The following is a 123,546-nucleotide window of genomic DNA, read 5'->3' as shown; positions in this document are numbered from 1 at the left end:
ACAGCAAACTCAGGAATGTCCCTTTAATAGTTTTGATATAAAAAATAATACACAGCAAGTTTGTGTAATTGAAATCGATTCGATTAACCTTCCCCAAAGCACAATGCACTTTTAGTCGATTGTGTATCGATCACAGATCGATTGGTACAAAGTGGTAATCGATCCAACACTAAAGATATTATTTTCTAGTGCATTTGCCTTTCGGGTTTTATTTTTAATTTTTTGTTTTTTTGTAAAGATAAAATTGGCAGGCGAGGCATTTTGTAAGTCACTTCAAGTTAAACCTATTCCTTTATCAGAAGCATTGTTGTTGCGTTTAGTATAATGTGTAATCATGATGGAAAGTGGGTTTGAAAACTGTCGAAATTCTCGAGAAAGCTAAACAAAATAATTATTTATTGAATCGTAAAGATTTTCGGCGACCGATTCTCAAGTTGACAAGGAAACAAAAAGCAAGAAGACCTCGCTCCCACCCCTCCTCTAGAGGCTGTGAACCTATCAATCGAGATTGTACCCTACTCCCCTTCCAGAAATCGTTCCTACGGGCATGCTACGTTGTCAATACCATATACGGGTTTTTCATTGTAAGTATCCATAAATGCAGCCATATAATTATTATTAATGAAATGGTTCTCAGTAAAGTATTAAGTATTAATTAGGAGAGGGTCTCGTAAGTTAGTGAACTTGTGCCGAATTCTTTGTCTTTTGTGCAGTGAAATATATTTTCAATTAACTGATATACATACCCATTAAAACAATTAGTAAACTAGTTGCAACAATATTAGAATCAAATAATTTTCAATTTAATGGTGAAAACTTTATCTAAATACAAGGCACTGCAATGGGTACAAGAATGGCCCCTAGTTATGCTAATTTATTTATGGGTTGTTTTGAAAACGTTCTGCTGAGCAAATGTGTTAGATCGCCGCTACTTTGGCTTAGATATATAGATGACATATTTTTTATTTGGGACCATTCTGAACAAGATCTTAATAAATTCATTGAATCTGCCAATCAACAGCACCCTACCATTCAATTTACATACACATATTCAAGGAATAAAGTTACATTTTTAGATGTCGATGTCATTAAAACAGATAGTGGGTCTTTTTCATCAACTGTTCACACTAAAGTAACAAACACACACCAATATTTACATTTCAAATCAGCTCACCCCAAGGCATGTAAAAAAGGAATTCCTTTCAGTCAAGCTAAAAGGTACACCAGAATAATTTCAAACAGTGACACGTTACAAACTGAACTAAATAGTTTGAAAAAAAACACTTCTTGAATAGACTTTACCCTCCTGCCATTGTAAATAATGCTATAGAAAAAACATTAATTGGACCCAAAGAAAAACATATCGAATCTCCTGCATCTACGTCTGAACAAGAAACAATGATACCTTTTGTCGTAACATACAACCCATGCCTACCAAATATTGGCCATATATTACACAGATATTGGGGAATTCTCGAACAGTCAAGTAAACTCAACATACTAGCACAAAGTAAACCACTTGTTGCTTTTAAAAGACCACATAATCTTAAAGACATGCTTGTTCATTCTAAACTACAATCTAATGATGATAATAAAAAGCACTCTGCATTAAAGGGACACACCCTAGTTACGGCTAGTTGTTAACCATTACAGCGTTGTTTTTCGCTATTAAACCCATTTTTTTCACAAATAAAATTGCACTTTACTTATCGTTTATTATTTAGAATATACATTTCCATTCACCTGAAGTGTTTTTTGGTAATCCTGGTTTTTGTAATACCACAAAATGCATTTTTCGTATTTCATAAATCGCACGCACGTCTGAGAAAAAACCGTTGAGCAGACAAGGTCTAATCTATTTTTAGAGGGGATATTTCCATTTCAATGTCACAGACGTTGGTATATCACGTGGTCGTTATCATGTTGGTTCGGTTTGTTTTCTCGTGCACGGTTCGCGCAATCAACATCCGATTTGTTGTTGTTCATTTGTGAGATTTTCCTTCACAGTTCGTGAACATTTTCAGTAACAATAAAGTTCAGACAAGTAAGTGTCTCAATACAAAACGTTACAAACCCTTAAAACCAATAATTTTGCTAAGTCTTACGATATCTGGAGAGGGGATACAACCAGGACAGAACAGTTGGAACATGTCCAGGAGAGGTGAAAGAAACGCACCCCAAGTCTGTGAAATTTGTCGTGACGTAGGCATTGTTGTGCTTCGAGCGACATCTACCGGTGACATCAGAATACTAACTTTCAAAATTATTTCAAGCAATTGGGACATGGGGATTCCCATGGTATTTATCGATATAAAACCTGCTTTTTCACTCCATTTGATAAAAACGTGATCTAAGTGTGTTACAGGTTTGTAGATTAACCAAATTATAATTTATTTTCGCTGGATGGAACTAGGGTGTGCGGTTTTAAAATGTGGTAAAAGTAAATGTAAAAATGACAAATTCCTTGAAGAAAAAACGCACTTTGAAAGCAGTCAAATTGGACGCGTTTATCCCATAAAACATACTATGACAAGATGTTCTTCAAACGTTATTTATCTTATCACTTGCACAAAATGTAGTATGCAATATGTAGCTGTCTTTACGTATGAATGGACATCGTAGCGACATCAATTTATATCCTAGAAAATCTACGTTGGTTAATACCCACTTTAATACGAATTATCATTCCATATCTAACTTTTCTTTTATGCCTATTGAACAAGTATTTAGCAATGATGAACATCATCAACTAGTTAGAGAAACGTTTTGGATACACGAACTGAGAACCAAAACGCCACATGAACTTAATGATAACGTTATATTTCATGTAAACACATCTTAGGCATTCAGTAACGTTATAAATATCCAATGCAGTACAGTGACATTACTTTGTGTTTCCATGTTCCATAATTAATTAAATAATCTTGTCTTTATAGTAATTTAACAAAATTGCTATAAAATGCATTTATACACTTATTATTACCTTTTTCTATTTAAAATGTGACATTGTTCTTTAAAATTTCAATATGTTCAGTTAGTGGTCTAATGTCTGTCTAATGCTACTTTTCAATGCATGAACCTGCTGATTTTAGACTACTGTTGTATCTACGCAGATCCTGTACAAATTGATAAAACAATGAAATGAGAGTGTATAAAAAAAATAAAAAAATAATCTGTTTGTCTCAATGACGTCATGATGAGAATGACGTCAGGATGACGTTACGTCATCTTATTGTTAATTTGAAAAAGGCAATATGCCGAAACATGTCATTATTAAATAACTGAACTGTTGGTAGTAGTTTTATTATTTTTTGTTTTTTTAAATGTAATTTTGTAATTTAAATCATATTATAATTTGTTAAAAACTATTTTAAAGGATAATAGGAAACAAACAACCCCTACCCCAACCCCAAACAAAAAATAAAATAAATAAAACAAAACAAAAACGCCCCCCCCCCCCCCCCCCAAAAAAAAAAAAAAAAAAAACAACAACACTAAAAGAAACGAACAAAAACAATCCAAACAAAAACCCCAAAACAACAACAAACAACACACGAAAACAAAAACAACAACAAAACTAGTAAAACAGTGGATATATAGTGTGATGTGTAAATGTGGCAATTCTTGACATAAATGATTAAAACGAATAGTAGCTGCTGCTTGAGTCACGCGTATTCCATTGCGTCTTCCTCGCTATCAGTTGCCTATGTTCAAGGTCTTTGCAAATATAGCAGCGAAATGTCTAACTTGGTCACTGTTCCAGACAGAGGCCATTTTGCGTCAACCCCGTTAAGGTTTCCATAGGAACATCCAGTATTATACCACCAGCCTCCCCCGCTGGCTGCAGCACATCCGTTAATGTCATGATCATACGTGTAGAAGGGTTGATCTTTCACAACTCGGTTCGCTGTTGGTCCAACCAAACCGTTGGAGTTGGGGACGGCGCTGGATTCAGCGATCCATCCGTAAGACAGACGGTAGCCATTAGCAGGGCTTGCCATTTGGAAGGCGTTATACGTTATCACCAGCTCTGTTGTTTGTGAGTTCACCAGAGTTTCTGCAGAAAGGACACAAAAAGCAACACCACTACGATCAGTTAACTACATCTTATAGCTATAATGATTAAGATATTTTTAGAATGTAAAAGAAGAGTAAAATTTTATTTTATTTAAATTACACAACAAAGTATATTGATTTATTATTCATCGGCTGTTTAATTTATAATTCTGACACATGATTTCAGAAGAAACCTAGTACATTTTCCTATAACATTTAGCAGCAAGGGATTGTTTAAATGCACTGTCCCCAGACATTGAAAACGCATGTCACCTCCTGCTTAAGTGCCCACTACATGCTGACATAACGTTGGAGTTACTCACACACTGTAGAACTTTACTTTTTAATTATGATGACTGCACCGACATGCAGGAATTGTGTTTTATCTTGTCCTGTCCCGATATTTGTATCTTAGATGCCAAAATCTGTCATAGCATTCTCAAATATCGAAACATCGTTTTATATATGCTATGAGATGAGATATGTATACTATTTTAACTGTATATATCTTATTGTTTAATTGTGCTGCCATTGTTTTAACTCTACTATATGGGGATTGTTTACTTTATTTGTCTTTTAAATACTTTTAGCGAATAGTCTCTCATAACGAATTACGAATGCCTTATTTAGGCCAGTAGAACTAATTTTAATCAGATTGCTAACAACACTGCGTAGTCTCCAATGTCCAAGTAACATTTCGTCTGTAAATAATAATTCAAATATTGACCAATCACACTTCGCCTTTTAGAACGTTATTTGAGAGCATACAAATTCTGAAAATATCGGGCGAGTCTATTTTAGTGGCCACAGTACAGCGAACCATACCGATACGTACGGGATGGGTTATCAGTCTTCAATTTTACATTACAAATTATTTATTTATTAAAAAAACTAAAAACTAAATCATCCTTCAGTTTTACAATACAAATTATTTATTTTATAAAATCAAACATGTTTTAAGGCATTCGTAATTCACACGAAACATGTCGTATACCCTCAGGCTAATTCGGAATGTTTTCAAATTATTTTTAAATCACTGGCATGATTCTGCAAGTAAGGTTTTGATTGGTGGACATGTGCTCCAACTGGCTGCTGTTAGATCCTCATGTAATAGTGGAGCTAATTTTAATTGGATTGAGTCATTTGAGCAACCGGGATAAGAACACTGTTAAACGCATATGGGTTTGGATTGTCTGGGCAAGTCAAGATGTTAGTGATGTACCCCAGTTTGTATTTATGTTTAGACTGAGATTAGAAGATTGTCGCAAACAAAGAAGTTTAGGAAAACTTAATGTTTCAGCTAGATTGTTGTTCTATAAACAGATGAAGTCTTTATTAGATGTTGAATATTATATAACACACATCAATGCAAGAGAAAATAAGACGTATACTGTGCCTATTGATAATTCATGAATTACCTTTACATTGTAATATCAGAAAACCCCCGAATCTTCATGGGAAAGCGAAATATGTCAAATGTGTAGTAGCAATTGTATTGATGTTGAGTTGCATTTTATGTTTGTTTGTAAAGCGTATACTGACCTGCGAAATATATACATTTCTAAGTATCAGAATCTTGCAAATATTGTAAAATTTTGTAAATCATTGAACTGTAATGATACACACATTTTTATGAATTGCATTATGTAACAATATGCTACTTGCTAGCTGTTAGTTAATACATTTTATTTTATGGTAGCAAGTTCTTGTATGTTGTAAACTATTACGTAAACTTTTGTATATGGGCCGATGGCCTACGCACAGAAATGAATAAACTATAATCAGCCTAAGGACACAACTCAAGGCTCGACATACGATACATCATACTGAAAAGCGTTCCCTCGTGACACGTTATCACCTAAGATCTGTCCTATAATTGGTCAAATCAAAACATCATAGTTGGGTACATTTTATTCAATCTATCATTAATGACATGTTTCATGCTGGTAGCAGGGGGAAGAGGGGAGTTATAACTCAGTTGGTTGAGTGCTTGCTCGAGGGGCATGTATCAAAGGATCGAATCACCTCTGTGGATGCATTCAACTGATTGGATTTCTTTTCGTCCCAACCAGTGCACCACAACTGGTCAAAGGCCGTAGTATGTTTTTTTTCCTGTCTGTGGGGAAAGTACATATAAAAGATCCCTTGCTGCATTGGGGAAAATGTAGCGGGTTTCCTCTGATGACTACTTGCCAGAATGACCAAATGTGTGACATCCAATAGCCGATGATTAATTAATCAATGTGCTCTAGTGGTGTCGTTAAACAAACACGAACTTTAACTCATGCTGGTAGCAAAGACACTATAGCAAACATTATCCTAAGTGAGTAGACGCACGTTGGGATGTTATTTAACAAAATACTATTCTTTCCTATAAAATGTATTTGCAAGTTAGTTTTCAATAGACCCATTGAATTTTTCAAGTTTGTTTACAATTGCAAGAGGAGAATGAGCGTGTGAGACTGTGACGGTACATGCTCTTAATTTCTTTTCGCCTGTGGCAATATTAATTGTTTTAGAGGACCGTGTGCAGTTCCAAATGCACTTAGCCCAGATGGGCAACTTGTTACGTAATACCTTCGCGCGACCGTGCATTCCAATATGCACTTAGTCCAGCTGTGGAGGCCATGTGGCCAGTAGTTACGTAATACCTCCGCGAGTGCCGTTTTTACAACCGTGATTTTGGCGACAGAATGTCTGGTCATCTAAGGAAAGATACCGACTCTGGGAGAGGTGGAAATATCAGATGATACGTGAGGTACCGCCTTGTACCCCCAGGCGATGTTCGCTGTCTCTGAGAGTTTTGAATAAATAGCTAGGATTTTAGAGATATGAGGGAGAAACATAGGAAGGCTCCAGGGGATCGCTGTCCGTCCGGACTGGTAAATAATTTTATTTCTGCTCTGTGTATAACCTTGATGTGATTGATGTGACTTTAAATATTTTAATACTGTATTATACCAATATTATTTAGACGGTGCTGCCGGTCATCTGACGCAGTAATCTGTAGGCTCACTGTCCTAAATAATTATAAAAAGCTTAACCAGTCATCCTAGAGGACCTAGGTAAACTGTAGGTTATTGTCTTTATTGTGATAGGTACCAGTATTAATTCTGTGTTACAAGGTTACTTGTGACGGTACATGCTCTTAATTTCTTTTCGCCTGTGGCGATATTAATTGTTTTAGAAGGCCGTGTGCAGTTCCAAATGCACTTAGCCCAGGCGGGCAACTTATTACGTGATACCTTTGCGCGACGGTCGTCTAATACACACCCAGCGCAGGTGTGGAGGCCATGTGACTAGTAGTTACGTAATATCTCCGGTAGTGCTGTTTATGGCCAGGGGATTGCTCGCGGTTGGCGACAGCCAGTCTGACGATCAGAGAAAAATATGCCGGCATGGTGGCTGTGGAAAATCCACATGATACGTTCGGTGCCGCGATGTACCCCCAGGCGATATTCGCTGTCTCTGAGAGTTTTGAATAAATAGCTAGGGTTTTAGAGATATGGAGGAGAACGATAGGAAGGCTCCAGGGGATCGCTGCAGTAGGGGATCCACTGAACGATCTATATTAGTTCAGACGGGACTTTGGTAAATACATATTTCTGCTCTGTGTATAACCTTGATGTGATTGATGTGACTTTAAACATTTTAATACTGTATTATACCAATATTATATAGACGGTGCTGCCGGTCATCTGACGCAGTAATCTGTAGGCTCACCGTTCTGATATAGCTATATATATATAAAGCTTAGCCAGTCATCCTAGAGGACCTAGGTAAACTGTAGGTTATTGTCTTTATTGTGATAGGTACCAGTATTAATTCTGTATTACAAGGTTATTGAATGAGTAGTTAGGGTTAATTAAAAATTAACCAGTTAGGAATAGTGTTGTAATTCCTTTATTAATTAAGTTCCCCTGGAAGCGTTTCTCCATTATCGCACGTGTGTGTGTTAGCGTTTCTCAATTATCACACGTGTGGGTGTTGTGTCACGGTGAAGTGATTAGCATATTGTGTAAACTAGACACCTAGAGATTAACTAATTAAGTGATCAGTTCTGGGTTGTTATTATTGTTGTTATTAATTAACTACTGCGGCAGTACATTTGTCAGCGTTGGTTAATACAGATTCCAAAGTGTATTGTGTTTTTGTTGTGTTTTCTAGTGAACTAAACGTGCTATAATAATATATACTTTATATAAGATCTTATCTCTGATCATACCTAGACGAGCCACGTTAGGGTATAACCGCCCGTTACAGAGAGATCTAATAGATATAGAGTTAGGAGAGATATGTGGACAATCGTGTTTTATTCAGTTACGGGTATTATAGGATCCCCGTGACATTACTGAATGAGTAGTTAAGGGTTAATTAAAAATTAACCAGTTAGGAATCGAGTTGTAATTCCTTTATTAATTAAGTTCTCCTGGCAGCGTTTCTCAATCATCACTCGTGTGGGTGTTGTGTCACGGTGAGGTGATTAGCATATTGTGTAAACTAGACACCTAGAGATTAACTAATTAAGTGATCAGTTCTGGGTTGTTATTATTTGTTGTTGTTAATTAACTACTGCGGCAGTACATTTGTCAGCGTAGGTTAATACAGATTCCAAAGTGTATTGTGTTTTTGTTGTGTTTTCTAGTGAACTAAACGTGCTATAATAATATATACTTTATATAAGATCTTATCTCTGATCATACCTAGACGAGCCACTCGGATAAATACTGCTCGATACAGAGAGATCTAATAGATATACAGTTAGAAGAGATATTCGGATAATCGTGTTTCATCCAGTTACGGGTATTGTAGGATCCCCGTGACAGGAGTGAAAATTGGGGCGCTCGTCCCGGATCTGAAACGGGACATGCATATTTAAAAAAAAGTATTGTTTGTAAATGGGGGCTTTATACATTATTTTTACAAATTACCAGAAGTAGCAACGTTGTTCACTAGAAAATTAATTAATAATAAGTGCGTCATATCTAAACATGGATAAGAATTTGCTGGATAGGCCTACGCTCAGTGTAGTGGAGATTAAGCGAGCACGTAAGGCCGAGTTAGTTGAAATCGCGGGTGAGCGAGAAATTGATTTAACATCAGCTAAAACCTTAGGAGATATAAGGACAATTATTATCCAGGAAGTTTTTGGTGATAGTCCTGTTATGGAAGACAGTGAGATTGTTCCAGAGATAGAGATAAATGAGTTAAGTGTGGAACAACAATTAGCTTTTAAAAAGCTTGAGTACGAAAGAGAAGAACGTGCATTAGATAGAGAGAGATAAGAGAGAGATAGAGAGAGAGAGAGAAGAGAGAAGAGAGAAGAGAGAGAGAGAGAGAGAGAGAGAGAGAGAGAGAGAGAGAGAGAGAGAGAGAGACTGAGACAGAGAGACAGAGACAGAGAGAAAAAAGAAGAAGATAGATTTAGAGAGAGAGATAGAGAAAGAGAAGGAAGGGATAGAGAAGACAGAGATAGAGATAGAGAGAGTGAGAGAGAGAAGACAGAGATAGGGATAGAGAATTCCAGTTAGCAAAATTAAAAGTGGAACATGAGTTAAAGTTGAATACTGAAGAAGTTAGACGGGAAGCCGGAAATGGTTTTAACATGTCGGAGGCTTATAGATCAGTGCCTGTATTTGATGACCAGGAGGTAGATATGTTCTTCCAACTTTTTGAACGGGCCGCTAAGCAGCTAAATTGGCCGCAGTCTAAGTGGACATTGTTAGCCGTGTCTAAGTTTAAGGGGAAGGCTAGTGTAGCTTATAATTCAATGAGTGATGAGCGAGGAAGGCAGTACGACCTAGTTAAGGCTGCAGTGTTGAGGGCTTATGAATTACGACCTGAGGATTATCGTTTACGGTATAGCGAGTTGAGAAAAACGCAGGGTCAGTCTTATAGTGAGTTTGTGGCTAAGAAGGCAGGGATGTTTGATAAATGGGTGGTGTCTCATCAGGTAGAGTCATATACCGAGTTACGGGAGTTGTTGATCTTACAGGACATTAAAAATGGATTACCAGTTAGCTTACGTATTCATTTAGAGGATCGTGATGTCAAAAGGATAGAGGAGGCAGGCATAGTGGCAGATGATTACGTGTTAATACACAAAGCTCAGGCAGTACAGGGTAGCTCTATACAACAGGGTTATAAGAAGAAATTTCAGCCAGGTTTTTCCCGGGAAAGTAACTATCGGGGAGAGTCATCTAGTTGGTCAGCTAGTCAGGCAAGGAATGCACCTGGTGGGCAAAGTAAGGATAAACCTGCATTATCAGCCAATGCACGAACTTTTCGTCCACAGTACAGTTACTGTAAAAAGGATAACCATGTTGTCGGGGACTGTTTTAAAAGGAAACGCGATAATGCGCAAGTGGTCGGTTTAGTGAGGTCAGCTCCGTTAGCGAGAGAGTTAATGGTTAGTCCCATGGCAGAGAAAGTAAACCCGTATGTGTCCACTGGTATGGTTTGTGATGTGAAACAAGAATTGAGTCCTAAGGCAATATCAATCTATCGAGATACCGGGTGTAATCTGTCGCTTATAACGTCAAAGTGTTTAGCTGGTATTGAGAATTCAGATACAGGACGTAGTTTGGCTTTAACCTCGGTTACTGTAGAAAAAATGGTTGTCCGGTTACATAACGTTTTCTTGTGTTCGAAGTTTGTGACGGGACCAGTCATTATGGGTGTTGTGAAGGACTTGCCTGTTGAAAACATAGGAGTTTTGTTGGGTAATGATTTGACTAGTCAGTGTTGTCAGCCGAAATGTGACCAATTGTTAATTAAAGACAGCCCTTTACCAATAGAAGAGAGTGAGGTGGATGAGATTAGATATTCTGCGTGTGTAATGACTAGGGCTATGGCCAGTAGGTTAGCACGAGACCCAGAGGATATTTGTGATTTGTCTGATACGTGTGTGAGCCATGGAATTGGAGTGGATGAGGTTATCAGTAAAATGGTAGATAAGTAAACTGAGGAATTAAATGTGGTGGAACCTGTTGATCTCCCGCAGAGGGGAATTGAACCAGTTGTCTTTGATAGAGGGGATTTACCTTGTAATAGATAAGAGTTAATTCTAGAGCAGGGGGCTGATCCAAAATTGTTGGCAGCTCGCACTACATTGTTAACAGAGGGTGAGATGGAGGATCAGATGTCAGGTTATGATATGGACAAGGGATTATTGATGAATAAGAGAGTTAGAGATAGGAAGGCTAGGAAGCAACTGAGCCATGCTCAGAGGAAAATAAAATCAGTGTTTGATAGGAAGGCTAGGAAGCAACTGAGCCATGCTCAGAGAAAAATAAAATCAGTGTTTGATAGGAAGACTAGGAGTCGGGAATTTAAACCAGGGGATAAGGTGCTGCTGTACCTTCCCATTAAACGGGGTTCTGTGCAGAACAGGTATTTCGGGCCCTATGTTGTGCACAAACGGGTTAATGAGACAGCGTATGTGATAAACACTCCTGATAGGGTTAGGAAAAGTAGGTATTGTCACATCAATTTGCTAAAAGGTTATTTTGACAGACTGCCGATAGTTCCAGTACTACCGGTCCAAATTGAGAGTCACTCAATTTCCTGTGATGACGTCATGACTGCAGAGATTAAATTAACCAACAGCCAGATTCTAGCAGACTTGAACCCCCAGCGAGAAAAGTTGACTACGTTGAAACAAGACAATGTTTCCATTTGTGAGAACCTTCCAACGATTACCAACACCTTAAGCCAGGATGTATGCTTGGAACGCAACACTACACCGATTCGACAGCATGCCTATCGGAGAAAACCTGGAAAACGTGCGACACTGAAAAAGAAAGAAACGAAGTTCCAGTGGTCAGGTGAATGCGAGAAGTCATTAAACCGTCTCAAGCAGATGCGCTACTCGTCTCCCGTGATGACAGCACCAGACTACCGAATGTCGTTCAAGCTAGCTATGGATGCCAGTGACGTGGGAGCTGGGGCTGTGCTATTCCAGGAAGACGGAAATGGACTGGACCATCCTGTAAGTTTCTTCTCCAAAAAGTTTGACAAACACCAGGTGAACTATTCTACTATAGAGAAGGAAGCTTTGGCCATGGTACAAGCTCTGAAGCATTTTCAGATCTACGTGAAATCGGCAGTGCATCAAGTGGTGGTCTTTACTGATCATAATCCGCTTACCTTCATTCACAGAATGAAAGCCACTAACCAGAGAGTTTTGAGGTGGAGTCTTCTTCTGCAAGAATACCCAGTTACCATTGAACATATCAAGGGCACATCCAATTTAATCGCTGATTCCCTGTCTCGAAGTTGAACGTTATGATAATGTGTTGACATTCTTGATTTCTGTTTTGTTTTTATATATTTTATTTGTATACCAGGGACTCAGAGACTCAGTGTGATTACTGGTAGTCACCTTATTATTACATGTGTTATAAATGCCCGGATGCGTCGGTTAACACACTTTTTGTTTTAATGTAGTATATTTCCCTATTCCTAGAGTAGAGGAAATATCCTTTTTGAGGTGGGGGTGTGTGACGGTACATGCTCCTAATTTCCTTTCGCCTGTGGCGATATTAATTGTTTTAGAAGACCGTGTGCAGTTCCAAACGCGCGACCGTGCATTCCAATATGCACTTAGTCCAGCTGTGGAGGTCATGTGGCCAGTAGTTACGTAATACCTCCACGAGTGCGGTTTTTACAACCGTGATTTTGGCGACTGGCGACAGAATGTCTGGTCATCTAAGGAAAGATACCGACTCTGGGAGAGGTGGAAATATCAGATGATACGTGAGGTACCGCCTTGTACCCCCAGGCGATGTTCGCTGTCTCTGAGAGTTTTGAATAAATAGCTAGGATTTTAGAGATATGAGGGAGAAACATAGGAAGGCTCCAGGGGATCGCTGTCCGTCCGGACTGGTAAATAATTTTATTTCTGCTCTGTGTATAACCTTGATGTGATTGATGTGACTTTAAATATTTTAATACTGTATTATACCAATATTATTTAGACGGTGCTGCCGGTCATCTGACGCAGTAATCTGTAGGCTCACTGTCCTAAATAATTATAAAAAGCTTAACCAGTCATCCTAGAGGACCTAGGTAAACTGTAGGTTATTGTCTTTATTGTGATAGGTACCAGTATTAATTCTGTGTTACAAGGTTACTGAATGAGTAGTTAAGGGTTAATTAAAAATTAACCAGTTAGGAATAGAGTTGTAATTCCTTTATTAATTAAGTTCCCCTGGAAGCGTTTCTCAATTATCACACGATATTGAACGAGTAGTAAGGGTTAATTAAAAATTAACCAGTTAGGAATAGAGTTGTAATTCCTTTATTAATTAAGTTCTCCTGGCAGCGTTTCTCAATCATCACACGTGTGGGTGTTGTGTCACGGTGAAGTGATTAGCATATTGTGTAAACTAGACACCTAGAGATTAACTAATTAAGTTATCAGTTCTGGGTTGTTATTATTTGTTATTGTTAATTAAGTACTGCGGCAGTACATTTGTCAGCGTAGCTTAATACAGATTCCAAAGTGTATTGTGTTTTTGTTGTGTTTTCTAGTGAACTAAACGTGCTATAATAATATATACTTTATATAAGATCTTATCTCTGATCATACCTAGATGAGCCACTCGGGTAAATACTGCTCGATACAGAGAGATCTAATAGATATACAGTTAGGAGAGATATTTGGATAATCGTGTTTCATCCAGTTACGGGTATTGTAGGATCCCCGTGACAGAAACAGTTGCATCCTATGTTTAAAATATTATAGCTATTCATGGTTATAACATCCGTCAGTAGGATAGTAACCACAAGAGCTGATGTATACAGTATCTGGTTTGCATGGTTGTTTTTGAGATGTTAGTGTAGCAGCTACAAAAACAGGAACCTATCCCTTTAAACATATGCACTGTATAAAGAGAGAACACCAAGCATCTAAACGTTTATTTTGTTTAACGACACCACTAGAGCACATTAATTTATTAATCATCGGCTGTTGGATGTCAAAAGTTAGGTATTTTGAGATATAGTCTTAAGAGGAAACCAGCTACATTTTCCCATTAGCAGCAGGGGATCTTTTATATGCACCATTCTCCATACAGGATAGCGCATACCACGGCCTTTGATATACCAGTCGTAGTGCACTGGCTGGAACGAGAAATAGCTTAATGGGCCTACTGACGGGGATCGATCCTAGATCGACCGCGCAACAGGCGAGCGCTTTACTCAGTGGGCTACGTCGCGCCCCACCAATCTTCTAATAAATAGCACCTGTAATAAAACTATTGTTCTGACTCACAAACTGGCTGACTGGTCTTGAGATATTAGTATAACTTGTACCTTTAAATATTGTAAGAACAGAACGTACCAAACATCAAAGCGTACGCCCGTCCTAGAGTCAGCGTTGTTATCTTGTCATTGCCCAGCCAGAAACAACCATTCTGGAGGTCGCCGAACCCATCTCTGTATTCTGACCAGGATCGGTTGAAGGAAAAACTGTGACAAGACGGGACGTTGTCTCGCATCTGAATCATGGTGTAGCCTTTGTAACAGCGAACAGGGAAGGCGTTAAGGGATGAGGTAAGTGGCTTGATGTACACTACCCCGTCCAGAATACCATGTGTATTTTTGTAATCTACGCAATCTGTAAAACAAAGAACATATTTTGATCTGTAATAATCATGATTATTGTACAAAAAGATAATTAATGTGATGTAAGATCATGTTGAAAGAACACCGATACACTAGTTTGTATCTACAGAAAAATCATAACAAACGATCATGGCATTGATCTATGATAGTCGAAACCAAAAAAAACACCACCATAAAACATGATGCTTTTCAACTGTAACGAAAACACTTGATAGTTCGGAATTATTCTAATGTATCTAGTCCAACTTTGCTCTGCGGCGTTTAATATTATTTGCATATATTGCAACCTATTCGATTGATAAAAAAAAGAAGCCACGTCCTAATCTACAAACAAAGACAAAAAACAAACAACAGTTTTCAATGTATTTGGAGGGGTAAGCCAGGATGCTTCCGTTATATTTGCTCTTCTTTTTCTGTTGGTTGTGGTTAGGCATCGGTCTACAGGCTGGTAGGTACTGGGTTCGGATCCCAGTCGAGGCCTGGGTTTTTTAAATCCAGATACCGACTCCAAACCCCGAGTGAGTGCTCCGCAAGGCTCAATGGGTAGGTGTAAACCACTTGCACCAGCCAGTGATCCATAACTGATTCAACAAAGGCCATGGTTTGTGCTATCCTGCCTGTGGAGAGCGCAACTAAAAGATCCCTTGCTGCCTGTCGTAAAAGAGTAGCTATGTGGCGACAGCGGGTTTCCTCTAAAAAACAGTGTCAGAATGACTATATTTTTGACGTCCAATAGCCGATGATAAGATAAACAATAAATGTGCTCTAGTGGCGTCGTTAAATAAAACAAACTTTACTTTTTTTTCTGTTAGTGTTTGTTTTGTTTTGTTTCGTTCTATGGTTCCGTGGTTTTGCTTTGCTGGGATCTATGTTTTGTCGAGGCCTTTTTGTAGGGGATTCAGACAATACCACTTCTTCACAATTTTTAACATTATCCTTATTTGCCGGTTTAAGAATTCGCGGGGTCTGTAACACAAATAACAGCGGGGCACCCTTCCAGGATATATAGTTTGTACCCTCGGGTAGAGGGGAAAAATTACCGGGAAAAATAAATGGACACATCACCGCGGGGCTGGTAGCACGTGCTACATGTTCTACTAGGATAAACCGGCTTTGTGTATCAGAGGAAACCCGCTACATTTTTCCATCTTTTATATGCACTTTCCCACAGACAGAAAGCACGTACAATGGCCTCTGACCAGTTGTGTTTCACTAGTTGGAAAGAGAAAAAAACAACCTCCAATTATTTGAATGGATTCCACGGCGGTGGTTCGATCCTGCGACGAAGCACCTCAGACGAGCACTCAACCGAATGGACTAAATCCCGCCCCTTGTATACCTGATGAATACGGCCTTTGACCAATTGTGGTGCACTGGTTGGAACGAGAAAAGAAAACATTATTTGAATGGATCCACCGCGGTGGTTCGATCCTGCGACGAAGTACCTTAGGCAAGCACACAACTGACTGAGCTAAATCCCGCTCTTTGTATACCTGACAAATATTGCGTACAACCGACATCCGTTGCTCCACTGGGACAAGTACACCCGCCCCCGTCCAAGTTGACGCATGTTGTGTTAGTAGTAGTGCTAGACGTCGTGGTGGTGTCACTAGGTATTGTACTAGCACTGTGTGTCGTGGCTGTAGTGCTGGCTGCTGTAGTTGTATCAATGGGCGTCGTGGCTGCACTGCTGGCCGTCGTAATTGTAGTGCTGGGTGACGTAGTTGTTGACATATCAGTAGTGATTTCAGTTGATAAGACTGTCTGCGAATTACATGGAGAATATAAATTTTGTTAAATGATGCATGTGGTTTTATCGGTGTTTGCAAGCAATTAAAGGCGCTCAATTACGGATTTAGTGGGCCTTATTTCTCCGAATATGGATTATAAATGGAAATTACATTCATTTGGACTACGAAACCTAGTTATTGTATGATCCAAAACATTTTTACTTGAACTACGATCGAGGGAATTCCATGACACTCTTCATTTTTTAAAATTTGGAAGTCTTCTTGTGAAAAGTCATAAAAATACTGCAAAACAGACTCGTAGTGATGAGGCTGTATATACGACAACCGTATAATATATTTTAGAATTTTATATAAACGACCGCTGTGTATAGAGACTTGACAAATGAGGGCCGGCTATATAATAAAAAAAAGAAAAAAAAAATATATATTATTTCATGACGAAAATAGCTGCGAATAAGCTGAAATAAAATAATAAACAGTCGGAACATGAACTCACCATTTATTATTATTATTATTATTATTATTATTATTATAATGTTGGTAAAATCACGTCGCGGTGGGGTGGGTGGCGGTGGTTGTTATAGAAACATTACATAAATTTAGAGAGGGACCCGGAAATTTGTCCGCGCAAGTAGTCTGCTGTTTGACTGATTATTTCATGACAGACAGCTATGAAGTGGTAACTATTTGACTGAAGTGACAGAGGAGATCATGTAGATTCTAAACATGTGTAACTTGTTGACATTGAAGACTTATTTGTGGTAATTCCGGCCCATGCAAAAGCAGTGCTTTTTGTGTAAAATGGGTGTACACTCCGGCCAGGTTTAGAGGGTGTGTTTGTTTAAACCAATATGCTGAGAGAAAGAGCTGGACAACAGGGGTTGTCCTTTTCAGGGTATGTGTCCCCCAGGCAGGCAAAGGTACATACCAAAACCCATGGGCCTGCTGATATTAATAAAAAGGTTAATTGTGGTCTGTGGTCTGTGGCCAGACTCGTAGTGATGAGGCTGTATATACGACAACCATATAATGTATTTTAGAATTTTATATAAAGGACCGCCGTGTATAGAGACTTGGCAAATGAGGGCCGGCTATATAATAAAATAATAATAAAAAATATATATATTATTTCATGACGAAAATAACTGCGAATACGCTGAAGTAAAATAATAAACAGTTGGAACATGAACTCACCATTTATTATTTATTATTATTATTATCAGGCGCGTGTGCATGGAATTTAGCAGGGGAGAGAGTCTAGACGGTTACAACGCTATATAGTGCTTGGTTCGAAAACGGATAACATATTTTCCAGCGTCACAAATGTGGCATACGACCAGCCAGTCGTTTTTCGTTAAAACGTTTGCAAATTATTTTGACTGATTCGCAAAGTGGTCATTCGGTTTAATGTACATCGTAAACACACACACACACACACACACACACACACACACACACACACAAAAACAAAAACAGTATAGGAGCCTATTGTCGCATGTTGGCTTAATTATTACTTAACCCAGTTGAATCCAGTTCTACGTGCAGGGACAAGTTCAGCCTGCCGTTTGTGCATGCACGTTAATCGTGCATTTTTATAGACACCCCCCCCCCCCCCCCGCGATAAAACACCGCCCCCTCCACCCCAAAAAGGTAGTAGTAGGCTAATAATAATAATAATAATAATAATAATAATAATTAATATTAATAATACACTATTAAATATAAAATATCAGTAATAAGTGGAATATACTGGTTATGTAGATGGTTCAATAAAGTACTTTTAGGTACAAATCAAATGTATATATTGTCATATAATACTTTGTTGGGTTAATAATTAGGTCAACCATCCGTGATTGAACGCTTTTAAACGTTTACATGTATAGCTTAAAATAACTTATGCTAGGGTCTACTCGAGCGAGACAAGAAGGTTACTTTTAATTTTAAAAAAGGGATGCAACTACCCCTCTTTGTCACCTCGCTAGGTGCACCTTTTCTTGTCTGTATATTTGTAGCAGATGAAATGTAAACGGTTTTAAAAATGTATTATCCTTTGTATATTACAATATTTTCCAAATTAAAACACTATATAATGTTTGTTTATTTTGGTAAATATTAAATGCGTGGCAAATGTTTTTTATTTTTCACCTGTCACTTTTATTAGTTTCGCAATCAAATAATGTGAAAACTGTTGTATATCTCGTGTATCATCTTCATAATGTTGCTTATTCTCGATCTATCAGTCAGAAGATGCCAATTCCATTTTGTTCTCAAAATTGGATTAAGTGTACTTCAGATGACTTTTAGTTATATTAAATTATTTAAACGTATTGTGAATATACATGTATCGTGTTTGACTATATATACTAGAGGGGGGAGGGGGCGTAGCCCAGTGGTAAAGCGCTCGCTTGACGCGCTGTCGGTCTAGGATCGATCCCCGTCGGTGGGCTCACTGGGCTATTTCTCGTTCCAGCCAGTGCACCACGACTGGTATATCAAATGCCGTGGTATGTGCTATCCTTTCTATGGGATAGTGCATAAAAAAGCTCCCTTGCTACTAATGGAAAATGTAGCGGGTTTCCTCTCTAAGACTATATGTCAAAATGACCACGTTTGACATCAAATAGCCGATGATTAATAAATCAATGTGCTCTAGTGGTGTTTATTTATTTATTTATTTTTATTTATTTATATATGCTGTGGTAATAAGATTGTGGGGGTAAAGCAATAAAAGAATTGAATATAATTGAATACTCTGTATGTATTGCATTTTGAAGAAAAAAGAAAAGTATCATGTCACCTATCTGGTTAATATATGAATATTTAGTGAAAGACTGACGGATTGAGTGCATTCAGTTGAAGCGAACTTTCTGTATCGTTATGTAGACCTAGGCTGCCGGCAAGTTCGCTATCTTTGTGCAAAACATCTGTCCTTGATGGCCCTATCTAGCTGCCGACAGTCAACTTGCTACATATTGTGGATTCGTCGATCTCCGTTGGGGGACAGGGGGGCAGTTGCCCCTTTAAGAATCGCATTTTTTTCTTTACTCCAGAAAATAGCCTACACATCTGAGGGTTCAATTGTTATAGGGTACGGCCCTGATTTCATAAGATTTGTTACAAGGCGTGTAGTTGTACTGAACGCGAATCTGTGTTCCCCGAGTTATTTATGCAAAGATTTTGTGTGGTGTCGATTAATATGTAAATGTTTATAACAAATAAATGTAAAAGTAGCGAAATGTGGCACTTTTAACTATGATGTATAGCACTTTTAATGTATGTTAGCATTAAGTACCCGAAAGCTGTGATAAAAATAATTTGCGTTCAGATTAATTTAGTGTTCCTCACATTCACTGCTCAAACAAACAAAAAAAGAGGAAAAAAAAAGAAAAAAAAGAAGAAGAAGAACATGAAGAAAGAAGATGAAGAAAGAATAAGAACATATATTACGGGGTGGGGGAGGGGACAAATACAATTTCTTCAACATCCACCACACTCGGAATATAATTTTCTGTCGTTGACAAAATGATTTAAAGTGTTAACAGTTTAAAACAATTGGCCCCATGTTGAACACAACATAGGCCCTACTTTAAAAAAAATTCCAGCGGACAATTTTTAACAACAACAACATCAAGATCAATAATAACAACAGCATAGGTCTACATACTTAATATTTAGTCTTACCTGCTTCGCTTTTGACACATAGAATGAACACGCCGAATACTCAGAAAGGTTTGCAGAAGCCACACCATCGCTGTAAGTGAATAGGAAACAGTTTGTGTTTGCAGATGCTCGTGGGATTGGTGTCGTCGGACAGAAGGCGAACACATCACAGTGTACGTTCAGACAGAACACCGAACATTCGCGTGCGCTCGTTACGTTGATGTCGTCTGCTAGCACGACATCGAGGTGGTCGTGGACGTGTTCTTGGTACAGTGCTGTTCGCACGGTATCGAAAACGGTTTGACAATTAATATACTTTACAAGAACGCTTAGAAAAATTAAAGATATCACTCTATAAAAATTAATTTTTGCCATCTTGCAGAAGACGTCTGTTTTGCTTTACCTTCTCGTAGCTGCTGGCTCCTCTGAACTTAACCTGGTATGATTTATTACCTCTATTTGTATTCCGTTTCTTTTACTATTTATTTTTTTCTTAACAAAAGATTAAAGAAAAAAACTCCAAGAGATAGACTAATTCAAACAATGTTGCATTCACAATGAAACACTGTATGCGGTTAGCACATATATTTTAGGAGTATCATCCAATAATCAACGGTGGTCCGTTACATCAATGATAGCGTGTTTTTATTTTATCGATGTTACGAAAATACGAGCGTAAAAGACTGTATTAAAACAATAAAGTGCCAATTCTCATTGTTCATATGGCATGAAAAGTATTGAGATTAAACAGTCAATACGTTTTAAATAATTTATTTAGTCACACAAGACAACTATAGTCCTTACCACAGGGAACACCTTTTTTTTTCTCATACTATGGAATGTACTACAAGATATTTATTTCTTCGCCGATTGTTCTAAATTTCACCAAAACATTGTTGGGTTTTGTTTTTGTCATTTCCATAATACTTTTAGTTTTCTTCTTCCGTAAAACCAAACTGAAATTATTTACAAAGGGCATTTTTCTAGGAGGATGGGACAGACTATATAAGACGGTTATCCACACCTAATGGTATGTTCTCACTGGGTAACTTGCAATAAGGTTTTTCCGATTGCAATTTTTTTTCTTGCGAATGTTTTTCTTCACAGTAGTGGTGCAGGGGTGGCAACATTATCGTAGAGATTTTACATGATAGTGGAGAATACATGAGCGGACAAACTCATGAAAACGACAACAAAAACATTTTTAAAAAAACACAGAAAAAAGGTACTTGAATATATATGGAAGACGGTCCCCCAATTTCACAAAACATCGTAAGTGTACGTATGCAAACTACCAGTTATATTTGTTGTACTTTATATTTCATGCAAACAAAATTACATCATTACGGAACATGGCGCACTATAAGGACAAAAGGAAGTAAATAGGCCTATATAAGATGTACCGTTAGTAGTAAAACAAACTGGGGCGGGGTGTAGCCCAGTGGTAAAGCGCTCGCTTGATGCACGGTCGGTCTAGTTTCGATTCCCGTCTGTGGACCTATTGGGCTATTTCTCGTTCCAGCCAGTGCACCACGATTGGTATATCAAAGGCCATGGTATGTGCTATCCTGTCTGTGGGATGGTTTATATAAAAGTTCACTTGCTACTAATGGGAAATTTTTTTTTCTCTATAAGACTGTATGTCAGAATTACTAAATGTTTGACATCCAGTAGTCGATGATTAATAAAGCAATGTTCTCTTGTGGTGTCGTTAAACAAAACAAACTTGAACTTTAATACGAACTGTTGTTTACTCGTAAATTTATGTTTTCGAGAAAAAAATAGATTTTAAAAATTGTTTATGTCATGTAATACGAACTGTGGTTTGGTCGTTAATTTAAGTTCACGTGCAAAATTAGGTTTTCGATATTTCGAGAAATTGGTCCCAGAATTAATATAACTTTGATGTACTGTTAAAACTATTGCTACAGTACTAGAACTTTGCATTCAAAGACCGCAGCTTAATTGTTTGTGTCATGTAATACGAAATGAGGTTTGGTCGTTCATTTAAGATCACATGCAAAATTAGAATTTACAATGTTTCGTTAAATAGATCCCAGAATTAATACAACTCTTATGTATGCTAAAATTATTGTTACAATGAAGTTGCATTCAATTGCCGCACCTTTATTGTTTGTGTCACGTTGGGAATTGGATGGAAATTAGTGATCCGTTATCGGTTTGTACAAAGCAGTCAAAATCAATTTAAAGTACATTGTTTCAAAACCAACCATTTGGCTACCTGACACCATTGTTCTTTTTAACGGTATTCTTTTCCGTTCTGATACGATTGAAATTTATCATAATGTGTTGTCTTAGTTCAGACTGCAATAATTATATCGCATGTTTGTTGCTGTTATATTTCAACATTATATTGATCCAGTGATATTATATTTACATATTTTTCCAGATATTTTATTTATAACGTTGTAAGATAGATTGAAAATACGTTTTCGTTTGTTTTTATAATTGGCTTGCTTTTGTTATTGTCGTAACATATCAGCTATGATGGCGTCATGGTTAAGCCATGGGTTTGCAACCCGGTACCGGATCCTACCCAGAGCGAGTTCTAACGACTCAATAAGACCACTACACCCTCTTCTCTCTCACTAACCACTAACCCGTGTTTGAACCTTAATTGGATATTAGCACGAAAATGAGATGAAATGAATGAAATTAAGTTTCCGATCGTTCTGATCGCTTATCCTCTTTTGATTTTAACTGCCGACAGCTTTCTTTGTACTTACCCTTTGTCGCATTTCGCATCGTGCTAAATATTGCGTACATAGATACAGCGGCATGGGATTCCGCCATCTTTGTCATCCATTCGTTCATAGCTATCTTCTTGCTGATATCAAATTAAGGTTCAAGTACGCTGTTCTGGACACACACCTCAGCTATCTGGACTGTCTGTCCAGGACAACGGGTTGGTGGTTAATGAGAGAGAAGTTGAGGTAATGGCCTTACACCTACCCACTGAGTCGTTAAACCCACTCTAGGTGGGAGCCTGTGCCGGGAGGCGAACCCAATACCTACCAACCGTATACCTGACGGATTAACGGCAACACCACCGTTTGCGAGTTGCGGACACTATAATTAATATGCCACATATATCGACACCAATGTATGGATTGTTATAAATCATCAAACGCTAAAGATAACTAAATAATATTTGTTAACTGCTTCCTTACTACGTGTCTTTTGTCTCCTTTCATTTGTTTACAGCTATTACTTATTCATAAACACCTGCAATAGTTCCATCATCGTACTACATGTAGTTACGTGTATTTGTGCGCTGAATATATTTATTTACCATTGCTATGGAAACAAAACACACGAACCAGACACATGGTAAATAGACAGGTTATATTACTTTTACATGATAATTACTTCAAGCTCCCCCCGCGCATCAGGCAAGCACATTACGACTGTGCTACGTCCCGTTCCCTTCGTATATTATTGATTATAAACGAATATTAGATTCATTTGAGATACCACACAGTTAAACCGTTGAAAACAGTTTCATTGATATACGATATGCTCGTGATAATGATGCGGGATCTAACTCAGTAACGCGCTCCCCTGAGGTGCTTGAGGTTTTGGGGTTTTCCCGTTCCAATCTGTGTCATATGACTGGTATATAATGTATGTATATACAGACGTTTGTTTTGTTTAACGACACCACTAGAGCACATTGATTTATTAATCACCGGCTATTGGTGTCAAATATTTGGTCATTTTGACATATAATCTCAGAGGAAACCCGCTACATTTTGTTTCCATTTGTATTTTTATATGTACCATTTCACAGACAGGATAGCACATACCACGGCCTTTGATATTCCAGTCGTGGTGCACTGGCTGGAACGACAATAAGCCCAATGGACCCACCAACAGGGATCGATCCCAAACAGCTTGTATATGATGCGTATGATGTTGTTCACAGTAGCTGAATAAAGTATCCGATACGTGTTGTTGTTTCATTTCATTTCAACTTACTTTCGTGCTTATATCCAATTAATGTTCAAGCATGCTGTCCTGGGCACCTACTTCCGCTATCTGGGCTGTCTGGTTAGTTGTCAGTGAGAGAGAAGAGGGTGTAGTGGTCTTACACCTTACCCACGGAGTCGTTAAAAGTCGCTCGGGTGAGAGCCGGTACCGGGCTGCGAACCGTGTACCTGCCAGCCTTATGTCCGATGGCTTATCCAAGACACCACCGAGGCCGGTTTGTATTGTTGTAATGGCTATACAACTATTGGCGACAGTGAATGATGGCATACATGGTTTCCCACTTGACGAGATTCCTGAGTTGTGTCCATTGGTAATAAATCATGTTGTCAGTCAAATGGTATGCTACTGTCCTGAGGGTAAAGTAACAAGTATTTGTTATCTTTAATTGTCGGAATAGGATTTAGGCTTAACGGTGGAGCGATTTAGGTTTAGTGGTGGAGCGATTTAGGTTTAGTGGGAGCGATTTAGGTTTAGTGGTGGAACGATTTAGGTTTAGTGGGAGCGATTTAGGTTTAGTGGTGGAGCGATTTAGGTTTAATGGTGGAGCGATTTAGGCTTAACAGTGGAGCGATTTAGGTTTAGTGGTGGAGCGATTTAGGTTTAGTGGGAGCGATTTAGGTTTAGTGGGAGCGATTTAGGTTTAGTGGTGGAGCGATTTAGATTTAGTAGTGGAGCGATTTAGGTTTAGTGGTGGAGCGATTTAGGTTTAGTGGTGGAGCGATTTAGGCTTAATGGTGGAGCGATTTAGGCTTAACGGTGGAGCGATTTAGGTTTAGTGGTGGAGCGATTTAGGTTTAGTGGTGGAACAATTTAGGTTTAGTGGTGGAGCGATTTAGGTTTTGTGGTTAAGCGATTTAGGTTTAGTGGTCTTTAAGGATACGATCAATCACCTTGCGTGAACTCTTGGCTTTCTGGTACATCAAATGCGATGTTCTGTACTATGTGCAGTCTGGACCGGAACTTTTAAATGACGAATATCCTTTTTCTGTTTACTGCAGTTTTATTTAATTACGTCATATATGATTTACAGATGTCGTGACATCGTATTTGAAACATTACACAAGGCTGCCGCAGAGTATGATTCTTAACGTTAAATGAATCCAAGAAAGGAGTTTTGATCATAGATTTAACAAAGTGTTGTTATGACGTTAAATTAAAAACCGATTTTATAAAACATAAAAGAAGGTATGTAATAAATACAGAACTTCACATACTTTGTTTTCGCTTCCTATTTATTGCATTCGTTTATTTTGCGAAAGAACATACCACTACGCGGTCTCGTGGTATATATTCATGCGAAAAATAAACTCGTGCAATAAATAGGAAGTGAATACAACGTATGTGAAGTTCTGTATATGTATTGTATATAGTAGGCGTCTAATATCGCTTGTATAGAGGGTCCTAGTCAGTAGGAAAACTTGTTTTTGCACAATAAAATATGTTTCAGCAATCTATAATTTTTAATTTTGAAACGTTTGCGTTCGACTCTTTGTTATTTATTTAACCAGATGAATGGTTTATCATGTTTTGCTGCTGCAACACGCATTTTACAATATAGATTGACTGTTTCTTAAAAGGCTGAACTAGTATAAATTGATTACGTGTTTCGCCAGACGCTTTTAATTTTGTTTTGAAACTTCCCTTGACAAATAACACCGGCGGTGAATATCGATAAGAAATTATGTATTATCCACATCATGCAATCATAAAGAAAAGTAAATAATATTTCTAATAATTGCTTCCTTCTTTGTCATTATTTTTTTCTCTGTTTTTGTTATACGGACGATTACGGATAACAACTCAATAAAAAAATATCGATATCCCTTCCATATCAATATGATATACACCTTAACAAAAGTTAAGCACCACTTATTTGGTCAAATCACTTATTTGGTCAAATTACTGATCAGAAACGTATTCAGAAATGTGTTAAGCTACAAAAGCTACAAACAACACGTTTAAAAGATTACTTTATTCAAAGGTTTTGAAGAGGTTTTAAATTATTCAATTTTACAACAAAGATTAAGTATGCCTATGAACTAAGAACTACGGTGTAGAAAGACACATATTGTTGAAAACAACAGAACTGTAATCGGCCTGCACGTGCAGACACCAGTTACTCTATGAACAAGGTCATTATGTCATTGGTGTTACCGGACAAGTGGGATAGTTCAGCAGTGTGATCCAATTGGTTTTTTAGTGACCAAGAGCACATGGATGTTTTATTTGGGTGTCCCTAATAACATAATTATATGGAATAACTTTAGCATTAAAAACTATCCAAGGGTATAATTTTCATTTCCACACAGATATTCTATATGTGACTTAAATTATACACTGTAGCAGTTTTAATTATTTAAAATATGAAGTCCTTCAAAATAAATTTATTCAAAGTCATAAAGGTAGACGGTATGATTTCCTAAATAAACAATTTAAATTTCAAAAATAACATTTCTGGAGAAATGACAGTTAAAATATGTTTGCGTAACACCAATGACAAAACAAGTAACACCAATGACAACGTACCGGCCTCGGTGGCGTCGTGGTTAGGCCATCGGTCTACAGGCTGGTAGGTACTGGGTTCGGATCCCAGTCGAGGCATGGGATTTTTAATCCAGATACCGACTCCAAACCCTGAGTGAGTGCTCCGCAAGGCTCAATGGGTAGGTGTAAACCACTTGCACCGACCAGTGATCCATAACTGGTTCAACAAATTCCATGGTTTGTGCTATCCTGCCTGTGGGAAGCGCAAATAAAATATCCCTTGCTGCCTGTCGTAAAAGAGTAGCCTATGTGGCAACAGCGGGTTTCCTAAAAAAAAACCAGTGTCAGAATGACCATATGTTTGACGTCCAATAGCCGATGATAAGATAAAAAATCAATGTGCTCTAGTGGCGTCATTAAATAAAAACAAACTTTACTATTCAAGAAATAAATCATACGAACTACGTCATTATTCTAAAGAGTTAACTCTTTGTCCTTTTTCCTTTTAACTAAAATGCTATTTTAATGCAGGATTTTCAATATTTAAAAAAATAAAATTTAAATAGCTTTATTGGAAATGAAAACATACGTAATGCAATTTTCTAATATTTGACTACAACTTGGTACTACATTTTCGGTATGATTTTAACTTTTCTTTTTGATAAAGTTAACCTTTAACACACATGCATGCATTTGGAAAAATAACATTTCCGCGCATGCCCGGTTCGACATTTTCAATTTTCCAAACTACATGATAAAATATATGTATCTCGTCTATGCACAGTGGACGAACACTTTGTTTAATAATTTTTTTTAAAAGGAGAAAAATCAGTTTGTCCAGCGATCCGGTCCGCGTTTTACCAACACCCATCGCTAAAACTTGATTTCATACCAGTGAATAGATTGTAAAATATAAATTTTTTAATAAATTAATTCTTAATTAACAGAATTTATACAATTTATACAATTAATTACAAATGTTACGAATGGATTATTTGTCTATTATTTACTACAGTCGAGGCATAAAAAATGTAGCATACCTTTTGCAGATTGAATATATAATAATTAAAAACAAATTCTAACAATATGTGGCTTAAAAGTCGTAAAAAATAAATTATTTGGCCTTGTTGATCTGGTACGTGTGAGGTCTTGTAACACGCACCGAGTGTTAATCATCTTCCTCTACTTTAAGTTAATTTCTACGAGTTAAGTGGGCCCGATATCGGTAATTTTAAGGAATAAACAAAAACGACTCGTAGTCGGTCCCACAGGGAACGCCTTTTTTATACTTTGAAATTTATTACGTTATTTATTTCTGAGCCGATTATTTTGTAAGCTGGACACAAAATAATATTAAAGGGACATTCCTGAGTTTGCTGCATTGTAAGATGTTTCCGACAAATAAAATATTTGTACGATTAAACTTACATATTAAATATATTTTCTTCTTTAGAATATCAGTGTCTGTATATTCAATATGTTTCTGGTCGTCTTAATATTTGCAAGAAGCCCAAACTGGATTTTGTCTTCAAATAATTTCGTACGTATTTTAGGAAATAAAATGAAATTTAACGTAGTACAAATATTAGAAGGATCAGAAACACGTTTATATACGGCCACTAATATTTTATGCAGAAAAATATGTTTGATATGTAATTACAATCATTAAAAAGTCTCTATTAGTCGATAATATCTTAAAAATTGCAGCAAACTCAGGAATGTCCCTTTAAATAATATTTATCTTTTATTTTCAAAACTTTTACTAGTCTTCTGTCGTCAAACCAAACTGAAATTATTAACAAAAACACATTTGTAGAAGGATGGGACGGACTATAGTAAACTCAATGGTTTTAGGGTTTTGTAAAGTTTTGTATTTAGATACTTACTTGTGTGAACTTTATTGTTAATGGAAATGTTCACAAACTGTGAAGAAAACCCCACAACACAAACGTACGACAAGCAGACGACAACAAATCGGATGTTAATTGCGCGAACCAACGGAGCTGGAAGCATAACGCATTTAGGGACGTTGACGATATACTCTTTATATTCCAACAAAACATCTATCTTACCCAAAGCGTCATTATGCAATTATAATGCTGCACAAGTCCCTTTAATTTTCAAATCATCTTCAAAAATAGGCAAAGCGAGGAAAACGGCATCTTATTAAAACGCATTGTCATTGGTGTTACTAATGGTCACTGGTGTTAAGCATTACCTGGTAGCACCAAATGACAGCTAACACCGATGACAAAATAAGTAAATAAGTAATTCATGCTCTCTAAAGAAACAGTTGAAAACACGGAAAAAGTACATGTTGTAGCATGCCTATAATAACATACAAAATGTTTTGTAAAATTATTAACCTTTACATAAATACGATTGTAACACCAATGGTTGTCAATAAACACACTTTTATATTTTGATAACACATTTATGACATTCAAAGAAAACTATTCACAATTGTTTATATGTCCGCTGTTTTTGACAAATATGTTTGATGGCCGATATCTACCGATGGAATGTTTCATCCGAAGAGCATTTAGTTTCTTTTCTTTTCTCATAAATATATATAGTAACACCACTGACATACAAATTCAGGGACAAGCATATACTGCCCACCATGTTTTGAATACGGAACATATTTACAAGATTCCTTCTTTAGTGTGTAAGTCAGCCATCGGTACGTATTAAAGTTATTCAGTGTTATGCATTCTGTTATATATTTTAACAGTGAATGTTATGTATAATGTTATGCTAGGGACAGGTAATACCAATGACATTTCCCACCCATCCTGAATAAAATCTCTGTCAAAGCTGATTAACAGAGAGAAACAAAAATGCTATGACAGGATGATATTATTAAGGTATCGTTTAACTTAGTTTTCTATATATAAATTAAAAAGAAATGGTGCAGGGACATAAAAGTGACACTTTCTGTAGAATGGCCAGTCTATAAAATCTTTTGGGGTGGATTTCAATGGTTTTGATTAATAGTATGTTGGTGGGGAGATACGGATTGAAATGTGGATATCAATATAATTAACGTTTGTTGTGTTACTTCTTCTAGACAGAGGGGCGGGATGTAGCTCAAGTGGTAGCGTGTCCGCCTGTGAAGCGGTCAGTCATCGGATCGATCCTTCTCAGTAGACCCATTTGCAGTTTGGGCTATTTTCCGTTCCAACCAGTGGTCCACAACTGGTTCATCAAAGAACGTGGTGTGCTCTGTCCTATCTGTGGGAAAGTGCATATAAAAGACCCCTTGCTGCTTATCGGAAAGAGTAGCCTATGTGGCGGTAGCGGGTTTCCTCTAAAGAAATATGTCAGAATGACCATATGTTTGACGTCCAATAGCCGATGATAAGATAAAAATCAATGTGCTCTAGAGGCGTCGTTAAATAAAACAAACTTCTGTTTTTTTCTTCAAGACAGCTATGATTACCCTTTTAACTTTTAACCTTTTACTTGGACTGTTTTCATCTCGTTTCTAAATACTGCAATACTTGCTTTTTATGTTCAGTCTTCTCCTGAGTATGTTAATAGTACATTAACGAAACGCAGATAAAATTCAATGGTTGAGACAGAGACCTTGTGTTTAGCAGAGCCGGTTTATACTAGTAGTACATGTATCACGTGCTACGGGTTCCGCGCTTCAGAGGGCCCCGCGGTGATGAGTACATTTATTTCCCCCAGATCATCCCCCCCCCTTCCCTCTCCCCGAGGGGGTTGCAAAATATATATTCTGGGAAGGGGGACCCGCTGTTATTTGTCCTACAGGCTCCGCGGATCCTTAAAACAACCCAGTGTTTTTACTAGTATAATACTTAGAAAGACCAACTGTCAATTGGCAGGTTTCGTACCTACTGCATCGATTCGCATGGGACTTCTACTGGGTAGAACATCCTATAGATAGTGGCTCAAAAAGACGTAACATTTGGCAGCATTTCCTGTTGCAGCATGCGATGCATTAAAGGGACATTCCTGAGTGTCCTGCAATTTTTAAGATATTATCGACTAACCGATACTTTTTAACGATTGTAATTACATATCAAATATATTTTTCTGCATAAAATATTAGTAGCTGTATATTAAACGTGTTTCTGATCGTTCTAATATTTGTACTAGGTTAAATTTCATTTTATTTCCTAAAATATTGTTTTTTCGTACGTACAAAATTATTTGAAGACAAAATCCAGTTTGGGCTTCTTATCAATATTAAGACGATCAGAAACACACTGAATATACACACACTGATATTTTAAACAAGAAAATATATTTAATAGGTAAGTTTAATCGTAGAAATATTTTATTAGTCGGAAACATCATACAATGCAGCAAACTCAGGTATGTCCGTTTAAGTGCTAATTTGTAAATAGAATATCGATAGGTCTAAAATATATAATACACTTGTTCCAACCGATAACATCCAATCTCAATAGGACAGTAATAGACTGTACCCGTTAAATATTTGGTAATTATTAAAAAGCTGACTTTTGTGTACACCTGGTTTCCATCATTGGTATATCATATCGGCGAATTCATCACAGAGGTGAGTCCCTTTTTTAATGGTTACAATTGTTACGGTCCCGGTAAAGAAATTAGGGGAAACGTCATAATATGTATAAACTGAAACCAAACAGATTATTTTGTAATTTGTGGTGGCTTTTCAAAAATTGGTTAACTTCAAACAAAACGTTTCAGAACGAACGGGTCTGTCATTTATAACAAACAAATGTTTCACAAGTCTCATTTCTGTGCCATTTTCATACTCTCAAATAAGTTATTTTGTTGAAATCATTCTCTGTAAGCAAACCACCGACGGTTTTAAAACATACATGCTTCCATATAGAGGCCATTCTAGCCAGTTTCCGTTGAGGTTTCCATAGGAACATCCAGTATTATACCACCAGCCTCCCCCGTCCGCAGCAGCACATCCGTTGATGTCTTGATCATACGTGTAGAACTGGTGACCTTTGACAATCGTGTCAGACGATGCACCACCAAAACCGTCGCAGTTATCGAAATCGTTGCACAAGGTTTCTGTATAGTGCAGTCGATATTTGTCAGTAGCGGTTTCCATTACGAAATCATGATAAACGGTTAACCAATTCATTTGGTCACCCATCATGGATTCTGGAATAAAGTAATTTAAGATCTATTTAAAAAAAAAAAATCACAATAGTTTTTAAAACGAAGAGACAATAAAGTATACAAATTAACTGGTGTGCCTTCTGATGCTACCTGCATCATAGGTCTGACATACCAAGCTCACGCCAAATACTATTCTTCATTATATCAACGTATGTCATGTTCATGTCAATTAAGACACCAAGGGGAACTGGGGGTGGGGTGTGGGGGTGGGGGGGGGGGGTGGGGGTGGGGGTGGGGGGGGCATGCCCACGGCAGACGTACTTAAACCTTCAATGTTTGTAAGCACGTAACAAATGGTTGATTGTTTAAATTGACAATTGATCGGTCTGATTCTAACACAGTATATACTGTATATTAACTATAATCATGCATACAGTTTACATTATGACACATGTTATGTGAACTTGAATCTGCAAGGGACTAAGATTTTTCCCATCCCAACCAGTGGTCCATGACTTAAATTTAAAAAAAACCCACCCTCGTGATATGTAGGTCTGACCGTAGGACATGGGGGAGCATATGTAGCCCCCCCCCCCCCCCCCCCCCCCCCCCCCCCCCGCCCCTACTTGAGTCCCACAAAACATTAACCTTTTATCCTACTGTAAACTTCAGGTCTGTTAACATTAAATTGGGGACGTTTGGGGATGGGCTGAACAAAAGTGCCATCTTTTCACCAGAGACCCCACATTGGTGTGTAAATTACAAAAATTCTCAAGAACCTCGGTGGTGTAGTGGTTATGCCATCGCACTTCTGGCTGGTAGGTACTGGGTTTGTATCCCACCTGAGGCAATGGGGGATTGTTCATGCCAGTACCGGCTCCAACCCAGAGTGAGTGCACCGCTAGGCTCAATGGGTAGGTGTAAGGCCACATACACCGAGTTTCACCCACATCACGGCTGCGATTATGGGTGTGTCTCACGAGTGAATGACCCTACATGGGGGATGATTACCCGGCATGCACTACAGGTTCCGTGTACCCCGGGCTCGGGTGATACCGAGATAGCTCAACTGACAGCAAGCGTGGAGCTCGGACCTGTCAAGTAGTCCCATACCGAAATGGAAATACTGCGGCTTCACCATTCATCCCATCATCATCCATGTTTGTAATGTCCAAAAATACAAAAAATGTCTTTGTCTCTGTGTTAAATGTTTGTGGCGGGGTTTTTTTAAAAATAGAGAAAAAAGGAGAAGATTTTCAACCAATAGGAGACCATTATGACGTCATTTTCTAAAAATAGCTGCCAGTATTAAAATAGCTCTATTCATGTAGCATTAATAAGTTTTTTTTTTTACTAATTTGTGTTTGTAATGTAATTATTATATCGTGAACTACATGCTCATAAGAATTACAATTACGTGTCGTGACTTATCGTGTATATGTTTTGTATATAAATTTGGTCATAATTCTTTGACAAGAACGAAATGGGTGAGGTTTTAATGGACACATCCTGTGGATATTTCTGATTTAGTTTACTTTAAATTTGTACTAGGAATTATTTAGAAAACAACTCTTTACGTTTGCCTCACATTACAATTCTGATGCACTTGACTGAACTGTGCAAAAATGGTGCGTGCAATCGATTGACTGGTATTTATTTATCATAAAACAATTTACCAGCCCCCCATGTCATGGAATACTGCAGTATAATCAATATATCAATCTACAGTCATAATCTGCATATTTTTTTTTTACTAATTTGTGTTTGTAATGTAATTATTATATCGTGAACTACATGCTCATAAGAATTACAATTACGTGTCGTGACTTATCGTGTATATGTTTTGTATATAAATTTGGTCATAATTCTTTGACAAGAACGAAATGGGTGAGGTTTTAATGGACACATCCTGTGGATATTTCTGATTTAGTTTACTTTAAATTTGTACTAGGAATTATTTAGAAAACAACTCTTTACGTTTGCCTCACATTACAATTCTGATGCACTTGACTGAACTGTGCAAAAATGGTGCGTGCAATCGATTGACTGGTATTTATTTATCATAAAAAAATTTACCCGCCCCCCCATGTCATGGAATACTGCAGTATAATCAATATATCAATCTACAGTCATAATCTGCATATTCTTGTTTTAACATCAAATGAGTAACATTTCGAGTAACAATTATCCCTGATGTTATGTAGACCTGTTTTCAGGAGTATCTTGCTTAGCTAATATCTTAGAAAGCAAATATCTCTTATTTATCTAACTAATCTTGAAGAAAGTAATTGCATAATGTGACATGGTTAGCATCTTAATACATGTATGTGGAACGACGTTATGATATACTCAACTATACTGCAAATATCTCTTATTTATCTAACTAATCATGAAAAAAGTAATTGCATAATTTGACATGGTTAGCATCTTAATACATGTATGTGGAACGACGTTGTAATATACTCCAATGCAAATAGCAGTCCACAATCTGACCGATTCTATATACCATTCTCTTCAATCCGTGTGAAAGAAATGGTAGAACCATCTTGTTAACAGACAAATATTTTAATGTTCAAACTGTTGCTATGTAGTACCTGAATGAGTGCTCAATCATTAAAGAAAGAAAATGTTTTATTTAACGACGTACTCAACACATTTTATTTACGGTTATATGGCGTCAGACATATGGTTAAGGACCACACAGATTTTGAGAGGAAACCCGCTGTCGCCACTACATGGGCTACTCTTCCAATTAGCAGCAAGGGGTCTTTTATTTGCGCTTCCCACAGGCAGGATAGCACAAACCATGGCCTTTGTTGAACCAGTTATGGATCACTGGTCGGTGCAAGTGGTTTACACCTACCCACTGGGCCTTGTGGAGCACTCACTCAGGGTTTGGAGTCGATATCTGGATTAAAAATCCCATGCCTCGACTGGGATCCGAACCCAGTACCTACCAGCCTGTAGACCGATGGCCTGCCACGACGCCACCGAGGCCGGTTAATCAGATGGAGACATTCCATAAACAACAGTACATTTCTTTAACTCGTCTTGGTGGAACATAAAACATATGTGATTAGGGTTGTTTTTATTATTATTCCTATATCAATTTGAAAAACACCGGTTTTTCATATTAGTGACAGTAAGTGTGTTACCTATTTAAAATATCAATAGCAAACAACAACACTTTATACAACAAAGAATTAAAAGCTTAAGTAAATTGGACACCCATCAATACCACACTTTTTATTCGGTCCTTTGGTTGTCCGGTTTAATGGGTTTGACTGTAATTTATAATTTCATTTCATTTCAACTTATTTTCGTGCTTATATCCAATTAAGGTTCAAGCACGCTGTCCTAGACTCACAATTCAGCTATCAGCGCTGTCTGTCCAGGACAGTGGGTTAGGTGTTCGTTAGTTAGAGAGAAAAGGGTGTAGTGGTTTTACACCTACCTACTGAGTTGTTAAAGCTCGCTCTGGGTGGGAGCCGGTATCGGGCTGTGGACCCAGTACCTATCAGCCTTATGTCCGATGGCTTAACCACGACACCACCGAGGCCGGTTGTAATTTATAATGAAACACTTCTTAATTCGTTAGTTAGAGAGAAAAGGGTGTAGTGGTTTTACACCTACCTACTGAGTTGTTAAAGCTCGCTCTGGGTGGGAGCCGGTACCGGGCTGTGGACTCAGTACCTATCAGCCTTATGTCCGATGGCTTAACCGCGACGCCACCGAGGCCGGTACTCAATCATTAAAGTTCTGAGGATGTTTTCCGTGTGTAGATTGTTAGCATCTGGTAAAAGTGGGTATACTTTAATTTTATTATATAAGAATACAGAGGATCCTATGGGACTGGCTGTACTGGCCTATATAGGGCAAGTGCATGTAAAACATTCTTGCCTTCATTATCAGTAGGAGTAACTTATGTGGCAGCAGCAAGTTTCTTTTTTTTCTGTATCGGACAAATGTCGAAATAACCATACGTTAGACACAGAATAACCGTACTATTAAATGTGCTCTGGTGTTAAGCCAACATTTCTTTTCTTTAAGTTGTTTGTTATGGCGTTCACCTAGCCCTACTACGAACGGTGTCTTTTACCGCTGAACCGGCCTCGGTGGCGCAGTGGTTAAGCCGTTGGACTACAGGCTGGTGGGTACAGGGTTCACAGTCTGGTACCGGCTCCAACCCAGAGCGAGTTCTTACTGGCTCAATGGGTAGATGTAAGGCCACTACAACCCTCTTCGCTCTTAATAACCACTAACCAACTAACAACTAACCCACTGTCCTGGGCAGACAGCCCAGATAGCTGAGGTGTGTGCCCAGGACAGCGTACGTAAACCTTAATTGGATATAAGCACACAAATAAGTTTAAATGAAATGAAAACATTTACCGCTGACTAGCTCGAGTCACCTCCAGCCCTACGCCTTATTGATATTGATATGTGGGCTAAGGGTAGAGGAAACTCTATGTAATGCTTTGGCAATCGTCGACAACCAAATGGTTGCAAGCTACTGTGTCTAAAATACTTTTTTTTCCCCCCTAAATCTGATGCCACAGAGCTTTAGTTTGATTATTCTCGAGTCCAGTCATGACATTAAACTTACATGTTGTTAACCAGTACCAACATACTTATTAACCAGTACCATCATTACATAGACTTTCCTCTAGCCTTACCCCCTCTCCCCCCCCCCCCCCCCACACACACAGACACATCAATATCAATAAGGGGTTGGGTTAGAGGTGACTCGAGCTAACCGCTGACATTTCAAATATTTTATTGTGACACTGGTCATTTACGTTTCGGTTTTGTACAAAAGGCCTAAAGACCTGGATCCATATTCACAAAATATCGTAAGCCTAGTTTTACACGTAAACGTAAATCTACGACTGAAGAGCTATTCACGAAACAACGAAAACGTAAGTTACGTGTAAAGTTGGACGTAAATATAAGAGTGCCTCAGGTTGCAACTAACGCTGCACGTAAGTTGTGTACATATAATAAATCAAGTACGATCGCCGTTATTTACTATTATTTACGGAAACTAGCAGCATTTCCAATAAATGAAGCAGTTTGCGATGGCGAACGCCCACGGATTGAACATATTTTTGTTCATGATCGAACGGATGTTTTCGACTCGGCCAATTTCTCCCGAGTTATCTTTTCCTTTTTAAGAAATGTCCTCAAGTTCGTACCAAAACGCGGATCCCCACCAATACCAAAATGCCATGGTTCACTGTTCGCAATGTTATTGTTAGCAAACGACAAACAAAATTGCGTTTTGCGCATTTGTTATTTACCCGGTAGCCATCGTTTCTAATGTGTTTTTATTAATTACTCCAGTGAGAGTGTTAAATCGTAGATTTACATCCAACTAAGTTACGTTTACATTTACGACCATCTTTGAGAATAAGGTGCTTCTTGCACGTAAACGTAAATCTACGGCAGACGTAAGTGCTAGTCGTAGACGTAAATTTACACCTTTTTGTGAATATGGGTCCTGGACCCATATTCACAAAATATCGTAAGCCTAGTTTTACACGTAAACGTAAATCTACGACTGAAGAGCTATTCACGAAACAACGAAAACGTAAGTTACGTGTAAAGTTGGACGTAAATATAAGAGTGCCTCAGGTTGCAACTAACGCTGCACGTAAGTTGTGTACACATAATAAATCAAGCACGATCGCCGTTATTTACTATTATTTACGGAAACTAGCAGTATTTCCAATAAATGAAGCAGTTTGCGATGGCGAACGCGATATTTTTGTTCGTGATCGAACGGATGTTTTTGACTCGGCCAAATTCTCCTGAGTTATCTTTTCCTTTTTAAGAAATGTCCTCAAGTTCGTACCAAAACGCGGATCCCCACCAATACCAAACTGCCATGGTTCACTGTTCGCAATGTTATTGTTAGCAGACGACAAACAAAATTGCGTTTTGCGCATTTGTTATTTACCCGGTAGCCATCGTTTCTAATGTGTTTTTATTAATTACTCCAGTGAGAGTGTTAAATCATAGATTTACATCCAACTAAGTTACGTTTACATTTACGACCATGTTTGAGAATAAGGTGCTTCTTGCACGTAAACGTAAATCTACGGCAGACGTAAGTGCTAGTCGTAGACGTAAATTTACACTTTTTTGTGAATATGGGTCCAGTATTCTGCTGAATGAACTGAACCAATCGACATACCTATAGACATCATGTAGGGTCTCGATCTGGTCAGCGCCGATATCTTGTCATTTCCCAGCCAGAAACAGCCATTCTGGATGTCGCCGAACCCATCTCTGTATTCTGACCAGGAGCGGTTGAAGGAAAAACTGTGACAAGACGGGACGTCGTCTCGCATATGCATTAGGGTTACACCTCTGTAGCAGCGCACCAGAAAAGGGGCACCAGTCCAAGCCGATGGTTTAATATGCAGCAGTCCTTCCGCTGTACCATCATAGTTACGGTACTCAGTGCAGTCTGTAAAAGGAAAACACCAGTTTACCACCGAAATAAAATAGTGACGTAATGACGTACTCGAACAAAGTAAATGTTTATGTTCATGATCAGTCAAAATATTTTCAATTGCCACAAATTAAATCCTGAGATGTGTATAGTCGAGCTCGCAGTTACCGCGGGCTCGCAGACTCCGCGGGCTTGGCTATTTTTGAAATAAACATTTGGAAACGCCATCTAGCGTTTGTTGACATATGCAATCAGACAGAAGGAAGTATGCTTTTAACAAATGCGAACAAATCGGTGTGAAATGTTCCGTTCTCTTATAAGTTAAAAAACAAATATAAATCATGCGCCATTTTCACAAACCTTGAAATAGCAATTGATCCCACCTCTTGCAAAAGTGTTTATTATTTCCTTCCAATTCACTCTCCGACTTTCCACGTGTTTCAGACCGGTCGTCTGCTATTTGCGTTTGTCAGCTGACCAACCGAATTTTTTTTAATGACGTGTTACGGCTTGTATGGAGGCGCATAAAGGCCATTTAATATTAACATAAATTAGTAACGTTACAGTGTGTTGCTTGATTGAATCATTTACAGAATGAGCGATATCATCAAAATATTTGTTACTTTAAACATATTATTTTGTAAAATTATAAACTGAACACAAATATAAATAATAAGGGGTACTGATAATATTTAAAAAAAAAAAAAAAAAAAAAAAAAAAATACATTAAATTAAATTAAACAAAGCAATGAAACGATGATAATTGGAAAGAACACACAAACTTACCTTCATGACCTCAGCCTGGACCATTCACCTCACTGAAAGCAATTCAATTTCCCATGAGGAAAGTGAAGGGTCTGATTTAGAGGAATCGAAATGCTGTGTAATTTGTAAACAGTTTTCTCTACCAGCACACAAAGAATGTGTCAATCCTGTGAGTGTCAAGTGGGTACAAAGAAAGAAAGAAAGAAATGTTTTATTTAACGACGCACTCAACACATTTTATTTACGTTTATATGGCATGGCGTCAGACATATGGTTAAGGACCACACAGATTTTAAGAGGAAACCCGCTGTCGCCACTACATGGGCTACTCTTTCCGATTAGCAGCAAGGGATCTTTTATTTGCGCTTCCCACAGGCAGGATAGCACAAACCATGGCCTTTGTTCAACCAGTTATGGATCACTGGTCGGTGCAAGTGGTTTACACATACCTATTGAGCCTTGCGGAACACTCACTCAGGGTTTAGAGTCGGTATCTGGATTAAAAATCCCATGCCTCGACTGGGATCCGAACCCATTACCTACCAGCCTGTAGACCGATCACCTAACCACGACGCCACCGAGGCCGGTCAAGTGGGTACAGTGTCATAAAAGTGATCACTACAAACGTCTTATAATATTCTCCAGTGATACTATGATTGTAAGGACAGACAAGACGTTGCTATGCCTTCACTGCATGCAGAATATACTCAGCTAATTTCTAGTGTTACTGTTCTGTATATTGAAGTTTATGATTTGTTCCAGTTTAAAATATCTTACATTCCAGGATTTGTTCAGATTATTTGTAACAAATATTTTTAAGATATTGGTTTTAGGTACCTTTAACCATGATAACAGGACGTTAAAAAGACGAATTCTGGTGATATTCACACCAGGACTTGCTTGATGTTCACGCTCAATAATAAGGTAACATGTATTAACATTTTGTCCATAACGGGCCTCCATACTAAACAATCATAAAACCCGCGGTAACTGCAAGTTCCTTCTCTTTGTGTATGTACGTCACTGCATCAAAACTGGTACGTGTTTCCTACTGGAAATTAATAACTTGGGTGGCAATTCTTTATTTCACTATATGCATTAAAGAATGAATAACAAAACAGCAAAAAAAATTCGTTAGGTTAGAGAACTGTTTTTATTCAGAATCCCAATAGGGCGTGGTATGCTGTGCTATTTTCTGGAGTAAAAAAAACAGAAAAAAAAAAGTGAGATTCTGATGTTGGCAACTGCCATCGGTTGCATCGTCGATGGTCTACCATTATAATTTATTATTGTCGGACAGCCCACACTGGATAACTGTTGTCTAATCGCCGGTAGTCAATCAACATTGGTGCGACAGTGTAGTCCAGGGGCGTCGGAAGCAAATTAATATTGGGGAGGCGGATGTCGACCGAGCGAAGCGAGGGAGTGCTAGAGGGGTCCGGGGTCATGCTCCCCCGAAAATATTTTGAATTCTAGATGTCATTTCCTGCATTCTGCTGCATTTAACAGGGCCGTAGCTAGGAGTTTTTGTTTGGGGGGGGGGGGGGGGGGGGGGGGCAACTGAGTAGTTAATAGTCTAAAACTCCTTAAACGGTTAAGATGAGAATTTTCTTTAAGTTTCTATAATGCTTTCCGGATATTTTTCGGGGGGGGGGGGGGGGGGGCTAATTTTATCTAGTAGGCCTACAGTCAGTTGCTGCTTTTATATGAAGCCAGGGTGTTGAATCACCTTATAAAGTGATGAAAACATGGGCCAAGTGACCTAACTCAATTTAGCTTTTAAATTATAACTGTCTTCCTACACATCAATACAAGTTATTAAATGATAGCCTATATAGTAGCTTGGCCTGGCGTTTGACTCAAATTACATCATCTAATTAAAATGTTATTAACAAGATAATCACTACATTGCACAGGGTGCTTGTAATGTTTACCCAAATTATGTCCTGATCCCGACCTCACACCCAAAAATTAAAGGGTTGTTTTTTTTGTTTGTTTTTTTTGTTCAAATATTGGGGCGGCGGCCGCCCCAGTTCCGACGCCACTGACTAGTAGAACATGCTGATGAAAATAAGCGTTGAACCAACGTCCTCAGGTTAGACAAGGGCTGTGATAATCTGCAGGTTTTACGGCAGATCTATATAGATCATCGGTAACCGAAACACCAGTGTCTCTACCCTCCTCTTTCCAACAACAACACCTTCACTTTATTTTCGAACCCCAATACTCGCACAAACTCAAGAGTGAAACCACAACCCTGTCGGAAAGCGTGATGCCATTTCCTTGACATCGCAAACTCTAACTATCCATTAACTTCTTTTCTGAATAGGAAGTTCAGACGATTAAGATATTATATACTGGTGGAAAGCAACAAGGGATCGCACGAACACAAACAGGAAAGAATGACTGCGACCAGAAGCCTCATTTATACAGTCTGGAAGTTAACCTCGTTACTGATCTGGAAGTTAAACTCGTAACTGATATTGAATCTCACCTTAATGACAATGAATCCCATATTACATCTTTGTACTCTATTCAGACATTACAACGTCATTGGTGACTGACATTTGGTCTAAAATACAAAGACTTCCCTTATTTTTTTCTCTCAGTATACGTATTTTATGTATCTATGTACGTATGTATAGATATCAATATATTGTAGACATGTTGAGTACGTACATAGGTATTAACGGGAATAAAATACATTTTGGCCTCACAAATTGTATCTCATGCCGTTGTTGAGACTCGAACTTTAGGCACGGAGTCGTCCGCATTTCCCAAGCCACCACGGTAACCACTCGGCCACTGAGGCATTCTTATAATATACTCTTCAAAAGAAGAAACGCAAAACCACATTGTCGTAACATTTGGAGAATTGATTTAATTATTGAATGGTGAGTCCGATAATTACCAAATGTTGCAGGATTGTTCACAATTCACTCTAGTCCATTGTGAGTAAGTGATAGGACACACCACCAAGGTCAAGGTCATCTGGAGTCAATACCGGGTGTGGCCTCCGCGTGTGTTGACAACTGCCTGGCACCGCCTGCCCATTGAAGCAACCAGAGTACGGATGACGTCCCGAGGCATGGTGGCCCACTCGGCCTGCAAGGCTGCTGCCAGCTCGGGCAGGGTCTGGGGCTGTGGGTGTCGCTGTCGGAGGCGTCGGTCCAACTCGTCCCATAGATGCTCAATTGGGTTCAAATCCGGTGATATCGATGGCCAAGGAAGGACATTAATGTTGTTGTTCTGTAGGAAAGCCGTTGTGAGACGTGCTGTGTGAGGCCTGGCGTTGTCATGTTGGAACACTGCGTTGGCGTCGGCCATAACTGGAACGATGTGTGGCCGGAGGATCTGGTCAATGTAGCCCTGTGCATTCAGGTTGCCCTGCACGTGGACCAGATCAGTTCTGCCAGTGTGTGAGATGGCTGCCCACACCATGACACTACCCCCGCCGAATCTGTCCACTTCCTGCACGCAGTTTGCCGCATAACGTTCACCACGACGCCTATACACGCGACATCTTCCATCATGACGTCGGAGCAGAAATCGGGACTCGTCACTGATCCACACCTGTCTCCATCGCAGCTGAGGCCATTGTCGATGAATCTGGCACCACTGCAGTCGAAGTCGACGGTGTTGTGGTGTTAAGATGACACCTCGAACTGGACGTCTGGCACGAATTCCTACCTCACGTAGGCGGTTCCGTACGGTCTGGTCGGATATCCTGCGCAAACCTGGTATTGCTGCGGCGGTGGAGGCAGTAGTCAATCGTTCCCGAAGGTGGCGTACCCGGATGTAGCGGTCCTGCCCGGGGGTAGTGACCCGTGGTCGACCGGATCTAGGGAGGTCACGTGTTGATCCATGTTGCTGGTAACGGTCCCACAGTCTGGAGATGGTGCTTGGGGACACATGGAATGCCCTGGCAACGGCCGTTCTGGATTCGCCTGCGTCTAGTCGGCCGATGGCATTGTTTCTTTGCGGTTCACTGAGACGTGGCATGTCCTGGATTGTCAACTGTCGGCCAGATACAGAGGCCAGGCAAGCGAACACCCTGCACTTTTATACTGTCGGTGTTCATGTTGCACGTGCAGACAACGCACGTGCAGTGGTGACATGGTTTGCACGTGGCTGCGTTTTTGCGAATATTCACATTTTGGAACTTTATTGTACAGTAGCTGCGTTTTATCGAATGTAACCGTGGGAATGTGTTTGGGACATGCAATGATCTTATATTCACAAAGCATGAACCGGTAGGAAACATAAAATCGGAGTTATAACCCATTTGTACCCTTTTGCGTTTCTTTTTTTGAAGAGTATATATGTATATATGACATTGTATGTATTTATGTATGTATATATGTATGTATGTATGTATGTATGTATGTATGTATTGATGTATAAATATCTATATATTGTATGTTTGTCGAGGTTGACGATTACATACATAGATACCAGTGCAGGGGATAATTAAATCCTTTCTGGCCTCATAAATTGTCCCATGCCGTTGCTGGGACTTGAAACGAATTTCAATCCCATATTACATGTTTGTAGTTTATACAGACATAACTACGCTAGTACTAAACTAACTTTTATCTAAAATGTCATGTGTTCCATCAATATTCCATCATATTCTTTCCATCAATATATTAGTATATGTATACATATTTATTAATTGTAAGTTTATCATTCGGGGTCCCATCCTTATAGCAATCACATTTATTAAGACGAAAATGCTGCACCGGCACACCACACGCCGTGTTAAGTGTCATAAGTTAAAGTTTGCTTTCTTTAACGACACCACAAGAGTACATTGACTTGTTAACCACCGGCTATTGGATGTCAAATATTTGGTAATTTTGATATAAGAGAGGAAACCCGCTACATTACTATCATGGGATCGTTTATATATCGTAGATATGCACCATCCCACAGAAATGACAGGCTTTTGATATACCAGTCGTGGTGCACTGGCTGGAACGAGAAATAACTAAATGGGCCTACTGAGGAGAATCGATCCTAGACCGATCGCGCATCAAACGAGCGTTTTACCACTGGGTTATGTCCCGCTCCTTACCTGCCATGTACTGAGTACAGTCAGCGTTGGTTGCTCCAGTAGGGCACATGCATCCTCCACCTGTGAGGTTGATGCATGTAGCATCTGTCGTAGTTGACATGCTGGTGGATGAAGTCACGGGAGTACTTTCAAATGACACGGTGGTCTGAAAATCACAAAATTGGGATCCTGTTTTTATTTATTACAACTTGTACATATTAAATATGCCATATACGGTGGGTAAAACACTGACATGAAAGTGAAAGTTTGTTTTGTTAAACGACACCTCTAGAGCAGATTTATTTATTAATCGTCGCCTATTCATTTGAAATTCAGACATTTGGTATTTTTTATAAGAGAGAGAGAGAGAGAGAGAGAGAGAGAGAGAGAGAGAGAGAGAGAGAGAGAGAGAGAGAGAGAGAGAGAGAGAGAGAGAGAGAGAGAGAGAGAGAGAGAAGGGTGGGGGTGGGTTTGAGCGGCAATAGTTATCAAAACGTTTGCTTGCAATTATAAACTGTTGAACCATTTTAGACATGTTGATATTTTTGTGATTATCACAATTTTAAATTCCAATGTGCTTTCTGAAGGAGGATCGAACCCAGACCGACCGCGTATCAAAAGGTTACGTTTTCCCTATAATCGAGTTAGGTAATAACCCCTCTCCCTCCCCCTCCCTCCGAGCTAGATACGGCAATTGTGATATTATTCTGTTCTGCCCTGTTCTCGTCTACTCTTAGTTTGATGTAACTTTTCAAGAGATTATAATATCGTATTACTTGTTTCTGGTTTGAAATGTAGAACGAGCACGTCGAGAAGTCGGTAAGGTTTGCTGCAGCGACGGCGTCAGCGTAAGTGAACGGAACACACTTGGATGGAGTTGATGTTGCAGACGGACAGAAGGCGAAACCATCATAGTCGGCGTTTAGACAGAACACAGAGCATTCGAGTGCGCTCTCCACGTTGATGTCGTCTGCTAGCTCCACGTCGAGGTGGTCGTGGACGTGGTTTTGAAATATCGCTGATCGTACAGTCGGGTTACTGACCGCAGCAAGACCTCCAGTACCATTTAAAAGTGTATTGACAGAGGTTTGACCGCTTGCACCATCTATAAGTGCACTTAGAAATATTGCACAACTGATTACGCAAACGTTTATTTCCATGCTGTCCTCTTCTCTCATTACTTAAATCTGATGAACTACGGATTGGAATAATCAGTTATTTATATACTCCCTTTATCAAAAAAACAAAACAAAAATGTAATTCAATTCCTATATAAACAATTGGCCAATTTCATGTAATCAATATTGTTAAATTATCATCCATTAATCAAAGGTTTACTTCCAGAGCAAACACACCTTTTATATATATATACATATTTTATATGTTTGTAAATATAGCTCCCTTCTTAAGGACAGACATCGATAGCAAAATATGGATAAATAATAATTTTTAAATTAAAAAAAAATAACACTACTATCTTATTACGAATTGAACGTGCTATTCACAGACGGTATCTTAGAGTGAGCGGGACGTAGCCCATTGGTAAGGCGCTCGCTCGATGCGCGGTCGATGAGGGATCGATCAAAGGTCGTGGCATGTACTGTCCTGTCTATGGTATGGCGCATATAAAAGATCCCTTGATGCTAATCGAAAAGAGTAGCCCATAAAGTGGTGACAGCGGGTTTCCTCTCTCAATATCTGTGTTGTCCTTCACCATATGTCTGACGCCATATAACTGTAAATAAAATGTGTTGAGTGCGTCGTTAAATAAAACATTTTTTTTTTTTTTTTTTTGTTGTTAAGTGAATAGTACTTTATTATGATCACCAGTCTCCCTGACTCTAATCAAGTCAAATGGTTTTACTGAACAATATCCCATACGAAACACGAATCAGTTAGCTACATCCCACCACAGATCCATTGGAACAAAATGTGCACACAAAGGGTCCAGTCAACCCAAAAGATTATGTCCATTATGTTTCTCTAAAATGTGTCTTATTTTTTCCCCCTTTTCTTTTGTTTTTAATCACACTGCCACCCTCTCTACATTGCATTCCGTCTCATTTCATCCCAATATGGCAGATCCTCTTATCTTTCAAGTTCTTCCGCTTACCACATCCACATGCCAGTCCTTGTCTTTACAACCGCGACACGTGCATGTCTCTTGTGGCCACCCCTGCCACACACCTGTCATTTCCCATCATCTTTTATTTGTGGGCTTAGCCAGACCACTTCAGAGAGTGTTAACGGGTGTTAAGAGGCACTTTTGTCCACCTACTATACTCCCCTACGACCGTCGGTCGTTAGTTAGTGCCGTGGGTCAGAGCAGTTTGTACTTAAACATTAAAATATATTTTTACGCTCATTTATTTTAGGAGTACAGATGGAAAATATCAGATATTAAAAATGTTCAGTGCTACAAATGTTCAGGTGTGTTGTCAAGAGATTTAGATGACCTTTTTTAACATAACAGTCAGCGACAACTGTCTGCCAAATAAGTTCAAGTTTGTTTCATTTCATGACACCACTAGGAAACACTGATTTATTCATCATCGGCTATTGTAGTCAAACATATGGTAAGTTGTGAGATCTTTCATATCCACCATCCCACAGACAGGATAACACATACCACTGCCTTTGATATACCAGTCGCGTTGCACTGGCTGGAACAACAAATAGCCCAATGGGTCCACCGACGAGGATCGACCAGGAACGACCAGGAACGACCACGTCTGAGGCGAGCGCTTTACCAATGGGTTACTCCCCGCTCCCATAGAAGCAATGTCAGTAGAATTAAATATATTTTGACTTTATACATAGAGACATTTCAGCTTTGCATCACAACAGATCAAAAGGAATGCCACACTTGCCTTACGAAAGTGTAATAACTGTTGGTGCAGATCGGGGGGGGGGGGGGGGGGGGGGGGGGGGGGTCAGGGGTCCAATGAATCCTCCTTTGGAAAAAGTTACGAGTCACAAGCTTGTTTTGACCCTTAAATATTTTTTATTCATGTTGCGCAGTAGCTACATAATAGTATGTTGCATTAAAACAAATGCTTTATGTTAATCAAAGTTCAACAAACTGAACAAACACCTAACTTAGGAAACTCCTTAAAATTATGTATTTTCTTGTATATTTCATAACAAATCAAAGGCAATAGCCGATGTAGACGAAAAGCATGGTCTGTTTTGAATCTTTAACTAATACATAATAATAATATAAAACCCGAAATTGCAGTTTTAAGACACATTCACTTAGAGCTTATAATGACCAAAATATAAAAATGTCTTAGGTCAGGTCAGGTCATAGGGCTTTACGTGCACATTCAGAACAAGCTGTTGTAGCGTACGCCTGTCCTGGGCGAAAGAGCCGGCCTCGGCCGGCTCCTCCGACCAGGACAGGAAAGGGGAGGGGGGTGGGAGGGGGAGAGGAGGGACCGCCTGCACTGGCAGGTGCAAGAGAGCAACAGCAGCCCGACCAAGGTCGGTAGCAGGCGGGGGTGGGGGTGATGGTGCTATGGAATTTTGAATGGTGCAAAGTATTATGCCAAAGAGAAAAAGTGCGCAGATTTGGTTGAGGAAATTGGGCGCAATTTTGAACGGTCGGTCAAAAAGAAAATTCCAGAGCTAGTATAGGTTTTGACATTAGTGAATCGAGAGTAGCGCGTTAATTAGACCTCTATGGTGCTGTGGTGTCTCCCTAGATTCCCCATAGGACCCTTAAAAGGGCCCGACCACTTCTGGTCGTGGCACGAGAACCCAGGTGAGACCCGTGCAATTGTGTAGATTGGGGGTGGGATAGGGTAGGCTGGTATTCTTTTGTTCAGCTTCCCCTGGGTGCAGTGCAATTGTGTACTCGGAGCCGGTATTCTTTTACCCAGCTCCTTATTAGAGTACGTGCTGGGCCATTAAATGGGGGCGGATGTATTGTTATCATTAGTCAATACATCCTATGTACTGTTGCGGTTGTGCATGCTATCTGTATGTGAACCCTACTTTGGTGTTACGGTTGTTCTTATTGTCCTATTCTAATAAAATACAAGGATGGGGGGGGGGGGGGGGGGAGAGTTATACTAGCCTAGCTATCTAATTTGAAGGGTTTTTACCCTTGTAGTGTGAGTATTGGTTAAAAAAATCCTAGTGCTCTAGCATGTTTAATTTTGCTTCCAATAAACTTGTCATTATAGGTAGGGAATCGACTAAGACAGACAGACAGACAGACTAATTGGTAGCAATCGTATACATGTCAGGTAGGTTGATGTACACCAGGAACACGTGTGGTTGATAACTTGTTTAATTTTGATTCCCGCCCCCGAAAGGTTATAGCTATTACTTAATAAGATAAATGATGTCTAATTAATGTACCTTTCTTGTCTTCTATCTGGTTATTTGTGAAGCTGGTACTGGAAATCTGGTTTCTTGTCTGTTTCTCCATCTGGGAACCTAAGTGACTCACCTTGTATGGCTATAATAAACTGGTTTATTGGCAATACATTGTGCAAGTGCAAGCATAATTCGTTCAGGACATAATGCACAGGTGATGCTCCTTGTCCGTGATTGGCTGGATTGGCCCAGTGAGGGCGCTGTAAAAGAAGGCTGATAATTAGTAATGTCCTATCGTGGTTGATTGCCCAACGGTGGTGATTGGCTGGTAGACAGGCCACTAAAACACTGGGGAGTGTTATCTACCAATTGCCAATCACGATTCATATTTACAAATAAACATTTTATGTATAATAATTATCATGGTTAGGAATTCTTGTTGGTACCCCTCACCGTTGACCCCCCAGCTGGGAATGCATGTTCAGGTCGAGTGCTTTAGGGTCGCTGTTCCATCCGGGGGGGGGGGGGGGGGGGCACAGGTGTAGGGTGTTGTTCCAACTAAGTATAAGACCCGTTTTAATCATTGCACCGTTCTCTCCCCGGGTTGGAGTGCATAGTCTGGTCGAATGCGTAAGGTCGCAAACGTTTCTTGTGAAATGTACGATTTTATACTTTGAATTAAATACCCCTATCCCACCCAAACATAAAAATACATCCAAATAATGTTATTTACTACTATTTTTTTATTATTAAAAAATCCAATAAGGATGACCGACAGGCTAAGACTTGACATTACATTCTGAATTTGACAAAGAACTGGATCATATTTTAGTGCACATTGTGTATGTAGGCTACTTAACATTTGTTTTGCATCATGAATCCTGCCGGTGACGGACAATTAATTATAGTTATTACTGTACATAGTTCTGCGCTACTTTTATTCCCTGTCCATGGTAAGGGTATGGAGGTGCGCATTCCAATATGGTATTTCGACATTTGCCCTTAATAACTTAACAAGTTACGAAAATTGCCGAGAACGTTACCATGAATACGTCAACAATCTTTTTATTGTGACGTCAACAATACTTTGACGCAATAGGCTTCTTGGTGCCAAAGCGATTCTTCGTACTTTCCTCTTGATGAATATAGTTTAACTTCAGAAATGTGCAAGCAGAATCGATGTTTGACTTTTGTAAGCATATTTATTTTTTACATGTATACAAATGTAAAATATCTTTGCATGGATCTAATACTACCTAATGACATCTAAGTACTGTGCTATTCTGTTGCACTCTTTTCTTCAAATGTTGAGTGGATATATCAAGAGGTAAGTGTTTGTTTTGTTTGTTAGTTTGTTTATTGTTGTTTTGTTTTGCTTGTGTTTGTTGATTTTTTTTTTGATTTTTTTTTTTGGTGGGGGTATCAGGACCGATGAAGTAGGAGTTTGTGTCGTAGGCGTTGGGGGAAGGCATCCATGAGTCGCGTTAAGAGGTGACAGGCACACATTAAAGATGTTGGTGGGGGGGGGGGGGGGGGGGGGGGGGGTGTGATTGGGGGCATGGTTCCTATACATATTAATAAAGACTACACGAAATGTACGCGAGGTTAATTCAGTTAAGTTCATTAACTGAGGGTGGGACATAGCCCTGTGGTGATGTGCGGTCAGTTTGGGACTGATCCCCGTAGGTGGGCCCATTGGGTTATTTCTCGTTCCAGCCAGTGCACCATGACTGGTATATCAAAGGCCGTGGTATGTGCTAGTCTGTCTCTGGGACGGTATATAAAAGATCCCTTGCTGCTAATGGAAAAATGGAGCGGGTTTCCTCTCTAGTACTACATGTCAAAATGACCAAACGTTTGACATCCAATAGCAGACGATCAATAAATTAATGTGCTCTAGTGGTGTAGTTAAACAAAATAAACTTTAAAACTAACTTTAGTTCACCAATTGTGTCAATTCAATTGAATTTCAACAATTTTACCACAACAAATACTCCCAAAGGACTGCAAGCGTGGATACAAGAGGGGGGTGTTGGAGGTGCACCCACTCCCCTCCGAAATTCGAAGTTCTCTGAAAAATCAAATGATTAAAGCAGATTAATGCATTTATTGGTTTTAGCGGGGAACATGTTTACAATGGTCAGCTTGATATTTCTGTAAAAAATTTAGCCATATATTTAATACACGTTAGTGTACATTTGAATGCGTTTCACTCCTGCCTTGAACCCCCCCCCCCCCCTTCTATTTGCCCCCACCAGTGATAATATAAAACAATTACAAAATTACCACCACACGACACACCCTTCTCAATCGTCAGCCTGACAGTCTTGTTGCGACCTTTGCTCGATTTGACGCTGGATTCGCCACTGCTATGTATTTCAAAATCTTACAGCCTCGTGATCGCGAAATACATATTTGGTATTAGAATAATTTGTACTCAAATTAAAGATAGAACATCATCAACATTATGTTAACCAACTTGGTTCTACAAAGGAAACTATTTTTGTAAACCACACCCCACGATACGTTAATGTTACATTACCAGAGCTGTACCCCCCCCCCCCCCCCCCCCCGAGAATCTTACTTTTTTCTTCTATATTTTTTTTACTCCAAAAAATAGCATAACCCTAGTCCTAACCCTAACCCTCAGGGTTTAATTTGTATAGTGTTTCATTTGTTTATAAAAAGTACTGCCCCTCCCCCCCCCCCCCTAGAATTTTGATCAGGGTACGGCCCTGATTACAAGTATTAACACTTGCACATTTCGCGAGATTTATGCAGATCAATATTTTCTCGAAGCAACGCTGTACGTCTAGAATAGCTGGGGCGGAATGTAGCTCATATTAGGGGTAGTGCGCTCGCCCGAGGTGCGATATATCGTAAGAACGGTCGCCCTCGATAGAATCGCACCCCCCTCTCCTACTAGCCAGTACCCTTCGCGAATGGTGCATCCAACGCTGTATCTCGCTCCAACCAGTGCACCACGACTGGTACGTCAAAGGCCGTGGTATGCAAAATATTGATAAATAATACTTTTTAAAAATAACACTACTATCTTATTACGAATTGAACGTGCTATTCACAGACGGTAACTTAGAGTGAGCGGGACGTAGCCCATTGGTAAGGCGCTCGCTCGATGCGCGGTCAATGTGAGATCGGTCAAAGGCCGTGGCATGTACTGTCCTGTCTATGGGATGGTGCATGACGGTTCTCGTTGGAAGATTTATTTATTTAATAATGAAAAGATACTTCAATCGGGATTTAGTGAATACGGTAGGTTATACAGTTTTGGTTTGTGTGTCCATTTGTTGCACTATTTCGGTTGAGGATCGTTTGAAAATTGGTGCCACAAGTTTTTAATACCAGCTACATATAGACTATGTAACAAGATTCGGACGTAGAAGAACCACACATTCTACGTCCCTTCGGACAATAGTATGTACTGGCAGTTTGTTTTTGTTTAACGACATCACTAGAGCACATTGATTTGTTAATCATCGGCTGTTGGATGTCAAACATTTAGTAATTTTGACATACAGTCTTAAAGAGGAAAACTGCTAAAACAAAATGTCCATTGGTAGCAAGGGATCTTTTATATGCACCATCTCACAAACAGGATAGCACATACCACGGCATTTGATATACCAGTCGTGGTGCACTGGATGGAACTGGAAATAGCCAAATGTGCCCACAAACGGGATCGATCCCATGTGCGCATATTGACAGGAGTTTCCATGAGGGATTTACAGCACGATATGAGCGGTCGTCACCCTTTTGTGATATTCTGCATCCTGCCGATAGTCCGGAGGAACGTAGTAAGTATTTTTTTTTACTACGCCCGGATCTCCTTAAATACCTTTAATATAGCTGGTAATCAAAACGTGTGGCACCATGTTTCAACCGTTTCTCCACCCAAATACTGCAACAAATGTACACGCAAACCACAAATGTATAAACTACCGTACTCGCTAAATAAAACGTTTTCCGCTCCATTTTAAATTCGGTACATAGAGGGAAGTAACTCGCCGTGCATGTTAAGAAAAGTATTTTGCCTTAACGTGCCCCGTGCACTATCATGCCGATTATTGTCGGGTGTAGCTGCATTAACACGAGCCTCGCTTTTGCTTCAGAACAGATATTTCTGCTCCAGTTTCGTTTGTTTTGTATGGGGTGGGGTTTTTTTTTTTTTCTTTTCTTTTCTAGTCTCACCTTTCTACTCTGCCTATCATAGCGTCCTCCCCCATAAACAAACACCACTACGCCCTTGACGTGCGCTTTACAGGACAGGGCGACATAACAAGTCGGTTAATGGAGCATTGACTATTAACACAAGGCGATTTCAAAAGGGACTGTAAACATTCAAAAATGGTAAATGTTTTGGGTTTTTTACTCCCAACTGGTGTGTATGCTACTAAATTATGCTTATAATATACATGACAGACTTTTAGTGGTACGTGTAAACAACGTAGAATGTTGGACTATATCATATATATACTCACGAAACAAAATTAAGCAATATATGATCGACATGGTATATTTTTAATTGCCATGACAGAGATAACGTTTCTTCAGTTTATGGTACTTATATTTTGGGATATTTTATATGATATAATACTGTTACGGTTAAAATAAGGCCGTGAGGAAGATGAAAAAAAAAAAAACTTTTAAGTTGCATAATGTTTCGGTGAGGAGTATACTTGACATATTTACATCGACACAACAGTCACTAAGGCCTGTTCAGGAAAACAGCACATATCAGTGGCGGATCCAGAAAATCCATGTAGCGAGGGGATAATGACATGAAGCGGAATGCCAATGGAACTTTGGAGGAGGTTTGGAGGGGATCGTAAAAAAATGAAAATTAATATAAAATTATAAATGTCGCAAAATTTAAGGGGCGGGTCCATGGTCCCCCCCCCTCCTCTACATCCGCCCCTGCATACAGTGTTAGGAAAAGGAGTGGGGAACACTTTTATCTAATACACACGATCAATATCTATCAAACATTTTAACCATTTTATTTAAAATAGCATCTGTGTGTATATCTCTCTATTTCTTTGTCTGTCTTCCTGTCTCTTACCTGTCTGTCCATCTCCCCCACCCCTCTCTCTCCCCTTTCCAGCTCTGTGTGTCTTTCACGCTCTCGATCTTAAAGGGAAATTCCTGAGTTTACTGCAATTTTTAAGATGTTATCGACTAACAGACACTGTTTTACGATTGTAATTACGTATTAAATATATTTTTCTGCATAAAATATTAGTGGCTGTATATTAAACGTGTTTCTGATTGTTCTAATATTTGCATTAGGTTAAATTTGATTTTATTTCATAAAATATAGTTTTTTCGTACGTACGAAATTATTTGAAGACAAATTCCAGTTTGGGCTTCTTACAAATATTAAGACGACCAGAAACACATTGATTGTACAGACACTGATATTCTACAAAAGATATGTAAGTTTAATCGAAGAAATATTTTATTAGTCGGAAACATCTGACAATGCAGCAAACTCAGGAATGTCCTACCTAGACCACTCCAGTTTTATTTGTTGGTTTACGGGCGAAATTTTTCAAAAAAGCAGAACTGAGGATGGAATAAAAATTAAAATGCCGAAAGAAAAAGGATTTTCAGTCAGTGACCCAGGGGTCTAGTGAATCTGCAAAACTATGACCCCGCCACAAAAGTTATTGGCTCCATATTTAAACAGAGATAAAATGCTAATTTTCGGCAATTTTTGAACAGCAATTTTAAATCGGTAACAAATAATAATTTAAATCAGTAACTTTAGTAACAAATACTAAAGAGAAAATTAAAAACCAAAAATTATTTCTTCAACAATTTCAATATTTTTTTTTATCTAACGGCAAAACCCCAACTGTCATGGATAATCTAAAGCCACTGACCTAAGACAATTCATAGAGTACCTACGGGCAATTGTCGAAGATGTCGCATTTAACTTTGAGACCTGCAGTCTAAAGTGTCGACATAATCACATTAAACATCAAATCGCTTTCCTCACCATGATGAAATTTGATGTCTGGTTTAGCAATTATTACTCGTCTCTATAACCTACAGACCGGCCTCGGTGGCGTCGTGGTTAGGCCATCGGTCTACAGGCTGGTAGGTACTGGGTTCGGATCCCAGTCGAGGCATGGGATTTTTAATCAAGATACCGACTCCAAACCCAGAGTGAGTGCTCCGCAAGGCTCATTGGGTAGGTGTAAGCCACTTGCACCGACCAGTGATCCATAACTGGTTCAACAAAGGCCATGGTTTGTGCTATCCTGCCTGTGGGAAGCGCAAATAAAAGATCCCTTGCTGCTAATCGGAAAGAGTAGCCCATGTAGTGGCGACAGCGGGTTTCCTCTCAAAATCTGTGTGGTCCTTAACCATATGTCTGACGCCATATAACCGTAAATAAAATGTGTTGAGTGCGTCGTTAAATAAAACATTTCTCTTTTTTTTTCTATAACCTACATGGGCGAGACGTAGCCCAGTAGTAAAGCGTATGTTTTATGCGCGATCGGTCTAGGATCGATCCCCGTCGGTGGACCTATTGGGGGTATTTCTCGTTCCAGCCAGTGGTATGTACTGTCCTGTCTGTGAAATGGTGCATATAAAAGATCCCTTGCTGCTAATCGAAAAGAGTAGCCCATGAAATGGCGACAGCGGGTTTCCTCTCTCAATATCTGTGTGGTCCTGAACCAAATGTCAGACGCTATATAACTGTAAACAAAATGTGTTGAGTGCGTCGTTAAATAAAACATGTCTTTCCTTCCTCTCTATATCCTACAGGGGCGAGACGTAGCCCAGTGGTAAAGCGCTCACTTGATGAGAGGTCGGTTTGGGGTCGATCCCCGTCAGTGGGCCCATTGGGCTATTTCTCGTTTCAGCCATTGCACCACGACTGGTACACCAAAGGCCGTGGTATGTGCTATCATGTCTATGATATGGTGCATATAAAAGATCCCGTGCTGCTAATCGAAAAGAGTAGCCCATGAAGTGGCGACAGCGGGTTTCCTCCCTCTATATCTGTGTGGTCCTTAACCATATGTCCGACGCCATATAACCGTAAATAAAATGTATTGAATGCGTCGTTAAACAAAACATTTCCTTTCCTTTCCATATAACCGTAAATAAAATGTGTTGAGTGCGTCGTTAAATAAACCATTTCCTTCCTTCCTATAGCCTACAGTAATGCATTAAACTATGTTTTGTCTGTTTTCGTTCATTGCAGTCTCACCAAGCGTCCAGTAGTGCTGTTGTTAAATTAGATACTAAGCAACAAAAGGTGCTACTTGACTTTTTGAAACAGGACTTGCCAAACACAATCTCGGTATGTTGCCACAGTGGTCGTCGTTTGGTTTTTGTTTCTTTGTCTGTTTATGCGATTTCGGGTCCATTTTTATTAGTCAGTTATTAAGAATAGACCGTTCACATATATTAAATTAGTTTATAATAATCACAACCATTTATTGGCGTCCTTTTGCTGTAATTTAGGTTATAGAAAACGTTATTATTATATTATCCTTTTACGATTACCGTTAGTTCAGCTATTTAAAGGCGCAGACCCTAGTTTCAGCCTGTGAAAACGAACAGTAAGTTTAGTTAATCTACACACCTGCAAAACATTTGGATACGGTTATAACAGAAAAAAGCTAAAGTTTTTGATGTTTATACCTGAAAATATCATCTAAAAACAGACTAGATCCTGTCTCGGTAAACTTTATTACTTAGACGAACGTGCGTTTTTAGAATTATGAGAAATGCATTATGGGTTATTACAAAAACCTGGATGACCAGAACACTTCAGGTGTACGAAAATGAATATTCTAAATAATAAAATGTAAGTACTCCTAATTTAAATATTAAATATTAATAGTGAAAAATATGTTGTAGTGTTTAAAAACTAGGGTCTGTCCCTTTAACTTGTTTCTATACGCAAAACTAAGGGAAAGGTTTTAACAAAATTTGAAGCAACCGATATTTCAATGTATTCAATGATTCCAAAATGTTAGATTGTATTATTGATTTGTCATTTAAAAAAACAAACAACCCCATAATATTTGGAATAGTTATATTATAGACCTCTAATATCCATTTCGCCTTTGATGGTGCAGTGTGTGTATGCCTAGTGGCACTAATTTTAGTAATGACGGTTTGATTTTCATTACTTGTCAGGGGGCGGATGCATGATTTTTGTTTTGATACGACGTTAAAAGGGAACACCTACAGTATTGCAGTGGTAAAGCGCTCGCTTGATGCGCGGTCGGTTTGGGATCAATCCCCGTCGGACGGCCCATTGGGCTATTTCTCGCTCCAGCCAGTGCACCACGACTGGTACATCAAACGCCGTGGTATATGCTATCCTGTCTAATGGATGGTGGATATAAAAAAATCTTTTGCTGCTAATTGAAAAGAATAGCCCATGAAATGGCGATAGCGGGTTTCCTCCCTCAATATCTGTGTGGTCCATAACCATATGTCCAACGCCATATAACCGTAAATAAAATGTGCTGACTGGGTAGTCAAGGCAGGGTAGTCGGGACTGGGTCACGGGCACTGTAACGGAAAGTAGACTGTGGTATGATATAGACCCTTCCCTTGCTGCATTAAGAAAATGTAGCGGGTTTCCTCAGGCTCCGTATTCATAAACGTACTTAAGTCAAAGTATGGTACTTACATACATACATTAAGTATGTCGATAAATATCATACATTGACTTAAGTACGTTTATGAATACGGAGTCTGATGACTACGAGTTTGATATCCAATAGCCGATGATAAATTAATTAATGTGTTCTAGTTGTGTCGTTAAACAAAACAAACTTTAAACATACAGGCCCTCTTACCACTGTCACCATTTGCTGTTTGGGCTATTTACTACCAAATCAAATCCCATAGACGACAATAGTAATATATGTGGCTAAATCTACTACCTAAGGCGTATCAATCGACATAAACACCACGGATATAAATACTACCACCCCTCACCCTTAAAGTGAATCAGAAAACAAATTGGGGTGAAGCTGTTCATTTCAGAGATAACGTGTAGTGTCTATGACAGTAGTAGCAAGCCTTATGACTACCCTAGTTCCACACAAAATTTGAATACGTCTTTTTCAAGGTACCCCTTGTGTGTTTCAAGTACAAGGTTAATTGACACAGTGGTTCTCGATGAAATACAATTGCATACATGTTTTGCCCAGATGAAACTAGTTTTTTTTACACCCAACACTCACATTTATCAGCAATCACAGGACTTGTGGTGTTAACTTCTCAATCAAAAGTTCGGTGCACCTCAAACTTTGACCCAGCCGGACGTAATTTGGTTTAGTACTACCAGGACTATTCCCTTGCATCCGCGCCTGCGTAGGTATTTTATTTTATAAAACATCTACATTTATTTGCATATTTGCAGATCTACGGAAGAGTGAAACTTATTGCTAATCAGAAATGGTCATATTCTGAAATTGTTGCTGACCAGTGGCCAAATTATAGAGCAATTCTAATTCGAGAAAATCCAGATATTTGTGTAAGTAAAGAGAATGTGCGCATGTGCCCGGATGGAGAGACACAGAGAGACGAACGGACGGATGGATGGGTGGATTTGTGTGGGTGAATAGATGGATTGACGTGTACTTTGCTCGAGTCGACGAGTGTCCTCTATCCCTGCCCCGAGCCGGGACGTAGCTCAGTGGTACAACGCTCGACTGATGCGCGATCAATCTAGGATCGATTCCGGTCGGTGGACCCATAGGGCTTTTTTTCGTTCCAAAGGCCGTGGTATGTACTATCCTTTACGTGGGATGGTGAATATAAAAGATCCCTTGCTGCTAATCGAAAAGAGTAGCTCATGAAGTGGCGACATCGGGTTTCCGCTCTCAATATGTGTGTGGTCCTTAGCCATATATCCGACGTCATATATAACCGTAAATAAGATGTGTTGAGTGCGTCGTTAAATAAAACATTTCCTTCTACCCCTGCCCTGTTTACACCTACATATAAACAGGGCTATTTTTCGTTCCAGCCAGTGCACCACGACTGGTATATCAAAGGCCGTGGTATGTGATATCCCCTCTGTGGGATGGTGCATAAACAAAACAAAACTTGCTGCTAATGGGGGAAAATGTAGCTGGTTTCCTCTCTAAGACTATATGTCAAAAATACCAAATGTTTGACATCCAATAGCCGATGATTAATAAATCAATGTGCTCTAGTGGTTTCGTTAAACAAAACAAACTTTTCTCATAATCTGCACGTGTACGATGTTGACCCCATATTGGACAGACATCAAATACAGTTTATACATAGTATTTCAGGATTAATTATATGTACATATATAATGCTTCTTATATTAGTTGTTTGTATGCATTTTTTTGAAAGTTACTCTTCACTATTATATATGTTGATGTTTTTCATTGCTATAATGCTGATAAGTTGTAAAACCTTAACGCAATAAAAGAATTAGATCTATAATTTTTGTTTTTTTTACACAACATATTCATCGAAAATATAAAACTCGATACGGTTATGATTTTTCTGTCCATCCGATGTAGCGACGAAGGCATATGTTTTACTACTAGAGCCGTTTATGATAACTGAAATCATACTTTACTTACATTTTATTGTTCAGATTATCCATTTCCGTACATTCAAAGTGTTTTTGGTCATCCTGATGTTTTTAATATCACAAAATGCATTTTCCATATTTTTAAAAACGCCCATGCGTCTGAGAAATAACAGTTATGGAGTCGAGTTTTAGTCTATTTTTAGAGGTTATTTCACCATTTCAAAGTCACAGACTCATGTTTCACTCAATTGTAATTTTATCGAAATGCGTTACAGGTTTATAGATTAACTAAACTTCGTGTTAATTTTCACGGGTTGAAACTAGGGTCTGTCCCTTTAAAAACAACTGTCTACAACACGTAACACAAAAAATATAGTTATTATCAAACCGTATATATAGGCTATTTGTCCAATTAGAACCAAAAAATAAAGCGAACATCAATTTTTTTAAAAATGAACAAGAAAAGGTTTATTGATTTCAATACATTGGATTGCCCGCTCTGAATACTGAGATATGGTCGTGTACAGTGTTTACATATGGAGTTTTCGTCCATTCCATTCATACAACGTATGTATTGCTGTATGTATTACTGTATTACTGTATGTATGTGTGTATGTATGTATGTACGTATGTATGTATGTATGTACGTATGTGTGTATGTATTGATGTATGTATATATGTATTGATATATTATGCATTGATGTATGTATATCTGTATGTTGTATGTATGTATATAATGCATATCCCAGTGTAACCGTACTTAATATTATTACTAATGCAATTGTTGCAATGCGTCGTTAAACATTTGTAAAAACAAATAGTAGATGTGTGAGGACTATTAGCATATAAACGTTCTGTTCGTTTCAGGATGGTTTCTTTGGGAGATTTGTCGTGGTCTATGGAAATGACAATGAGGCCATGACCAAAGTCTTATTCCATCCTGGGATTATTGATTGGACAAAGGAGTATATGTTTGGTATAAATTCGTGCTTCCTTCGTATAGGGCTTATTGGACGTTTTGGGACATCTTCTTATAAATGTATATGTATATGTATATGTATATGTGTATGTATTATGTATATGTATTATGTATATGTATGTATGCATGTATGCATGCATGTATGCATGTATGTATATATATATATATATATATATATGTATATATATATATGTATATATATATATATATATATATATATATATATATATATGTGTGTGTGTGTGTGTGTGTGTATGTGTGTGTGTGTGTGTTTGTGTGTGTGTGTTTAGTTTGGTAACACGTACAATTTGCTCCACTCACCTTTACCTTTTAAAAAATTTACTTATTTATTTAAATTTATTATATTATATATTTTTTATTTTTTATTTATGTTTCTTTTTATTTGATTTGATTTTCCTTAATTTGATTTTTTAATTTATTATTTATTTATTTATTTATTTATCTTTTGTTATATTACTAAATATTATTACAATTTCTACCCACTTCAAATTTACCCCTACCCTTCGTCCCAGACAAAGTCACTGGTGATGTCAGTGACTGCGACAAAGGACAAACTTGATCCTTGAGTGAACAGGCACAGTAGTTAAACGAGCATCCTAAAGTTTCATTCGTATTTAAAGTAGATCTACTTCACATCCATCAACACGATTCCTGAACACTGGATATGGATTTTATACTCATTCCTAATGATACTAATTGCAACTGTATTTCTCATTTATCAGATATACCTCCACATTTTCAAGATGTCCTCTCCTCGCTGTTGCCTGCTGGGTCACAGTTAAAAGCAGGCCTATTGAGTGGTCATACGTTTGTTGCCAGCCCGAAAACTATGCAGTTTAGGCAAGTACTTCAAGAACTGCCTTAAACTTCGTGTGTGTTAATGCAAGGAATGTGTATTTGTGCGAGTGTGTCTGCGAGAGTATGTGTCTGCAAGCGTGTGTGCGCCTCAATAATCAACCATAAACTAAGCTACGCAGATAAAATCCACAACATCCGACCCACCATAAACCATAGACAGTTTAGTGGTGTTCTGTGATTCTCTTTTTAAGTTGATATACGTATTATTCAGTTAAAGTAATATCGTCCCAAAGTGGGATTTTGTTTTCCATAACTAGCACGCTGTAGGGGTGTGAGGGTAAAACGATGGGATGGACAGTAGCTATAACGGCGACATAATTAAACATGTACAGATTAATTGTCCATTTCTCAAGAAGATTGCCTACATTATGTCGTTATAACAAGCTACAAGTGAATGATATTGTGATATTTTCTCGGTTATTTGTTTGATTTCCATGGTATAATTATATGTTTCAAAACACAGTACAATTTCAAAAACTAATAACTTATTAAAAGATGCAACTTTAAATTCTTCTTAAACCTCTTTCAGTCTGAACATGCCAACAGCAGACATTTCCGTCTCCGAAGTTCGGCAAGAGGATGTATCTTTAATTGTCCCAAACTGGATTGAACATCCCGAAACACCTGTGTTTCTAAGACGACTGATTAACGCCAATCTTCCAACAGTGTGTCTCAGACTTCAAACAGGCCAACCTGTAGCCTATTGTCTTACCCATTTGCACAACCTCATTGGTATGCTACACGTTATGCCAAATCACCGAAAACAAGGTTTAGCCAAGGTCTGTGTAAGCTACATGGCCCAAAACAAATTTAAAGAAGAAGAATTTGTTGGTGCTAGAGTCAGGTATTATAATGGGCCATCACAAAAGGTATTTCTCAGTTGTGGATTTGTCCGCCTTCCTGAAGCAAATGACTATTCTGTCATGGAATATTATCCTCCCAAATAAGCTAGGTGTATCATTTATAATTACTCGGACATTTAATGTGTACGCAACATAATATATATACATGTACACACACACACACACACACACACACACACACACACACACACACACACACACACACCACTATAATGGCGTACAGCAAAGAAACAGTTTTAATGTATAGTCTATACTCCAAATGACAAGTGAAGATAACATTGATATTTTGTAACAGTTTGCAATTTTGTGACAATATTAATCAAAGACATACGAAAATACAACTAATTATGTACTGCAACATTTGTATAATTTTAAATCACTACAATTTTATGCTCGTGAAAATATAAATTTGGCCAATAATTTTTAACATTTTTGCTGTGTTTTTGTTTTTATTTTGTCATTTCTTTTTGGTTGCTTTTATGGATTACAATGAAAGTAAGGAAATGTGATTAAATATGTCATATACGGGTACATTCTTCATAGCTGATATGCAATATGTAATGGTACCACTTATCTTAAAATATAAACTGTTTTTCATTTTTAAAATACATAGCTCAGGTGTTATTGCGGGCAGGCATAGTGTTTGTATTTAGCAACTCAATATGATGTATAAAAATAATTTAAATAAAATATTTCTTAGAAAAATAATATTTTTCATCTCTGTGCTATACATCGCAACAAAGAAAAAAACAACAACTGTATAGCACCCAAGGAATAAAACGTATGTCCATGTGTTAATACAGGGACATGTACAATGTTCATTATTATGTGTGATGATACACCTCATTATGATGTATTTAACTATGTAAAAATAAGGTAGACAAATTTTGAAAAATAGTTTTTATCTACAAGAATTTAGTTTTTCTCAAGGAAGTACAATCATTTATATACATGTAGTCAGTAAAATAATAGTATTTCTTACAGGGTGTTATTACTTAGCAACAAAAAACCCACAAAAAAACAAACAAAACAACAAACAACAACAACAACAACCTCCCAACAGAAAAAAAGAGACCCTTGAATATATATACTGGACGACAAAAGAAACGATTCACAAAATATTACACAGCGGTGAAAACAAACCCCTCTGTAATATCTTTTCTTACACACCCATTGGTGAGAACATCATTCGTTATTTTTATATCACATATCTGTTTACACATGCCTGTACGTATGTTAACAATTTCAAGACACACGACTGGCTGCTTCTAGGTGATGACCATACATTCAATGAAAAAACAGTCGATCAAAATCGATTACACTGTGACGTATAGTTAACCTGACACTCTGTGTTGCGTAAGGGCAAGGACTGTAAATAACTTTTAGTCGAAAAAGATGTTAAAGTTTACTTAAAACCTGGTGTTTGAGGATATGTAAGAAAGAGAAATACATTCGTGTCCGTTAGATACCATTTATCTCATAACTCGTTATTTAAAAAACATTTTAAAACTCGTTGTGAGATAAATGGTATCTAACGGCCACTCACGTATTATTATCTGTTTCTCAAAATATGGACACTGAAAAAGATAATGAAATTCATCACCAAGATTTGTATTACATAGGACATAGTCTGTCTCTTACAAAACACAAACCATTAAGAGAGCTATTGGAGCCAGCGAAAATGTGAGGAGTGTCACGGTGTGGGTGAGGAAGGATCCAGTTACCCCAAGTTATTATAATGCCCTTTACGTTTCAACAAAAAATACTGTTTACAAAAAAAAAAAAAATCGATTTAGGGTTCCCGTCTATATGAAAATCTATATATTAAAACTGGCCATCGTTACAAATGTTCAGTTGGGTGATATATATCCAAGGACATCTTATGTTCTGTCCTGTCTGTGGGACACTGCATATAAAAGATACCCTGCTGCTAACGGAACAACGTAGCGGGTTTCCTCTATGACTACGTGTGAAATATTACCAAATATTTGACAATCAATAGCCGATGATTAATAAATCAATGTGCTCCAGTGGTGTTGTTAAACCAAAAAACATTAACATGTAGACCTCCTATCCCTACCTAAGAAAAATCTCTGTATTAAAACTGGCCAGTGAAATAAATCTTCAGTTCAGTGAGACTTTTTTTTGTGTTTTTGTTTTGTTTTGTTTGGGATTTTGTTACAGTCGGCGACAATAATATAACGCAAACATTAAAACCATTTGAAGTTTAATACACTCACATCAATTATATTCATCATAGAGCAAACATGTGTAACGTTTGCATAATAATACGGAAATCATAATTTCTTAAAGTCACTATATGTAGCCCGATCGATCTAGGATCGATTCCCGTCGGTGGACCCAATGGGTTATTTCTCATTCCAGCCAGTGCTCCACAACTGGTGTAACAAAGGCCGTAGTATGTATTATGCTGTCTGTGGGATGGTACATATAAAAGATCCCTTGCTGAGAAATAGAAAAGAGTAGCCCATGAAGTGACGACAGCGGGTTTCCTTACTCAATATCTGTTTGGTCCGTAACCATATTTCCGACGCCATATAACCATAAATAAAATGTGTTGAGTGCGTTGTTAAATAAAACATTGCCTTTCCTTTCACTATATGTATAAATGTAAATATTGTAATTGTTTGGTTCAAATAGTCACTAAAGACCCAAGGACTGCGAATATTAAAACAAATTTGAAACGCATAGTGTGTAAACGTATTTATAATATGAAATGATACGTCTTTATTTAAGAAAACCGCACACCACAAAAATCCGTAACTACAAATATGTATGAATTTGAACAATGCACAATATATGTACCATTTGTAGTTATATATGTGGAGCGTGGTGAAGTCTTCTAACCACCCAACTAAAGCACTAAATTGTCATTTATGGATATTTATCCGTACAACCTTTGTTCTGGGTAATATACTTAAAGATAATACATAATAAGTAAACGGAATTTTGTTGATATTGTCAAATGAATTATTATATTTTGTAAATATCTTTCAAAATAAAAACGTAAAACTATCTAATTCAGGTGATCTTCACAGTGTTTTATTAGGTTTAATATAACAATGGCTTAAGTAGTTCTTTGTACGTAAACCACCGACAAGGTAGAACGGCTGACCTTTGACATCCGTGCGCGATCTTTGACATCCGTGCGCGACGATGAAACACTGAGACCATCACAAATGGCGTGTTCGTAGCAATATGGGTTTATATAGTTGAGACGATAATTATTACCAGTAGAGTTTTCCATTTTGAAATCGTAATAGCCGATTGTCGAATCCAATTGTTTTCTGATTATAGTGTCTGGAAGAAAATAATTTAAGTTATTAAAAAGAAAACCCTGTAATCTGGAAAAAAGAAGAGACAATGTATTAAAGTATTTACTTTACTGAAGAGTTACCTGCATCAAATTAAGAAGTGTTTCATTATAAATTACAACCGGTCTCTCGGTGGTGTCGTGGTTAAGCCATCAGACATAAGGCTGGTAGGTACTGGATTCGCAGCCCGGTGCCGGCCTCGGTGGTGTCGTGGTTAAGCCATCAGACATAAGGCTGGTAGGTACTGGGTCCTCAGCCCGGTACCAGCTCCCACCCAGAGCGAGTTTTAACGACTCAGTAGGTAGGTGTAAAACCACTACACCCTTTTCTCTCTTAACTAACGAACACCTAACCCACTGTCCTGGACAGACAGCGCTGATAGCTGAATTGTGTGCCTAGGACAGCGTGCTTGAACCTTAATTGGATATAAGCACGAAAATAAGTTGAAATGAAATGAAATTATAAATTACAGTCAAACCCATTAAAACGGACAACCAAAGGACCCAATAAAAAGTGTGGTATTGATGGGTGTCCAATTTACTTAAGCTTTTAATTCTTTGTTGTATAACGTGTTGTTGTTTGCTATTAATATTTTAAAAATAGGTAACACCCTAATTGTTACTAATATGAAAAACCGGTATTGTTCAAATTGATATAGGAATAATAATAATAAAAAAACCCTAATCAAATATGTTTTATGTTCCACCAAGACGAGTTAAAGAAATGTACTGTTGCTTATGGCATGTCTCCATCTGATTAATTTCAATGCAACTAATCAAACTTTAAATTGTAACACATCTACAAAACATTATTAAAGGTGATACCACAGTAAAAGACGTGAGAATATTTATCCTTCACGAATAATATGCCAAGGGAAAACATTTAATAGGAAAACTACCTATACCTCGTGCCGAGAATAATAATTCCAGTTTGGCTTAATTTGAAAAGAACAAGAAAACTGTTTTGGAAACAAACTGTTTGAAATTATACTCGTACTTTACCAATTATTCGGATCCTCAACGAGTAAAGGAAGATTAACACAAAAGTAATCAAACATAGAATTTAAAAAAAAAAAAAATTGTTTTTGTTTTTTTGTTTTGTTTTTTTAATTGTCCCCAGCTCATTTTGACGATGCCAGGGTTGGGGTGCCCTGATTCATCGCTTCACATAATATGAATTAGATTATACACGCAAAATACTGGGAGTACATACCCACTGTGGTGGTATGCTGATTATAGTAATAGTAATACTTATACAAATAATGTAGATGGTGATATATTTACTATTAATGCATATGTACATGTAGATAGTAGTATCTGTAGTAGTGTGATATATATATATATATATATATATATATATATATATATATATATATATATATATATATATATATAAAAGAATCCTTTATATGTGTCCATTTGGGACAGGGCTATTCCAGACGAGGGTACATAATTTGTTGAAATAATCATATTATGTACCATAGGGTGGAAAAGCCCTGTCCCACATGGATACATAATGGAGGATTATTTTTCTCCCACCTAGTAGATGAAAAACAAGCATTTTGAGAAAATGTGAAAAACCTACATTTTTAATTTTTTTTATTTTACAATAAAATAATCATAACCATTGAAAAGATCGTACCCAAAACTGATTTATACCAAAAGTATAAACCGAAAATGACAGTATAATTTCATTAAGACATCAGGTTTCATTGTTTTTGTAAAATATAAAAAGCATTTCTTCCGTTATTTTGCCGTTTACGCGACATCACCCAATGTTAATATCAGCTCAAACAATAGAAGTCACGTGGTCATTCAAGACCGATTTATTTCGCATAGGCTGACGTCATGGAATACGCCTGTCTTCTATGGTTAGGGATGAGAGAAAAACCCCAATATATATATATATATATATATATATATATATATATATATATATATATATATATATATATATATATACTCTTCAAAAGAAGAAACGCAAAACCACATTATCGTAACATTTGGAGAATTGATTTAATTATTGAATGGTGAGTCCGATAATTACCAAATGTTGCAGGATTGTTCACAGTTCACTCTAGTCCATTGTGAGTAAGTGATAGGACACACCACCAAGGTCAAGGTCATCTGGAGTCAATACCGGGTGTGGCCTCCGCGTGTGTTGACAACTGCCTGGCACCGCCTGCCCATTGAAGCAACCAGAGTACGGATGACGTCCCGGGGGATGGTGGCCCACTCGGCCTGCAAGGCTGCTTCCAGCTCGGGCAGGGTCTGGGGCTATGGTTGTCGCTGTCGGAGGCGTCGGTCCAACTCGTCCCATAGATGCTCAATTGGGTTCAAATCCGGTGATATCGATGGCCAAGGAAGGACATTAATGTTGTTGTTCTGTAGGAAAGCCGTTGTGAGACGTGCTGTGTGAGGCCTGGCGTTGTCATATTGGAACACTGCGTTGGCGTTGGCCATAACTGGAACGATGTGTGGCCGAATGATCTGGTCAATGTAGCCCTGTGCATTCAGGTTGCCCTGCACGTGGACCAGGTCAGTTCTGCCAGTGTGTGAGATGGCTGCCCACACCATGACACTACCCCCGCCGAATCTGTCCACTTCCCGCACGCAGTTTGCCGCATAACGTTCACCACGACGCCTATACACGCGACATCTTCCATCATGACGTCGGAGCAGAAATCGGGACTCGTCACTGAACCACACCTGTCTCCATCGCAGTTGAGGCCATTGTCGATGAATCTGGCACCACTGCAGTCGGAGTCGACGGTGTTGTGATGTTAAGATGACACCTCGAACTGGACGTCTGGCACGAATTCCTACCTCACGCAGGCGGTTCCGTACGGTCTGGTCGGATATCCTGCGCAAACCTGGTATTGCTGCGGCTGTGGAGGTGGCAGTAGTCAATCGTTCCCGAAGGTGGCGTACCCGGATGTAGCGGTCCTGCCCGGGAGTAGTGACCCGTGGTCGACCGGATCTAGGGAGGTCACGTGTTGATCCATGTTGCTGGTAACGGTCCCACAGTCTGGAGATGGTGCTTGGGGACACATGGAATGCCCTGGCAACGGCCGTTCTGGATTCGCCTGCGTCTAGTCGGCCGATGGCATTGTTTCTCTGCGGTTCACTGAGACGTGGCATTTCCTGGATTGTCAACTGTCGGCCAGATACAGAGGCCAGGCAAGCGAACACCCTGCACTTTTATACTGTCGGTGTTCATGTTGCACGTGCAGACAACGCACGTGCAGTGGTGACATAGTTTGCACGTGGCTGCGTTTTTTGCGAATATTCACATTTTGGAACTTTATTGTACAGTAGCTGCGTTTTTATCGAATGTAACCGTGGGAATGTGTTTGGGACATGCAGTGACCTTATATTCACAAAGCATGAACCGGTAGGAAACATAAAATCGGAGTTATAACCCATTTGTACCCTTTTGTGTTTCTTTTTTTGAAGAGTATATATATATATATATATATATATATATATATATATATATATATATATATCTATCTATCTTATCTATCTATATTTGCAGGGTTGAAAAGTAACATGAAAACCATGATCGCCAGCAGGTTGTCTCTGAAGTAAAATCAAATAATGCAATAGAATTAGAATAAAGATCGAACTGCGCTTGCTTTTGTATATAAATCTAGTCTCGGGTGCAGTCCTCTTTGTGGCGTGTCAAGAAGGGGTAAAATCTCCAGTATTGGATTTCCTCGGGAATGGACGAAGCACGCACACCTGTGCCCTTTAATTTCTATATTGTAAATGCTACAGTAGTAGGCTACTAATAAAACAAATATCAAAAGAAAAATAAATCTCTAAAAAAAACCCCAACATTTTATCAAAATATACCATGTACTTAGTTATAATATTACATAGCATAACGATGTACGTATTGTTTATTACAGTAAAGTTTGGATAGTTATGTACAGCTTGGTGTCAAGACTGATATGTTCTTATTTAATGCAAATCGCTTATATTTGAAACAATATACAACGACAATCAGTTAACTGAACTTCGGAATAAGCCCTGGGCTGTAGTAATGAAAAGGTAATTGTTATTTGTATATATGCACATGCGCTCACGTTAGTGTGAGTTAAAACTACAAGATAGATTTTGATTTTGTCCCAGAATAATGTAAGCTAATTAGATATGATTCCTTTTTACCATAACATTGATTAACAATTGTTAAATAGTAGCTCTACTAGATAATTATGGCGTATCCAGTCCATTCTAATAAGCCGACGACTTCTATATTTAAAAAAATACATGCAATGTCTTCAACACATTTTGAGCTATGATATAAATAATATAATATAATTTATAATATGAATGGCAAATTCCTTAGAATTATCAAAAAATGTATCAAGGCATAAAATCCTGTATCAGTGTAAATAACGAAATCTCACAATTATTTTCTTGCAACACCGGAGTCTGCCAAGGTGAACATTTGTCACCTATCCTGTTTGCACTTTATTTAAACCACCTACTAAATTTTAACTGCTCATGGGTAGCCACCGCTATAGATGACCACGATTGCTTCCTAGAAATTGGTATCCACTTACTTTGTCTCCTATATGCCGACGATACTGCTCTACTAGCAACCAATGCTCACAGTTTGTAAAAAAGATCTAAATGCATTTTTGTAATATTGCATAGAATGGAAACTTAAAGTAAATAGTGGAAAAACAATAATAATAATATTTAATGAAAATGCAAATGATTATAAGAAAAAAGTTTACTTTTGGAGATAAGTCTCTTGAAAATGTTTAAAAATACAAATATTTAGGTTTAACATTCACAAAGCAAAACAATGTTTAACTCAGCGTGCAACTAAAGCAATATATTTTGTTTTATCTAAAGCCAAGGATAACAATTTGCCAATAGACCTCTTTTGCATTCTACTGTGCATGTGCGCGTAGCGGGGCAAACTCGTGGACGCTAATCGTGAACTCACGCGAGATCTCGTAAAAATAGCCTTGTTTACAAATTGGGGGGGGGGGGGGGGGGGGGGATTGACAATAGGAGGCCACACAATAATAATGTGAATTAGCTCCATTAATAGGAACCCAAAACTTCTGTAAACATCCAATAAATATTTATTGAAGATATTTGTGCTTTATTGCTTATCACGAAATAAAAAAAAAAAAAATTGCTTTTAAGGCTTGAGAAACCGTCGGTTCCGATTCGTACACAATAAATATCGGATATGGGCTAAAATAATAATGTGCGTGCGTGTGCGCGCGTGTATGTATGTATGCAGATATTTATCGTATTTAACGTGATTTAAATATTTATAAAGCATCATACGGATAACTACATTCTGGATTTTTGTCGGGATTTCTTTTTAGCCAATTATTTAAAATTTTGTTCAGTATTTGGAAGAAAAAATAAATGATATGTATGGAATTTGAGCTACTATAAAACATTAGAATCAGGCCTGTAGGAACGATATTAGGGCGAGGGGGGGGGGGGGGACACGATATGTAGTGGAGGGACACCGTCTAGTATGTGTGTGTATGTGTGTGTGTGTGTGTGTGTGGGGGGGGGGGGCACAAGCCATATTTTAAACCGGATTTATATAAAGTAGTTAAAAGTGGGAGTACAGTCCTCCACCCCGGCCTCTCTGTTGCTATCGACCTGACTGAGATTGGCAAGAAATGTAATTGTATTGTATATACAAATATTTACATTTGAAGCAAGAACATGTAACCTAAGAAACACGTAAGGTTTATTTATAAGAGGTTAAGATAGCCGACAACTTGATAATATGGCTACAGACTCAGGATGGTCCCTTTATTATAAACTCAAGAGGGTTTATTATGCACAGTCAAAAGGTACTTTGAATGTTGGAAGCAAACATATGAAATAGTATGCCTCGGACGACGGACAAGCCTGAATTTAAACCGAAATAATTAAAATGGTGAAAGAAAAAGAAGCCTTAGGCCAATCAAATAAATAAATAAATAAATAAATAAATATTTTTAAGATCACATACTTTCAGAATTTGATAACTGTAAATTAATCAAAGTATCGGCGCTACGTGTATTGACATTTAAGCAAAAGTACTATGGTGACACTCTAGAATTGACGTATGCATCAACAGTCGTCAAACAAAAACACGTCAATAGCAACTTTACTTTGAAAGTTGTCCAGCGTTCAGAAAAAAACGAAAAAAAAAACGTCATGCGCTAGTTTATTTTGATTTAAGGATATCCGACGTCGTTCCCATTCAAAACTACACCGCATCACATATCCATACGTCATTTGAATATATCGTTCGATGGTTAACTGGTATATATAGAGTTTACAAAAATACGTTGTATTAAGTTTGAGATTATATGATAAAGAGATTATTACCCTCGTGTATTTCGATATCGTCAATATCATAGATTAGGAATAAACATAATGTATTATGCTCGGCAGACTTGAAGTTGTATGTGTCTCAAATAAATGATAGTGAAATAAAGTCAAGAAAAACAAAAAAGTAAAACTAAAATAAATAAATACCGTAAATAAATAAATAAATAAATTTAAAACTTCGTAAATACCAGATATTTCAAATGAATTTGGATGTGTTCGATTTAAATTATAATGAAGAGTAAATAAAAGAAAGAAAAAAAGAAAGAAAGAAAATTATATGACTGTCTTTTTTAATGAAACGATAAGGTGAAAATATAGCTGTGATAAAGGTCTATGTGAGGTACGGATTTTGTTGGGTTTTTAGGCGGAAGGGGAGGCATATTTTTATTAAATTTTAAATACTGATACATGTGGAGAATTAAACATAACTAGAAATCAGCATGAATATAATTATAATTCTAATTGTTAAAAGTAGCGAATACATTCCAATTAAGTTCATTTTATTGTATAAATATTTTAATTTTGTTTTGTTAAAACCCTTGACAGACGCTCTAGAGACTTCGTCTAAGTTAATTTTTAACTGCTTTTGGTCTTAAACCATTCCAATGTAAACTTTAGTGGACTGGTTTTTGCTTCCATTATACCATCTGATGCCAAATATGTACATTAGTCGCCAGAGAGTCCCATCTCCTACGAATCTACTCACGTCGCTCATGACAACTGTCTATCATGCCTCCCAAGTTGTAAATAGCTTCGATACAGTTGAATTCGGCAAGGGACTATAGTCTTTGCGCGCATGTGCAATGGGAATGCGAAAGAGGTCTGTTGATTGCAAGCTTAAACTATTTGACTCAATGGTCCTCCCAATACTTTTGTATGGCTGTGAAATCTGGGGATACGAAAATGTGGACACAATAAAAATATTCATATAAATTTTCTCACACGATTGTTGCCGGTAAAAAAGGTACACCTATTTTTATGTTATATGGGGAACTTGGTAGAACGCCACTAAAGCTAATTATAGATCAAAGAATTATAGGATTCTGGGCACGTATAGCTAAAGGTAAATCTACATAAATCTCTAATTTACTTCTTAAATGTATGATAAAAGACTCTACTGCAAACGGACACAGCTATAACTGGCTAGATAACATACTACGCCTGTTAAACAACATAGGCATGTCCGATATTTATATGTCGAAAAATTTACCATCCATAAAAATACAAACTGTGTATGTTACACGAAGGCCATTAGACCAGTACCTACATACATGGCATAACAACATCGAATCTACATTCAAAGGCCAAACATATTTTATTTTTAAACAAACTTTATATTTGGAAAAATACTTTATTAAAGTACCCGAAACATTGTGGACCAACCTTCTGAAATTCAGAACATGTAATCATTATTTACTCATAGAAATAGGACCGTGGAATAGCATCCAAGTCGAAAATAGATTATGTGCATTGTGCGAAGAAAATGATATTGGTGATGAATATCACTACTTATTTACATGTACTTATTTTATTAATACACGCAAAAGGTTTATAAAGCCATATTATTATTTTTAAAAAAACCTAGCACACTTAAATGCAAAGAACTGTTTAATTGTAACAGCATAAACACCCTCCATAAAAGGTCAAAATTCATTTCTGAAATTACATGTAAATACAGTAAACCATAGACAAACATCTTCAATACTGTCACGGGGATTCTATAATACCCGTAACTGAATGAAACACGATTGTCCAAATATCTCTCCTAACTGTATATCTATTAGATCTCTCTGTAACAGGCAGTTATATCCGCTGTGGCTCGTCTAGGTACGATCAGAGATACGATCTTATACAAGTATATATGATTATAGCACGTTTAGTTCACTAGAAAACACAACAAAAACACAATACACTTTGGAATCTGTATTAACCTACGTTGACAAATGTACTGCCGCAGTAGTTAATTAATAACAACAATAATAACAACCCAGAAGTGATCACTTAATTAGTTAATCTCTAGGTGCCTAGTTTACACAATATGCTAATCACTTCACCGTGACACAACACCCACAGGTGTGATAATTGAGAAACGCTAACACACACACTTGCGATAACGGAGAAACGCTTCCAGGGGATCTTAATTAATAAAGGAATTACAACACTATTCCTAACTGGTTAATTTTTAATTAACCCTAACTACTCATTCAGTAACCTTGTAACACAGGATTAATACTGGTACCTATCACAATAAAGACAATAACCTAAAGTTTACCTAGGTCTCTAGGATGACTGGCTAAGCTTTATATTACCAAATACTCGTATAATGTTAGAACGATAAGTCTACGATTTACTTCGTTAGATGACCGAAGACACTGTCTAAAGAATATTGGTATAATACAGTATTAAAATATTTAAAGTCACATCAATGACATCAAGGTTATACAACAGAGCAGAAATAATATATTTACCAAAGTCCAAACGGACTAACGTTCCCGGGCAGCCTTCCTTTTTGGTTCTCTCGATATATCTAAAATCCTAGCTATTTATTCAAAACTCTCAGAGACAGCGAATATCGCCTGTGGGTACAAGGCGGTACCTCACGTATCATGTGGATTTTCCACAGCCACCATGCCAGCATATTTTTCTCTGATCGTCAGACTGGCTGTCGCCAAACCGCGAGCAATCCCCTGGCCATAAACAGCATTACCGGAGATATTACGTAACTACTAGCCACATGGCCTCCACACCTGCGCTGGGTGTGTATTAGACGACCGTCGCGCAAAAGTATCACGTAACAAGTTGCCCACCTGGGCTAAGTGCATTTGGAACTGCACACGGCCTTCTAAAACAATTAATATCGCCACAGGCGAAAAGAAATTAAGAGCATGTACCGTCACAAATACCATTTGGTACGTTTTAAAGTACTGACTTACAAGAATCTCTCTGCTTTATTTGAATATCCTGTCACCATGGGTCTTCATTTTTAAAATGTGTATATAGGTATTTTGAATTATGTCTGTATATATTCTACAAGAACTGTTGTCATATTGTCATATTTTGCAGTAAAATTGTAAATACATCTCATATTTCTAGATATAACAGGTCATGTATTGTCATTTTTCGTGCCGGTTGTTTGAATACCGTAGCAGGCCATGATAATACTGCCACATGTTTATGGTTTTTATTCTAGGGATTTTCATAACTAATATATAAGACTGGAAAACCACCTGGGTATAATTTTGATTAGTACTTTAAATACTATTCTCCCATCCGCTACCGCGATCTCACGTCGAATAGATCAGATGTACGGGCTTGAAAGGTACACATTTCACCCTTTAGACGAGCGATGTTACAAGGGACCAATACAAAATTAATATTGTATCTACTAAGTATCTTCATGGGACATCATTCCGTTTTTTTGATGTTGAATTGTTATGTTTTTGTACACAGTTTGCCGTGTTATAACTAATACGAGTTAACTGATTCGTGACGGTTAATGCGCACGGTCGTGCCGGAAGACATTAAATATGGGTAGCTATCCAAGCCATATTTATAATAAAAAAGTAATTTGTTAATAGGTATCCCATAGATCAGTTTGTGTGTGTGTGTGTGTGTGTGTGTGTGTGTGTGTGTGTGTGTGTGTATATATATATATATATATATATATTATCTTACATTTTTAGTGCAATCATTTCCATCATTCTATATATAGTTTTTTTTCGGTATCGTCAATATCTTATATTAAGGATAAAAATTGTATTATGCGAGCCTCTGGCGAGCATACTACATTATTTTTATTCCTAATATATGATATTGACAATACCGAAATATACGAGGGTAATAATATCTTTATCATACAAACTCAAGCTTAATACAATGCGTTTTTGTAAACTGTAAACGCATCTTTAATTCAAGATCTCCATTACTAGATATTCAAATGACGTAAGAATATGTGTCGCGGTGTATTTTTGACTGGAAATTACGTCAAACTCGCCTGGCGTCATTTTGGATGTCCTTACATCAAAATAAACTAGGGCTTAACGTTTTGTTGTTTTCTGAACGCTGGACAGCTTTCAGTGTAAAAATGCTGTTGAAATATTTTTATTTTATGACTATGAATGCATACGTTAATTATGGTGTGTCACCCAAGTATGTTTGCTTAAATGTCAATAAACCTAGTGCCGTGACCTCGAGTAATTTACATCTAATCTGTAAAGTTTAAAAATTGTTACAGTATGTGATTTGAAAAATATCATGTACTTTGATTGCACTGAAAATGTAAGATATTACACACACACACACACACACACACACACACACACACACACACACATATATATATATATATATATATATATATATATATATATATATATATATATAGAGGTGTCCGGTTTGCACTGATACAAAAGCTTTTGTTGGAGTGTTGTTTCTTTCCGCTGGTGTCCTATTCACAGTCAGCCTTATATATGTATTGCCGATGTATTCAACAGATACTAATGTGAATATTTGCTATTTGACATTTACCTACATTAGGGCTGTATTCTCATGGTGAGATGTAGATTGCTGAATCGAATGAATCATACTCTACATGTTCATTATGTACCTATGCATTATTTAACAGTTCGTTAATCGTCATGATGACAAAGCACCGTGGTACATTGAATGACAAAACAATCACAACTTGGAAAGCTAAATAAAAATGCAACACGGTTCAAAACCTTGCCAGAGACAGTATCTGGGGATGAGGGATGTGGGTGGGGCATGCCTGTAAAACTGTTTTAAGCTCAACCGAAAATCAATCACGCAAATTAAGGCAAGTGAATAATTAGAAGCGTGCACGCAAATCAAGGTGAATGAACCATTGCAAGCGTTCACGCACATCAAGACAAGTGAACAATTACAAGCGTTCACGCACATCAAGACAAGTGAACAATTGCAAGCGTTCACGCAAATCAAAGGCGAGTGAGCCATTGCAAGCGTTCACCACATCAAAGTAAGTGAACACTTGCGATCGTTCACGCAAATCAAGGCGAGTAAACCACCGCAAGCGTTAACGCAAATCAAGGCGAGTAACCATTGCAAGCGTTCACGCAAATCAAAGGCGAGTGAGCCATTGCAAGCGTTCACCACATCAAAGTAAGTGAACACTTGCGATCGTTCACGCAAATCAAGGCGAGTAAACCACTGCAAGCGTTAACGCAAATCAAGGCGAGTAACCATTGCAAACGTTCACGCAAATCAAGACGTGTGAACCATTGCAAGCGTTCACGCGCAAATCAAGGCAAGTGAACCACTGTAAGCGTTCACGCAAGTCATGGCGAGTGAAACTCCTAAATAGAATAATTTGGTAAAACAAAAAGAAAGAAAAAGAAAAGGAGGGATTTTATGCTTAGACCATGATCGATTGTTCTTATCTTTCAGTCAAATCAAACCAAACCAATTCTAATAATCGATGTCCAACACAACAATGCACTTTCTGTAATCTAATCGGTTCCAATTATAATTGCATGATAATTTCTTTTTTTTTCTAAAGAAACGACAGCGGTGTGGGCATTAAACCATAAAAGAACCCCCCCCCCTCCCCCCGCCAAAAAAAAATAAAAAAATTATAATAAATAAAATAAAATAAAATATAATAATAATAATAATAATAATAATAATAATAAATAAATAAATAAAAATAATAAAAAATAAAAAAGCCACAAGAATAAAACAAATACATTTTTTTTTTTTTTTTTTTTTTTTTATTACCCAAGAAAAACAATAGGTACTGTCAGGGTTGGGGCCCCGAATCATTACCGTACCTAGCAATTATACACATACTATGCCATGGAGCAAGGAGAGAAAGGGAAGGAAGAAAGCTGAAATAAGTATTTCGTCCAAACCAGCAACATTGTAAAACAAACAAACATGGTCTTTTTTATATAAACAAAAAATTAGGCTGGTCGTTTAAATATTTTCCAAAAATCTTAACCAACATTCCAAGTTTTCGTCGAATTCTTTATATAAACAATTTTTGTAATACATATATTTTTCTAATAATAGCTTATATTTGATATAATGTTTGAATCCAGTTTTATTGAGTATTTTTCTGTAATTTTGTTTTGTATATATAATACTTTACAACGATAATTAACCAATTTACGAAATTGTTTTCCTTATTTATACCACCAAATAAAATCATAGTTTTGTTAAACTGGAAGTCTTTACCTGTTTGTTGCAGCCATTGTTCTATAAAATTCCAAAGTTGCGACGACTTTGGCGCAAGACATTACAGAGATTTGAATCAACATATTTTATTTTATATAAGAAAATATTCGTTGCTGTAATTCTATGTAGGATTTGATATTGGAACCACAACAGTGTTGGGTCTTTAAACATCTTAAATGGCAGGCTATAATACTTTGCCCACTCTGAAGGGGAAAAAGCAAATCCTTCAGCAGAGTCTTTAATCTGCGAAGTATGTTCGTGTTGTTGAGTAGTTTATAGATTTCCCTAGTTACAGATTTTTTTTTTTAAAAAGGTTTTATTTTAACTGGTAAAATGAGATGCTTTGGAACACCAACTGTTTGGATATTTAAAGTAGTTTCTTGCGTATAAAAACTTGTATAGCCTTTAATAAAGAAGCAAATTCTAGAAAATGTGATTTTATGCTATACTTTAAGCTGAATGTGTCATAATCTATAAACTGTCCTTGGTTATTAAGTAAGTCTAGTATAAATAAATCCCTTTTTCGATGTAATTTCTATATACAGCAGGCTTTTTATCTATAACAATATTGTTATTATACCAAATGTTTGAACATACAATGTCTTTACAATATATATATATATATATATATATATATATATATATATATAGATATATATATCGTCTAGGTGCCAGAGAGGTTCTGCAAAATCTGGCTAATTCAGTCCAGTAGGCAAGGAATATATATATTCCTTGCCTACTGGACTGAATTAGCCAGATTTTGCAGAACCTCTCTGGCACCTAGACGATTTCTAAATACGCTTGACGTCATAAATATATATTTTTCTAAATGCTGTTGAATTACGTATTCCCCAAGTTGCCATTTCACGTTTGGATCATTTTGTTTTAAAAATATTGAAACAAATTAATATATTTAATGTTATATTTATGGTTAAGTTGTCACATTTTATGTTTTTGGATAATGTGGAATATATTTTTTGGCGTATGATTAAATGAGTTTATAGGCGAAATGTTTATGAATCGTTCCAGAATAAACAAACCTTAGCTTACAAAATCAATATTTTGTCGCTGTAATTAAATGGGAAAAAAAAAAATCAATCATCGGTATACAGTTAGCTCCCTTGTGTACCCGGGTGCGCAAAGAGTTCGCTTGTTGGTTTTGCACAGATCCATGTTTTAAGGCTAATTATTTGGAATGGGAAGTAAATTCCTAACCTTAATGATGACCAAGAAGTTATTATTAAAAAATCTTTAAATGACAGTTGGTTTGTCACCAGCAGTTCAAACGGTTTAGCTATGTTATGTTATAGGGATTAACGTGCATATTCAGAGCAAGCCATTTTTAGCGCACACCTGTCATGGGCACAATGACGAGGCTTGGTATTCATACACCGAGTTTTCTTTGTGACAAATGTGGAGAAAGGTTTCCATAAATATATGTGTGATATCCGCCAACTCCCGCATGGGTGTGGTTTGCATGGGTGTGAACATTGTCAAAAATGCACCTAAAATAATGCATTTTGGACACATTATGATGCAAGTAACACAAACATTTAACTAAACATATTTAAAATACGTCCTCTTTATAATTATGATCCTTTTTATAATTTCCTTGCGACTGCAAATACCTGTACCATTCTTTATTTTTAAACCATAGGTGGGCATTTAGGATATCATGGGCTGATATGCATATGTAGCATTTGGGTTAAATCCCTCTAATCAGGAAGGACAACAACAATGCTGGGTAGGATTCGATTTATTTGGCAACTGTCAAGAAAAGGTCCTGAAAATAGTATATAAAAAGAATATAATATAATATAATTGATAAAACAACGTGTCATCGTACAATGCAAATGTTATACTAATATACACCAATCGTACAACTTGACAAAATACACATTGTCAAGGATATTAATTTATATATTACCTAACAAACACTGTTACATGCTATCAAAATAAACATATACATCAACATCATCATCCATGAACATGGCACACTGATGCAATTTATCATAAATACGCTACTGGTTCATCGAACCGGCTTACAAAATGACAAGCGCTGGCTAACACGCTTGTGAAACCAACAATACACGAAAAATGAATGCGTTGCTGGTAAGAAATGTACATTACTAAACACACACAAACACCTATAAATGGATTAGTTACACACCTTGGCTGTGGGCTATGGACCGAACTGGTTGCTAGCTACTGTGGTTGATATCTAGTCATCCTAGAAACAAACATCATAATATAAGCTAAAATATATAATGGTTCAATGCCCAACAATTAGCCCTCTATATATTTATCGTTATTGTATACAATATAATTACCCTAGTAATTATACTATTGTATTTACAGTTAGTAAATTAAGAATATATATTTAAAATACATTGAATAACTTTTAAATAGTTACAAACATTACTTTTTTTCCATAGTGTCAACTACATTTATCATTTTATTTGTACCTATAATTAATACAGATTATTATGATTTTATGGTGGGAGTTTCTTATGGCACTGTCACATTTAAGGCGCATATGTAATTTTATATATATATATATATATATATATATATATATATATATATATATATATATATATATATATATATATATATATATATATATATATACATATATATAAACGTGAAACATTGATTGTGCAATAGATATATAAAGATCATCATCATAATAAATAGTGAGGTCAATATCTACACAGGTAAGTATCCATGAAATCAGTGCTCCGATATTGCTTGTTGGTAGCCACGACACATAAACAACAAATACTATTATCTAATAAACCAATGTAGTGATTAACATGACCTACCTCAAACGTGATACAGCTGAGCACAATCCTTTAAAAATGCCTCATAAATTCCATCCTCATTTCTTATTGTCCGGTACATGTATTCGCACAAGTGCAGATCGTAGTTACCCCTTGTGGTGTGACTGGATTGGAATCTACGTTTCACACACCACCATGTATTTTCGATGATATTGGTGCATGCACCGCTGTCAGGATCTATAAATTAAAATGTATTAATGAAATCACTTTGCTAATACAATGAGTATATTATTGTTAATATTAAATATTGCTTACACCATCATTGGTGACCAAATACAATACTGTATCAAATATTACAGTTTGTATATACATATATATATATATATATATATATATATATATATATATATATATATATATATATATATATATATTATATACTTCTCAGTCTGTCACCTTTTCAATCACTTTGTTTTTACACACACACACACACACACACACACACACACACACACACACCCACACACACCACACCCACACACACACACACACAGAGAGAGAGAGAGAGAGAGAGAGAGAGAGAGAGAGAGAGAGAGAGAGAGAGACACACACACACACACACACACACACACAGACACACACACACACTAGACAGTCATACCTGCAAAATGCTCCGAATTATTCAGTCTTTTGAATGTAATTATTGAGACTATCCTTTAGGCCGTTGTATGCTTTCCATCAGTCTGTTATGATTGTGGTCCCGGGAAGAACATAACTCTCAATAATTGGTATTAAAGTTTTTTTATTTCTATTTTCTACAGGCACAAGAAAAACTTGTTGCGTTTCCCGACATATGCCCCCTAACACCCAGTGTCCGTCCAGCAATCGTCCACAATGAAATTTACTTTAGCCAAATTTGGATTTGTCCACTTCAACGATAGTCCCTTCTCCTCCGATTTGTTTAACTCCTTCTTTTTCAACAATAAAAGAACAAACTTCTCTACAATAATTGTAGTAATCTGCTACAGTTCGACTTGATGTTTGTATTACACATTTACGAGTATCATCAGATCTTTGCGTGTCGCTGATTTCTCCAGATGTGATGGACGTTTCTCAGATAGCACTACCATAGTCCTGTCTATATACAAAACAATATACCAACAGAAGACTTTTCCTTAGTGACACGTTGGATGAAGCAAACCAAGTGTTAGATCGGATTGATATTTGATTTCCTTTATTTCTGCATTCTCTTTTATTACATTGAAATTTATAAGTTACTCTTTCACGATCTTTTCTTTTGACTGTAAATATTTTATTTTATTTTTTCTATGCAGTTTTTACATTGTGATGATTTAGGTAAAGGTTAAATTTTTGACAAAATTCTATTATTTTTTGTTCGTCTTCTACAATTTTTAATAATCTATACAAATTTAAATATTTCAATACACCTCTCTTTTTTTTTTACTACTTTTACTTTCCTCGCAAGTTTCTAATTTCCTTTTCTCACAACTACTTTCACCTTCCAGCATAATAATGATCTCAATTGACAAATAATGCATTTCGGTGTTTTATACCTTTATTTCAGCAACATGCATGCAATCAGTGAAAAATGCGTGCAATGTAACTCATGATGACAAATTGTTTTACGAAAATCACGATCATACTGATTTTTTCAACTGACAGTGTCAATTAGGGCAATCAGTGGCTATCAAGATAATATTTTATTACTGTGTCCGTAATTATTCGGATAATTTCGTCAACTTCCGTCAACTTCCGGTTTAAGATTTAGGAAGTTCATAAGGATAAAACATTGATAGTCTTTCAACAAAACTCATTGGTCGACTGGATACATAGGTGAACAAGTGACGTTTATCTGAAGGTTGTGGGATCTAATCCAGGTAAGTGATAAATGTTTCTAAGTTAAATATCATCAATATAATATGTGAATAAAAGAGTTGGTTGAAAAAGAAGAATGGAAGGTAACAGTGGGGTAAGTAAGGAAGGTAAAATATATTTATTTATAAATTTAATTATTTATTTATTCATGTAGATGGGGTTTCGTAAAATTGTGCCCCATAAAAATTATTCCACTCTTGATATCGACCGGGAGACGGTGACAAAGATAAGTGCGCCCCATAAAACAGTATTCCCCTCTTTATATCGATCGAGTGACAGTGCCAATGGAAAGTCCTTCCTCATTGGCTAAACTCTTGTTTGACGAGAAAGAAAGGTTAGGGCGTTGTCTTATAGGGTATTCCTACGACGAATATCCTAAAACCAAACGAAATAACCAATTAATAAAATATTTTAAAATAAGTAGCTAATAAAATACAATATATATACATACATAGTCATATATTTCTACCCCGTTACACATAAATCTCAGATGAAGATTCACAAGTAACTGTGATCTTCTGCCAAAGGACAAACACTAGGCTCAAGTGTATGATTTAATGACGTCATAGACACATGGCGTACTAAACCGACGTCATACGTTTACGGTTACTAGGCACACTTGGGTCTTGACCTGGAAACAGCTACTTTTTTGCATGTACCATAGTGGATACCCAATACCCGATGTATTTTTTTCGTGCTGCGTTGTCGTTAAATATCTATTGTATCTATCGGAACAGCCATCACAAGTCTCGGAAGTGTTCTTCAATATATGTTGGAGATGAAACTGATCAACAACAGGTAATCTCTTACACATATGTGTTATAAAAACTGTTATTGTCTATATCGTTTTGAACTAATCACTAACAACTAACCATTAACTCTCGGAGGTGTGTACCCAGGACTATGCTATGCATAATTAACGCCGGGTTTTCAAACAGTTTGTAGCACGCCGCCAACTGAAGCTGAATGTGTCGGATCGTCGACGGATCGTAACCAAATGAAATTTAAACAATTACATTATCTTCCCATCCACTTACATATTCCACAATATTTGATATGGCCGGAGTGGCAAATCATTGTCGGTATAACCCCATTTGTTGTTTTCAGCATCAGCATATGCCAATCGATAATTAAACGCATAATAAAAGGAGGTGCGCAGAACGTCTGGTTAGTGATGTGTTGCACGTTTTGATTGTGATAAGGCAGGCAGTTATGGGTAAGTTTTGAATTTTGATATTTAATTTAATTACAACTAACATATTCTGGCTGCGTACAGGTCCGCAGGGGTCGGGTGGGGAGGGGTGGATAGTGAGCATGGGGAGGGAAATGAGTCTGTGTTTCCACTTGAGGCCCAAAACATTTACTATTTTGTCTTAATAAAATTAACCAGAAAGAAAATTTGAAATGCATTTATTTTTCTCATGAACCTAGGTTCTACACGCTATTTTATTTTGTAATTTTATATGCTTGCTTAATGTACTTTGGTTTTTCGCAGGTTGCAAACACCCGAACTTGCATCTCCCGAAAATATATTTTCATTGTATCCTCTTAATGTTCTCTGGAAGTGAAACATTTACAGAAAAACGTAAGTCAATTTTAATTTTATAGCATATTTTTGTGCATTTTGTGCATTTTGTGCATTAAGCGTTTCAACTATAATTTGTTCCAATTCAATTCAATGTTCTTACATTTTAATAATAAAGTCAATCTTAATATTTGTCTTGGTTTTTAAGCAGTTTAATATGTATTGTTAGAATGTGCGATATAGGTCAGATGTAAAGCTCTTGCCTGAGGTCAGAACCGTATTAGCGAACAGGCCGATTAGGCCCAGACCCAGGCCACCAAATTCTAGGGTGCGGCAAAATCCTTCAAACACAAAACAAACACAAATAGGTTGGGTTTCAGTTTTTTTCTTTGTTGTTGTTGTTTGTTTGTTTTTGTGGGTTTTAAATTTTTGATGTACAAAATTCCACATTCCCACTAAGTAGAAACTACTCTTTATGTAAGGTACAACCGCACCCCACCCCCGCACATCCTTAGCCGCCAATCTCAAAATTGTATTACTAAATAGTAAAATATACGCTTTATGCCAGATCCATCCACCCTCACCCCGCTTTGTTGCATTTGTCAGTTTTTGTAATGATGAATTTTGTGCTTATGGAATGCAATAAAATTCATTTAAGGACATCTAATTTTCAATTTCCCCCAAACCCCTAATCTAATTTCAATCCGTCAGGCCCATCACCAAATGTTTGCTTACTTTCGTCATGCGTGCATATGCCTCACTATGCCAATGTTTTACAGTTAAACGCCAACATGTCTTGCCCCCTCTGGAAAACGTCCTGTAGAGGCTCATAGGGGAGGGGTAAGAATATTAGTACGTCTCTGCCTGATGCTTTGGTCGAAGGATCGAATTCCCTCGGTGGACCTATTTTCAGTTTGTTTTTGTCCTTGTGCCAACCAGTGCCCAACGATTGGTATATCAAAGGATGTGGTATATGTTGTCCTGTCTGTGGGAAATGGCATATACACGATCCCATGTTGCTAGCAGACAAAATGTAGTGGGTTTCGTCTAAAACTATAATCTGAATTGTGAGATATTTGACATCCAAAAACCTATGATTAATACAGCAAGCTGCTGGGCGTGCCCATATTAGTTAGCCCTGGGAATAGATTAAAACGTTTACCGGCCAGTTTTTATTTTTTTAATTCTTTAACACCGCTAACAATTAACTAGAAACAAAGTTTATTAGAACGTCACTAACATTACGTAGATGATATAAGATGAATGGCGAAGCCGCAGTATTTTCATTCCGTACGTAGGAAGAAGAAGATTGTTTGAGCACATTGATTTATTAATCATCGGCAATTGGATGTCAAACATTTGGTAATTTTGACATATAGTCTTAGAGAGGAAACCATCTACATATTTTGCTATTAGTAGCAATAGTTCTTTTATATATGTACTATCACATAGACAGGGTAACACATACCACGGAGTTTGGTGTACCAGTCGTGGTGCACAGACCGAAACTAAAAATAGCCCAATAGGGCCACCGACGAGGATCGATCCCAGACCTACCGAGCATTAAGCGAGCGCTTTACCACTGGACTTAGTCCCCATCCTGCACTCCGTTTTTGCACAATTGTATAAATCGTATTTCCATATACTTACCTTTTTATGACACCCAATAGCCAATGTGTATTTTTGTGCTGGTATGTTGCTAAACATTCTGTCACGGGGATTCTATAATACCCGTAACTGAATAAAACACGATTGTCCAAACATCTCTCCTAACTGTATATCTATTAGATCTCTCTGTAACGGGCGGTTATACCCTAATGTGGCTCGTCTAGGTATGATCAGCGATAAGATCTTATATAAAGTATATATTATTATAGCACGTTTAGTTCACTAGAAAACACAACAAAAACACAATACACTTTGGAATCTGTATTAACCTACGCTGACAAATGTACTGCCGCAGTAGTTAATTAATAACAACAATAATAACAACCCAGAACTGATCACTTAATTAGTTAATCTCTAGGTGTCTAGTTTACACAATATGCTAATCACTTCACAAAGACACAACATCCACACGTGTGATAATTGAGAAACGCTAACACACACACGTGCGATAATGGAGAAACGCTTCCAGGGGAACTTAATTAATAAAGGAATTACAACACTATTCCTAACTGGTTAATTTTTTAATAACCCTAACTACTCATTCAATAACCTTGTAATACAGAATTAATACTGGTACCTATCACAATAAAGACAATAACCTACAGTTTACCTAGGTCCTCTAGGATTACTGGCTAAGCTTTATATATATATATATATATATATATATATATATATATATATATATATATATATCAGAACGGTGAGCCTACAGAATACTGCGTCAGATGACCGACAGCACCGTGTAAATAATATTGGTATAATACAGTATTAAAATATTTAAAGTCACATCAATCACATCAAGGTTATACACAGAGCAAAAAATATATATTTACCAAAGTCCCGTCTGAACTAATATAGATCGTTCAGTGGACGGACAGCGATCCCCTGGAGCCTTCCAATATGTTTCTCCTCGATATCTCTAAAACCCTAGCTATTTATTCAAAACTCTCAGAGACAGCGAATATCGCCTGGGGGTACAAGGCGGTACCTCACGTATCATGTGGGTTTTCCACAACCACCACGCCGGCATATTTTTATCTTTGAAGACCAGACTTACTGACGCCGATCGTCGCCAGTCACGGTCGTCGAAACCGCACTCGCAGAGGTATTACGTAACTACTGGCCACATGGCCTCCACACGTGCACTAAGTGCATAATGGAATGTACGGTCGCGCGAAGGTATTACGTAACAAAGTGTCCACCTGGGCTTAAGTGCTTATTGGACTGCACACGGCCCTCTAACACAATTAATATCGCCGCAGGCGAAAAGAAATTAAGAGCATATACCGTCACACATTCATTCATTCATTCACGTCCCTGCCCCGTCGTATGAAGGAAATTCATATCACGCCGTCCTGTTCGCTTGGTGTCATCTGAACTATTAGTATCTCGGTTGATTTCATTTTAATTTAGTTTCGTGCTTATAGTGACCAGAACAGTGTGCTTGAACCTTAATTGGACATAATAGTCCATGAGCCAGGACCCAAAATTTGTCCAGTTGGTACCACCTGGGGGGGGGGGGGGGGGGGGGGGGGGGGGCGAATGCTCATAGTGATTTTTGTCAAGGACTACATCCCTAGGCATGGAATATTTATGATAGCATTGCAGGACTTACAGCTTTCTGTGTGTATCCACCCGTTTTGTGACTCTACCCCCATTTCCTCGACAGTTATATTTTTATAGAATTGCTTAAAGGTGACTAGATTAAAAGCATTGTAAAATATTTGTTAGGGCATTTAATAATGCCAAACTTGGGGAATTAGGAGGTAATGGATTGGTGAATTCAGATATATTACCAATATTGAAATCCTTCGAGGATTGGGGTCTCATATAACACTTTTTGTAACATTACAAAATACAATTTACACAGTTTTATTTTTTAGTAGAAATTTAATATAAAGTTTAGGCTCAGCACCTCAAATATTCTCTTTAAACGTTCTAGTTACAACAGAAGCTTATTTGGACATCTAGTTATTATTGCAACCTACAAATAAAGTTTTGTTGCAGGATTTGCTGTGTAATTACACATTTTATAACCCTACCCCTATTTCTTCAACAGTTATATTTTCACAGACATGCTAAATGATGACCATATTAAAAGCTGGGTAAAATATTTTTCAGGGCATTTAAAAAAACAAAATTTGGGAGATAATGGATTGGACAATTCAGATATATTACCAATATTGAAATCCATTGAGGATTAGGGTCTCATATAACACTTTTTCTGTAAAGTTACCACATACACAAATTCACAGAGTTTTATTTTTCAGTAGAAATTTAACATAAAGTTTAGGCTCAGCACCTCAAATATTCTCTTTAAATGTTCTAATTATAATAGAAGCCCATTTGGACATCCTGTTATTATTTACATCCTATAAATAAAGTTTTGTTGCAGGATTTGCTGTGTAATTACACATTTTATAACCTTACCCCTATTCCCTCAACAGCAATATTTCAATGGAATTCTTAATAGTGACTAAATAAAACACATCATAAAATATTTATTAGGATGGTCAAGGCTAAAATAAGAGAAGAGCAAGTTAGTGGAATATGAATCTCAGAAATAAAAGCAATCGTGTCATCCCTAGAGGGTTAGGGTCTCAAGTAACACTTTTATTTTTACATTACATAGTGCAATTTCTACCATTTCTCAACAATAATTTCACTTGAAGTTTAGGTTGACATCCTCAAATATTCTGTTTCAGGGATTTTATTGCAAACAAATCTATATTAGGCTGCTAATTACTACTTAGGTCCTGCATGTAAAGTGAATTTGACGTTATATGTTGATGAGATGTCATTAAAATGATCTCTCATTAGACTAAAACCGATTAAAAGTCTACGTTATTGATTTAAACCACATATTGATCATGTATTTATTGTTATTGTTGTAATATAACCATGACTACAAAGGTATTATTGTTTATTGTTTAAAATTGTATCTTTGTACAGAGTCCATGGAAGGTACTAACATATCATAAAATGGTCACACACAAATAGGCATACTGTTGAATCCACAACTTAAAAGATTAAAACAACACATTTTTATAATTTTATAATAAGTTTACCTATTTGTTAATTGCATTAATATACTGGTAAGTGATTCAACTGTACACGTTTCCTAAAAAATAATATTAATGAATTACTATATTCATAATTATATTGAACTAATCCAGACATTGAAAATAGCATGACATAGTGTGTCATGTTTCAACCACCATTTAGCCTAATACATACGAATCTATCTTGGGACAACATTGATAGACTGGAGGTGGCTCTCACTGGTGGAGAAAATGTTTGAAATTGTATATTTCTGGTGCATGTTTTGGACCAGAGTCACTGGTAATGGATCGTACTAATGATAAAACAAAACCTCAAACATTTAGCTAAAGTTGCTTGAAAACAAATAACCTCATTTGGAAGCTAGCACGGCAGACAAACACAGATAAATGGAAAATACAAAGTTGGACTGAATTCGGTATGAGTACCAGATATTTCAATACGAACCATCTCAAAGATACCTGCCTACTATCAATACATTTTGTTCCGAGCCGACGACTGTATTTTAAATTGTGAACCAGAAGCAAAGCATTTCAGAATAAAAGTGCCGTTACAAATCATTGCCGTATTGATGAATCAAACAGTTTGCAAAGGCAAAACGACGGCTATGTCATTATTATCTTAAGAATGGAATAATTCTTAATGCTATAGGCATCATATGATGGTCATTTCAAGGCTTGCACATAAATATACGGGTATATGATTGCTGTGCGCGTAGTCCTTGTAAAGATATGCAACCATGTGCAAGTATATCATGAAGCTCTAAAAGTATTATGAGACTAGCTTGGTCAGTTTACTCTTTGGACAAAAAGCCAACCAAAGAAACAACCCAGGTTAAAGACTTGTACCAAATGAAATTTGACAGCCTAGCAGTTTGCCAAGTTTTAGCAGAGTTAAACAATCTCTCGAGAGATTTATTCAAATGTCTGTCACACAGAAATGAAGAGCTTTCAGCGGTTTTTTTTTATGTCTATAAGTTATATAGATGCATTGCTTAGCCTTACCGACCTCGGTGGCGTCGTGGCAGGCCATCGGTCTACAGGCTGGTAGATACTGGGTTCAGAACCCAGTCGAGGCATGAAATTGTTAATCCAGATACCGACTCCAAACCCTGAGTGAGTGATCCGCAAGGCTCAATGGGTAGGTGTAAACCACTTGCACCGACCAGTGATCCATAACTGGTTCAACAAAGGCCATGGTTTGTGCTATCCTGCCTGTGGGAAGCGCAAATAAAAGATCCCTTGCTGCCTGTCGTAAAAAGAGTAGCCTATGTGGCGACAGCGGGTTTCCTCTAAAAAAATCTGTGTGGTCCTTAACCATATGTCTGACGCCATATAACCATAATTAAAATATGTTGAGTGCGTCGTTAAATAAAACACTTCTTTCTTTCTTTTGCTTAGCCTTCTACGAGCATCTCATGTGGGAATTGCACTTTAGTGGTTCCACGGTGCTCTGCTCTGAGAAGCTGTATTATGGCATATGCTTATTAAGCACAAAATCTATCTTCCAATTGAGCACCCTGATATGTTTGAAGCCTTTCAGATTGGCAGCATTTTGTATGAGATGTATGACAACAATATTTGTGGATGCATTCCTAAAAACCACTAAGTTAAAGTGAACAAGGATGCCCGGACACAACACGGTTAAGGCTAAATTCTGCTGCTAAAAAGATACAGCAGGACATCAATGTGTTATCATATGAGTTTCCAAAGCCAAACGTTTAAAGGGATTATGACTATATTCCAAAGTACTCGTAGTAAGCTTCATACAATGCTGATTAAGTGCATTTGCTGATAACATATGTACTAGTGGATACTTACTGCCTTTGACTTGATGAAGAACAATGTTATGCAGCCTAGCTTCAAGGGTGAGCGACTATATATAACAATAAATCTCATGACAAAATCAGAACACGAAAAGCTGAAACATTAGCCATTTGTGACAAAAAATGAATTGAAAACCAATCACTGTTTGTATGCATCACTGAGCTGGCACAAGGCATAATTTCCAGATATCCTTTAACTTTCATTTGTACCTCTATAATGGGCTTTCACTGCAGATGAATTTAACATGAGCAGATAGTCTAACATAAATATTTTAACTATTGTTGATGGTATTGACTTGGTTCAGGTAGTACATGGTGATTGTGTTAAGTGTTTAGAGGTGGTACATTAATGTTGCATAAAGCATTATGAGGTGGAAGCCACATAAAACATGTTAATATTGTGGTTGGTATATATCCTTTCGGAATCAGGTAACAAAGATCACCAATTTAAATAATTTCCTAGTCAAAGAATGAAGGAAGGCAGTGTACACAAATACACTCCAAAACAAAGTGTTTTGATAACAAAATTAAAACAATATCCAAGGTTGTGTGCCATCCGATGTTTTCAAGTTGACTGATGCTTGCTATTGCATGCAGCTCATGCTGCAATTGAGGTATACAAGTAAGTTGCCTTTAGCTCAGAAGACAGAAAATATATTTTGTGCTTGGCATTTTAAGAGATCCCTGGAGTTCCATTGCTCTCACAAATGTGGTCCGAAACTGGTGCACGTATCGTTGAATCTGTATTGAGTATCAAAATGTTTGTAGAGTTGTTACACTGCCAGTGTACCTAGGAATCAGAACTGTGTGTCAAATTTGAAACTTTTCCAAAACATTACAAAATGTGCCAATAAATATTCACTTCGCCTATTTGAATCACACTTCGTCCCTTTCTTTTTGAAAGGGACAAATTCACTTCTCCTACTTTTTCAGTTCTAGATTAGAGCCTGCCAGGGTATGTTTCTGTTCTGTGCAAAGAAGGGCAGAATCGAAAGTGTAACTATGCAGGGATTGTTTGATAAAACAGTATTACACAACATTCAATCAACCAGATTGTAATGTAGAGTATGATCCAGTGACACCAAGTGCCGTTGATACAAGATGGAAAATAGAAATAGAAGAAGAGTACTATAGTATACAGCATCTATATAGACTGGTATAATGTTTATAATTCAAGATTTTGACAACCAGGTTGAAGACAGTGATGGAAATGTAGGACAGAAATTTGATATCTGCAAACTATGCATCCATCTTTATCATGGTATTTTTAATTTATCAAGACAATGTATGCATTTCCAACTGATTTATTGTTTCGACTTAGTCGTGTACAGCAATATGATTTTAAACAATAATATTTATTATCACCTGCATGTAACAATAAATATGTGATCAAAGTACATTTTAAATTGACAGGAAAATTTAATGGGTTTATATTTGAAACTAATAAAATTTGCATTAACTAATTTTTTTTTAAAAGCCATACTCATGTTAATAACTTCATCAGCAAATAGTTTAACAAATGCTTTATATATGGAATATCTAAATAATTCGTGGGAGTCCAACACACATTCAGGTACATTAAAGCCCTAAAAAAGTGTAAACTTCAACTGGAATTACAGTTGTAAAATGGCGAACATTGCATTTCCTTAGAATCAAACAAAAAGTGTTATGTGAGACCCTAACCTTCAAATGATGTCACTATTGCTTCTATTTCTCAGATTTATATCCCATAAACTTTGTCTACCTTTAGGATTGCCATGTATATTTCAATAAATATTGTATTATGTTTTTATTTAATTATCCTGTTAACAATTCCTTTGCAATACTGCTTTTGGGAAAAGGGGTAGGGTTATCAAAAGGGTTGTTACACAAAAACACTTCCAAAAACACTTTATATATAGGATCTAAATATTAACTAGATGTCAAAACAAGCTTCTGCTGCAATAACGTCCTTCAAAAAAAAATATTTGAGGTGCTGAGCCTAAACTTTATGTTAAATTGCTACTGAAAAAATAAAACTGTGAATTATATTTTGTAACGTTACAGAAAAAGTGTTATATGAGACCCTAATCCTCAAAGGATATCAATATTGGTAACATATCTGAATTCATCAATCCATTACCTCCTAATCCTCCAAGTTTGGCATTCCTAAATGCCCTAACAAATATTTTACAATGCTTTTAAACTAGTCATCTTTAACAAATTCTATAAAAATATAACTGTCGAGGAAATGGGGGTAGAGTCACAAAACGGGTGGATATACACAGAAAGCTGTGAGTCCTGCAATGCTATCATAAATTTTCCATGCCTAGGGATGTAGTCCTTGACAAAAATCACTATGAGCATTCGTCTCCCCAGGTGGTACCAACTGGCCAAATTTTGGGTCCTGGCTCATGGACTATTATGTCCAATTGAGGTTCAAGCACACTGTTCTGGTCACACAACTCTGGTATATTTTCGGCTTGTCCAGGATAGTGGGTTAAAGGAACATTCCTGAGTTTGCTGCAATGTTTCAGATGTTATCGACTAACAGAGACTTTTTGACGACTAATCGTACTAATATTTGTACTATTTTAAATTTCATTTTATTTCCTAAAAACTATTTTTTTCGTACGTACAAAATTATTTGAAGACAAAATCCAGTTTGGGCTTCTTACAAATATTAAGACGACCAGAAACACATTGAATATACAGAAATTGATATTCTAAACAAGAAAATATATTTTATATGTAAGTTTAATCGTAGAAATATTTTATTAGTGGGAAACATCTTACAATGCAGCAAACTCGGGAATGTCCCTTTAATGGATATTGAAAGAGCAGTCAGTTTAGTGGCTTTACACCTCGCCACTGAGCCATTAAAACTCGCTCTGGGTGGAAGCCGCAGCTTGGCTTAACCGGCGCACCACCGAAACCGGTCTGTCTGTATTCGAGGTACATGGAATCTGCATTACCTGCCGAATAACAAATTAATCCCAGAGACGGACATATGCAACCTTAAAATTTTAGACATTTGTTCAAAATGTTATGTTAAAATTAGTCCCCCCCCCCCCCCCCCCCCCCCCCCCCCCCCCCCCACACACACACTATGAAACAACCTGATTCTATTTTTCTTGACCAAACGTGCACATTGTTATCCTTGGGCATTTGTTTTCTAATTTGCATAGTATGGCCGTCACATATATACATTTTTCTAGCCCTTTTTACAGATCTAGATGGAAATTTAAATAGATTTTAAACTTTTTTTTTTTTATTTTTTTTTTTTTATTATGAAAACAATCCCACATTTAGTAGCATTTGTGATAATTTGGCACACCTTTAATATACATAAATCCAAAGTAGTACCAGGGTCACTTGAGCCTCAAGTGTACTCGTTAACCCCGGGTCATTAACCCAGTCCCCCACGTCGTGGAATTTTCCACCGAATGTTCGCCAGCTGTTGACTTCGGCACCGTTCCCCCGACAGCTACCAAACCCATTCAACTCACGCTATCTTGCCAACTGATTGTCATCAACGACTTCCGCACCATCTGTTTCCTGGACATCAAAGAACCCCCGACAGTTGCCAAGCTCATACATCTGGCCGACCTTCAGTGTGTCGTGACACCTAGGTCGGGTTCCCACGCCCATCCCACAGCTGCCAAAGTCATTAACCTAGTTAGGTCAGCGTCATGACGCTTCGAGAGGTCAGCGCCCCCATGTGACCCGGGGTCAACGGGTACACTTGAGGCTCAAGTGACCCTGGTACTACTATCCAATATGGCGCAGTTCAACAATTGAAGATCCTATTCTCACCATATCTTTACTCCTAAATGGAAATTTTGATGCATCTAAAAATCTGAATGACAAAACCGCAATACATGATATGGGCTGTATATCTTTACAATGCAGAGTCGAATGGGCATTTAGCAAAATATTTACTGTTTCCATGAATCCTTATATAGTGCGTAGTCTATAGCAAAGCCACTCCCGATAAAAAGAAAGAAAGAAATGTGTTATTTAAGGACGCACTCAACACATTTTATTTACGGTTATATGGCGTCAGACATATGGTTAAGGACCACACAGATTTTGAGAGGGAACCAGCTGTCGCCACTACATGGGCTACTCTTCCGATTAGCAGTAAGGGATCTTTTATTTGCGCTTCCCACAGGCAGGATACCACAAATCATGGCCTTTGTTGAACCAGTTATGGATCACTGGTCGGTGCAAGTGGTTTACACCTACCCACTGAGCCTTGCGGAGCACTCACTCAGGGTTTGGAGTCGGTCTCTGAATTAAAAATTCCATGCCTCGACTGGGATCCGAACCCAGTACCTACCAGCCTGTAGACCGATGGCCTGCCACGACGCCACCGAGGCCAGTCCACTCCCGATAAGATCCTGTACTGGAGATTTCATCACTCTTGAACCGCCAAAAAGGGGATTACCACTCCCAGATTAGTTTACTAAATTAAAATTAACACCGAACAGAGCTCATTAGAATTAGTACAGCCGTGATGGCATGCACTCACGAATCACTGTTATAACAGTGATAATATCAGGTGTTCCCGAAATGTGTGCATATGCTGCTTCACCGGTGGCACTCGTCGTGAGTACTGTCACCACACGCTGTCGTCTGTTACTTCATCTAAAACAATGAAAAAATAATAAAGAGACAAAAATGTTTGTACAAGTGCAAAATATGGAATAACATCACCCATCATTTTGATCAGTGATGCGTTGTATTTAGCAGATATAGCCTTCAAATGTCTACGATATAGAGACTATTACAGGAGTGGCCGTTGGATACCATTTATCTCACAACGAGGTGTTTTGAAATGCATCTAACGAGCGAAAGTAAGTTTGATACGTTTTTAAACAACGAGTTGTGAGATAAATGATATCTAACAGACATGCTCGAAACCTTAGTGTTATAGGGGCATATTAAAAGGGTACTCTCTAACGGACACGAATGTATTATTATATTTCTTACATATCCTCAAAAACCAGGTTTTAAGCAAATGTTTACAACTTTTTCGAGTAAGTTATTTACTTGTACTTGTAGCTAACTTACGCGTCACAAACACATGATTGTCAGGTTAACTATACGTCACAGTGTTATCTATTTCCCCCGTGTTGTTTTTCATTGGATGCATGGCACTGCTGACCAGCCAGTCTTATGTCTTGAAATTGTTAACATACGTACGTGTGTAAACAACCCATGTGTTATAAAAATAACGCATGATGTTCTCACCAACGGGTGTGTAAAAGAAAACGTTTCCACACCTGAACGCTTCGACACCTGAACAATTGCAAATACACAATCAAATGTTTAGTTCCACTAAATAATCCAACTGTGATATATTGGGGAAATTGTTTTGCGTTTTTAACATCAATGTCAACGCAAACACCAGACGTCAATCGAACGAGACCCTCTAGTCACCATATTTAAAATGCCATCAAGTGAACCGGAAACTTTTGATGAAAATTAACTTCATTCTGAATTTTAAATGCATGTTCAGAGTTCTGATTTAATTTCCTTACACAATTAATGTTACTTATCAAATGTTCAAATTCAAAGGACGCCCAAACGAGGCTTACTGGAATACTGTTATTTGTTATTATTTTTTTTAATTTTGTTAAAACGTATATGTACCATGTTTAATGACAAAAGCAAGACGCAAAGTGGTCATAAAGTGTTAAACCTATGTCACCATAATGTTTGTTTTCATTCAAAATGCACGCAAATTACACATTTTAATTTGGGACTATATTTTGTACTGGACGAATCAGATGCCATGTTTATGTACTCCATGAATTAATGTCCATTGTTACTCGCTAAAGCTCATGACAATTGAAAATTATTTCACTCTGGACGTAAGAATTATACGAAATTGAAGCTCACTTAATATCCTAAAATATCTGACTTGTTGCCATTGTAGTCAGGGTTTTTTCTTTCTTCGCTAAGTAATATTTCGAACAGTCCGTATAACGCGGTTAATATCCATCTCATTTTTGTTTGTGTACTAACGCTGGCATGTTTGAAGTTTAAATGGATGTAAACGTGTTAAGCCAGATCGCCTCGACCCCTGTCCCTACCTACCTATCTATCTACACAATACAGCGATATATAATGAGATACTGGTTTAATTACTGATATAGTATCGTCCATTTTCTGATGTATTAAATACTATTTCACTTTTATTTTTATGCATAAATACTAAAGGTATAGGGGGAGTGGGACACCTTGTCTACATCCTCTTGATACATGTAGAATTCAACTGTTTTCGCCCATTTTGTTTTTATATTATTATTATTATTATTATTATTATTATTATTATTCAGCAAGTTCAGGAGCGTTGTCTCCTTCATTTTATTTGTTATTTTGTTAGTGTTATTTGATTCCAGCGTTATACTGTTATACATCTAACAACAATGATGAAATCTACCGTGGAATCATCAATGTTACCAAGAGCAACTTCACCTGTCAATTATGGGCGTCACAGCAGCCACATCCACACAATCTCACTGAGATCAAGATGGGCAATGTAACCGAGACTCTCCAGGAGGCGGGCAACTCGTGCAGACCATCCCCAGGACACCCACCCTGGTGTTACACCACTGACCCAGATATTACATTCGATTACTGCGACATTCCGTTGTGTGACGGTATAGTAGAACTGTTACAAACATTATGACGTAATATGCCTGCACAAGATCTGTTTATCAATTAAAACTGATGTTGGCAAAAGAGATTACATAAGCAACATTCGATATACTTAAACATCTATATTCCAGCAACACAAAAGACAATTGTTAAAACAAAAAACAAATAACCAAAATCCTACCTACCCCAAAAAATAACGAAACAAAACAAGCACCCAAAAACAAAAAGCACCCCCTCCCCCGAACCCCCCCCCCCCAAAAAAAAAAAAACCCCACACACACACACCCCCCACCTTAACTACTAAAAACCCCAACCCACCCCAAAATAAAACAACAAACCCACAAAACAGTTGAGTGCAACCATTTTCGCAAAGTGTCATAACTAGTGCTGTTGCCAGACTTCGATATGTTGATTAGCATGTTGCATATAACAGAGTTGATTAACGACATGTTACAGTGTCGTTTATGGGATTCCGCCATTAGACCATTTACACAAATATAGATACTATCATGTTCTGAAAATTATTAATTATCATAATTTATATAATGACCCAGTATGTTATTAAAATACACCATTGCATTGACGACGTTATGGATATTGATTCATTCATGCCATGTGATTTGTAGTGCCTATTATTAACTATAGTTCAAACACTTTATCCTCGGTTCGTACTTTGGCTCTTTGGGTCATCTGCACGAAGGTAGATGACATACTTGATAGTCTACACCTTCCATCTACCCACTGAACTCTTAAAAAGGCTCCGTGAATGGGGGACGGTACTGAGACGTGAATCATATACCTACATATTTTTAGGCCTAGGTCGGTCACACACACGCACGCACGCACGCACTCACGCACGCACACACACACACACACACACACACACACACATATATATATATATATATATATATATATATATATATAGTTAAGGTTACATACCACCATTTATTACTCCATGCAGTTCAATACAATTTTTATGTCAGAATACATTCTGTGAAACATTCTGTCCCGAGACCGGTATCGAGATAATGTGCCCGAACTGTTTGTGGGATATTGGCATGTTAATAGAGGATCTCTCTCTCTCTCTCTCTCTCTCTCTCTCTCTCTCTCTCTCTCTCTCTCTCTCTCTCTCTCTCTCTCTCTCTTGTTCGGGTTATGTGACTACTCATTTTAGGAAGTGCTCTCAACTAACTAGTACAGTGTATACAATCAACATAGGTGGACTACGATTTTCAGTTAACAGCCCTCTTGCCTGACCAGCGCCCGGTGTTGCCGTTATACCAGTGGCACTATACCACTTCCACAGTTGTAACTTCAAATCAATGGGTTATTTAAATACTACAGAGGGCAACCTACCCTGTAATCGTCAGATAACGATTTCAAAAAGCATATCAGAATGTTGTAGTATGTTTTTGTGGAACTATTTCTTAAACCGGATTATATTCAGCTGCTACATCAAGTAACGACACGCCAAATGGTGGTTCGTTGTCTTAATGACTATCACAACACATATATTTGTATACACTTGTTTGAGCGCTTGCTGTGGATAAAAATAAATGTTTCCTGATTAATCGAACAACTGGATGACCGACCATATAGTTTTGAAGTTGAGGTCATTACATATTTATTCGACTGATATTATGGTAATTGTTTTTTTAATTCACTCTGCTTTTGCAGTCTTCATGTGTGGTGATCCACCTGAGATGCCCAATGCAAAAATTACGACATACGACGTGATCGCCAATCAGTATAAATATGTTTGTGTGAATGGTACCAGCTACGTCAGAGGAAGTGTTACTTCGAAATGCCGTAACGATGGTATCTGGGAAGGCCCGACAATTGTGTGTGCACGTACGTATGATTAACTGAAAAACATGAAGAAGAAAAAAAGGAAAACAACTAAGATTTTAGTCGCGCATTCCATCTGGTCATAATATGTGGTAAAACTATTTCAGATGTTTACATCTCGCCCATGAAAGCAAAATTAATATAGTTAATATGTGTTTAATCTGGATTATCAGGTTTAATAAGCCCGGGTCCAGATTTCTATTTTAGCACATCGGGTATTATCTTGAAAAGTGTGGCGGAATTTAGTTCGGCCGGTACAACGCTCGTCGGAGGTGCTTGCACTGTAAGAAAGAATTACTTCAGTAGATCCATCCTCTAACTGGTTATTCCCATGCCGACCAGTGCACCACAACTGGTCAAAGGCCGTGGTATGTGTTGTGCTGTCTGTGGGAAATTGCATATAAAAATGTAGCGGATGTTCTCTAAGACTAAATTTATATATGCGCGTGCGTGTGTGTGTGTGTGTGTGTGCGTGCGTGCGTGTGTGTGTGTCAGAATTGCCAAATGTTTGATATACAATAGCCGATTATTAATAAATCACTATACTCTAATGGTGTCGTTAAATAGAACAAACGTTTTTTTAAAAGTAACCACAGCGACACCAGCGATCGCTATAACCCAGTATTACTATCCACACCCGTATGATTCCATTCCAATATTGTCATCAAGTAGCTCTACGTCTTTTGTCTGATATCAGTTTGTTCTAAAGAATGTGTCAAAATAGCAGCACCATTAACCATTTACCTACTCTTTTTCAATCATCTCGTTTGTCCTATCTTAAGCTAAAGAGATGTTATAATATACAGTGTGTGTGTGTGTGTGTGTGTGTGTGTGTGTGTGTGTGTGTGTATATATATATATATATATATATATATATATATATATATATATATATATATAATTCGTATCTTTGTTTGGTGAAATTAATTCAATAACATTTCTGTATTGAAAAAAAAGTAAGCAAAGTGAAGATATTGCTAGAACCTAGAATTACGTTTTGCTCTGGACATTATTTTTTAAATGTAAAAACCGCTATTTTCATTCCAGCACTGAACTGCTATGAAGACAGCAGAGAACATGGTATTCTGTACAGCGGTAACAAGTCAACGACCAGCAGCGGCAAGAAATGTCAGAGGTGGACAGTTGATTCCCCGCACGTGGTCGACGCCATCTTCCGTGATGAAAACAATCTGACGTCAGACGTCACGTTTGATGACGCATCTAACTACTGCAGGGGATTCTGGGATGGAAAGCCTCCATGGTGCTACACAACAGACCCGTCGATCGTTACCGAGACTTGTGATGTCCCGCAATGTGATAGTGAGTGTGATGTGACACAGTGTATTTATATATTATGACACACGTTGACCCAGGTCAGAATAGATGTTCACATCACATCCTTGGGAATGGTTTCATCTGAACAATTAGTGCATTTATAATCGATTTATTATTTTTATTTTTATTATTATTATTATTATTATTATTATTATTATTATTTAAAAATATTATTATTATTAGTAGTATTTTTTCTTTATGCTTTAGAAATAAAACAAAACAAAACAAGTAATGAAAGAAAGAAATTATTTATTTAACGACGCACTCAATACATTTTATTTACGGTTATATGGCGTCAGACATATGGCTAAGGACCACACATATTTTGAGAGGAAACCCGCTGTCGCCACTTCATGGGCTACTCTTTCCGATTAGCAGCAAGGGATCTTTTATTTGCGCTTCCCACAGGTAGGATATCACAAACCATGGCCTTTGTTGAACCAGTTATGGATCACTGGTCGGTGCAAGTGGTTTACACCTACCCATTGAGCCTTGCGGGGCACTCACTCAGGGTTTGGAGTCGGTATCTGGATTAAAAATCCTATGCCTCGACTGGGATCCGAACCAAGTACCTACCAGCCTGTAGACCGATGGCCTAACCACAACGCCACCGACGCCAGTAAAACAAGTAATGAAGCAATTATCAACACCATAATAACCACGCACATAAATTATGTTCACTAAATGTTGAAGCGCGGTTGTCTCGAGATACAAAGGCAAGTTTTCGACTAACAAAACTGCTCTTTAAGAACATTTGATTAATACTTGTCTTATTAACCTTATACCAAGAAAATAAACTTTTTAAAAGTGAGATTTCATTATTCTCAAACACATGCTATTAATGAAAATGGAATGAGAGGTTTGGAGGGGAGAGGAGGGTTTGGGGGTTGGGGTGGCAACTGATCATGACTAGGGAATTGAGCATTTATCAAGGAAAGACAGAATGTTCCCTTTCAGAAAATCATGGAAAGTCCACTCCTGTCATTCTCTATTAAAGTGTTTATTTTCTTCAGATTTGTCAGTTTGCAAGAAGCCACCTGATTTGGTTGACGCAATCCCTTCTGACCGCCCCGACAACGAGACGGTTGTCTACCACTGTAAAGAAGGATTCAACTTCATCAGTGGATCGGGAGAATCCAAATGTCTGAAAACTGGACAGTGGTCAATTCCAGATATCTTCTGTGCTCGTAAGTTCTATGAACCGTAACCAGGTTATAAAATCTGGCAGCCCTCAGTACAACATGGTAGTCCCATCATTTGTTTTTATTTAACCGCGTTGTTTCTGGAGTTTTTTTTTTTTTAATCATAAGCAATATACTGTGAAATACACAGTTATGAAAATACACCAAGAGGAATATACTGTGAAATATACACCACGTTTATAGCATACATAAATCAACAATAAACAGTAAACCAAAATCACCTGGCCAAACCGGTAATAGGGCTCCGTGACCTAACATTTGGTCCATATAAACTGGTTCATCAAATTTGGTATAAGATAATTTACACAAGTGCGTGTCAATAAAATCATTAACTGCCAAAAGTGGTTGTATTTTGCATTCTATTTTACCCCCAAAATAATACTTCAAATACAGAGAATTTTAGGGGGTAAATAATTTATTTCTTGCACTTACTTCTAATGCATTGCAATTTTTAGCATTGCTTGAATCCAAGATGGTTATCAAAATGGCTGCAAAACACAGAAATGACCACGGCATGTGCATCACATAACACAATCATTCGTAAATCAACTATAAAGGTTGGAGAGTATCAAATCCATTTAAAACTATATTTTAATATCTATAAATAAATGTATCTGAAACTTCATCTACAATAAAAATGTGTAAGCCTACTGCGTTGTCATAGGGGTGTACCAATCTACTTTTGTATTATGTAGCCTCTCTGGTGACTTATCCCCATCAACTTCTATGCCCTCATATTTAATATGTTTAAATGCTTCAAGCAGAAATTAATTACTATTGCTTTTGCAACCCGTTATATCATAGCAGCAGGCAGTATCACTGCCTGTATGGGCACAGGCTAGAAAATGGCATGGAACCGCATCATGTTTATTTGCTGTTGATATTTTAGATTCAAGCAATAATTAAATTATCTATATTAGAAATGAATTTCTTGCATATTAAAACCCTATATTTAAAGTATAAATTATTGTTTGGGGTAAAAATACTCTTGGTGGTTATTTTCATGGTCATCTCGAATTTAAATGACAGTGCAATCACTCAGCAATCTTGGATTTAAATGATACCTTAATTAGCGGAAGGTAGTTCAGTCATATGCAAAATATTTTTTATCAGCGAACTCGAAGATTATCAGTGTAAAGTTTATTTAGTTTCAAACAGGATTTTTTTGTGGTATTAGAGCGGCAATCTTTGGCTACCGTGTGATAGGCACAATTCCGTAGTTTCACTACATAATACAGTTATCTCTGGCGACGGAGAGCGATCATTTATAAAATGTCCAAATGTCCATCTGGCTTTGGAACGGCCGAGTACTCGGGATAGCCATGACTCTGCCATCATCCTAATGAGACTTTGTTTGTTCATAATGAATTCCTAGACTCTTAAAACACTAATACTAGACGTCATCTGTTTGGTTATAGGTGATACAATATCTGAGATATTGCCAGATGTGTGTTTTGGCAGCCATCTTGAATATTTCAAAATGCTCAAGGCTACCAACTTTGCACGCCTCGTATCCTCCACCAGCACCTTTCAAAGGTTTTAAAGCCACAAAGAACAATTGGTGGTACCCAAGTGCAAGGTTCAGCCAAAAACTGGGATAAGAAAACAGACTATTATCCCCCAAAAACATGTGCTCGTCTAACACCACAGTTTTAAAATAAAGATTTCATTAACTCCGAGAGGAGCTCGTCTCACATTAGTTACAAGATACTAAAATAACTTGGTTTAATTTAACATTCATATGTAAAATAGTTTTTATCAGCGAACTCGAAGATTATCAGTGTAAAGTGTATTTAGTTTCAAACAGGATTTGTTTGTGGTATTAGAGCGGCAATCTTTGGTTACCGTGTGATAGGCACAATTCCGTAGTTTCGCTACATAATACAGTTATCTCTGGCGACGGAGAGGGTTCATTTATAAAATGTCCAAATGTCCGTCTGGCTTTGGAACGGCCGAGTACTCGGGATAGCCATGACTCTGCCATCATCCTAATGAGACTTTGTTTGTTTGATTGGTAGGTATTAACGTGCTTATACCCCGAGAGTTCAAACAGGCTTACTGTGGGCACAAAATCGCCGCCTTGTTTTAAACACGTGTGCCACGCTAATTGCCGCACACAAAGTAGACTTTTAACTTTTGCGTTAGTCGTGTATTAGAAATTAATCGATTAGTTGAACAGAATATTAAGGACTGGTTGAACCTTTGACATTCTGATGGAAATTAAGAAGAAAATTCGAGAAACCGGAACTGAAAGTAGGAGTATGGATAATTAAGAATAGAGAGCAATAGAGAGGAATAAAAGCGAGATCAAACACATTTTTTTTATTGTGTTTAATCATGTAATTAATATTACACTGGCGACGAGGATTCACTAAACTTCGTATGAAAAAAATACAACAAAACATTTGGCGTCGCACTCGCAGAAATATGACCGAAGTCGGAAAAAACTATATTGAAAGCAGCAGTCAGTAAACTGAAAAACTCTCTCGTGAACACAAGTGTGCATGCACATTTTAATAAAACTGCACCGACCAAGGTGATAGTAGATGAAAGTCCTGTTGGACTCGGAGCTGTGTTGGTAAAAGATCAAGGTGATGGTCTTGTAGCTGTATGTTACGCAAGCCGAAGTTTGACAGACTGTGAGAAAAGGTGCTCTCAAACTGAAAGATTCCCAGTCTGGAGCTCCACGCGGTAACCTTTCGTGTGCTCGACTTGGAGTTTCGTGTTTTGTCAGCGAATGAAATTTTATACTGTCGGCCATTGGAACTGATTGAACGCTGGAACGCTTCTCGTTTCGGCAGTCTGCACCACCAGGTTTGATTCTTTGTGAGCGAGATTCCTCGCCTCCACGTTATTCCTCCGTCTGACTATGTGACTTGTTTTTGCGTGACTCAAATGACGACCATTCTGCAGAACTTTTTGGTCTGTACATGTCCGAGCCTGTCCTACGGAAGATTGACCGATAAGTCGAACCCCTACTACTCTTTTTCAGATTTTACATTGATTTATAATGATACCATCTCGTATCCTTCGGAGTCGGCCCGTCCGCACCACTATACCAACCCATGACGACTGGACTATACTCTAGTATGATACTTACTCGTTCAGACGGATCCGGCTTCTCAGATCTGTTATTTCAGGGTATCGATCAATCTAGGGGTTTTCTTGACGGGATGCAACCCATCTCGTTAATATTACACTGTGCACCCAAACGGCCTTAACTTTCGTGACATATCGATCATTTAGATCTGCGTTCAAAATGTTATGTCGAAATTAATTTTTTTGTAATATTATTAAATAGTCCGATCCTCTCTTCTTTCTCTTATTTAATTTTGGACTGTCCTTCTGAAATGCTCCAAATTATATAAATATTCGGCCGAGCAGTCAATTCTTTTTTATTTTTGGCTTGTAACCTTTTTATTTTTTTATTTATTCTATTAACGTTTTTACTAATTGCTATTTTCAAAATTCTGCCCATTTTCAACCCCCCCCCCCCCCCCCTCCATCCCGAGTCAGGCCACGGATCTTATCGGAGGTCGGACTCGGGATGGGCGTGTTCGAAACCCTAGTGGTATATGGGCACGTTAAACTAGTTATCATCATCATCAAACTGAAAGATGCTCTGGCCTTAGTTTCGGGTTCTGAAAAATGTCATGCGTACATATATGGCACGACGTTTGACTTGGTGACAGATCATAAAGCTTTGGGGGACAATATATGGTCCTCAATCTAGATCATGTGCACGCATAGAACGTTGGGTGCTACGTTGGGTGTATCATTCAACCATACAACTTTAGGGTTGTGTACATGTCAGGACATGGTAACATTGCCGATCCGTTATCACGCGTATTGGACAATAACGTGACAACAACCAACCATTTGCATGAAGCAGAGGATATGTGAGATTTGTAGCAGTAAACACAACACCGAAGGCATTGACAACACTAGAAATCGAAGAAGCTTTAGCAACTGGTGAAGAAATAGATGAACTGAGGTGAGCAATTCGAACAGGACATTTTGATAAATGTAAGCCGTACATGCATTTTCTGGGGAACTGTTTACAGTTGGTTCTACGTAGTACATGCATAATACTGCCATATAAACTACAGCCACTTGCATTTGGGAATTGTAGGTACCAAACAGAATCTGAGAACAAATGTATGGTGGCCTGGTATGGACAGAGTTGCCGAGAGGCATTGCAAAACATGTCATAGCTGTCAACTTGTTGCTCGACCATATGTTCCTGAACCGCTAAAGCCCACACCATTGCCAGATGGTCCATGGCAAGATTTGACAGTAGACGTGATGGGTCCACTCCCATCTGGTCGTTCTCTGTTAGTTGTGATTGACTATGATCATCATGCAGTCTACTACTACTACTACTGAAATGGTAATATACGTCTTGGATGAAAGTTTCAGTTGACACGGCCTTCCGATAACCATTACATCTGACAATGGTCCGCAGTTCAAATCAGACGAGTTCTCAAACTATTGTAATCGTTCACTGTAAGGTGACATCTAAGTATGCACAGGCGAATGGTGAAGTTGAACGACAGAATTCGTCGCGTTGAAACGTATTCAGATTGCCCATACAGAAGGGAAAAACTGGAAGTTGGAATTGAGACGCTACTTTATGTCGTACAGAGTTATTGCACAGCCTAGTACAGGAAGGAGTCCAGCAGAACTTTTGTTCAACCGAAAAATGACGGGAAAACTATCAGAATTCAATGCAAGTTCTCATGATGATATTGAAGTCCGTGATCATGATTCCGTACAAAAGTGAAAAACTAAATTGTACTTCGACAAGCGTACTGGAGGAAGTTAGTCGAATGTTGAAGTGGGCGACACTGTTAATAAAACAGGATAAAACAAACAAACTGACAACTATTGGGTACAGTCTAGTGGTCGAAGGCCCAAATGGTGCCAACTATTCTAGGAACGCTACACATATAAAAACATAGCTGACTGATGCTGAGGCAGAAACTGATGTGAGAGCACATCACAGTGCTGATGTTAAAACTAGATCTGACAATGCTACAGATGTTCCAACAAGAACAGCCAATAAAGAGGAGGTTATTTCGTTAAGTTCAGCACCATCAACAGTGTGATCAACCAGTTATATCTCCATCCCACAGGATCGCAAACAACCCCACCTAACATTGTGCCATACAAGAGACCTGAACGACAGAGGAAAATTCCTGCAAAATATGATGATTTTTGTAATGTAACATTCCATCTCTTTATTAGTGAACTACATGTAACTTGATTCATATTTGATGATTTTTGGATGTGTTTAGTGTAGGAAATTCCAGGCAGGAATGAAATAATTGGTTGAATTATGAAAACTTTAATCTATTAAATTTGGTCATTAAAGGGACATACCCTAGTTTCAACCCGCGGAAATTAACACCAAGTTCAGTTAATCTACAAACCTGTAACACATTTGGATAAAGTTACAATTGAGTGAAACATGAGTCTGTGACTTTGAAATGGTGAAATACCCTCTAAACATAGACTAAAACTGGACTCCATAGCTGTTACTTCCCAGACGTACGTGCGTTTTTAAAAATATGAGAAATGCATTTTGTGATATTAAAAACACTAGGATGACCCAAAACATTTCGAATGTACGGAAATAGATAATTTAAACAATAAAATCTAAGTAAAGTTTGATTTCAGTTATCACAAACGGCTCTATTAGTAAAAACAATATGCCTTAGTGTTTACAAACTAGGGTATGTCCCTTTAAGTTCATTTACAAAGTTTAGTAATTTTATTGTTAATGATAATTATAATTTTGCCTTATGGTTAAAACATTTAAATGTGAGTTTTATAGAATTGATCTGAAAAGGGAGGGATGTCGTGTATTAGAAAGTTATCGATTGGTTGAACAGAATATTACAGACTGGTGGAACCTTTGACATTCTGATGGAAATTAAGAAGAACATTCGAGAAACCGGAACTGGAAGTAGGAGTGTGGGTAATTAAGAATAGAGAGCAATAGTGAGCAATAGAGAGGAATAAAAGCGGGATAAAACAAAATTGTTTATTGTGTTTAATCACGTAATACAAACTCTACAACAGTCTCGAGTCATATATTTATAAACAATATTCTCAGCCAACGATAAAATAATTATGCAGTTACTTTATTTTAGTTGTATCTCTATCGAATCTACAAAGAAAACCTGCCCCATGTCAGGTCCTGGTTCATTCATACTGCTGTCTCACTAATCAACCAATCAACGGGAAGCTTTTGGCGTTAGTCAACTTCATCTCCAAGACACTCCATTTGTTCACACCCTCTTTAGTTTACCCTAACCTCGGCTTTCAGGAAAGCATTACTGACATTCTTCAAGCATTAAACATGATAATAATAGAGGCCATTTTTCTTCGTTAGTAATTTGTTTTAAGTTTTTTTTTTTTTTTTTTTTTGTACAAACTATTGAGTATTTAATTTTTCTGGGCACTGAATTACTTCAAATTATTTGTATTAGTCCACTGTGGCAAAAATCCCTACCAATGACAAATATACTCTTTTATTTAACTAAATCATATTGTGCAATCGGCACCTTTGTGTCAGACTAGGGAAACAATTAACACCGTGACAGCAACTCATGGCAACAGAGCGCTCGCATCAACAGTGAAATGTCAAACACTAGTGTATTAAGCCTCTAAGTCTTGTTAATTGCAGAGTAACTGAGTCTGCCAAAAAAAACCCACCTAGAAGCCTGGCAGACTACCGGGTAGAGGCATCTGGTATCCCGAGTGAGAAATTAGCAGCCAAAATACACTGGGTTACCGCTAATGTTGAACCCTGTTTGATACATGTGTGCGAACGAGTGCATCCCGAGTGTATGACCATTCAAACAGTGATTATAACCAGACTAATACTGCAGGTTTAGTGATACCCCTCATGATAAGCTTACCCTCCAACCCTCCACCAAAAAAATAAATAAATAATAATAATAATACCCCCCCCCCCAACATAAAATACAAAAAAAAACTTTATAAAACCCACAAAAAAAGAAAAAAAGGAAAACAAACCCCCACCAACCCCGCCCCAAAAAACTCCACAACCCCCCCCCCTCCGAATACAAAACAACCCAAGAAACCCTTCCCCAACCCCCCTCCCCCCCAAACCCCCCCCCCCCCCCCCCAAAAACCCCCACAAAAAACAACAAAACAAACATTGATCATAATCATATTTGTTTGTTTTTCAAGACATACATACTTTTATCTTTCGCCCATTGTTATTTATTTCAGCCACAAAATGCTTTTACAAACATCACATATATGATTATGTGTACGATGGGGACGTCAGGACAACAGCCAATGGATATATCTGTCAGCCGTGGTCTGAAGACATTCCACATCCTCGAAATTATTGGGCTCGTATACTAGACAACCACGTCACTGCCAGCACCTGGGAAGAACTCTCCAATTACTGTCGACCAGTATGGCACGACAGCGGCATAATATGGTGCTACACCATGAATTTCGCCGTGAGCTATGAACAGTGTAATATTCCGGCATGTCAAGGTATAGTGTAATGTGGGAGTCTGTTAGTGAGGAGACAAGGACAAACACACACACACACACACACAACAAAACAAAAACAAACACAAAACAAAAATAAAACAAAATAACAACAAACAAAAACGCCCCCTAAAATAAATAGATAAATAAATAAAAATTAAGCATTATCCTCTACAATATAAGAAACAAATCCCTCCAACCCCCCAAAACCCAGCAACAAATATTAAAACAAAACAAGACCCCAACAAAAGCCCCACAAATCCCACCAAACAAACCGATTTAACAACAAAATAGAAACACAAACTCTGAGATGTGATAATTTACTTTATTAACCCGGTTAATAATGGTATGCAAATTTGCAAGGTCTCTAGGTAATGTGTTGTTGTGGATGAGTCATTTGCTTACAAGACCCGTGTACCTGAGCGTAACGTTTTCAAAGATTTGTTTAAAATGCGTGACGTCAAACTAATCTGTGCTAATGGTGATGACGTCATATTATCGATGGTGGCGACTTCAGTACTGTGACTTACTACAAAACTGAATTAAAATGTTATTTTAGAAGTGTTATAGGATAAACATAATTCGCTGCTCGTGTTTTTAATATGTAAGATATCAACCTCGTCTAGTTAATCGGTATTTGTCTCGGCAGAGCCTCGAGAAATACCGATTAACATAGACTCGGTTGATATTTTCCATATTACAAAATACTCTTGACGAATCCTCTATATATGTGCTATATATGTGTGTGTGTATATATAGACTTAGTCTGAATGTTTAACCTTTCTAACGTTATTTTGAATTGCACAATAACTTTTAACTGATGTGGCCGTACCTTACGTTAACAGCTCACATATCAGTTATGACAAGTGTATATTCGTTGTCAATTATATTGGGTTTTAGACGGCGAGAGCAGACGCAACACAACTGTAAAACTTGTCGAAGGTGTATTAAAGTGCTGTGCCAGACCATACACTAAAATTTCAAATTCCACAATTAAATGCTTTCTTAATTCATTGCAATAATATTTTACACCGATATGTAAATCAATAATTACGAAAATGCCCCATAAAAGTATTAAAACATCACTCCCGTAGAACACTGCCGGAAACACCCGAGTAAAATTCTCGGTAAAAACATTTGCCTGTAAATAGCCGTGACGTCACGAAGGGAACGCGCTTCACAAAAACCTACCACGAGATGACTTCCAGCGCAAGCGAAAGTGGGACCGACAGCGACTGCCAAGCTCATTGATCATGCGATTCTTCTTTCGATGATGAATAGTGTAGTAAATTAAATGACGACTGGAATAATATTTGTGCAACACAACACATAATGCCTTATCAGTTTGAACCTGGAACATCTTCCGACGAACCACCGGCCTGACAAATGACGATGAAAATGGTCGTGGAGACAGCTTACCACTAATTTACAACTTTTATTCTTGTTTTGTTCTTTAGCTTTTCGTGCGAATTATTTTGCTACACTGTATGTACTAATACTTGTGATGTAGTAGAAAAGTTGATAAATAACTCTTGAATTCTACGAGTCAAGTGGACCCGATATCAGTAATTTTAAGAAAAAAAAAAAAAACGACTTTTAGTCCGTCCCATCCCTGTATGAAGATGTTTTTTTTGTGTGAATAATTTCAGTTTAGTTTGACGTAAAAAAAAAAGTAAAGTTGTTTTGGAAATAACAAAACAATACTATTTTTTGTGTGCAGTTGTGAAAACAGTCTGCTCAGAAATAAATAACATAGCACAATCCATAGTATGAAAGAAAGGTTTTCTCTGTGGGAAGGTATAGTAAAATTAATTTAATGTATTTATAGTCTGTTTTACAGGGAACGCCTTTTTTCATACTATGGAATTTACAAGTCATTTATTTCTGAGCCGATTGTTTTCTAAGATGCATACAAAATTAGCTTCTTTTTTCTTTCTTTTTTACAAAAAAACCCTACATTTTTGTAGGATGGGACGGACTAGGCTATAGATACTTACGTGTCTGTACTTTATTGTTTTAATGTTCTCGAACAATAAAGAAAAATCTCACAAATGAACGAGATGCAAACGACAACAAATCGGATCTCGATAATTGCACGAACCGTGCATGAGAAAACAAACTGACCAGAGTTGAAAGCATAACGCAATTTGGGACATTGACGATATGCACCCCAAGGTCGTTTCGGTGTGGATGGCGTCAGCTTGTTGTCATTTGTTTTGTGTCGCAGAGAAATTGTTGGTACGGCATCTTTTTTTAAAAGCCATAACACATGGTATTCCCATATCTCGCTTAAGCCGACAAGCCAGTTCGGACGAATGGAAACTGAAGTGTCTGCTGTCGCAACGGTCTCCGGCATTTTCTTCCTATCCAGTATTTCCACGTTGTTTTAATCAAATTCACACACAGCTTTCTCAGAGGAACATTTCTAGAAAATGCGTTAAGACTAAATTGATCGGCTTTTGTATTGCTACAGCCGCCAACAACACGCCGTTTAACCATAATAAACACAAAAGAAGCAATGAACAATGACGCTGACTATCGAAAGGAGTTCCCTTCGTGACGTCACGGATCAAATCTTACGGAAATTCCCGAAACGAATTCAGCTGGTTCTTTTTTTCAGGGGAATATTTTTAAATGGAAAATATACCGGTATATAATTTTGTTTACATTTTTTTGACATTTTCTAATCATATTAAATAATATCTTGATTGATATAGCTCAATACATCATACATCTGGAACAGCATTTTAACATCTAATCAAGAAGCGTTACATAATAAGAGTAGTTTCCCATGAATTCGAACAACGTGGGATGTCACATCCCAACAGTGTTTATGCGTGTGAATTGACTTAAGTTTATGTTCGTGCATATATCCAATTAAATCTGATGTCTTAGAAACATACCGTATAGTGAATAGTAACACAGACGTAAGTGTAGTGGCATTACTCCTTCGAATTTAACCATTTCAATTAACTTCGTGTTAGAGGTGAACATGGCATATAAACCAAAAACATTTTGATTGACCTACGAATTATTCAAGAGATCTGCAACTTTGTCTTCGACGAGCATTAAGAAAGTCCATAGCCTGAATTACTGTTACTTGACTAGATGATAAATGATTTATAAATCACTGCTGGCCAAAATTTAATATTCTCTACTAAAATGTGCATTTGAAGGAAATGGCTCTTGTAGCTGTTTTGCATACAGTCACTGTCTCTAGTTTTATAGACCAAAGTAATTATTTGGTGGCCTGAGTCTGAAAAACACGGGCCTCGGGCATCGGGTGACCCTAATATATAATTCCTGCTTGAGCCAAGTTATATTTTGTTCTATTTGTTCAGTGTGATCAACTTATACTTCAGTGTCATTTAGTGTCTTTGCTCTAAATTCGCTATTCTTGAATAGTGGGCAGGGTTTTGAAACTTCACAAAAATCTACCGTAATCAGGCTCGAATGTATATGAAAACACTGTCCCCTTTCTTTTCATGTTCTAGAACAAACAGCAAGATTGGAACACTGGTCTCAACAATTTTTTTTTCTTTCATGTTAATTATTGACGAGATTCAACAACTGGTAACTCAGAATTTTTTTTTTAGGCTTTTTATTGACCCAAACATTTGTCAACATTTTTGGATACATGCTTTTCTTGTCATCATTTGAACGTAAGATACATGTTTTTCTTGTGATCATCAATGCTATTTGCAATGAAAAAATATTCCATTTATACACATTCTTGCCAATTGTCACCATCTTTGTATGGTTTCAAATGTTCAAGGACACCAGCCATGTTGCTAATATACTCAATAAATGGTACACTATATATTACACTGATCAATTAATGTTTGTACTGTTTTACTTTTGTTATGTTCAGTGTTCAAATGTTACCATGTCATCAATTCAACGTTATTTTGAATTGCACAATAACTTTTAACTGATGTGGCCGTACCTTACGTTAACAGCTCACATATCAGTTATGACAAGTGTATATTCGTTGTCAATTATATTGGGTTTTAGACGGCGAGAGCAGACGCAACACAACTGTAAAACTTGTCGAAGGTGTATTAAAGTGCTGTGCCAGACCATACACTAAAATTTCAAATTCCACAATTAAATGCTTTCTTAATTCATTGCAATAATATTTTACACCGATATGTAAATCAATAATTACGAAAATGCCCCATAAAAGTATTAAAACATCACTCCCGTAGAACACTGCCGGAAACACCCGAGTAAAATTCTCGGTAAAAACATTTGCCTGTAAATAGCCGTGACGTCACGAAGGGAACGCGCTTCACAAAAACCTACCACGAGATGACTTCCAGCGCAAGCGAAAGTGGGACCGACAGCGACTGCCAAGCTCATTGATCATGCGATTCTTCTTTCGATGATGAATAGTGTAGTAAATTAAATGACGACTGGAATAATATTTGTGCAACACAACAAATAATGCCTTATCAGTTTGAACCTGGAACATCTTCCGACGAACCACCGGCCTGACAAATGACGATGAAAATGGTCGTGGAGACAGCTTACCACTAATTTACAACTTTTATTCTTGTTTTGTTCTTTAGCTTTTCGTGCGAATTATTTTGCTACACTGTATGTACTAATACTTGTGATGTAGTAGAAAAGTCGATAAATAACTCTTGAATTCTACGAGTCAAGTGGACCCGATATCGGTAATTTTAAGAAATAAACAAAAACGACTTTTAGTCCGTCCCATCCCTCTATGAAGATGTTTTTTTTGTGTGAATAATTTCAGTTTAGTTTGACGTAAAAAAAAGAGTAAAATTGTTTTGGAAATAACAAAACAATACTATTTTTTGTGTGCAGTTGTGAAAACAGTCTGCTCAGAAATAAATAACATAGCACAATCCATAGTATGAAAGAAAGGTTTTCTCTGTGGGAAGGTATAGTAAAATTAATTTAATGTATTTATAGTCTGTTTTACAGGGAACGCCTTTTTTCATACTATGGAATTTACAAGTCATTTATTTCTGAGCCGATTGTTTTCTAAGATGCATACAAAATTAGCTTCTTTTTTCTTTCTTTTTTACAAAAAAACCCTACATTTTTGTAGGATGGGACGGACTAGGCTATAGATACTTACGTGTCTGTACTTTATTGTTTTAATGTTCTCGAACAATAAAGAAAAATCTCACAAATGAACGAGATGCAAACGACAACAAATCGGATCTCGATAATTGCACGAACCGTGCATGAGAAAACAAACTGACCAGAGTTGAAAGCATAACGCAAATTTGGGACATTGACGATATGCACCCCAAGGTCGTTTCGGTGTGGATGGCGTCAGCTTGTTGTCATTTGTTTTGTGTCGCAGAGAAATTGTTGGTACGGCATCTTTTTTTAAAAGCCATAACACATGGTATTCCCATATCTCGCTTAAGCCGACAAGCCAGTTCGGACGAATCGAAACTGAAGTGTCTGCTGTCGCAACGGTCTCCGGCATTTTCTTCCTATCCAGTATTTCCACGTTGTTTTAATCAAATTCACACACAGCTTTCTCAGAGCAACATTTCTAGAAAATGCGTTAAGACTAAATTTATCGGCTTTTGTATTGCTACAGCCGCCAGCAACACGCCGTTTAACCATAATAAACACAAAAGAAGCAATGAACAATGACGCTGACTATCGAAAGGAGTTCCCTTCGTGACGTCACGGATCAAATCTTACGGAAATTCCCGAAACGAATTCAGCTGGTTCTTTTTTTTCAGGGGAATATTTTTAAATGGAAAATATACCGGTATATAATTTTGTTTACATTTTTTTGAAATTGTCTAATCATATTAAATAATATCTTGATTGATATAGCTCAATACATCATACATCTGGAACAGCATTTTAACATCTAACCAAGAAGCGTTACATAATAAGAGTAGTTTCCCATGAATTCGAACAACGTGGGATGTCACATCCCAACAGTGTTTATGCGTGTGAATTGACTTAAGTTTATGTTCGTGCATATATCCAATTAAATCTGATGTCTTAGAAACATACCGTATAGTGAATAGTAACACAGACGTAAGTGTAGTGGCATTACTCCTTCGAATTTAACCATTTCAATTAACTTCGTGTTAGAGGTGAACATGGCATATAAACCAAAAACATTTTGATTGACCTACGAATTATTCAAGAGATCTGCAACTTTGTCTTCGACGAGCATTAAGAAAGTCCATAGCCTGAATTACTGTTACTTGACTAGATGATAAATGATTTATAAATCACTGCTGGCCAAAATTTAATATTCTCTACTAAAATGTTGCATTTGAAGGAAATGGCTCTTGTAGCTGTTTTGCATACAGTCACTGTCTCTAGTTTTATAGACCAAAGTAATTATTTGGTGGCCTGAGTCTGAAAAACACGGGCCTCGGGCATCGGGTGACCCTAATATATAATTCCTGCTTGAGCCAAGTTATATTTTGTTCTATTTGTTCAGTGTGATCAACTTATACTTCAGTGTCATTTAGTGTCTTTGCTCTAAATTCGCTATTCCGTCATGGTAGGATGTTTCTTTTTTGGGCCTTAAACATCTTCAACAGCAAATATGATGTACGTACTTAGGAGAACATTTTCTTCTTCACAATCCAACATTCTGTTCTTGGGATAGACCTTCACTCTAAGAGTACAAGGTTAGGGGAATAAGGAAGCTGGAGAAAGAACTTGAAGGTCCATTATGTTGCTACATAAATAGATATGTCTAAGTTGGCCCAACTTTCCGTAGCTTTTACATTTAAATAATAGCATGAGACAATCGTATCATCTCACCTATTTAGTAAACTACATTCAACAATTCAACAATCAACGTTTCTGAAGATATTCAATTGTCAGTATACCTTATAAATTTCAGAAAACTGAAGCCATAAACTTTTCAAATATGTTTGAGCGAAATGTGCCAGGGTGCTTGCAAAATTTGTAATGCTTTCATATTTGGTTTCTGGATCAAAACGTAGAACCCAACTGTCAACTGATATTACACAAATGTGCTTCATAAACAGTTATGGATCTTGCTTAACGATCAGACTTGTGAGCAGGAAGAGAAACGAAAACCTTGCCTTCTTTTGACCTTAAGTCAACATATTTGTATAATTACAGAAGATACCCCCCCCCCAAAAAAAAAAAAAAAAAAAAAAAAAAAATAATAATAATAAAAAAAAAAAAAAAAAAAAAAAAAAAAAAAAAAATAATAATAACAATACCCCCCCCCAAAAAAAAAAAAAAAATAATAATACCCCCAAACCCCCCCCCCAAAAAAAAAAGCACACACAAAAACCCCCCACAAAAACAACAACAAAAAAACAACAAAAAAACACAAAAACAACAACAACAACAGCAACAAAAACAATTAACAAGAAATTAACCTTTGGTACAATACTAAGATGCAGACAAACAAATAATTTTATAATTTTATAAAAAAAAAAAAACAGTTTTCGTAAACAATTTACTGATGAATGAAGAAATATTTATATTTAAAAGCTTCATAAGGATATATATGTATCACAAGGATTTACATTAATATATATAGGGTACAAATGGGTTATAACTCCGATTTTATGTTTCGTACCGGTTCATGCTTTGTGAATATAAGGTCATTGCATGTCCCAAACACATTCCCACGGTTACATTCGATAAAACGCAGCTACTGTACAATAAAGTTCCAAAATGTGAATATTCGCAAAAACGCAGCCACGTGCAAACCATGTCACCACTGCACGTGCGTTGTCTGCACGTGCAACATGAACACCGACAGTATAAAAGTGCAGGGTGTTCGCTTGCCTGGCCTCTGTATCTGGCCGACAGTTGACAATCCAGGACATGCCACGTCTCAGTGAACCGCAGAGAAACAATGCCATCGGCCGACTAGACGCAGGCGAATCCAGAACGGCCGTTGCCAGGGCATTCCATGTGTCCCCAAGCACCATCTCCAGACTGTGGGACCGTTACCAGCAACATGGATCAACACGTGACCTCCCTAGATCCGGTCAACCACGGGTCACTACCCCCGGGCAGGACCGCTACATCCGGGTACGCCACCTTCGGGAACGATTGACTACTGCCACCTCCACAGCCGCAGCAATACCAGGTTTGCGCAGGATATCCGACCAGACCGTACGGAACCGCCTACGTGAGGTAGGAATTCGTGCCAGACGTCCAGTTCGAGGTGTCATCTTAACACCACAACACCGTCGACTCCGACTGCAGTGGTGCCAGATTCATCGACAATGGCCTCAACTGCGATGGAGACAGGTGTGGTTCAGTGACGAGTCCCGATTTCTGCTCCGACGTCATGATGAAAGATGTCGTGTGTATAGGCGTCGTGGTGAACGTTATGCGGCAAACTGCGTGCAGGAAGTGGACAGATTCGGCGGGGGTAGTGTCATGGTGTGGGCAGCCATCTCACACACTGGCAGAACTGACCTGGTCCACGTGCAGGGCAACCTGAATGCACAGGGCTACATTGACCAGATCCTCCGGCCACACATCGTTCCAGTTATGGCCAACGCCAACGCAGTGTTCCAACATGACAACGCCAGGCCTCACACAGCACGTCTCACAACGGCTTTCCTACAGAACAACAACATTAATGTCCTTCCTTGGCCATCGATATCACCGGATTTGAACCCAATTAAGCATCTATGGGACGAGTTGGACCAACGCCTCCGACAGCGACAACCACAGCCCCAGACCCTGCCCGAGCTGGGAGCAGCCTTGCAGGCCGAGTGGGCCACCATCCCCCGGGACGTCATCCGTACTCTGGTTGCTTCAATGGGCAGGCGGTGCCAGGCAGTTGTCAACACACGCGGAGGCACACCCGGTATTGACTCCAGATGACCTTGACCTTGGTGGTGTGTCCTATCACTTACTCACAATGGACTAGAGTGAATTGTGAACAATCCTGCAACATTTGGTAATTATCGGACTCACCATTCAATAATTAAATCAATTCTCCAAATGTTACGACAATGTGGGTTTGCGTTTCTTCTTTTGAAGAGTATATATATATATATATATATATATATATATATATATATATATATATATATATATATATATATATATATATACTCGAGGGAAAAAGTTCCTGTGCTCCAAATAATTGTATACAGACTATTGTTTACTTCAAATATGGTAATAAATATTACAGTAAATAAGCATGTAACCACTCTCTTCGATATTCCAGCGGTGTTCTGTCAATTGCACGAGCTATTCATGCTTTGTGATCACAAGTTGCATTACTAGCATTCTTGGTCACGTGCTCCTGTTTGACGTCATTTTTGTTATCATTGGACTCTAAAACTATCGTATGGATTCTGATCACTGAGAAAATACTTTTGTTGGTATCTGATCTTCGTCAGTGTGATGCCACGCCTCCAAGAAAATGAACATCTTCAACCGATGGGTATGACTGAGGTGAGAATGGCACAAACGTTGTTGCTATTTATGTTGGTGTTGGTCAGAAAACTATGCTGTTCCTGCGGAGATGTTCCCGACAGTTTAGGGATACTAGGGATCTACCATATTTAGGGAGTCAACACGTGATGTCACGTTAACAAGTCGTCAATATCAATCAGTACACCTATGGAATCATTTCGAAATGACAAGTTTAACATCCCAATAGATCCCAGAGGTATGGCCAACCAGTGGCATAACTGTACGCAACTGATTAGGTGATCACAAAGTACGACCACGACCGTACATCAATACGTTGTTCTGTTACATTGTCACTGACGGCGCACCAAGCATTGTGTATACCGTACTTCAGGTTAAGAAGGCAGGAGAGGATCACTCTACTTTTAACAGATAAATAGTACATCTATGTAAAACACAATATTTTAAAATTTTAAAAATATAAATCTCACTGAAATTTTAATGATGCACAGGAACTTCTTTCCGTGAGTATATATCATTAGTGAATGTTGCATTCATTAAATAGTACCGATAGTAAACTATTAATTGCTGTCCATACTGTAATTTAAGGTTTCAAAACTGAACAGTTTTAAATAAAACTGTAGGAAGTAAACATATGTAAAACGTCTCAAACGACAAGAACATAATTCCACAAATCACAGATATAATAACCAACTATATGGTTGAAATATAATATCTACCCATAGCAAATCAATATAAAATGTTATATTTATAAAATGAACATTCATTGAGAAGTCTAAATCTATTATGTTTATGCCTAACATGGATAGGCTGCGGACGTTTTGAATGCCCCTTGTAGCTTGAGTTTGTTTATATTTACCTCTGTCTGAATTCATTTTATCTTCCAGTGCCTGATTGTGGTGAACCAACAGAAAAAATGTATGCCACAAGGTCGAGAGGTAGACATACTGTATATCCAACCCGATATACATACAGGTGCAATACCGGATTCAGGAACATCGGAAAAGAAGATACAACCATGTGTCAGAAAAACGGAAAATGGAGCACTATTGACTTTCAGTGTACCCGTTGGTTGAAATATTATTATTATCTTTCGACACTTTTTTATGTCTCAACAATTCATCACATCCTCACGTTCTTCCATCCATAGGTCCCTCACTCCATCCAGGCCTTCCTTTTATTATTTTTGTAACATGCTGCCTAAAACCTTGACCATGCGTCTATCTATTTCCATCCATCCATCGATCCATCCATCCTTTCACACTCTGATACAAAATCAAACCCAAACCCACCCATTCCTGTATTAATGAAGTAAATAATTGTTCTAGTATATTATTATTTAAATTTAAAAACAGAGAGTACATCGAAAACCCACCTAAGTCATACTCAGGAAAAGAACTTAACAATCCTTAATAATAGAGTAGTATGAACAGCCGTTGCTGTGTATTACGTCAATGTCTTGTTACATTTTTTAAAGAAAACCAGCCACAGTGAATTGGGTTAGTCAGGTACGAGATCGAATGTGCAGGTATGGAACAAAATATCACTGACTATAATCTATTTTTAGTTTACCCAATCCATGTACGCTATATCCCGTTCATCCACGAAATGTATTATATATCAATACCTCAATAATAGTTTATGTTTACAATATTATTTACAAAAAGCAATTTCCTCAATATGTAAACACATATTGTGTAAGTACAGACTATCTGCGCATAGTCGTGCAATAGGAACTGGAAAATATTTATCAATTATCGACTGTCATTGGAGGGTCATATCATGTTTTTTTTACCGAAGACTGACATATTAGTGCAGTGGCCGGGACCAAAAAAAATAGATGCACCCCTACCGGAGGTATAACAAGCTGGGACCAGTCTCATTTTGACCGTCTGGATCTCTAGTTTTTGAAAAAACGATGTTGTAGTTGCAGCAAACTTGTACAACATGCTGAATTAACCCCTAGTGTGCGGCAACCTCTGAAAAAAAGACATTTTCAGTTACTTGCTTACTTTATGAAATTAGCCCTGTTATATTTTAGAATTGGTAGTTATATCAATGTATTTCATTGAAATGGACATGTAGCAATATATTTTAGGCAGTTGTATACCCAAAATATGGCGATTTTTTGTGATTTTGACCAAACTGAAGCACATTTTCTTGAACCCTACTACCAATACATGTTACAACAGTGTCAGACCTGACTTTATTCATCATCCAGGATGTGTCATAGATGGCAAAATCAGTTTGAGCATGGTGAAGTGGGTATAACATGGTCCATTAACCCTCTGTTTCCGACAATGCCAACTGTAGCCTACTCGTAACATACCAGATACCACCCATGAAGTGAAACGAAGTCCCCATTTATTCAATCACATGTCTATGTCCACCTCCATTCCATCATCTCCTTCAGGTTTGTTGTTCTGATTACCACAGCCTGTACAAGAACAAGCATCGATGCACTCTAGTCTGGCAAGGAGACAAGGACACTTCCTCGCACTCAAACAGTCTTTATCAGTGCAGTAGAAGTGAGTCAGGTACCGAACCTCAACTGGAGCAGATGCCTGAGTGAACATTGTCTGTGTGATACCTCCATCATCGCAAGCAGACCAACCATGGCCAACTGGTTCGATCACCTCTTCATTAGGGATGTGGCTATTGCACTAAATCCGTGTTTGGTATTTTGATCGAAGGACGTGCTGTTTGAAGGCATCCTTCGTTGGGGGAAGCATGGATGCGGACTTGTCTGTTGTCGTAGCCATGATGTAGCGCAACTCGTCAAGCGTGTCCATGTCACTTCCCTTCTTCCTGTATAGAAGTATTGCATAGCTGCGAGCAACGGTAACACTGTCCTCTAGGTTATCTTCATGGAATGTCTTTAAGTTCGACAGAGTGTCTACATTTTTCAGCAGTTTATAATAGGCAGTTTTCTTACCTATTCTGTTCATGGAACATGTGGTGTCACACCCTGTGAGGGCATGGGCAGCAGGGAGACATTCACACACTGTTTGGCCAAGTTCATTCGCAATCCTATGTACAGGAATGTATCGCTCCTTTCCGGAATGTCCAGCATACATATACACATGGTCAGTTAATTCTCCTCTGCTGAAATAGTAGACTAATAAGACTAAGACGTCTGTATCATCACACCGAATTATGATCCTCTCATGGTCCCATGACAGACTGGAAGCGTGTAGGATCATTTGTGGATCGGCTTCCTCCTGGTTACTATACAGTCTTTCAATGGATGACACTCCAGATGGGCTAGTTTCTTTCACAAGCATTCCATCACCGAATCCACCTGCCAAGATGATGGATTTCCCATTTGGAATATATTCAGTTGCATGCTCCAAGATGTACAGCGAGATATAATTCGCTAAACTTGCCGTGTTGCCTACTCCTTTCAGAAACTTGCGGTAGTTAGGAACTTGTCTGGTCCCCTGGATCTGATACGTAGGTAACAGTGCAGAAGAACCCCGTCGCTCTCGTTCTGTTGTCTTGATTGACGACCCATTATCATAGCGATCGAAGACAATGGTCACACAGCTCAACTCCAAGGACGGGTTGCTAACAAGTCGAACTGTATGTTTCTGAACCACTTCTCCCAAATCCTTGAACGTTCTAAAGTGGTTCTCGTTTAGCGATTGAACCATTGCCATGCCATCGATGATATATGCGGATGAAGTGGACGTTGGTATCTGTGGCAGCTCTGTTAAAACTTCCGGACAATTTGATTCAAGCTTCTTGGCTAAGTTGGCCTTATTGGTCTTTCTGATCGATCCATCACCATGGAAGAGGGCTGGTGGTACTGCAGCCAGTTCGTACTGGAGAACTTTCCTCAGGTCAACATCACGACTCTTGGAGACTCCCAGAAGCCGCCGAAACAATACCCCACTGTCAATTATCAGCTTTCGATCCTTGTCGTTTGGGAGGGCCTTCTTCATGTCCACAAATGCTGACTTGGTGCATTTCTTTATTGGTTCCCAGAAACCTTTCGTGGGCTCGTCCCCAAGTCGTTGCTTGATAAAGTCATCGAAGACCACTTTGCCCCTGTCCGGGATGCCCTCCATAGAATCCTCAACTTCACGTGATGCTATTGGACCTGCGGCGATGTTGATTAGATGGTCTGGAACATCATCCAGGTCAAATGGATCATGACACTGACTGTAAAGGTATTCCTTCATGTCCTTCACATCCTTTCTGTCCTTGTTCGAACGAGAAGTCCCCAGCTCTTCATGCAGTTTTCCATTGGTCCCAGAGTTACAAAGTTCTTTGAAAGCCTTCGCATATTCGCCAGTGATGTGTCGTGTCATTAGCCAGCGTAGCAGTGCACCTTTGCGCAGTGTGAAACCTATAACACCTCCCTGGCTCTTTGCTTCACGATTGATTGTTTGTTCCAGGGCTTGATGTGTAGGGACACAATTGAAAATCAGACTCGCTGACTTACGAACAACAAACCCCCCACCTCCATCATGTGGCGATACATCAGTGGTTCTCTTTCTTCCAGTTGCTTCATCTCTGCAATGTACACTGGGGTGTATCGGGAATAGTTCATTCGCTCAGCAAGGATGAATTAGGGAACAGTTTCCATCACAGCTTGTATATGCATTAGGAAATTTGCCTCCCTGTCTGCTCGTAAGAGTCGAAGTAGTATGTTACCAGACTCAAGGAAGCTATCCCAGTATGCAAATGTTTCTGAGTGCTGTCGTCCTTCTTTTTGAAAGCAAGTGATCATATCCAATACGTACTGGGGAATTGCGTCCTCGGCTTTCTGGCAAACGGTAGCATAGGCAGTTGCATCTTTTGATCCGAAGGACTACTTCAGATCTCGTACTAGATGCTTGGTTTCATTGGTCAGCCACGGCAAACTGTTTTTGATGGCAAAGGCTTCAGCTGAGGTCAGGAACATCTGCGACAGAGCTTCGTGTGCCAGACGGACACCTCGGATTGCACGGGCATACTGCTTTCCTTGTAGCATTTGGTTAACTGTGGATGCTGCATATACATCTGATGAAGTTAGGATGTTCTGATGTCCACCATCTCCGAATATCTTACCAATACTTGCCAGGAAAGCCATTATCAGATGCATTGCTCCCAGCCTCATCGTTACTTTGCCCACCAGTGGTTCCGGTCTGCTCCACAGAATCTGTTGTGCCTTGCTGTACTTACCCTGTCAATGATGGCATTAATTAAACTAGCTGCTTTGTGATGATTATGGCTGGCCCTCATTCATCAAAAAAGCAAGAATTCAAAAAAGTAGTTTGTGCGTTGTCGCAAACAGAGGGTTAATGGACCATGTTATACCCACTTCACCAT

The 123,546-nt window shown here is 37.8% G+C and overlaps 3 protein-coding genes across 3 annotated transcripts; 1 reads left to right on the top strand and 2 right to left on the bottom strand.

The window, feature by feature from the left end:
- Positions 1–3,482: 3,482 nt before the first annotated feature.
- Positions 3,483–22,910, bottom strand: LOC121383554 (fibrinogen alpha chain-like). Its single transcript, XM_041513641.1, has 5 exons — positions 22,844–22,910; positions 20,118–20,371; positions 16,179–16,449; positions 14,402–14,677; positions 3,483–4,057 (listed from the first exon to the last, which is right to left on the bottom strand). The coding sequence occupies exons 1-5, from the start codon at positions 22,908–22,910 to the stop codon at positions 3,711–3,713; spliced, it is 1,215 nt and encodes a 404-aa protein (XP_041369575.1). The 3' UTR covers positions 3,483–3,710.
- A 7,985-nt stretch (positions 22,911–30,895) lies between these two features.
- On the bottom strand, positions 30,896–39,056 carry LOC121384725 (fibrinogen beta chain-like). Its single transcript, XM_041515245.1, has 3 exons — positions 38,500–39,056; positions 37,879–38,154; positions 30,896–31,724 (listed from the first exon to the last, which is right to left on the bottom strand). The coding sequence occupies exons 2-3, from the start codon at positions 38,039–38,041 to the stop codon at positions 31,372–31,374; spliced, it is 516 nt and encodes a 171-aa protein (XP_041371179.1). The 5' UTR covers positions 38,042–38,154; positions 38,500–39,056; the 3' UTR covers positions 30,896–31,371.
- A 10,524-nt stretch (positions 39,057–49,580) lies between these two features.
- LOC121384783 lies at positions 49,581–63,713 on the top strand. The gene is made up of 6 exons (XM_041515360.1): positions 49,581–49,610; positions 55,521–55,619; positions 57,705–57,818; positions 59,724–59,832; positions 60,579–60,696; positions 61,244–63,713. The coding sequence occupies exons 4-6, from the start codon at positions 59,775–59,777 to the stop codon at positions 61,659–61,661; spliced, it is 594 nt and encodes a 197-aa protein (XP_041371294.1). The 5' UTR covers positions 49,581–49,610; positions 55,521–55,619; positions 57,705–57,818; positions 59,724–59,774; the 3' UTR covers positions 61,662–63,713.
- The last annotated feature ends 59,833 nt before the right edge of the window (positions 63,714–123,546 follow it).

This window comes from Gigantopelta aegis, chromosome 10 (assembly GCF_016097555.1).
Source record: "Gigantopelta aegis isolate Gae_Host chromosome 10, Gae_host_genome, whole genome shotgun sequence".
NCBI lineage: Eukaryota > Metazoa > Mollusca > Gastropoda > Neomphalida > Peltospiridae > Gigantopelta > Gigantopelta aegis.
Note: the sequence above shows the minus strand (reverse complement) of the source record. Positions and strands in the feature narration are given on the sequence as shown.

Bases quoted from the DNA above. Each gene is read 5' to 3' on its own strand.
- LOC121383554 (XM_041513641.1), bottom strand. From the start codon at position 22,910: ATGGCGGAATCCCATGCCGCTGTATCTATGTACGCAATATTTAGCACG. The intron at 16,450-20,117 runs GTAAGACTAAAT...TGTAATTCGCAG, and splicing joins ATGTGTCAAAAGCGAAGCAG to ACAGTCTTATCAACTGAAAT. The intron at 4,058-14,401 runs GTACGTTCTGTT...TCCTTTCTGCAG, and splicing joins GGCGTACGCTTTGATGTTTG to AAACTCTGGTGAACTCACAA.
- LOC121384725 (XM_041515245.1), bottom strand. From the start codon at position 38,041: ATGCATATGCGAGACGACGTCCCGTCTTGTCACAGTTTTTCCTTCAAC. The intron at 31,725-37,878 runs GTATGTCGATTG...ACTTTATTCCAG, and splicing joins ACCCTACATGATGTCTATAG to AATCCATGATGGGTGACCAA.
- LOC121384783 (XM_041515360.1), top strand. From the start codon at position 59,775: ATGACCAAAGTCTTATTCCATCCTGGGATTATTGATTGGACAAAGGAG. The intron at 59,833-60,578 runs GTATAAATTCGT...CTCATTTATCAG, and splicing joins GACAAAGGAGTATATGTTTG to ATATACCTCCACATTTTCAA. The intron at 60,697-61,243 runs GCAAGTACTTCA...AACCTCTTTCAG, and splicing joins CCGAAAACTATGCAGTTTAG to TCTGAACATGCCAACAGCAG.